Here is a 144,179-nt window from a genome sequence, read left to right as displayed (position 1 = left end):
ATAACTAGTGCCACAAACTCGGTGTCTTAAACAACAGAAATTTATTATCTCGCAGTTCTGGAGGCTGGACGTTTGAAATCAAGGTGCTGGCAGGACTGGTTCTTTCTGAGACTGGAAGGGAGACTCCGCCCGTGCCTCTCACCCAGCTGCTGGGTTCCCTGGCCGTCTTTGGTGTTCTTTGGTTTCAGCTGCATCACCCCAATCTCTGCTTCCATCCTCACGTGGTGTCCTCCCTGTACACGTGTCTGTGTCCGTATAGTCCTCTCTATAAGGACACCATCATATTGGTTTTAGGGCCCATCCTACTGCAATATGACCTCATCTGCAAAGACCCTATGTCCAAATAAAGTCACATTCTGAGGTACTGGGGGTTAGGACTTGAATCTGTAAATGTGGGGCCACACAATTCAACCCATAACACATGGGGAATGCCCTCCCTCTCCCATCACTCATTCCATAGTATTTGAATCGTCCTAGCGATCTTCCTCTGGGGCCAGCCAGTAGATCCACTAAGGATTTCTCCTTAAATCACTTGCAAATGCCTGGTGCACCTCTGTAAGGTGGCATTAGGGGCCAGGGACATCCACAGTTTTTTCTCTGGAGCCCACATGTGACTGGCCCCTCCTTGGGTGAGACTGTCTGATCATGGTAACTGGAGGGCAGAAAGGAGAAAACTGATAAGGGAGGGGCAAAGCCCAGAGGACCTTTGCCCTTTCCACTTTGATTTACAAACAGCACAACCAGGAGGTCACCTGGGTCTGTGGTGGTTGTAAAACCCTCATCGGCTGACACAGCATCTGTTCAGCGGCCTGGGAATTTCCAGTCCTGGGAACACGAGACCATAACACCGGGGCCACTTCTTTTTCTGTGTTCTGGCGGCACCTCAACCCTTCCTAGGAGGGGGGGGTTCTGGTGAGGGCTCTGTCTGCAGACTTACCCCCTGGCAGAGGGGGTCGGCTGAGGAGAGCAGGCTGGTATCTGGGGCCCAGCTCAGCTCCTTGCCACAGGTGTGACTTAGAAAGTCGCAGGACTTATTTGAGCCTGTTTTCCCACCTGCCAAACAGGAATAAGAAGACAGCTTGCCCTTGTTCGGGTGAAAAGCGACGTAAGAGGCATGGCTGCGCCTCAGGAGATAGGAGGGACGGAGGTGGGCACCGAGCCCATCAGCATCTTGGTTCCCTTCACTCGTTGCATGTTCGGTTCATTAGGGCCCTTGCGGCTCAGAGTGTGGGTCCCAGGGGAGCAGCAGCAGCATCCCTGGGAGCCTGTCAGAAATGTAGACTCTCAGGTCCCTCCCACCACCCCACCCCTGGACCTGCTGAACCAGAATCTGCATTTTAACAAGATTTGATATGTCCTCATGAAAGTTTGAAAAGCACTGTGTTCAAGGACGTTGTTTTTGCCTGTCCTGAGTCCATTCCCCCTTCTTCTGGTAAAAGTGATCTTATTTTCTTTAGAAGAATCATGCCCCCCCCCCCCCAGCTCTGTGTGCTTCACTGGGGCTTATCTATGCTCCAGATCCCCAAGGAGGCATGAAAGCTAGTCCTGGCGAATCAGAGCCAGCCCTGGGACCCTGCCTGGAGCTGCTGGGAAAGAGGAACTCCCCTCATGTAGCCTTTATTTGGCTGGAGCGAGTGGAGCCATCTAGGTCACCACTGGGGAGAACCTGAGAATGGTTCTCAGAGAGAGGAGCTAAAGCCTGTGTGGGTGGGGGTGGGGGTGCTGAGCGAGGGGAAGGGTCTCACTTGACACTGCTGGGTGTACATCATGAGAGCTGTGAGAGTCACCTGCCATCTACATGGGTCAGGGCAGGGTCCCAAAGTGGCGGGTGCAGGTGTGGGAGGGCGGGCCTGGGGTTATCTTTGCATCTGCGGATCTGCTGTGTGTGCACTTGGTGGGCGGAAGTGAGAGTGGTGGGAGGTGGGAGTGGGGTATTATCTGCTGCCTTTGGGAGCTGCGATGTGGGTAAATGTGATGAGGCTCTGTCAGTTGAGGGAGTGCCAGAGGGGAATATTGTTGTCTCTATAATTGTTGGATTTAGAGATGAGTGGTGAGCTTGTGTGAGCAGGTGAATCATCTGCTAGATGCACGAGTCCATGCGTCTATCATGTCCCGTGGGTTGGTTGGGCATGACCCCTCGGTGATGTGACAGGAGGGTATCCAGTGTGAGCCCATTGAGTGGATGGGCAAAGTGTGTCCAGCCAGGGTCAGGCCGTGCAGTTAGTCAGTGCCCACTACTGCCCCAGGGGCAGGAGTTTCTATCCCAGGGCGCAAACTGTCCTCAGTTAACTCCCAGTAACTGCCTCAGCCTGGGGGAGTTGACTATGCCCCTTTGGGCTTCTCCCCCCGCCTCCCTTGGCCTTTTCAGAGCTAAGGAAGCTGCAAACTCCTAGGCTGAAGACTCCCTCAACGCCTGCTTCCAGGAAGTGGCTTTCAGAGCACATGTGCCTGGAGTGCCTCAGGATTCCTTGGCCTTGTCATAGATCTGGGGAATGGTAGAATAGTAGAGCCCCGGCCCCATTGTGAAAGGGGGAGAAAAGATGCCCTGTGCCTTTGTGTGAAGCTGAGGGGAAGCGGGGCAGAGGGGAGGCAAGAGGGGAGGGGAGGGCGAGGGAGGAAAGGAGCAGCTGGAGATTAGGAGAGGCAGGCTAGGAGGGGCTTCCTGTCCAGAAACAGGGTGACCCGGCCAGTTGTGAGGTGCCAGGGAGAGGCTGGCAGGGATGCAGGGGGCGGAGGGGGGCAGGGAGGAAGGGAGGAGCCTCTGGGTAGGGTCTCTGTACCCCGTCAGGAACAGTAGGAGAGCTCAGGGAAGAGGCTTCCTCGGCACCCACATCCCTACCTGACTCCCAGGTCTTCTCACCTGGTTGGGGTTGTGGCGCTAGAGTGATAAGTGACATAATTGTGTTGGGCCAGGCTTCAGCCCCATGTCCTCATGGTTCCTTTATCTCAGTCAGAGGAGACCCCAGCAGGGGAGGGTCTCCCCGTCCTGCCCATGTAGGGAGGGCTGGCTGACACCTGGGGCGGGAGGCTCCCTGGGCCTTACCCGGACTCCAGCCACACCTCTTAAAACAGAACCCCCAGCGTGGCAGGCAGGGCTGCCCCTGGCACAGTGGCTGGATGGCCGGGCTGAGTGGTGCCAAATGACTTCTCCCCCCGAGTTCCGCTGAGGGAAACTGTGAGGAAATAAATTTCCTCTCAATATGCTGTGGATTGACTCCAGCAAGCTTCCCACTGGCCCATAAAATAATAGTAACATTTATTGGTACTTGCTTTGTGCCAAGTGCTATTAAGTAGGTCTTAAGGAGAGAAGCTATTAGCAGCTCCATTCGTGAGAAGAGAGGGCAGGTGACTCTGCCAACCTCACAGGGACCAGGAAATCCCAGTGCCCAGGGTGGGAGCCCAGGCGGTTGCCCACCAGAGCCCGGTGCTTAATCCCTAGGAACCCTGAAGGGAGGTGTGCGAAGCGCAGCGAGGAGCGGGCAGGGCAGCATCTCAGAGGCTTACAGGTGTCTGTCTCCGCCAGGGAGCCACGCTCATTCCCTGCTCAGAGTCTTCGCACTGCTGTTCCCTCTGCTGGAAATACTGTCCTCCGATCTTCACACGCCGACCCTTCTCCTCAGCTGCAGCCGGGCCGCCTTCCCCTCAAAGTTGCCTGACGCTCTGGCAGGCGTGTCGTGCCAGGTGAGCTCCCCTTTCGGACACCGTAAGCCTAACGTGCTTACCTCCTTGTTTCCGTGCTTATGGCCTGTCCCTGTGAAGGCTGGGCCGTGTCTGTGTTGTTCATTTTGTCCCAGTGCCCGGCACAGTGCCTGGTAAGGGGAGGCCGAGAAAATAGAGACCAGGAGGGTCTCCGAGGGAGGAGCAGGCCACCCTGTGTGCTGTAGAAACACACCCAGCAGGTGGGGCTGGGCTCTCCAGGGGCCTCTGGGAGCAGCCAGCCCGGAGGAGGGGACCTGGCAGTGCAGCTCCCCCAGGCCAGCATTCAGGGGCTTCTCTGCCTGACAAGGCTCTACGGCCTGGGGAGCCCTTTACACTCCTCGTGAGAACTACAGGCTCACCAACAGCCAGGGAGGCACGTTTTAAAGTGTGGTGTTTGGAATCCAATCTCAGGTTTATAAGTTTTAGTTCTAGTCTGGAGACAAGGCAAAGGAAGACATTCCCCCAACACCCCCATAGGTCGCCCGAGACATCAAATACAACAGCCCTTTATTTCCCTCCCTCATCCCAGCCAGACATCTCTAGAGAGCTGTCCCTCGGTGGGGGTCGTTAACCGTGTGGTCTGTCGCCAGTGACACAACCCAGCTCTGTGCTTTACATCATAGTTAGTAGGGTCACAGGAGGTGCACGGGGTCTCGAGGGTCACGCATCTCAGACTTCCCCTCCCACCCACTGTGGACATAGACACAGCCACCCCCCATCTCTTCCTCAGGCCCCATAATACCCTACCCAGGGCACCCAGGACCATTTCTCCCTCCTGCCAGGAGCCTCCGCGGGCATGCTCACAGACTACAGTAGGGTGTCAAGTAAGAAAACTCCGTCCAAAATACACATCCAGCAGCAGGGAGATGGTTACGCCAACCAGGAATCGTCTAGACAAGGGTTTCTCAACCTCAGCCTGATCGACCTGTGGGGGACTGTCCTACACTGTAGGATGTTTAGCAGCCTCCCTGGCCTCCATCCACCAAATGCCAATAGCACCTCCTATCCCCATGTGACAACCCAAAGTGTCTCCAGACGTTGCAAATCACCTGCTAGGAACCAAATCCATTGGTCTATACAATGGAATTCTATGCAACTGTTAAGAATGACAAATAATAATAAAAGTAATCATAACGAACACTTATTGATGGAACACTATGTACCAGGCCCAGTTCTGAGCTTTACACATAATTTCTTTAATCCTCACAGCATCCCCATTTTACATATCAGGAAATTGAGGCACAGAGAGTTTGGTTAATTTGACCAGGGTCACACAGCCAGTTAGGTGCTCATGACAGTGTTAAGAGAAAAAAGATAAGAAAACTGTACATGTAGTATGATTTTACTTTTTTTGTTTAAAAACACATGCACATACCCCTCCACACACACACACACACACACACATAATTATGTATCACAACCTATATGTGTTAACAGTGGTTCTTTCTAGGCCATGAGATTGAGGTTGAATGTTATTTTAGTTTTGTTTCTCTGTAGTTTCATATGTACAACTATATTTATATTTAAATACTTTATCTATTTATATATAAATAACCTATAAATTTTACGTAAATATTTATGTAAGTTATATATTATATTATTTGTGTAACAAGGTCTCATCTGCAGGCTTGGAGGTAAGGTGTCTGCAGCCCCATTTCAAGCCCAGGTGACAGGTGGGGATGCCAGTGTAGTACTTAGGGCTCGGGGTGACTCTGGGGTCCTGTCTGGAGTTGCAGGTTGGAATGAACTTCACCAGACACCGGGGGGGCGGGGGGGGGGGCGCGGAGAACACCTTCCCAGAAGCCCAGACTTTTTGGCCCTTTCCAGAGTGTGGTGAGGTGAGGACACTTTACCCAATGATTGGCGTGTAGAGAAGATGTCAGAGCACGAACCTGGCTGAGCTGCCCCTTGAGCACGTCATGGGAAGAAAGAAGAGGGCCCAAGTCGCCCCAGCAGGGCAGGGGTGGGAGAGGAACAGACAGACAGCCGCACAGTAACGTGGGCCTGATCCTTTCTCAAACAATTTTAAATAACACACAATGCAATCATTTCATGAGTAAATGATATTATAAATAGCATAACTTGTTATTCCTAAAATACTCAAACCAGCCCACATTTCTAAGGAAATTTTGAAATGTAAAACAATTATTTTTAAGGCAAGACAAATCCAAATATTAACAGCAGCAGGACAGAGGCTAAAATAGAAAACCTGAGCTGAGCCCCCTTCTGCTCTCCCTAGCCTTTCTTCATTCGTGGCCCAGTTTCTCTGGTCCTAAGATGGGGTTCATATTGATGGGGTGCTGAAGGGGAGTGCCCAGGGTCAGAAGCCCGGTTCCTGGCACAAGGTCTACGCTCAATGACTGGCAACTGTTATTACTGGGGGATGGTGGCCTCACATTTAGTTGTATCCCTGTGCACTCTGGTCAGTTTGCAATAGGCATGTTAATTTTAGAATCAGAAAAAAAACATATCATGAAACAAAGAAAGGTGAGGACTGATAGGTGGCGTAGGTGGCAAATGATCTCAGGGAGCAAAGGGCAGAGAGACAGCTGCTCTGTAGATACTATGGTTCTGGGGTCTGGAATTTAACCTGCAGTTAACAAGGCTGAGAAAGGCAGGTGGGCGCACCCACAGGTTTCCTTACTGAGAATTTCCTGCCTTTGAGCCCACCCACCTGTTCCCAGTTTACAGATCGGAGGGAAACCCCAGGGTCGCAAACCCCTTCCCACACACCCACTCCTGGTGAGCAGACCTGCAGGGAGGGCCGGGGTTGGGGTTTACCGGAGCCCACCCAGCCTCCCCCTCACAGCTGCTCTCGTGGGCTGGGCCCCTGAGCTGGGGCCTCTGACATGCAAGTGATGTCATGTAATGAGCAAAGGCAAAGGGCCACAGAATCTGAGTTTTGTTCCACATATCTCTGCCTCACTTTCCTGCCCTTTCTTTGTTTCTTTTCTTCTTTTTGATTGGTAAATATTTTTAAAGTCATTCCTTTAGATAAATTGGGCTTCATCAAAATTTAAAACTTTGTATATGATGGGATTCTACCAACAGAATAAAAAAAGCAACCTACAGAATGGGAGGAAATATTTACAAGTTATATATCTGATGAGGGATTAATATGCAAAATATATAAAGAACTCCTAAAACTCAACATCAACAAAACAAACAACGCACTTCAAAAATGGGCAAAACACTTGAATAGACATTTCTTCAAAGAAGATATACAGATGGTCACTGAACAGGGAAATGCAAATTGAAACCACAATGAGATGCCACTTCACACCCATGTGGTAGCTATTATCAAAAAAGCAGAAAGTAACAAGTGTTGGCAAGTATGCGGAGAAATTGGAACCCTGTGCATTGCTTTTGGGAATGTAAATTGGTGTAGCATCTATGGAAAACTGCTTGGAGGTTTTTAAAAAAATTAAACATAAAATTATGTAATCCAGGATTTTTCCATTTCTGGGTATATATACGAAAGGTTTGAATCAGGGACTTGAATAGATATTTGTACACTAATGTTATAGCAGAATTATTCACAATAGTGAAGGTTAAAAACAATCCAAATGTCCAAAGATGGATGACTAGATAAACAAAGGCACTATATACATACAATGCAAAATATTCTGCCTTTCGAAGAAATGAAATTGATACACACTACAATACGGATAAACCTGAAAGACATTATGCTAAGTGAAATAAGCAAGACAAAGAAGGACAAACAGAATTCCATTTATAAGAGACACCTGGAATAGACAAATTCATAGAGACAGAAAGTAGAAGAGTGGTTACCAGGGGCTGGCGGGAGGGGCGGGGGGGGGGTTAGTGTTTAATGGGGACCGAGCTTCAGTCTGGGATGATGATAGTAGCCATGGTTGCACAACAGTGTGAATGTATTTAATGCCACAGAACTGTACACTTCAAAGTGGGTAAGGTAACACAAGTAAATTTAACGTTATATATATTTTGCGACAGTGAAAAATTTAATGGAAGGACCATTAAACATCTCCTAGTACAGAGACTATCTCGCTCATGCTACAGAGAAATAAATTGCGGCTCAGAGAAAAGGGAAAAAAGGTCATTCTTTTAAAATCATTTTTGATACCTGAAGTATAACAGGTATTCTTGAATTTAAACATTACAGATAAAGTGAAACCCCCTTCAGGCCACCCTCCTTAACCACATCCCCTCCCAGGGGGTAACCACGGCAAAATCATTTGGTGTGAATTCTTCTAGATCTTTTTTTAGACTTACAGAAATAGAACCATTGGGTACCAGTTTTGCAACTTACCCTTAACACTGAATGCTATTTCTTGGAGATCTGTCCGTGTCAGTCCATATGAGCTACATCATTCTTCGAAACTGCTGTGCAGTCAGTCTTAGAATGCACGTAGTTAGGCGTTACGTGTTAACATTCCCCTACTGTTGGACACTTAGGTTCTTTTCAGTTATTTGGCTATTTAGCATAAATTCCTCTTTGTGCACATGTAGAAGTGTTTCTTTAGGAAATAGTTATTAATTATTTACTTATTAAGGTTTCAAACATACATAAATGAAAGCCAATAAAATGCTTGGCATTTATTAGAGCTCGGGGAATGCTAAGTATTTTCCATAATCATCTCACTCGTTCCTCCCCCAGTCACCCCTGGGAGGAAGTCCAGTCACTCTCCCTACAGATGAGGGAAAGGCCCAGAAAACTCGAGTAATTTGCCCTGGATCACAGAGCCCATGAAAGAGCCCTGGGCCTTCAGGTGTGCCTGGTCTGACCATGCAAGACATCTTCGTCTGTGATCTCCTGGAGATCTCTTTCCTGCTGGGTCCTCGCATCTAACACAGGTCCAGAATGTCACGGGCACGAGCAAACGCTTTTTGAATGTTGTTGAGCAGATGGAGGAGTAGATGGGGGTTGGAACCTACTGCAGCTCCTGGCACTCTGCAGCCGGCATATGTTCACCCCTGTCCACTCCCCTGTGCCACCTGCTGTCCCTGCCCTGGGCCCCATCAGAAAGGGGAGTTGGACACTACCAGTCTCTCAATCTCATTCTCAGCTGCCCCACAGCATGTCCCTCAACTTTACCCACTGGGGGGTGACCTCTCCATTGGACACCCAGCCCCCATCCTGACACAGTCTCTGTTTCCAGACACCTGGCCAGCCCAGGTACTCCCAGAGCTCTTACCCTCCTCCATTTTATATACTTCCTTTCTTTTTAAAGTTTAAATGGCCATTATTCTCTTGGAAAATGCTACCCTGTGTGTGTTCAATACAGATGAAGAGGCCAAGGGGCAGAGGGGTCGCACGACTTGCCCAGGGCCCCGGCCAGGGGCACAGCAGTCACACCCAGGTGGGTCTCCGCAGCCTCCAAGGCTGATGCCCTTCCTGCTCCACTCAGGCAGCTTCCGAGATAAACCTGGAGCCTCACTTGTTATCCAACGGAAATTGCACAGGATCCAGAGCTGGGAGAAACATTCATTTCCTGATACCAGCTCTGTCCCCAGAGTCACACAGAATAAATCCCACCCCCCACTTGAGCTGGGGGTTCAAGTGCCTGAGTGGCCGAGGCTGCAGTTACTCGGGTCCAGTGGCCCCGCTCATCTCCTGGCTCCCTGGGGCTCCGTCTTGACTTCTCCACTCCGAGAAATCAGAGGATTATCTATGAAGATGTCTCTATTCTTTTAACTTGAATCTATTGCTTTAATATGTTAATTTACCTCTTTAATCGCATTATGTGAGGTTTATAACTGTACTGAGAATTTGTTATTTCTTCTGTTCCTTTGACAACCAAAGGGGTACAGTGGAAGTCATCCGTCTTATTAGGAAGTAGAGCCCTTTAAAAAAAAGCCTTTGAACTTGCCTTTTCCTGCCTTCTTCTATCATTTCCTGCCCCTAAGTTCCCCAAAAACAGGTGGGTACAGAGGACTCAGAAAAATATTTACAAAATGTTTACAAGAACAAGAGCATGCGTTCAAAACACGCCTGTGTTCCAGAATCTGGAATCTGGTCTCCTCAGAATAAAAATATATTTTGTGAATTCAAATTTTAATGCGTATTTGCGATTTTACTGATCTTTACATACAGTGGGGGAAACTATATGGAAGCTGATTGAATCATCACCTCAGTAGAAAAGGGTAAAAGAAAAGTGTGAAATACAAATAAAGTTCATTTAAATTTGATACCGAATTTGTATATAAAAATAAGACTTGCTAAATAAATCAAGTAACTCTCTTTGAATAGGAAACGAATGGTTTTCTGTTGTATAATAACCATCTTATCTTGAAAAATAGCTTGGTCAAACAATAAAGTCCATTGTTATCTTAGAAAAGAAAAAATAGAAGTACTTATACACGACACAACAGAGCTGGACCTTGAACACATTACGCTAAGTGAAAGAAGCCAGGCGCACGACAGACACTGTGTGACCCCGTTTACATGAAGGGTCCGGAGCAGGCACATCCATAGAGCTGGTGGGCGGCTGCCAGGGAATTGGAAGAGCAGAGGAAGGGGAGTGACTGCCAAGGGTGCTGCGGGCTTTATTTTAGGGCGATGAGAATGTTCTGGAATTAGAGAGAGATGCACGATTTGGTGAATATGCTAAAAACGCTGAGTTACACACTTCAGAAGTGTGAATGTTATGGTATGTGAATTATATCTCAATACAAAGAAATAAAGAGAAATGCGGAACAGCATAGAAGTAAGTGACACACAAAAGGGGAAGCAGGGTGTGGACAATCATGTCTCTGTGGGGAAGTTTCCCAGAGAGGAAGCACCATCTGAGGCTGGCTGTAAAGGATCAGTGGGATTCATCAGACCGTGGGGAGGAAGGGATTTGCAGGCAGGGGGAACAGCATATGCAAAGGCCGGACGTGAGGACAGGAAGCAGTGTGGTGTTCTCTGGTCACGTCCAGGCCTCTGGTGGTTGTGGATAGAAAATCTTGGTGCACAAACTCGGAGTTATGTTTTCTTATTCATTTCTCACTGTGAGGCCCATTCCTCCAGGCTGCAGAAAAGGTTTGTGAGATGTTCCAAGCTCCTACACTGCGTCAACACCCGGAGTCAGCCACCAGTCTCCATGGCTTAGCATGGAGATGCCATCGTCCCATCTTCTCCCGGTCTCTGTCGTGTGCTGGAGCCGTCAAGGCCAGGAGCCCGGTGCTGATGGTCCCACGTGCCTGACGCACTGTGGGAGCCACCCCTCCCTGGGCTTGCTGTCTCCACACCCCGTGCCAGGAAGCAGGGCTGGGGCTCCTGCTGCTGAGGGCCTCCCGCTGGAGAGTCACTTTCTGGTCTCAGAGCAGGCAGAGTAGAGGAACCTGCTCGCACTGCTCCCCGGGGACATTTGCCCACCCCAGTAAACTTTCTCTCTTTAGCTCTTCTGCAAACTCCCTAGAGAGTCCTCAAATTCTGAGCAAAGGCCCAGCAAGACTGTCAAACTACTCCTGCTTGAACAGGAGAGAGGGAAAGGAGATACCACAGAGAGAAAAAAGAAAAATTAATATTCCAAAGTATCCAGCTTTATAAGTGACCACAGCGTCTGATGTAATGGGCCCAGTAAGGCCACAGGGCAAAGGTCCCACTGGAGGGTCCCTCTGAGTAGGAGCGTTTGGCTTCCCGAGTCTAAGAGAGCCACAAGGACAGCCAGGAAGAGCAGGTGAAAACGGAAGGGCACAGAGCAGGAGGCTGGTCCGTTACCTTGGCCCTTTGTTGGGTTGGGTGGCAGGAGCCATTGAAAGGGTCAGCGGTAGCAGAAGCTGTCAACCTCAGGACAGACAGCTGGGGATTGCAGGTGGCAGATGGGGGCGGGAGGTTTCCCAGGCGTAAGAGGGGGTCTAGGAGGCTGTAGCTCAGGGACAGTGGGGATTGATCTCCAAGCTGTTCCCACACACAAGTGATAGGGGAGAGGAGAGCACAGGGAACCAGAACACAGAGGTGAGAACAGTTGTGGGGTCAGCTGGCCGGTCACCAACTTTACTTTGTGGGGAGGATGTTTATTTAAGGAAAATCACTATGTTTACTCAAAGCTTTGGGCTGCAGCCCTCAGGGGTGGAATTATCAGTGAAAGCTGGGCCATTAATCAATGGTGGGGCCTGGTGACAGGCCTTTTTGGGGGAAAGTGGGAGGGACAGAGGTGAGAGGGAGGACCGGAGACAAGGGGGTGGCTCTGGCTCCAGCCCGTGTGGGAATAACTCTGATCCCGGGAGCAGGAAGGTCGCATGGGAAATGGCCTTGAGGTGGCGCCAGGGGTGGGAGGGGAGCAGAGGGTGGCGTTTCCATGGCATAGGAGTCATGGGACAAAGCTGGGCGGAAATCACACTTCGGGATGCTCCCTGGCCAAGGCCAGGTTGCCTGAGGAGGAAGGGTAAACTTCCTGGATGGACACCCGGACGCCGAGCCCTGGGGAACAGGGCAGAGGTGGGGGCCGTGGTGTTGCTGGGGCAGTGGGGTCTCTCCAGGCCATTGCCAGGACCTTGGACAAAGCCTGAGCAGAGCTTGCTCTCTGGGTCACCAGCGGGAGGTGGGGCTGAGCTAGAGGCACGGTCCTCAGTAAGTTTCCACTTGCCCTCGACGCCGCTCAGCCGGCCTGGCTGGGTGAGGAGAGGGGTGTGCGCCTGGCCCCACTGGTGAGCAGCCTGGGCCGTGGGGCGGGAGCTGACGGCTGCTGCGTGAGTGATGCTCAGGTGTGAGAGCCTGCACAGGAGGCCGAGAGGAGCCTCGGGGCTGGGAGGGCAGCTGGTCCAGAGAGAGGACAGGTGGAGGGGTGAGATGCCCAGCATGTGTGCCTGGGGCCTCAGGCGACTGGGGCCATGTCCTCTGAGCATGGCATGGCAGCAGGTCTCTTTATAGGGGACTCAGGGCAGAGCAGGGCTGCTCTCACTGGCCAGCTGGTCCATAGTTTGGGGCAACTGCCCTGTGAGAACACAAGAAGTGATGAATGAAAGGGAGGGAGGGAGGGAGGGAGGGAGGGAGGGAGGGAGGGAGGGAGGGAGGGAGGGAGGGAGGGAGGGAGGGAGGGAAAGGACCTCTCCTAATGAGGACATCAGTAGCACCTACCTCATCACGGTGTTAGGAGAAGGTGCATGTAAAGCCCGGGTCCCAGGACACACTAAGTGCTTAGTAAATGGCACTGGCGTTAAGATTGACTGCTTTTCTTACACGCACTCTCCCACACTCCACTCCCAGGAGGGCCTCCTCCCTCCCTCTGCACAGGCCATAGAACCACCAACTATGGGAACATTCAACATGCTGCCACAGGTTCATAGGGCCTAAGGGCCCTTTTCCACCTCTTGCTAGCTGTGTTATCTTGGGCTACCTACTTAACCTCTCTGTGCCTCAGTTTCCTCATTTGCAAAATAAGGATAATAAAAGTATCGGATAGTGTCACAGGGACGAAATGAATTAGCACATGGAAAGTGTTTAGCGTAGGGCCTTGGCCCAGAGCAAATCTAGATGAAGGTTGCTCTTGTGGTGGTGGTGGTGGAGGGGCTGGGGGTTGCTCCTGCCTCTGCTCCAAGGTGAGGTTCCCCATGAGTGGATCTGCCAGGCTGGGGCCACAGGCAGCGGGCGGACCCTTCCCTGCAGGCTGCCGAAGGGTGATAACATCAGCTCTCACTGAGCCTGGAGACAGAGCTGCAGGAGGACGGCCCTCAAGGTGGGTTTTGTGTCCTAGCTCTGAGTTGGCAAGGGAGAGAAGAGACCTGCAGCCTCCCACCCGCCATCCTTCCCGACCTCCTGGGCAGATCCCTCATCTCAACTGTGAAAGGTCATGAAAGGTCAAGCCAGGAGACCTCTTCAGATAACAAGCCCCCTGAGGATGCTTCCTGCCCCATAAAGCAGTTTCTTTTACAGGAATACAGAGGCAATTAAGTAACCTACCTGGCCCCTCTGTGCTATCTTAAAAACCTTACACACAGCATGAAATGGGGTTAAGCATCCGGTCAGGTGTCTTTTGAGGGAAAAGAGAACTGGAGACTGTTCTTTTTAAGGGAAGAGGTGCCTCTCAAGGAGTTTTCTGTGGTGGTGAGTTGGCAGGTGGCAGGTGGGGGAGGGTAGCCAAGGGGGCCCATCTGGCTGGGGAGGGGCAGGGCGAAGGAAGGGGCCTGAGCTGCCCTCGAGGCTTGCTGGGGAAAGGGACCATGGAGTGATTTCCTGGGAAGGCTTTGCAGAATCAAGCTGCTCTTCCCTGCCCCTTCATGGCGGCTGGAGGTAGGCAAGGCTGCCCTGTGCCCCTGCTGCAAGATCCTGGGCATGGCCCCAGTCCATTGGCTTCTCCTACTCTTCCTTCCGTACACAGTGATGAAACACCTTCTCCCGCCAGCTCTGGGGCCCTGGTGGACACCTGTGGCCATTGCAGTTCCCATGGGTGCTTCTTGTCCATCACCACCTGCCACCTCACCACCACTCCCCGCGTGGCCCATCCTGGCCCGGCCCACCCTCGCTAGCACACGGGACTCCAGCAGGTGGAAATATTGGAAGATTCCTCATTTTCTCTCCCACTTCTGTTGTCTCTGTCTGGATGATCCCAATCTTAGACTCCCCCAAATAGAGCTTGCATAAGAACTAGGGGGCAGGTAATTTGTATGGCAGGTGACCCTGGGAGCGAGGGCTGGGGAAAGCGAGATGGGAAAGGAGGAAAAGCCGATAGGAGGGTGTGTTATTAAGTTGGCCTCCGATAGAGGTGGGGCTCAGCTCCCCTGGAAGCACCTGAGAAGTATTCAGCAGGCTGGCCGGAACTGTCTACCCACTGGCTCCATCCCACAGGGGAATGAACTTCTGCCTCTGCTGGCCTAGGCTCTCCTGTGGGCCCCGCAGGCGCCTGCAGCGTGGGAGATCCTCGGGGCAGGAACTAGAGAGGCTGGGGCTGGGCAGGCTGGGGGGCAGTGTCCACTGCAGCTGTGTCTGGGAGCAGAATAGCCCAGGATGTGGAGGACGGGCGCCAGAACCCCCCTGTAGGACCCCTGAAGGGCACTGTGTTCTGCCCATCTTGGTGTTACAAGTGCTTAGTAAATGTGGGATGCCCAGGGTACCAGGGTACAGAGAGCCCAAGCGACCCAGCTATGGTGGAGGTCTCCAGCCGAAAACACTAGGCTCCTGACTTTCCCTCCAGTGGGGCTGGGGGATTTCCTCCCTGTTACCCATCTCCTAGCTACTTCTCAGCTTAGGCCATCCTCAGATACTAGATTCCACGGAATGAAGGGAGTGGAAACTCTCTGGGGATCAGACACAAGGAGGAAGGAGAATTGCTGGGTCATATAGTGAGCCCCAAATGTTGTCAATCCATGCAACATTCACATCCTAGGAAGAATGTCTGATTGGCCTTACTCAAGTCATATGAACACCCCATGGCCAGGAAAGGGCGAGGCACTTTGGCAGACAGTCTCACAACACAGTGCAATGGGAGAGGGGTGATCCTCAAAGCAAAGTTGGGGTGTTGTTACCAGCAGAAGTGTTGGTGGATGAGGGCAGCCTGAACCCACAGGCTGTAAAACTGGGCACGATAGCTAACCTTCCATGCTGTGCAGATGTACGGCTCCCACAAAATCATGTGTGCGGCGGGACTTAGAAAACTGTGAGATACCCTCAAACAGGTCTTCGAGAGACCAGAGGTCAACTGAGACCAGGAAGGAGCTGACCATGGTGCCAGGATGCAGCCCCCCCTTCCCCTGAACACTGCACTAACTGGGCTGCCCTGACCAGCACCCAGGAATTCTGTCCCCTCTCAGATCTGATGACCCATTGAGCCATATCCTCATGACCAACTTCTTCCTTCTTTGGACGCCAACTATAAACCAGGTCTTTGAGTCTCCAGAATAAGACCTCCTTGCCTCAAGAAGCAAGCAGTCTAGGGGCAGAAATACATGAGGAGCTATTTCTATGAGTCAACAGTGATGGCTTCTAGAACCCAGACAACTAAAAGGCATCCAGGTGCTGAAGAGGAAGAGAAGGAGCCTGCTGATGCACTTGTCCAACAGGAATTCAGGGAGGGACCACTGCAAGTTTGGCTCTGCAGGATTTGCAGCGGACAATGCAGCCTCCTCCCTCCTGGCCCAGGTCGTCCAACCTGTGCCTCTGCCTCCCAAGCCAGGACCTGCCTTCTCAGCTGCCTGCACCTGCTGGGACCGTCCAAGAAGTGCCACCTCTTCATTCAACCTGTTCTGGCTTCCCTGGCCCAGAGTGAACACCCGAAACCTCTAAAGCTGTGTTAGGCCGGGTCCTCCGAGGAGCAGATGCCAACACAGGATTGAACACGCCGGGGTCTTACTTGGGGACATACCGTACTTGGGGACATGAGAGAAAAAAGGGAGAGGGAGCCAGAAAGGTTGGGGAGCCGTCCAACACGGATGCAAGTCTTACTGGGAGGGAAGGACAGAGGGAGGTTGGGTGAAAGCAGCTAGACTGTCGTGCAGACTGGCTGGGAACAGCCTGAGGGATGTGATGGATTTCAGAACACAGGGCTGCGAGGCTCATGCAAATCAGCCTCCCCAAAGCACTGGGCTCTACAAATCACACCCTCCATCTGCTGCTTAAGCCAAGATTATTTTCTGCATTTGCAAATCCTTTTAGGTCCATCTTGACTCCTCCACTGGCCTGTGAGCTGCTCAGGGCGAGGGTGGCATTACAATTCCTCATTTGTCCATCTGCATTGATCCATTTATTTTTTCCAGTGTGTATCCACCCATTGCCCTGGCCACCAAGGGTACGGACTGAACAAGGTGACCCTCAGGAGCTTAGAGAACAGAGAGTCGCCGCATACGGGGAGTTTCTAGATAAAGGTCAAGTGGGTTTCTATTTCCCCTTCCCCACGCCAGGAGGGGGTTTTCTCTGAAAGGGCGGCTGTCTCCAGGGCCCATCTCCTGCCCTGGGAACATGAGTCAGCCCTGGCTGGGAAGAAAGCTCAGGCCTGCAGGACCCGAGATGACACAGCCCCTGGGTTCTCCCGGGGAACCTGCTTCATGCCACTTCCCGGGGCCCTGGGGAGCAAGAAAAACATCACTGAGGGCAGCCTTTCTGCAAAGGAGGAAGGAGAGATGCAGCGGGGCTCTCCCCTCCCCCACCCCAGGAGCTTCTCAGTGAGCTCCCCAAAATACCAGGAAACCAAGTCTCTTTTCTTGAAAGTCTCTCAGGAGTGGTCTCTCCTCTCCCACAGAGGAATAAATAAAAATACCCTGAATGAATGTTGAAGTGCAGACAGAACAAAGGAAATCGCAAGCACTAGGGTCTGTCCCCCCCGAGTCGGGCTCCGAGTTAAGTGCTTTCCTGGCAGACCCTGGGCAAAGCCACCACAGCCCAGCTGGGGTCCCATTTCACAGAGGAGAGGCTGAGGCTCAGCATGGTAAGGAACTCGCCCACGCTCGCACTGCTGGTGGGTGGCAGAGTTGGGACCTGGCCCCAGAGCGTTTTGACCTCAGAGCCTGGGCTCTTAACCACCTACCACACTGCCCGCGAGATGCCTCCCTCTGCGGCTTCTCTTCAACTTTGCAGAAGGAGCGTGACCTCAGAGTCTGAGAACCGGGGCTCTCACGGCGGCATCCAGAGACCTCCGGCCTGGGGACTTCCCAGGACGCTCGCTGGAAAGGCAGCGCCCTGGGTCCTGCCTGGGCTTACTCAGAGAGCGGTGAATGCGGCCCAGAAGCTGCGATTTTGAATCTTTCCAGGTGGTTCTGATGCACGTGAGGTTTGAAACCTCCTGCACTGGGCTCTGCTGTCCACTCAGCCGGGAGAAGTGGGTGAGCTGGGGTGGGTGAGCACGGGGTGAGAAGGCCCCAGGTGGCAGAGGGTCCTGTGTGATGCAATTAGGAGTTTGGGGTACTTCACTGAGCAGGGGCCTCCTTTGGAGAGCTCCCCTTCCCCTGGCAGCTCTCCTTACACTGTCTGCCTTAGCTGGGACCTAACCAGCTACCTGCCCAGTCCCAGGCCCATGCTGTCCAGGCCCACAGGAGATTCCTCAGGAGGCCTGGGTGGTGTTTCTATTATTTTAGCCCCAGTTCTTGCCAGGACTAGGGACAACTCATCCTGAGAACATCTTGGCGTCCAGCCCCCCAACCCTTCCATCAGGAAAGGCTGCCCTGAGATGACTCTCCCCCTTTCTGTGAGCCTCCTCTTGACCTGGCCAGTCTCAGCACAGCTCTTCCGACCAGGTCACTAACCCAGGACGATGCTTCACTAGAGTTAGTGACGGTGATTTACCGGGTGGGGGTGGTAGGTGGTGGTACAGCCATCTTCCGAGGCACAGTTAGAAACAGAGAAGGGGGGCAGGTGCCAGTGACACATGATCAGCCACGCAGGCCTGCCTGACTCACTGAGGCAGTGACAGGTGACCTGTGGGACACAGGGAAACAGAACGACTCCTCCTGGCCTGGAAATGCCAACAGGTGGGGTAGAGGGAGGTCTCTGCTAAGACCCAGGACTCACAGTCCCTTCATAGACTCTATAACCTGCCCCTGCCCCCCAGGATCTCCCCGGGAAATGTGTGGGACCCACTTTCCATAAGCCCTTGTGACTCAACTTTTATTCACAGCTGCCCTGGATGTTAGTTTTAACCTGACTGCACCCGCATGTGGCAGGGACCACATTTCCCTGGACAACTCCATGGATAGGGCTGGTCCCAAGCAGCAGAAGGAGGTGACAAATCCCATTTCCAGCACCTCGAAACGTCTCTGCCTTGGACACCTTCCCCTTGTGTGAACCTGGGAGAATGAAGCCTGGTCTGCGCGGGAAGTGAAACCACACAGCCCACCTGCAAACTGATCTGCCTGGCTCCCCCTTACCTGACTCATGCCCTGGCCGTGTTTTGTCTTGGGGTGGCTCCTGGCCCCCCATCTGGCTGGCATCTCCAGGCCAGGAAAGAAGGCAGCCCCAGAGGCCGTAGAGCTATCGGAGATGGAGGCTTCCACGCAGGCCGGGAGCTGCCCGATCTCTCCATCCATTGAACCAACCCCCCCCCACCACCACCATGCCACCTCCTCATGTCCTCCAGGGAAGGTGTCGCAGATGGACAAGCACTCTGTCTGCTTGGCGATGGCTGGTCCAGACAGCAAGTTCTGTTCCTTCTCCATCTGGCTCCTGGTGAACTTTCCGCTGAACTCCTTCCAGCCCTGCTGGCAGCTCCCCTGCCAGGAGGAGCCGGTGCCAGGGAGAGCAGAGTAATTGCCTCCCGTGTTGTGCATGCGGAGCCTTCATTAACACATCCCTGGAGTGGCATTTGCAGCCCTCTGTCCCAGCCCCCCACCAGTGAACAGTGCGCAGTCCATCACCCCCAGACTCTCCCTGTCCTGAAAGAGCCAAGGAGCCCTGTGTCTCTGCGTGTTGCTTTGGCTCATTTGGAAAGTCACGTCACTGGCACTGTTATTTACAGAGGCGATTTCTCTGTGGCCCTGCTCGCTCGATGGCACGTGTGGGTGGACTGACCCAGTTACTCTCCATTTTCCTTCTGATCTTTGGCACGAGAAAGGGATTCTTCTGATCCACGGAGGACTTGGAAGGAGAGCTTGGGGTGGAGAGGGCGTAGGCAGAACTCAGGAGACCTGGATCTAGTCATGGCCCTGCCAATGGTCAGGTGTGTGACCTTGGGCAAGACAGTATTTCCGAATGTCACCTTCTTCACTCACAAAATAAGGGGGTTGGCATTGACACACAGGCTGATGGGATCTTAGGCTCACCTAGGCTTCCTGTCATTTTACAGTAAGTAAAGTGAGATGCAGCGGGGCCACTCGACTCACCAGAGGTCATGCAGCTAGGTGATGTTAGGACTTGAAACCTCAGTTCAGTCTTTCTGCCTCCTGGATTTGGGTGGGATTGGGTGAAAGAAGGAAGCGTTTCAGAACAGGGTGAAGGAATACCACCCTTAGTGCATGGAGGGAACTAAGTAAGGATGACTTTTCCTTCGCATCAAAGATTTGGGGCTATTTTGTCCTGCAGGGGACATCTGGCAAATGTCCAGAGACAGTTTTGGTTGTTAAGACTGGGGCAGGAGGATGCGGAGCATTTAGTGAGTAGAGGTCAGGGTGCTACAAGCTCAGTACAGAGAATGACCCAGCCCCCAAAGTCAATGATGCTGAGGTTGGGACCCCAGTTGGACGTCAGCTCCCTTCTCTACGGCCACCTTTCCTGGGGTTGTGAGAATTTTGCTTCTTTGCCTTCAGCCTAAGGAACTACCTCTTTGCTGGTTTTGTTATTGAAGCTGACTTTGAAAATGATTTTTTTCTTGAATATAAAAATCATCCATGCTCATTTTAGAGAATTTAGAATATTCAGAAAGGTATATTAAAAAAAACAAAACAAAACAAAACCCCAGAAAACAATCAGCCCCAAATATTCTGGTATTTGGTATTTTTCCCAGATGACCTGAGAGTCACTGAGTGCCCTCTGCTTTCTCCTGTGTCCTGGCTTTTCTCGACAATCCTCTCGCCCTCTTCCCCCACCCCCATTGCCACCTTCGAATCACACCTCCTCCAGTAAGCGTCACCAATCGCTCAGGACCCCGCCTAAGCTGGAAGTGAGCTCTCCCATCTCTATATCCTATGGCACTTTGCACCTCACGAACGTCAATTTTGACAATCTTTGAAATTTGTTTTTATTCCAGTTTTGTGTAAATGCTTTGAAGATGGAGACTGTTAGCCCGTTGAATGTGTGTCCCCTTTCCTGCTGGTTCTCTCACCCCACACACAGCCCTAAGATGGATCTGCCCTCTTTCCTCTTCTGACATCACCATCCTCTTGCTTCCAGACTAAATAACCATCTTTTAGTTCTTAGTCACAGAGAACAGTTCAATCTGTGGCTTTTTTGTTCTGTCATATGGGGTTATTCTGCAGCTCTTCTTTCTGACTGCATGAATCTTAAAGATATATAATAAAAATGAAAAGCTTTAATTTAAAGAGCCCCTGCTATGTGTCAGGCCCTGGGATAGTTGCTTATGTAAATTTTCTGATTCAACCAAAATGATGGCAGAGGTGCTATTGACATCTTTTTACGAATCTGAACACTGAGGCTTAGCAAGGCATTGCAAGTTGCTGGGAATATGGGAAGAGGCGCTGGGATTTAACCCAGGGCTGCCTGACTCCACGGCTACCTACGCCTCCCTGAAGTTTCTCAAGCCCTGTGCAACTGGCCTGCGCCTGCCCACCTCTGTTTCTAGAGCAAGAGGCAACGGGCAGGTGCTTCAGAGCCTGTGGTCTGGGAGGCCCCAGGCAAGGCGTCTCCCCAAAGGGAAGTCACAGAGCCCAACCCGGCTCCTTGGCCATGGGAACCTCTGGCCTGCAGTGGGGTGAGCTGCTAGGGAGCCTGGTGGACAAGGTGTGTGCAACCTGAGGTCCCAGGGAGCCGGGCGTTCCTGGTCTGGACGAGTGGCCTGTGGACGGCGGCATCTGAAGTCACGCCTCTTGGTCTGGTGCGTCTCAATGCTTTGTGCTAAGTGTACTATACAGGAGGCCAGCAGCGGGGGGCTTACTCCACAAACGTCTATCTGCTGGAGGCCCAGAGTCCTCCTTCTCCTTGGCAAGGGGCTGATCAGCTGGGCTGAGCAGGAGAGGTCAGGGGCTGAGCTCACCAGAGGGGGGCACATCTCTCCTTCACAACCACCCCTTCCTCCCAGTCAGGCGCAACCCCGCTCTCCATGCTTCTGATGTTTTTTCGGTTACTTCCGAGTGGTCCTATTCTTTTGTGGTGGGGTAGCCCAGGTACAGGCTCTAGGTCAGGGTTAGCTTTGCCTCAAGCCCAGTTCTTTCAATGGAATGATCTTGAGCAAGTTGCTTGCCTTCTCGGAGCCTCAGTTTCTCCATCTATAAATCGGTTAGAATGACACCCAACCTCACAGGATGGGATCAGGACCATAGGGACGGCAAAGGGAAACTAAGGTGCTGTAGGTGCTCAAACAAACCTCTCTCCTCCTTACTGGTAGACATTGGAAGGTGGTGGGAGGCTGCTGGAAAACATGTGGGAGAGAGAAGTGGGCTGGAATGGGGAGGCCGGGAAGGGCAGGCAAGGAGTGGCCCGTTCCCTCCTGCTTGTTTTTCCACCTGGAGCCCTGGTGGAGGGAAATCCCTTGGCTGGTTGCTGGAAGTCTGGCTCAAGCACACTCAGGCATTCATGCTGATTAAACCCGTGTGGGCTCAGAATCAGCTTCACTCCTTTTGTATAAACAGGCTCTGGACAGCCTGGTTCACAGGCTCCACCATTGTGTGGCCTCGGGCCAGTTGCTCAATTTTAGAGCCTCGGCTTTCTCTTCTGTAAAATGGGGATATTAATATCTGATTGGGCTGTCCTTGGCACCAGGTTGTGCTTGGCTCAGAGACTGGTAAATAGGACAGGCTTTAACAGGCTAGCTACTAGCATTCATTTTTGTGGTTGTTGTAATCATTCCTGGCCACAGGCTGAGTCCATACCCTGGGCTGCCTGCCTTGGGGACGTGCTCATTGGGAGAGCGTGGCTGGTTGACCAGAGGTTCCTTGGCCCACACCTGGGAAGCCACATCATTCGACGGGTAAGCCAGCTGGGTCAGCCTCCTGGCCCACGACCAGCAGCCCAGATGTCAGCAGAAGCTGCATTCCAGAGGCATTCCTCCCTGGCAGAAACTTCAAAACCGGAGGAAGACATCACTCAGGCAGATTCGGAGGCATACCAGGATGTCAAACCAAGGCTCTGACGCAGGCGTAACCTGATGGCAACGTGGAGAGGCACTGGCTGTACTCCCGGCCATCTCCCGGCCATCTCTGGGGGAGAGGGTGGGGCCAAGGATGGCGCCTGACGGGACCCACTCCACCCCATCCACTCCACCCCAGGCCTTACACAAAGCCCCTGAAGACAGTGCTCTGGTTCTTTCCACCAGAACATCCCAAGAACAGGCCTCCAAAGGTTGTGACTTCCTCCTCCTGCCTTTATGAGGAAGTCACCTGGGAGGGGAGGGGCGGCAGTGGTGGCCCCGCTGACCTTTGCTCTCTCCTGGGAGACTGAGAACCCCCTGGAGCTTCTGTGCTGGGGCAGGCAGGCTGTCAGAGGCCGGGCCCTCCCTTGGGGACTTTTAATGCCCCCTGATTGTGGACCTGACCCCATGCTAGGTTTACTGTTTTGAGCTGGGAAGGACCCTAGGGGAGAGCTCCCAGCACAATGGGAGGGGAGTGGGCCTGTAAACACAGCAAACAGTCAGTGAATTGGCAGAACAGCATCTTGCTTAAGAGCACAGAGCCACCCTAAGGCGGGGGGGGGGGGGGGGGGGGGGAGCAGTTGCTGGATTCCAGATCAGAGACAAGAGTCCTGGCATCGCGATGGGTTGGGGAAGAAATTGGAAGCCAGACACAAAGGCAGGAGGACCCACAGGCCTCTGTGGCTGCTGAACGGGTGGGGAGGAAGAGGGAGGCCTCCACTGCCCGAGGGACCAGAGGGTGAGCACCTTCACCTGGAGACGGTGCGGCCAGAGGAAGGGAAGCCGCTCAGAAAGAAGGGAAAGAGGAGGGGGCAATGATAAGCGCTGATGCCTACTATGTGCCTGGCACACGCTAAGTAGTGTTCCTTTAATCCTCCAAACCTCTCTCTGATGTGGGTGTTAAAGTCCCCTGCAAACGGGAAAGGGAACCCCAGGCAGCATCAGGGACTTGCCCAATTCGTGTGTATCTGAAGAGGGGGATTCATCATCACCTCTCTTCGGAGAAACTGGACTTGTGGGAGGGGTGCCTGGCCTGTGTGGTATGAGTGCAGCCCCTCAGAAGCCTGGCCGCAGGTCAGATGTTGCAGACCAACACTGGTAGGTATTTTCATGTATACGTTTATTTTTAACTCAGCCAAGAACCTCCAAGGAACATCATTCCTGGAGGATTTGTTCATGCACCAGTCATGGTCTATCTAGCTGCCCAGCCTGCAAGCAGGAAGGAAATGGGCAGGTCCAGAGGCCAGAACATCTGTCCGTGTGACTTGTAAAGGTGGGGAGCTGGGACTCTTGTGAGTCAGTGGAGACTGGGCTTCCCTTGGACTTGGAGGGTGTGGCCACCCCAGGAATGGCCAGAAGCTTGGACGGTTGGCCCCACCCTGCATTTGGGGTAGGAGACGGTGCTGGCCAGAGGTGCTCCATCCGGGCCAGTGGTTGCACCTTACCCCCAGCTACTTCTTGCCACTCCAGGAGGTGCACGCTGGGTACTGGTCGCATGGCCAGGAAGGCACTGACGTGCGATTTGAACGGGTCTCCAGAGCGCCCCCTGATCGCCTTCCAGTCCTGAAGGCAGCACTGTGACTGATCAAAGGCTTCCTTTGAAGCCCAGCTCCTTTCAGGTGTTACTTTCTTTCTGCGTCTTTTCCTCTTTTAGCCTTGAGGGCTGGGGGGGGGAGACCGAAGCTGAGGCGCTATTTTGCGCAAGCCTCTTGCCCGCGCGTCATCCGCACACCAGGTTCCGTTCGCAGAGGAAGTGAGAGGTGTCCGACTCGGTCATGCAGAGCACAGCTGGGCTGCCTCCAACGACACGCAGCCGCGGCTCCGAAGGGGGTGTCGCCGGGCCCGTGCGGGGGTTGAGTCACAGCACATGCCTCTCCCACGTTAAAAATACCGGGCCATTGTCCCAGGGAGCTTGGTCCCTCCTTCAGGTCATTTCCGACCCACTCCCTGGAATCCACGGTAGAGGAAAAGGAAACAGGGAAAGGAAGGTTCAAGATGGCTAAGTTGCCAAGTGAGAGGAGAGCTGGCCAGTGGGAGCAGCACCCGAGTGTGGGACCCCATCCTCCTACCCCAGGTACCTGACTGCCCCTGCCTGGCCAGTGGTTATGCCCCTTGGATCATCTTAGTTAGACTTACAATTTGGGGTCTCTCCTTAATAAAAAGAGTACAAAATTATGAAAGCAAGGTTAAGTGCAAAGTGACTATGTGCTTAGAATGAGGCGACCGGAGCCAGGTGCTGAGGCCCCTCCCCCAGAGTCAGGTGTGTTTCTTCAGAAATCCCTTCACGCAGTTTACCAGAAACGCCTGCGACACTCCCAGCACCTCCCTGCTCTCTCACAAGACCCTGGGAGCTTAGGTCTCTGCAGTTTTACAGTAAGGACACCTCTCTTGAGACTTCAGAGTCAACAGTCTGACGATTGTGAAACCTGTGAGCTCACAGGTATCACCCAGGGTGGGTGTTCCTAATCCATTTTGGAGTCCTAGTCCCCTTTGAGAATTGAGAGCCATGGACCCTCCCCAGAAAAATGCATAATATTCATGTCCATTAAATTTCACATACAATTCTGGGGATTCTTGGATCCTTCCTTTTAAAGCCTACATACGGATCCCAGGTAGGCACCCCATAATGAAGTGTGATCCATTTATTTCACAGATGAGGCAACAAACACCTGGAAAGGTGAGTGACTTATTCAAGGTCACACAGTCAGTTGGGAGCAGAGTCAGGACTCAGATTGAGCCCTGGCTCCCTCCTCTCCTGCACGGTGACAGCCTTGCCTTCAGCACCGGACAGAGTGGGATCCCCATGGAAGGAACCCCCAAGTTAGGGCCTCTCAGAGAGTCTTTTTCAAGACTCATGTCTTTTGTTTCTTTCCTAGACATGTATTTCTTCCAGTATAGCTCAGAGAGGGCAAATGATGGCATTGAAGCACAAAGACAGGAAGTAAAAGCCTGCATTATCTGGGTTTAAATGAAACGACAAATATAAAGTTGAGAGAGAGCAAACAATACCCAAACATCCTGATAAACCACCAGGGGCTGCACTGTTTGGTAACTGGAGACCCGAGCCTGGGGGAAACGCAACAACAGTCACATCAGGTTGGGCCACGACTGGGCCCCTGCACACTTCTCATATCACTCTCTCCCTTGAACCTAACTTGGGTCACTGGTGGCTTCTTGGTGGCCTAAGCCACATGCTCACAGGTGTGGTCTCTTCTAACTGCATAGCTTCCCCCTCCCACAGTCTCAGCAGCCCACCCACCACACAGCTACACAGCTACACAGCTGCCCCCACAGTCCCTCTGAGCCTGCAGCTAACTCGGGGCTCCTGGTACCTCCGTCTCAGCACCTGGCCTTTCTCTTTCAGAGCACGTATTTTCACTTACAATTCTGTGTTTATCTGTTTTGGGTCCGTGTCCCTCAACCTGGCATTCAGCGCTGTGCGAGCAGGGTCTGGGCCCTCTGAGTGGCGCACGGAGACTCTCCGTAGTCACTTGCTGATTTAAATGAATGGGACGTTTGCTGGTTTGGACCCGGCACCTGGAGCAAAGGCCTCCTGGCCAGCTCACTCACGAAATCCTGGCCAGGCCTGCCTGCAGCTGAGAGCTTGCTTAAGCCTTTTGCTTTAGGCACAAGGGGAACGTGAGCAGGTGGCCGGTAGGGAAAGGTACCCAGCCCCCCAGAGCAGGGGCACCAGCCAAGTAGGCGTAGAGGTGCTGAGGTAGAAGTCAGGCTCTGGGTGTCCTTAAAGTGGGTTCTGGTGCTTCCCCCTTTTCTCTAGAGCCCACCTCTTTGCGCTGTGAGGGTCCCCCAAACCCCCAGCCTGCCAGCTCACCAGCAGTGTGCCAGGGGCTGTCAACTGAGGTCATGGGCAGAGGCAGATGTCGGAGGTGGATGTCCCCCGAGGGTTGCAGAGCTGGGAATGATTAAGCAGCTCAGGAACAGTTCCCTCTCCTGCCTCCAGATAATTGGGCTATCTTGAGAGGGCAGCCTGTTATTCATACTCAAGTATTTTTTCTCATTCCATTTAGTCTGGGGTAGAGGGTATTCTTTTTCTTTCCAACTTGACACTCACTACCCCATGACTGACGCTGTGTGCGATCCTCGCAAGGCCCAGGGAGCCCCCATGGATTCTTCCTTCTGCTGCTTCTCAGCGCTGGGCTGGCAGGGTGGGAGGGGGACTTACGTGGCTGAGCATTTAAGTACAGCCTGTTTTCTCCTCCCAGACTTGCTGCCTGGGGAGCAGGGGTTGTGGGCGGAGAGCTGATACCAACTGAAGACAGTTTCTCTTTCCCCTACCAGCTCCCAGCAGCTGGGGGTGGAGTGGCACGGGGCCAGGGACAGGTGAATGCACCTCCGCAGGTGGGTGCCTGCTCCAGTGAGCCCTTGTTTCCCCTTCAACACACTGCAGTAGAGTGGCCTCCTTCTGATCAGCATGAAAGCTTGTGTTTCCCAATAAGATGCCAGATACTTAATTTTCTGGCGCCGATCACCTTTGCGGGGGGTGAGAAACAAGCCACCCTGGGATGTTTAGGCAGCTGAACAAAGCTGATTGGCACTGCTGGGCGGGGTGCAATGCCGGAGCTGGCTGGCTTGCCCATCACTCTTAACCTCCAGTTCATCATGATGCGGCTCTCAGCAGTCCCTCGGTGGAGGGAAGACGTCCTCAAGGCCAGCATGACGAGTCCCTGGGCGTCACGACAGGGCCCCGCAGCCTCCCTCCCTGCCTTACTCAGCTGGTGACTCTGTCTTTGATCACTGCCTCATGGCTTTTGCACTTTGTCTCTGTTTTGGAAAAACCTTTGCATTTGCTCTGTCACAGCTTCCCTAACATCCCAAGGCCAGTGCATCAAGAGACAGTCACCATTCTGCAAATAGTGGTTCTGCTCCCAGGTGAGTGGGAGGGTGTGTGGGGCTGGCAGGAAAATGCCTGGGCAGAAACAGTTGGCTCTTAGTACAGCACCTAGCACTGGGCATGCATCATAGCAGGGCGCCGCACATTCTTGTTGAATGAATGAATGAATGAATGAATGAATGAATGAATGAATGAATGCTCGGGATTCCTAAGGGTGTGGGGAGTAATAAGGAGGCAGCTCCACACACAGCCTCTAGCATGTACTGCTCAGCTCTGAACACTGGCTCTGCCACTTGCTGGCTGTGCAAGCTTGGGCGTGCTGCTCGACCTTTCTGTTCCTGTTTCCTCATCTACAAAATGGGGATGATAGTAATAAACAGTTATGTGTAAAGCAGTTAAAATACTGCCTAGCACATAATAGGTACCACAGAAGTCTTTGCTATTATTAGTAAGACTAGAAAAACAGTTACTCCAAGGAACTGAATGTTACTTTTAACCAGAAGCTGTGGATTTCCTTATATTGTAGGCATCTACCCTCTACCCCCACAAGCTCCTCCCACACACGGACCCATCTACTGCAGTGGTCGGCAGGCTTTTTCTGCAAAGGGCCACAGAGTAAATATTTTAGACTTCACAGGATGCACAGTTCCTGTCACAACCACTCAACTCTGCTGCTGTGGTGTGGAAACAGCCACAGACAATGTGTAAATGAACGAGCAAGTCTGTGTTCTAATAAAACGTTATTTACAGAAACAGGAGGCTGGCTCAACTTGGGCCACAATTTTCCAACCCTTGATCTATCAGGATTCTACCATTTTACAAAACTGCTCAAATTCTACCTCTTCTAAGAAACTTGCCTGGATCCCTGCTGTGAGAATTTCACTTTCCTCTCCTCAGACTTCCAAAAGACTGGTTTTGGAGGGGGCTTAGTACTATGGAAATAGACAGGAATTTGGGGTTTAAGCTCTGCCCTACTGCGCGACGTTAAGTAAGGCACTTAATACCTCCAGAGCCTCAGTTTACTCATCTGCAAAACAGGTATAAAATGTTTTGCCTTATCTTACAGGGTGGTGTGAATACCAGACTAATGCATGTAGTTCTGACTTGGAAACTTGAGTGCAATACACAATGAAGGGGGTCTTTATGGTGCCCCTGGTGTCCAGGGCAGCGCTTAGCACTTGGTCGGTGTTGACTGCACTCAGTCCCAGTGGTGGTATTAATACAGATTTTTATACCAAACATATTGCTGTGTGTCTATGTATTGATCTCCTTGACCAGATGGAGAACTCAAGGGACACAGGCCCAGGAAAGAGGGGACAGCAGTTCCTGGGGCAGAATCTACAGAATGCTTGTCAACTTGAGGTGCAGGTTGGGGTCAGAGTGCAGTGGGTCTGAACTGCATGACAACACTGAAGTTTCTAAAGGGATATATGGAGGGAAATCTTAGTTTCTTGGGGCTGATACAACAAATCACCACAGACTCGTTGGCTTAAAGCAACAGTTCTGGAGGCCAGAAGCCTGAAACCAAGGTGTCAGCAGGGCTGCACTCTCCACAAAGGTGGTAGGGAAGGACCTGTTTTTGCCTCTTCTGGCTTCTCATGGTTCCTGGCATTCCTTCGCTTGTAGCCACATCATTCCACTCTTTGCCTCCATCTTCACATCACCTTCTACACTTGTCTTTTTTTCTCCTGTCTCTTATAAGGATGCTTGTCATTTGATTTAGAACTGCCTGGGTATCCCAGGATGATCTTACATCTACAAAGACCCCCTTCCAGATAAGGATTTGACGCAGACGTATCTTTTAGGGGCCACCATTCAACCCAATACAGTATCTTATTTTCACTTGGTGCTGGAGACCTCATCGGGCATGGCAGCACGACTCGGTGGCAGTGCTTATGTTACCTGACATACGGATTCCTAAGCCTGTCTCACACCCTCCTCCACCCCTTCTCCTGATGACCAACACCAAACTTGCCAATCTCCAAGCTTGAGGGTTGCCATTGCTTCCTGGGGCCCTGAGGTAGACGGATCCTACTTGTTCCAGTCCTGGGAAGCATTAACCTGGTGCTTTATTATCAACTTTCCAGGCCGTAAGTGTCCCCAAGCCAGTGTCTCTTGCAGGAATTTCTTATGTCCTGCTATGATGCATTCCCCAGGGGAGGGCAAACACCTGATGATTGACCAGCTCTGTGTTCAGCATATTCCAGTTGGTGGCAAGGGTTAGAGGAGGAAAAATGGGGGACTCTGAAGGGACTATGGGGAGGCCCCCATATGTGCAGAGAACCCCTGTTCCAGGCTCCTAAAACAGATTACCATAGGCTGGGTGACTTGAACACCACAATTTTTATTTCCCAGTCCTGGAGGTTGGGAGTCTGAGGTCAGGGTGCCAGCAAGGTTGAATTTTGGTGAGGACCCTCTTCCAGGCTGCAGATGACTAATTTCCCCTTGTATCCTCATATGGCAGAAAGAAAGTGAGCTAGTTCTCTAGGTCCTTTTCATAAGGCCACTAATTCCATTTGTGAAGGCTCCACCCTCATTACATAATTACCTTGCCAAAGCCCCACCTCCTAAAACCATCATATTGAGGCTTAGAATTTCAACATGAATTTGCACAAACATGTAACCCACAACACCTAACCATGAGGGCCCACTTCTGAATCACAGGCTCAGTGGGTGGAAGTGAGAGGTTGGGCTCATTTAGAGCCTTCACAGATCACAGAAAGAGCTACTTCTCTAATCTCCTCCTATTCCTGTAAATTGGACTTCACAGTGCACCCACTGTCCAGACTGGCACCATGACTGTCCAGGGAGACAGGCAAGCACACTGAGGCTGCCACATGGTAACCATGCTCTGGGGCTTTCCTGGGTTTCAGTGCAGGGGGAAAGCATTACATCCAGTGACCCTGAGCTCGGGGACCCAGGTGAGTCATCAGAGTTAGCTCTCTCACAGAGCAGAAGAGGCCAATGCTGGGCAGGGCCACCCAGCACAGGCTGGGGTCAGAGCTGGCTCAGCACCCAAGCTCCTGCACCCAGACTGGCTCCCCTCCATTACTCTGTCAGCCCTTCAAAATGTGGTCTGTCCTTCTTGAAGGTGATTTTCACCAGTGGAGGGAGTTTCAGCTTTCTATTACTTGGCACATTCCTTTTTTATTTAAAAATAGCAACGTTGCTGATTGGGTCAGAAAAATCAAAGGATCCATTTAAACCTCAAATAAAAACAATTCAGGTACAACCACAAACATTTAGAAAAACTTGTCCCTACCCCACTAAGTGTAAGTGCTGCTGCGGGCCAGAGTGGAGATGGAAAAAGGAAAAACCAAGGAAGATCTAAGCAAATGACCTTCATTTCAGGAGGAAATGGAGCAAGGAGTTTAAACAGAGTGGGGAAGGTGAGAAAAGCTTACCAGAGGGAGTGTAAAAGGGGCTTTCTGGGGACAAAGGGACCCACGGAAGCTGGGAAACCCTCTTCTGCCTACTCATGGTGGGCCCTTGGGACACAGTGGTGAGGGAAAGGATGATGGTATGACAGCCTCTGGTTCACTGAGGTGCCTTCAGGACATCCAGCTCACTCACGAAGGCTGGAATTTATGAATGAACTAGACTTCACATGGTGCAGTTATAAGCTCCATGCTGTCATAATCTGGGCCCTTTGTTCATGCTGTTTTTCTCCTGAAATTCTCCTCCCTTCCACCTCAGTCTGATGACATCCTGACCATCCTTTCATTCACTTCCTCACTCATCAATATGTAATGAGCACTCAAATTGTGCCAGGAGCTGGAGATCTGACTATGAACAATACAAACAGTAACTGCATTCCCTGAGTTCATGTTTGGGAGATGGTGGAGGTTGGGGTGGGAGGCGGGAGGAAGGCAGACATCAGTTAATAGTGAATTTCATAGGTAATTACTGCAAGACAATCAGATAACTGCTATGAAGCAGAAGTACATGACGTTCTGAGCATGTGACGGAATCCAGCCTAGTCTAGGGCAGTCAGGAAGGGCTTTCTTGAGCTCTAGAGGCTGAGTATGAGTTAATGAGGAAGGGGAGGAAGGCATGGCAGGAAGAGCAGCCAGAATGTGTGCAGATCCTGAGGGGGACAGCTTATTTGAAGACATGAAAGGCAGATGTGAAGAGTGGGACCCAGTGGGGCCCACTGAAGCAGTGGAGGCAGGGGAGGGGGCATACGGTCAAGACTGAGAGTCATTCTTTGAGGCTATTTACTTCAGAGAAAGAGAAAAGAAGGAGAGAATCAAGGTGATAAAAGTGAACACACCAGCCGAAAGTCAGGGTCAGATAAGGTATAATGGAGCAGGCATGTGAAGGCAATAAGGAGTGGTGGGGACTGTGGAAAATGAAAGGATATATATACTCTACCCAAGGGTATTTGCATTTAAAATGTTAAAAAGTTGTCAATGATCAAACAAAGCAAAATCTGAGGGTTTAGGGTACTTGATTGTTAGGGAATAAGTTGCCTGGAAACAAAAAATGTGAAGGAGGGAGCTGGGAACTGACTGACCATGGAACGAAAAAAGGAGCAAGAGAGCCCCTGGTGTCCTGTTTCCTCCTTAAGGCTGTCAGATAGTCTGTTCTCCACTAGGCCCCTGTGGCTCCCTCCAGCTTGCCTACTGCGGCTCACCTGTCCCTAGAGTTGCCCTTTTCTCCAAAAGCAAAGTCAAGGGCAGGATGGTAACTGCTCACTTATCAGAATGAGATGGGAAAAGGGCCCTGAGCAGCCATGCTTATAGCTCAGGAAGGCCTGTCCACTGATTGCCAGCCCTGCTGGGTTCCCCTGAGCTCAGTGAGAATGACAAGAATATTTGAAGATGGAGTGGAATTGGGAAAATAGAAGAAAGGCACAGAAAGAAGTTGAAACAGATGCATAAGCTGAGAAAATAAGATCAGAGAAATGACCTGCTCTTCCATTATTTCAGCGTTAATTTCCTAGCATAATTTTGGGTAATTTGCATCCCATAATTGGCTCTTTCAAAACTTGATGGTGAGGGAGCTTACTTGGGGACCTCCTCCACTTTTCCTCTGTGACAATAAATGCATGGCTAAGCTTGTCTTAAAAGCAATCACATGTTGGATCAAAAAAACATTATTGCCTTTCTCCTCTTTGCTCTGATTTAAACATCCTTACACCTAAGGGGGGGTTCCTGCACCTGATCTCTGCTGGGTTGTGTGGAGGGAGGATGGTCAGCCTCTTGTATTTGCTTTCCCTGCAGCTCTGATGAAAAACTAAAATCATTAGCCAGCTCTCTGCAGGGCAAACCTCTTTATTCAACAGGAGGAAGTTTCCTTCTGTCTCATAAAGGAAGAAACATTTTTAAAGCCCATTTCAATATGTGAACATTTCTCTTGCCACACACATGCATAGAATTGTTTCTACCACCCCCTAAAACAGAAAGCAGAGATATTCCTTGACAGAACTCAGCTGTCTGAGCCAGAGTTTGAAATGACAGGCTCATGAAGAGCAAGTCCCCAATTGCAGTGAAAATGTGTGCCCTCTTGATGGTCCAATGTCCACTTCACTTAACACCAGAACAGCACTGGGTTTATGTTCATATATCTACTCTTTTCCTCTCTGATCACAAGATGTCAGTGGAAGTGACTCTGCCTTCAGTCCCAGGAAAGGTTGGGACAACCAGAGAATCACATTCTCCAGCTGGTTCAGGGATGGTCACCTGACTGCAGACTATCCAATCAGAGGCAAGGAGCCTCAGTTTGGGTCTTTGGTTTCGGCTACTAGAGAAGATGATTCTCTCCCTTTCCTGCTGTACAAAAGCTCGAGGGGCCATAAGGCTTGAACTATTATGGCCTTTTTGTCCCCACAAGGGGGAGACAGATGAGAATGAAGCCAATACAGTAGTCCTCTCTTATTCACAGTTTCCCTTTCCACAGTTTCAGTTTTCCATAGTCAACTGTGGTCTGAAAACATTAAATGGAAAATTTCAGAAATAAACAATTCATACGTTTTAAATTGCATGCCAGTCTGAGCAGCATGTTGAAATCTCGGGCCATCCCACCCCATCCTGCTTGGGATGCGAATCATCCCTTTGTTTAGCGTATCTGCTACCTGCGCATCAGTCACTTACTAGCTGCCTCAGTTATCAGATCGTTAATCAGAGCGAGCGAGGGAGAGAGCGAGAGAGCAAGAGCACGTTCACATAACTTTCAGTACAGTATATTATAATTGTTATACTCTATTATTAGTTATTGCTGTTAATCTCTTAGTGTGCCTCATTTATAAACTTTATCATAGGTATGTATATATAGGAAAAAACATAGTATATATAGGGTTTGGTACTATCTGCAGTTTCAGGCGTCCACTGGGGTCATGGAACATATCGCCCGCAGATAAGGGGCGATCACCGTACATTACAAGATGGAGCCAAGACAGAGAAACTGAATCCGGTGACATCATTCAAGCATTTGAATCCAGCGGGGCCTAGAGCCAACCCTACCCCATGAACTCCCACACCAGACAACAGATTTCCAATTTTCCCGAGTCAGTCTGAATTAGGTGCTCTCAATTCCGGATACCATCTACCCAGACACAAAGCAACGTGGCTGGTTCCAGGACACAGTTCCAGCAGCATCTACCCCACTGGTTTATAGTCACATCTTCTCCTATCTGTATAACATTTTCAACTTCTTAAAGCACCCTGCCCACCGTGCTACTGCACCTCACCCAGCCGTTCCCGTGGGTTTCCCCACGCCATCTCCATGTGGTGAGCGGTCTCCCAAGGTGACAGCAGGGCCCTGACTTCCCAGCAGGCCCCGGAGGACCCCTCCCTTCCCACATCCCCTTTTCTGGAAATGAAACCTTACATTTTAGTAACTACTCAGGGAAACGCAGTCTCGAGAAGGGCGTCAAAACACAGAGGTTCTTACTCACAGCAGCCTCATTTGTAACAGACAAAAATTAGGAAAAAACCCCTTGTGCAGCCACGGGAGCCTCTACATGGTGGAGCAGTGTGAAGCCTTCCACAGGGAGGAGCTAAATGTGCAGACCAAGGAACACCAAGTGAAAGGCAGGCACTGTGTGTGGTATGCTATTCTTCGAGGTTTTAAAAAGAGCACGGCTACTTGTGCATGCGATCTGCAGTCTTCTACATGCAGAGACCGTCTCTGCCAGGAACTGGTGATAGTGATGCCTCTGAAGAAGGGTCTGGGAAGCTGGGGACAGGATAAGAGAGACTTTTTTTTCACTATGTACCCCACTTTTTACCTTTCAAATTTTGTACAATGTACATTTTTACCTATTTTATATTTTTAAGATTGACTAATTAAAAAAAATAAATATAACAAGTAACAACTATAAAAATACACCCATTTCACTGGCTTCTTCACCCACCAGCGAGCTGCTGCTGCTCAGCGTCCTCACCAACGTTGGGAGTTATGAGGCTTTCTAGTTTCTGGAGACCTGGGGGTTGTCTGGCTTTCATTGTGGTTTTAATACCCTTTTCCTTGGTGATAGTGAGGTTGAAAACTCCTCACATGTTCACCAGACATTACGATCCTCATGTAAAATGTCTGTTCATGTTTTTTGCCCATTTTTATTTGGACTGATTCTTTTAACTCCCTTAATAAATAATGTACTGCAGACATTCCCCCCCCCCCCCATTCTGTGGCTTGTTTTTTCATCCTTCATGTGCCTTTCCATAAATAGAATTTCTTGATTCTAATGTTGTCTATATCATTGCTTCTCAAACTGTCTGTGGATGATGAACCGTTTTTGTTTTGTTTTTTTCCCATTTCCATCAGTGTCACACTGATATGTTCTAAAATAAGGTTAGTATAAATTAAAAATAAAAAAACAAAAAAAGCACTAAGACAATTGTCAAGGAAATCTTTGTGTCTTTGACTTTTAATTCTCTACTAGGTTTTCTTCAAGTGAAGCACCTGTACTAAGCCAGACACATTTAGACACTCGGCAGATGCTGTAGAATCTAAAGTGGGGAGGTAAAGATATCACGCTGGCCTGGAATGCTGAAAATGGAGCGTGACAGAATAGAAATTCGAGCTACCAGACATGAAAAAGAGGAACATGAAAACTCGTGTAATGACAAAATGTTCTCAAGCAGAAAAGTCTGAAAACAACCAGACTAAGAATGGAATACATCCGTTCCTAGCACATCTCTTGCCATATGAATGATCTACCAGAATCAACAACAGGGAACACAGTGATCTTACTCATTTACATCACCCAGAATGCTCTATGGGTTTATATTTTGAGGGAGAGGTCTGCTAGCATCCCAGCTGGGAAATGAAAGCCAATTAGTTTCAAATGTGCCAAGATTATCTACTCCACTTGTTCAGCATTCTTCATTAAAGTTTTGGTTTCATAGCATTCAATGTCAATTAATTTGCCCGTATCGTAAGTGGAGTATTTTCTAAACTTTCAAGCTTTGGGGGAGTAAACTCAGTGTGGCTTATTTTAAACAGTTCTTCTCAAAAGGCCATAGTGCACATTAACGTTTTGTTGAACTCAGTTCTAAATGGATCACCCTTCTGGGCCAACTTTTTCATAATTAGAGCTAGAGACAGAGACAGAAAGAACCACTGGATGGGGTGCATTTCACCAAGAAAGTGTGTGGGGCAGGGGTGGAGGCAGGGCAAAGACAACAAATTGACTGAGACCTTGCTCACAGACTTGTCCAGCTACCTATGTGTTTTTCTGTCTGTTCCATAACAAAAGGGGTAGAATTAAACCTGAACTGCCTTGTTGATGGTAGATAATGATATATGATCATTTCCCCACAAAATGTGGCCCAACTCTTTAGTTCTCAAACTCGACCAGTCATCAGAACCACCTGGGGGAACTCCTAAAATGAAGAGTCCCACCCAAGACCAGGGACTCAGAATTCCCCAGCACAGGGCCCAGAACTTGTATCACCAGAAAGCTCCCTATGACTCTAATGCTCGGCGAAAATTGGGAACTGCTGGCCTCCAGTATGCCAATTCTGTTAAAATCAATGTTTTTTGCAATGTTGTTTCTTATGGCCTCTGAAGATGCTCAAAACATGACTCATGCCAGACAGAAGCTGGTTAATGCAACAACGTGTACATTCTGCCGACACCCTGAACTTGCGCCTATCCTTTACCTTACTTCTGATCTTTCCCTTGCTGTGTACATGGAAATAAGAAAATATATGCAAGTACAACGTGTCGTAAGAAAAATCCTTCAGCTTAAGTACCAATTATACAAATGATCGCATCCCTTCCTTCTCTTTAGCTTTCCTCTCTCTTGACACCTCCTGGAAAAAGCCCCGTGTTGCCTCTGCAGGGAGGTCAGGATCATAGGTGGAGGCACTTACACTTATGTGGGAATTGACCAGCCTGCTAACTGAAATGAACGTAGCAGCAGTCAGGTGCTACACCTGCTGAGAAGGCCAGAGCAGTGTGCTGGTCGGGGAAGGAGGAGTTCTCCACACTCATCTTTAATCTAGAGCCGCCTGAGAAACCACAGTGACCGGGGCTGCTCCGGGGAGGGAAGAGCAGAAAGGCTCAGATGGGGGGTGATGTCTTAGAAGGTGAGAGCTGAGGCAGCAAGAACCAGCCTGTGATCATGATCAAGACTCCCAGAGGCCCTAAAGAAGCCAGCTCTGAGAGTATCACTTTCTCTCATTCTCTAGCCTAGAAAGAACACAATCAAAACAGTTTCAGCTGCGGCCCTCCCCAGAAAAGAAGGGAGAGAGGAGCTTGAGTTCAGGACTTGCTTTGCAATTCGAATCTCAGGAATGCATAAGAAACAGCAGTGCCTGAGCAAGGATGCACTATTGAAAACTTGACTCATCCTTGGCATGTTATTGTGTTTCTCCCCCTCTCCTTCCTCGTGACACAGGACTGAGGTGAGTAATGCAGTGAGAGAGAAATAGATCCCCAAAAGCCTTCCATTATGCTAAAAGCCTGTGTCACCAGCTGTGGCGGCAGGGGGTGTGGTCACCATCTATTACAGGGGAAGAGTCAGAACTTCTGACTCCCCTCTCCAGGGCTATTTGTAGTACTAAAAGCCCAAGAAGCAGCGACTAAAAACTGGTAAGCACAGGGAAGTCTAAAAGCCCTGCTGGGGGTCTTGGGAACACCACAGTGGTCGAGAGCCCTAGCATGTAGGAGTCTCCAAGGCCACACAAAAGAAAACCAGTGAGATCCACTGTCTGCTGCCTGCCATTGCCATCCCCACAGGCCTGAGAACTACCTCTTCTCCCCAGAGTTAAAACAGCCAATATTTACTGAGCGCCTGTTACACATCAGGCACTAAGCAAAGCATTTCTCATGAATTATTTAAACTAATTCGTGTGTGCGCGCGCATACACACACCCGAGGTGGGTACTAACAAGTATCTCCTTTTACAGATTAGGAAACTAAGGCACAGGAGATTTCAGTAACTGGTCCAGAGCTACCTGGCTAATGCAGGACATAGATGCAGGTGGTCTTCAGAAGCAAGCTCTAAACAAACACAGGCATATTCTATTACCTGCCTAGATAAATACAGTTATTTGAACAACAAGAGAAATACAGGAAAAAAATTCTGTTGCTTCACTTACTTGTTTCATACTCTCCAGGTCTTATCCTAGAGATTGGGACACTGGTCCATGACCCCAGGAGGCCTAGGAGCATTTTTTGTTACCAAAGGCCTTCCGAGGAGGAAGCGACGTGGGCAGAGCCGGCACGAAGCTTGCTAATAAGGCAGCACTGGGCATGAATCACAGGTAACTGTGTGAAGCTTTTCTCCTTTACAAAAACTTCAAAAACAGCTTAAAAGCCTCTATCTTCCCCTATGCAAGTTTAAAAATATATGTTAAGTTCCAATGCATCAGAAACACATTTTCCCCTTCTGGAACTGACCAAATTACCCTCTTACCCAGCTGGAACCAAGCTGGGGAGAAAAAGAAATGTTTTTCTCAATGGCATTTTCTTATTCAGCTAATTGATTTTTTAAAATAACAGTAATGCTTGAACATCCAGCCGCCTAATTACCAGCAGCTTTTTATTTGTACTGTCATTAACTTCCCAGCTGCCTTGCCGGTGACAAGTGGCACCACAGAGATGTCAGCTGCAACTGTGAGCTTCTGAAAGGAGGAACTTGAAAAAGGCCTGCTTCCCCCTCTGCCAAGGTCAGCGAGGGCTTCAGGCTATTTCAGCACAGGTGCCTGACCTTGAATGGAGGAAACCTCAAGTGGAACCATGCTGGGTGGAAGGGACCTTGGAGGGCACCTGGCTCAATCCCCTCCATTTACAGATGAGGGAACTTGAGGCCCAGAGTTAGTGGCTTGCCTACGACCACACAGCTAGTAACCTCCAGTGCTGGAACTGAAGCCCAGGGTTCCTTTTTTTTTTTTAATTGAAGCATACATACAGGAAAGTGTACATATCCTAAGTATACAACTTGAATAATTATCTTTAAGTGAACACACTTATGTAACCACCACCCAGGTCAAGAAATAGATCATTTCTAGCATCCCAGAAGACCCCAATGCTCTCCTTCCATTCACTACAAAGTCTCCTCTCGTCAAAGGTAACCATGATCCTTCCTGGCTCTAACAAATATACTACTTTGGCTTAGCTCATGTTCTTTCAACAAAGAGCTGTTTTATGTGGAGTTTAGCTATTTGGGCCTAAAAATAAATCTATTTTTTGGAGTGTAGTAGTATATTAAGAAAGCATAAAAAGGAAACCCCACACCCATTAAAGAGTATGGGGTCTCCCTTGGGAGTGATGAAAATGTTTGGGAACTAGATAGAAGCCATGGTAGGACAACACTGTGAACGTACCAAATGCTACTGAACTGTTCACTTTAAAATGGTTAATTGTATGCTATGTGAATTTTACCTCCATTAAAAACTCATCACTTAAGATATGTGCATTTCATTGTATGTAAAAAACTAAAAAGAAACTAAAACTATTCAACTAAAAACAGCACATATCCCTAACAAGGACCCGATCCACTCCACAGGTCCAGCCCGAGGCACCCGGCAGCAAGCCCCACTGTGCCTGGGCCTCCCCGGCTCTCTCCTCACTGCACCACCGCTCGGCTTCCGTCCTTGCCCCCACTGAAAGGCTCCCATCAGGGTTACCTCGCCAAAGTCCATGGCTGGTTCTGTTCTGTCTCAGTCAACCTCTGGTTAGCATTCGACCTAGAAGATGACTCTCGCTTTTGAAGCCCTTTCTGGGTTCCCAGGCGTCACGCTTGTCCGGTTTCCTTCTCATCCCACTGGCCCTCCCCCGTGCTCCTCCCCTTCTCTGACCGGTGCAGGGCCCAGGGCTGTTTTTGACCCTCTCTCCTCTCCTCTCTAGCTGGGTGACCTCGTCCAGCCCACCCGTGTCTATAACTTGCAGATAAGTCTCTCCAGTCTAAACATCCACCCTGAACTCCAGGCGTGGCTGACACCACCTGCCCACTTGACATCTCTACTGGGATGTCTCACACACTGAGACAGAAATCTAAATTCTTTCCTTAAGTTTGCTCCCCAGCTCGGCTTTCTCATTTTTGCAAATGGCACCACCATCCATCTATCTGCTCAAGCTAAAACTTAGTCATTGTGCCTGAACCACCTCTTTTCCTCGAACCTCACTTCCAACCTATCAGTACATTCTATTGGCTCTGGCTCCAAAATGTATCCTAAATCCAACCACCTTCCTCCATTTCCATCTCTGCTGCTTCAACCGTTGCCCAGAGTCCCTCACCATCTTGTGTCTGGACTATTTCATTATCTCCTAATGGGTCTTTCTTACTTCCTTCTAGTCTTCCTTTAGCCCAACCTTCACCCAACAATGGGAATACTGATTTTAAAAGGGAAGTCAGGACCTGTTAACACTCCAGTGAGTACCCGATGCATTCAGAATGAAACCCAAACTCTCACAAGGTGAAGGGGTCTTCCCCAGCTTACCTGTCCAGTCTCACTTCTCTCCACTGTCCCCTAACTCAGCACACTCCAGCCATACTCACCTTAGTTCTGTCTCCTGAACAGGCCAGTCGTATTCCTGGCTCAAGGCCTTTACATTTGCCCTTCTTTCTGCTGAGAGCATTCTTCCCCAGTCTTTGAACAGCTGCCTCTTCTTACCATTATGACCTCTACTCAAATATCACCTCCTCTCAGAGACCATTCCCTGGCTACCCTCACTAAAAACAGCCTCTCCTGCTCATGATCCTATTTAATCTTCTTCATATCTTTTATCTGTAGCTAAACTTATGTATGGCTGACTTGCTGAATGGCTTTCTCATCCTTCTAGAATGTAAGTTCTCTCAGAGCAAAGATTCTATTGTATTCATGGCTGTATCCCCAGTGCTTAGAACTATAGTTGACAATAGATAACACTACATAAATATGTTGACTGGCTGAATCTCATCAATTCATCTGATAAGATGGGAAAGCGAAATTATTTATTATACGATGGTCTCCATTATTTACCATTTCAGGATGCCAAGCTGCAAGTAACAGAAACCCAATCCAGGTTGTGTTAAGCAATGGTAACAGAAGAGCAGTAGACCTGTTTTCAGGCACAGCTGGTATGAGAAACTCAAATTATACCACCAGAATTACTGTCTTTCAAATTCTCCTTTTTGCTTAGCTCTGCTTTCCCCCGGACTGGTGGCACTTGCTGGCAAGCCCTCTCCATGTGGTGGCTCCTGCCAGCTGTGCTCATGTTCTATGTTGTACCATTCAGCAACCCCAGCAGGAAGAGAGCTGTCCCTTCCCAGTTCCAGCAAAAATCTCAGGATTGACTTTCATTGGACCAACCTGGGTCACATGCCTGTTCCCGAACCAACCACTATGTCTAGAGGGATGGAATATGCTAATCAGTGAAGTCAAGTCACACATTCCTAGACAGGAGAGAGTGATTGGCATCACTTGAGTCACATGGTTTGGGAGCAGAGGAGTGGTGTTCCAAAGAAAACTGCAATGCTATGGAGATAAAAACTGGGGGCGGGGAGGTGGGGGTTGAAGGTTGGGGGGGAAGATGTCTACCATGATTGTCTTTTTGTTTCAGGGGGCCAAAGTTTTTGCCAGTTCCAGAAGAACCTGTAATTTTAGAGCTTAAGAATGAAGAACTGTCCGATTGCTGTCACCTTACAGGGCAGCCCGATGAGCTCACTTTCCCAGTATTTACACAGTACTGACCATGCACCTTACCTCACTAAGCCTATGTGAAAACTCCTACCCTAGAAGGGGTCATGCTTTGCCAGTCTCCTATCAGCTGGTGCTGAGTTTTATTACTAAGGCCTGAGCTCAGAACTTTACAGTCAATGTAATTAACTCGTTTCTCTGAGTGTGAGGTTTCAAAGTTCCTGAGCCCTGCTTCACGAAGCCCCATCTCTCTAGGTCTAGAAGGTTTACCTTGGTTTTGCATGATAGTTAATCTTCCCGATTTTGCCCCTCACTTCATTTTGCTGGACTGCTCCTTCCTACCTCATCTGCTGAATTTGTTTTCTGACCACCCAGTCTGAATCACTAAGCCTATTACTCCCCAAACTCTGTCTTCACCTCAATCATTTTCCTTACCAGGTGATTCCTCCCTTAATCTTCAGTGATGGGTCTACTCACTCACTAGTGTTCACTTCCCCAGAAAAGTAATGAGACCATCCCATCATGTGCACAAAGAATACATGTAAGGTGGTCTCACATGAGAGTCTATCTATACTAAAATATCTCTAAGGCAGGCCAGTTCCAGGTTCAGCTGGCACTGGGCAATCTTTAAGGGAATGCCTTCACACAGAGGGAAGACCTGGAGATGAGTTGATCACTACCTCCTGTAACTACCTTTAACATAGTTACAATTTCACCTCTCCAAATTCCACTCATTTATCAAAATCAAGTTTTCCTAACCCTTTCAGATTGTTACTCCCCATGGGGTCCTCTGCAATTACCTGTCTTAGGCTCTGAGGCTGAGATATGATAATAACAGCACTGTAGTTTCCCCTGAGTCATAAACTTGGAGACAAAGTATTCTTCATGATCTCACTTGTCATTTCCTTTTCCTTTAAGTGCAGAAAGTCACTCTGGTGGTCAGGTGAATTCCTAAGCGTGATCCTTTGGCACAGATGCTCCCATTCTAACTACTTATGTTGGTAGAACCCATTTCCTTTCTGCGCAAGGAGAAACAGAAAACTTATTTCTCTAGAGAAGCTGCTAACCTGACAGGGACTTTGTTTAGTTACTACTTTATCTCCAGTACCCGGCATATAGAGGCACTCCATGACTACAAATCCATTCATTCATTCATTCATTCATTCATTCAACAAATGCTTATAGAACTTTTACTAAAGACGGCATTTTGCCAGATAATACTTATAGACTGAAGGAACAAGTGTATCTGGGAGGGTATTTCAGCCACAAGTAATTGAACCATCTTAAACAATTAGGCATTTATTAGTATGTATAAGTGGAAGTCTGAATTTAGATCAACTCAGGTTTGCTTGAGCCACCATTAAGGATCCAGGTGTTTTTTTGTTTGTTTGTTAAGCTTTCCTTTGCATTTATTGATTTTATATTCTCTCTCCTTCCCTCTCTCTCTCTCTATATATATGTATGTGTGTGTGTGTGTGTGTGTGTGTATATATATATATATATATTTTAAGGATCCAGGTTTTTTTCACAGCTGCTTCTTCTTAAGACTTATTCCCACTGGGGAAGGGAAGGGGGCTGGGGAGAAAGATCATAGGTGGCTGCCAGTGACAACCAAGGTAACAGCAAGAGAAAGAGTAAACCTTTCTGTGAGAGAAGACCCTTCCCAGAAGTCTCCCGCATTCCTCCTGCTTCTCAAAGGCCTGAATTGGGTCACACACCCATTCCTGAATCATGGACTTAACCTCAGACTACTCAGTCCTCCCCCTCTCCCTCCCCCTGGGGGTAAGGAAGTGTCCCCCCTGAAGCAAGGGGACTGTGTTGAGAAAGGGAGGCCCTCTGAACACATGGAGGCTCTGTTAGAAACAAAGGGAGCAGGAGCTGGGGGCTAAGGGTGGGGTTAGGGGGCAGCATTAGCATTCATTACAAGACACAATTCACATTTATAATTAAAGTCCATAGTTTTAAAAAGTGTCTGTCTCTATATTAGCTTATGTAACCCTTACAGTAATGGCAAAGTGGTAGTTCTCATCCTGGGGTAAGTCAGAGCCATCTAAGTAGTGATTCTGACTCAGAAGGGCTGTTATGGGGCCTGGACAGGGGCTATTCTGATGCCCAGACTGCACTGCACACCAGGGCTGTAAGCTAAGTACCAAACCCCCTCCCCCCCCCCCCCCCCCCCAAGGCATGGCAGTAAGATTTCAGCTTGGTCCCTGCCCTGGAAAGCCTACACTCAATGTCAGTTAAGACTTAACATAGGTGCCAGAGGAGTTCAGGGAGGAAAAGCTCCCTCTATGCCAGTGAGTTGGGGAAGGTTACTGGGTGAGAGTGGGACCTCCAAAGACAGGTAAGACTCAAAGAGAACCCGGGGAACAATGTAGCCAGAAGGACCCAGCGTGAGAGGGTAGAATAAGATGGAACACTTGTCAAACTCATGTGCTGTGTTTGTCAGAGCACAGACTGGTCTCTGGTTTGTGGCCGTATCAGTGTGTGAGAAAGGGGAGTTTTCTCATCTTGAACCACTGATTGGAGAAACTGAGGTCTGTTTCCAGGACTCAGGGAATCACTGCTATCTGACATTCCGGACACTCTGCTGGAACTATTCACCAAGCTTCCTCTTTGAGCACAAAGGGGATTTTAAGAGACAATGAATGGGACTTTCACATATTTATGTTTTAAAAATTAGAATCATTGGGTGGAAAAACCCTATGAGATCACCTTTCTGCTCTGCCTGACCTGTGCGGGGATACACGACGATCTTAGAGAAGCATTTAATTTCTCCTCAAAGCAAACTGAGATAAACCTGATCAGATGTAGCCAGGCTGCAAAGTGATGAGGAGGAAGGTTAGAAACAACCAGGAGAATACGAGAATACGGAAAAAGTTCGTAAATTGGCTGGCAATTGGATTGCATTTAAAGATTCAATTAGTGATAGATTCAGAATAGTTTCCTTTAGTGAGTCTGTTAACTCCCAGGCAAGGGCTGGCGTTTCGCTGATAGCACAGAAAGTGAGTCATGCAGCACTGGCTCAGCCAGGCTGGGACAAATGTCACCCACTCACTTTGATGAAGGCACCCCATGCACAGAAATATGTGGACAGATACTGATTTTTAAAAACTCTACCATTACTCATTGATCTTGACAACTTGTTTCCCTTCTTTGGTATACCGTCATTATTACCATTTCTGTTGCATCTAAACTGTGAAGTCTCAAGCGGTCTCCTTCAAACTAAAGGAGCGTCTCAGATGTAGAAAGAGAATTGGCAACAGACTTGCCATGTGTGGTCTCAGCTGGACATTCTGCTGGAATATGGCCTCTCCCAGGTTTCAAGAGCTCTGCCTAAGTTTATGTATTAAGTAGGTTCAGGGTGAGAACTCTGGGTAGGTCAAGAGGTATCTACAGAAAATACAAATGTGGTAATTAGATACAGCAATTAAAAAAAAAAAGTGCACACTTTTAAAGTAGGGGGTGATACTATAAACTTTCTAAGAGCCTGGTTATTGTCTGGAAGCCCCTAGAAAGAAATCACCAGGCCACAGAGGAGTTGCATAAGCCAGTGAGGGCAGAGGTAAGAACCGGCTGCTTCCCAGCCCTGTACCCAACCAGCTTTGGAAGACAGAAGATGGAGCAGAAGCAAGAACAGGCATGTGCAAGAGGGCAGCTGATATGGGGGTGATGCTGTGGCAGAGGCCTCCCTACAAAGTTAAAGATGACTCCACTTGTTCAGCTGGAAGAGACAAACCTTTCTGTGGTTCCATCTTTCCTGGACTGAGTGGATTTCTAAGTTCAGAGAGAATCATTTCCCTAGTGTCAACTCTGTAGTCTTCTCTTCATAGTGGATCTAAGAGGCTGAAAAGCTGAAAATGAAAAGAAAATATTTTGAAAAACTTTGGGCCTTGTTTTGGCAAGTGAGTTGCTTAAACCCATTCTAGGCAGACTCACAAGGAGGCCTACCAAACACAGGTTATAAGCAAAGACCCCATGAAGATGGGTGATGGGCATGAGAACTATTCCATAAAACGTGGTATAAAAAGCAAATAAACGTAGTCTATCACCTATAGCTGGGAAGAGTACAAAAGAAAATTTCACTGAGAAAGATTGCTCATGTGCTAATGATCAAAGGAGGTGATCACCTAAGGTGGTGAGTCATTGAGCCCTCTTGGTGGGAAAGTAAGCCCAGTATGCCTCACTATCCTAAGATCTCCTTGCCTAAGCATTTGTACAAATTTCCTCTCCTTGGGCATTTGCTTTTCTCACCTGGATATTTTTATCTTGGGAAAGTTTGAGATTTTAGTGACTAAGAATTGGATAAGATCGATATAGGTAATCAATTAAAACTCTATTTCATTTAGGCATTCACTCATTCAACAAACATCAAGCATCTACTATATGCCATATTCTGGAGACCTACAGATAAATAAGACCTGACCCTAAAGGAACATCACTGATGAGAGCACAGTAGAACACTAGATATAACAGAGGTAAGAAAGCACAGGATGCCAGGACATCAAAAGGAGGAGCACAGAGACATCTAATTCCACCTGGAGAAAGGGATCAGGAAACTTTTCCAAGAAAAGGTGATCCTTGAGCTAAGGATTGAAGGACAAGTACAGCTTAGCCAGGGAAATGAGAGAATCTTCCACAAAAAAAGATCAAGATTGGCAAAGCCTACATCAAACTAAAAAGCTTCTACACAGCAAAGGAAACAATCAATGACATGAAAAGACCACCCACTGGATGGGAGAATATATTCGCCAATAATATATCTCATAAGGGGTTAATATTCAAAATTTATACAGAACTTATAAAACTCAACACTGCCCAGCTGGCATGGCTCAGCGGCTGAGCATCAACCTATGATCCAGGAGATGGAGGTTTGATTCCTGGTCAGGGCACATGCCTGGGTTTTGGGCTGGATCCCCAGCAGGGGTTGTGCAGGAGAAAGCCGATCAATGACTCTCTCTCATCATTGATCTCTCTCTCTCTCTCTCTCTCCCCCTTCCTCTCTGTGAAATCAACAACCAAAAATTATTTTAAAAAATGGGCAAAGGACCTGAATAGACACTTCTCCAAAGAGGACATACGGATGCCAATAGACATATATGAAAAGATGCTCAATGTCACTAATCATCAGAGAAATGCAAATTAAAACCACAATGAGGTCTCTCACCTCACACCTGTCAGAATGGCTATCATCAATAAATCTACAAACAACAAGTGTTGACAAAGATGTAGAGAAAAGGGAACCCTTGTAAACTGTTGGTGGGAATGCAGATCGGTACAGCCACTGTGGAAAGCAATATGGAATTACCTCAAAAAATTAAAATGGAACTGCCGTTTCACCCAGAGGTCCCACTTCTGGAGATATATCCAAAGAAACCTGAAAAACTAATTCGAAAGAATATATGCAACCATATGTTCATTGCAGCCTTATTTACACCAGCCAAGATTTGGAAGCAGCCCAAGTGTCCATCAGCAGATGAGTGGATAAAAAAGCTGTGGTACATCTATACAATGGAATACTACTTGGCCATAAAAAAGAAGGAAATCTTACTCTTTGCAACAGCATGGATGGCCCTGGAGAGCATTATGCTAAGTGAAATAAGCCAGTCAGAGAAAGACAAGTACCATATGATTTCACTCATATGTAGAATCTAATGAACAAAATAAACTAACAAACAAAATAGAAACTCATAGAAAACAGGCTGACAGCTGTCAGAGGGGAGGGGTTGTGGGGCTGGGTGAAAAAGGTGAAGGGATTAAGAAAAAAAAAAGAAAGAAAACAAAACTCAGTGAGGGGATTAAGCAAAAAACAATCAAACAAACAAACAAAAAACAATGACTGAGCCTCAGACAACAGTATGGTGGTTACCAGAGGGAAAGGGGGTTGGGAGAGGTAGAAGAGAGTAAGGGGGATAAGTGGTGATGGAAAGAGACTCGACTTGGGGTGGTGAACACACAGTGCAATATACAGATGATTATTATAGAAATGTACACTTGAAACGTATATAATTTTATTAACCAATGTCACCCCAATAAATTTAATAAAAATTTTTTTAAAAAGATAAAAAAGAGCCCTCAGGAGATTTGGTGGTGTGATTTTCAGCTTTCACCTTCTAGTCTAGGATTCAATTTTATTTTATCTAATCAATTATTTATTACTTTAAAATAAATGATGATCAAAGCCACAGAGGTGCGATACCATGGCTCATTCAGAAACCTGCGAATGACTGGTATGACTAAGGCTGGAGATTTCCGCAGGACCCAGATCCTGAAGGACCTTCTAGGTCATACTAAGCTGCAGAAACTACTTCCAAAGGGATGGAAAACCACTGGAAGATGAAAAACTGGAAAGTGACATGATAAAATAATGATTCTGGCAGCTGAGGGAACAGGATGACAATTTAGGAGGCTTTTGGGCTATAAATGACAAAAGATTGGACTAAGACAGCAGCTGTGAGGGGGAAAGGGTTTGAGCTATGTAATGGTATAATAGATGAAGTTGGTGCCCCAATGAGGTAGAGAAAAAAGGAAAGGATGAGTCCAGAGGGACTGACTAACTAGGCTTCTCTTCTGTAGGAGAAAGTGGCAGGTGGCATCGTTTCTTCAAAAAGAAAATATAAGAAGAGGGGCAGCTCTGAAGAAAAGAAGATAAATTCCATTTTAGGCACATGTATGATAGGTAGCTCATCCAGGTACTGGTCAGTTGATATTTAAAAATACGTTATTTAAAAATATGATATTTTTAAAATGTATTAGCTGTGAGTACAGGAACTATAATTACCTTACTCATTGTTTAATTCCACTGCCCAAAACTGTGCCTTGTACATAGTAGAATATGTTTAAGCATCTTTTTGTCTAAATATGTTTAAGAATCTTTTGCTCTTAGCAGTTTGAGTATGATGTGTCTAGGTTTAGTTTGTTTTATTTATTTATCCTGCTTAGTGTTTACTAAGCTTCTTGACTCTGTAATTGCAAGTCTTTCACCAAATTTGGAAAAATTTTAGCCACTATTTTCTAATAACTTTTTATGATTTTCTCTTTCATTGTCTTTGTGGTTATACCACTAGGTGTACCACTAGCCACAGGTACAATTATACCTATGTTATAACTTTTGATGTTAGCCCAGAGGTTAAGTAGCTTTAACATTCACTTAACAAATATTTACTGAATACCTACTCCATGGCAATGTTAAGGATATAGCAGTGACAAGACCTTGTCCTCACGGAGTTTATAGTCCAGTGGCAGGAAACAGAGCTAGTAGAGACAGAGATAGATACACAAAGATATTCAACTGCCTCATTGGCATTTCCACTTGAATGTATAATAGGCCTTTCAAATGCAACAGGTCCCTAACTGGAACACTTCTGCCTCAGAGTCTTCGCCCTCACCCTTCCGCTGCATGGAATGATCTACTAGACAGCCACATGCCTCACATTCTTACTCCCTTCAGGTCTCAGTCCAAGCCAATTTCTCAGTGAGGCCTTCCCGACCATTTGCTATAAAGTGAATACAACCCGGCCCCTCCTTCTGCACCACCTCTCCCTATTCCCCTTTATTTTTCTCCATAGAGTTTACCACCATGTAAATGCTGAAGATCTGCTTTTTAAACTGTTGCTGTCAGTCTCCGCTCACTAGAATGTAAGCTCATGAGGGCAAGGCCTTGTCCCTGCTGCATTCCTAGGACCGAGAAAACCGCCTGGCATGGAATAGGTGTTTGATAAATATTTGCTAAGTAACTATTGACACTACTTGAATAGAAGAGAGTAAAGAGAAAACATGAGTGAAGAAGGAATACTAGCACTCACAGGCTGGACGGCAGAACAAGAGCCTGTAAAAGACGAATGTCCGGGCAGACATAGGAAGGAAACTCAAGAGAGAAAAATGTGACAGAAGCCACAAGAGGAGTTTTTATAAGGCTGGTGTCCAATAGTGCAGATCTGCTTTTCAAACTGTTGATCAGGTGAGGTGAGAACGCAGAGTGGCTCCCTACCTTTGAGAGTTAGAGGGTTTTGGTGACTTTGTGGATGACAGTTATTTCAGTGATGTGGTGGAAGAGAAAAGCAGGCCACAGTGGGATGGAGTGGCGGCAAGTAGAAACATAGGGTCAGAGGCTGGAAGAAAAGGCAGAAGCTGCAGGAATGCTGGGACAATGATAGAAGAGGGGAGGGGGGAAACGGGCTTAGCCCTGGGGGGGTCTGCCTTGGGCGGGAAGACCTTCGACTTACTGGATAATGCCAACTTGCTCTCCACTGTGGATATAACAATATGTACTCCCATCGGTGGTGCATGAGTGTTACCATTTTCTGGGTTTTTTCTGACTTTTGCATTTTATTTATTTGATGGCTTATAGTTTTTGTTAGCATATCCCTGATTATTTACAACTCTGACTGTTTTTTATGTTTACTGGCCACTTGGGGCTCTTTTTTTTTATAAACTGTTTGTTCGAATCTTCTCCTCGGACTCCTCCTCCTGTTCTCTTTACTTTCCCACTGGGTTATCTGTTTTCTTAATGATATATAGGACTTAAAAAATATTTTGGTTACTAAATCTTTATTGCAAATATCTTCTCATGGGCTGTGGCTTGTCTTTAACTTTTTAATGATGCTTTGGTTGTATACATGATTTCAACTGTAATGTAGTCATTTTAAAAATCTTTTCAAGGATGAATCAACACAAATAGTTTTTAGGTATGTGTGCTGGATGGGGGAATTATCAAAGGAAGTTGCTGCCTAACGACTGTTCTTTTTCTCAGTAAAGTAAAAGGAGAAGTCAACTCTTAAGAGACAGCTTCCTCCTTTAGCCAACATGTATCAAGTCTACAACACATCCCTAGATCTGGGAGCTGGCGGGGGTGGGGTGGCAAGAGGGGAGGAGAAGGGATTTCATACATGGAAATTCCTTGTTAGAGCTTAGCATCAGAGAACTAGTATGGGTTAGACTACTGAAGCCCTGAAACACCTTAGTAGAAATTCAGAAAAAGGAGAGATGGGGGTAGGATGAAGTAATTATCTATAGGCTGGATTAATCAGGGAAAACCATATGTCAGCTTTCTTGACACTTTGTAAATTTAAGAATCACAGAGTCTCAGGGTTGGAAGGAAACAGATTAGGAAATGTGGGCCCACCAAAGTTAAGATCTTCCTCCTGAAGGTCTCACAGCTAGAGGCAGAATCCGCACTAGAACTACAGGTCCCAGGTCCATTGTACTGTTTCATGGCAGTCAAGCATGTTCATATGTCTTCCTTTGATCAGAAGATAGAGATCTGACAGCAATGCAAAAGAAAAGCAGTAAGAAAAAACAGAATGTCAATTGCAATAGAAAAAGCCCATGACAATTTAATCTAGGCTCACACACTGTTAGAAGCAGCTTTTCTAGTCACATCAACTTGTCTTATGAGGATACAGGGAAATATCCTTTTTTTCCAGATGGGACAGAAAAAAGTAACAACACCCTAGGCACTTTACAAGTAATAGCAGGAGAGAATAAATGAACATGGGCTCTGCGTTCATAAACCACAAGACAAATGGCCACATAGCTCTATAAATCGTAGCCACTTTCTTTGTCTCAGTTGCATGAGCTTTGTTCTTCCATTGACTGTTGGGTTAATTAGTTCTACTTCACTCTGCCTGTGGAGAAAGCATCAAATTAGGCAGTAACACTGGAAAACAAACAAAAAACCAGAGATACACTGATTAAATTGCTCATACTCAAGCTATTACAATCCTGTATGTCCTATATATATCCTTACCAGCAAACACAAATGTCAACTGCTTGGAAAAAGACACACCATTAATTAGGATCAATCAAAAGCTCTCTCCACCAAGAAAATGCTTCAAAACATTGTAACTTACTACAGTAATAATCTTTGTCTGACTATAGTAATAACCTACAGGAGAAACTGATATCACGTGCCCATATGTCAGAAAAATATAACACTAATTACAAGAAATCTTTCGAATATTCTCCAAAGTCAAATATAACGTTCACTGCTATCAAAAGTTTGCTTCTTCCATGTTTTCAATTCTACTCGTGCCAGGCAAACCTTGCCAAGTGTTAAAGATGCAAAGGATAACAAGACGTCATCACTGCCCTTTGGATATAATGCCTAGAAGAACTCTAAACCCAATGTTCCAGGGTGCTCTTGCTAGATGTAAAAACACTAAAGGAAAGGAGAGAAGCAAGGAGCTCTGCCTGTGAAGGCTGGTGAGCAGTCATCAATGCTCCATCAGAACTGGGCCTTTAAAGATATTCTTCCAGGCAAGGAAGTGGGGAAAAGCATGAGGGGCCAACCAGTAAGGCAAGAAAGAGCAGGGCAGGTTTGTACAGGGAGTATGTATGTGGTCAGCACTCAGGCCAAGCAGACCATGGTCATATCATCAATGGCTTTACATGGTGGGCTAACGAGATTTTAACAGGTAGGTGTAGGCATGTTGAGCTTAGTGTTTCCAGAAAATCCATCTGGCAGCTGTGTGTGGAAGATGCATCTCAGGGAAGGAATCCCATTCTTAGTCTATTGCGTCAAGCTAGGTGAGAAAGGATGACAGCCTGCCTGCAGCATGGAGAAGAGGGAATATATACATCTAAAGGACTCTGAGGCGGTTGAATTAGTCAAATGACTATCAGATATGGGGGAAAAGAGATTCCTTTAGCTGAAACTGTCAAAGAGTTAGTAAGAACCTCAGTGTCACAGAATACAAAAGGAGACAGGCAAAAGTACAGATTTAAAAACTTCTTGATAGATAGTCAATTATGCATTTTCTCCCTGCAAAGAGGCTATTTTCAGAAAATATTATTCCTTTTTAAAAAAATAAAATAAAATTCACCCTAATGGCTTTTGATGTGCTGGAATAAATAATCACCAATTGTGTCCTGGTCAGTGTGGCTCCGTGGTGAGTGCGCTGGCCCTGATCAGGGCATGTGCGGGAGGCAAGCAATCGACGGGTCGCTCTTACATGGATATTTCACTCTCTCTCCCCCTCCCACCCTCCCTTCCACTTTTTCTAAAACAAAATCAATGGAAAAAAATATCCTCGGATGAAGATTAACAAAACAACAACAAACAAACAAAAAATAATCATGTTATGCCAAAAAATTTTGGAGCATTCTTCAACAGAGGAAATGCTTGGTCTTTGTACCTGAGATGCTCATGCCTCAGCACACTCTACTAAAGCATAAAATATATATATCAGAAGTCAATTTGAAACAAACATGATATCATCTGCAGGAAGTGCCAAGGCATTTTTCCATTAGCTTTTAATGCGAGGAAAACAAGATTGAGAAGGTGACATTGTTTCAGTTTCTTATATGGGTAGCTGCTGCAAGAGAGGCAGCTTCAGAGATGCCAAAAATAGGGGATGTGTGGTGCACTGCCCAGATTCCCCCTTGAGGACAGAATCTGGGCAGCGCCGATTCTCCCAGACCTAGGGAGTGTTGGTGGCTGGCAGTTTTCAGCTGAATTGCTCCTAGCACCCTCAAAAGGGCAGCCTCCATCTTTTGGCTGATCATTTGCGGCAGGGTATAAAACCCTGGCTCCCTTAATTTAAGGGGTGGGATAGCATCTCTGAAGGGACATCCCAGCTCCACAGCTTCTAGAGGATTGGCTGAGGCCTCTGCCACCTCTCACAGGTGATGTTCCCAAGGGCATTCCCCAACAAACCTGCACAGAAATCTCAGAGTACTTTTCCCTGGAACCCCAACCTATGACATGTACCAGGTCCACAAAGAACCTTTCATGAGCACTGATTATAGAGAATGAGGGTGTCACTGTAAAAATCCGTATTAAAGGTAGTGGGGTCTTGAATACAATGAGCCACACTTCACACAAATGATCTAATGGACTTTGGATATAAAGTTATTTCATTAAAAGGATCATAGCAAGGACAAAAAACAACATGTATATTAAAACCAAGGACAGGAGTTGAGTACAGGTGACTATTTTTTGGCTGTTCGTTTTGCCTTGCCTACTGCCCACAAAGCTGCTGGGCAATGCTCCCTCACTAAGACTCCAGCACTGGGGGGGGAGAAAAATCAGACATCAAAAGATGCCTGTGTCCCCACTGCCACCTAATGGGTTCTTTGGGCATCAAGGTCTCCATTTTGTAATTTTTTTTCAACTGCTGACACTGTATCAATAAAATGGCTAAAATTGGCTATGTCAAATTCTGGACAAATAGCCTTACTGGGGCAAAACTCTGGGTCTCATTTTGGCTTGTCTCCTTTTTCCTCTTTACATTTGGGAACCTATATCCCCTACCACCTGTTGTTTAAGTATCCTTAAAAAGAGACTGTTCTATTATCCACTGTGCAATAAAAATGATGTGGAATGTTCTAGGCTTTTTCTGCGATAAACTTTTTCTAGAATAAACTGGTATATGAACATTCGGTGGGAAACAGCCAGATAAGGAAGGTACTTGCCGGGGCAGTGATGCAGATGAATCCAATTAACTCCCGGTTTAAAAGACCATCTTAAGACTACCTCTGGAGGCTGTTCTATGAGAAAGCCAAACAGGGACAAAAGATGAATAAAGCTCTGGTCACCACATCAGAGGGCAAGGCCCACTGGAGTCTCTCCTATATGTGGGGAAGTCAAAGTAATTCTTTCTCATGCTTTCCTTCCTGGCCTTCAAAGAGATCCTGTGACTGCTTTGGCCTCCACTGCCCACATCTTCCTGCTAAGCCTTGACCCATCTGGCTTTCCACAGCCTTTTGTTTCTGACAATCACATAGGCTTTTGTAATCTTCCATATTGCTTCTGAGTTGTTAAACTACTGCTAACTCCTAGAGTTCCCCTCGACTATGCTTTTACCCCACTATTCTCCAAACACACATCACACCTCAAAACGATTCTAGCTAGTCTATGAACACTTTTCTCCACATTTTATTTTGAAATTTGAAACATACAGAAAGGTCGAAAGACTAGTACAATGAACACATAAATCCTTCCACAATGATTAACATTTTGACACATTTAAATCTTCTCTCCATCTATATACATATATAATGCATACACATGAATATATATATTCATACACACATGAATTCTATACAAATTTATATAATTTTTTGGCTGAACCATTTGAAGATATGTTATATACGTGTCATGGCACTTCATCTCTAAATACCTAAAAGGACATTCTCTTAAGTAACCTGCATAAATTTCACACCTAATAAAATTAACAATAATTCAATATCCTCTAATATCCAGTCCATATTCAAATTTCCCAAAGTGTCCTCAAAATTTCTACTATAGCTTTGTTTTTCCAAACTAAGACTCAATAATCAAGATTTACCCATTGCATTTGATGTCTTTCGTCTCAATCTAGAACAGTCTTCCACTATTTCTGACACTGGCTTTTGAAGACATTAGGTCAGTTTTTTCATGGACTGTCCCACATTCTGGATCTGCCTGAGTTTTCCCTCAGGGTCATTCTACTTGTTCCTCTATCCTTGTATCTCCCGTAAACTGGAAGTTGGTTCAAAAGGCTCCATTGTACTCAGATTAAGTATTTCTGATAAGGTTCCTTATGTAACCTTGCATCAACTCAAGAGGCCTATAAAGTCAGGCTGTTCCACCATTAGTGGTGGTGTGATCACTAGGTTAAGTTGGTGACTGTTGAATTTCTTCATTACAAGGTGTATCTCTCCCTTTGTAATTACTAAGTAACTGTAGGGTGATACTCTGACACTGCAAACATCCTCCTTTCCCCCTATCTCCTTTTACAGAATTAGTTTTAATTTCTACTGATTACCTGTGCCCAAATCACTGGAGACAGCACATGGTGATGTTTCCAATCCTATCATTCCATCCACATTTATTGGCTGGAATTCTTCTATAAAGAAAAAATCCCTCCCCCCACCTTTGATTTTGATTATCACTCTGGACTTATGGATTTTAAAAATATATTCAATGCTTTGATAATATATGGCAGTCATTATTTATAAGACTCATATTGGCTCACATCTGGCAAGGGGAGTCCCCTCGAGCTGGTTGGTGAACTTTTGACTTGATCTTATTAGTTTTGGGGCATTTTCTTGCTTTCTGGCAAGATGTTCCAGGTCACTTTTGTATTTTCCAGGCCTGAGACCTGAAATCAACCATTTCTCAAAGAAATGTTGTGTCTTCATGGGGAATGGTATCTAGATATCAAGATATGGGCACTCTCCACTGGGATAACATTACATCTAGGAAATACACACACACATATCTATATATACATATATACACACACAGGTCATCAGAGGGCTTCCCCCATAAAAACTATTTTCTACTTTTCTTTCCTCTTAAGAGTTTTAACTAACATATTTTATTTTATCTACACTAGGCATGAAAGTTTCAAAATTACATTATCAACAGTACTGTTAGCAATACATCTGTAACATTTTTTGGTTTTGTTCTTTTTGCCCTCAGAATATACCCCACAAAGAATATATGTAAAAGTGCTATGAAACACCACTTTCAAATAGGCCTAAAGAACCCTGAATGACTGCCATTTCTGATCCTTGTAAAGCCTCCGATCATAACCTTTTCCAAACTGAAGGAATCCTTGCCGTTTTCAGTGGCCATTTTCTGTTCTTTAGTGGTACACATAAAACAGAATAGCTGGAAATGCACATCCTGAGACTAGCAGGGCAATGTAGACTGACATGAACAGATCAGGAATGCTGTGACTGATGAACACCTGCATTGGTCAGTATCCATCTAAGGCTGTTTTTACATCCACCTTAAATGAATGATGCCATGTAAGAGTCACCTCAGGATATGTTTTCAATGCAATGTACCCCAAAATACTCAGTAAGTACAAAAAGCTAGTAGCTTGCTCTGCAGCAAATCTCCATTCAAACATTCAAAATACTTATTATGACTGAAGAGGGCAAAGGGCATAAGCAGTTATTACGACTATGTGCACATCTCTAATTCTTCTCCTTAGGCATTTGTCAAGGGAACGAAAGAATGTGGGCAAACCTGGGGCTACCCTTAGGAAGGAATACAATAAAAGCTAAATTAAAGAATGCAACCTCCTATTTAACCAGCATGGACTGTATTATTGTGCCCTGCAGTGGACTGGCACATTTCCAAAGGTTGCTACTATCCTTTAATTTTTCTTCGACCATTTAAAATTTTTCTTTGAAAGGAAGATAAGTAAAAGTGAAATAGTATATTCTGATGACAATCTGGAGTCAGATAAAGAAACCTATACTGGAGCTTTTAATAAATATTTTCCTATTTTCTGATCTAGAGGGTTCACGAAGAGTTCTTATTTGAGAGATTTTTACACAACTGTGTAAAGTTTACTTTATATTCAAGGAAGATCCTTCTGGTGTTAGTTTTAACAACACACAACTAGAATTAAGAGCAGTTCTCAAAAACTACGTTATATTTTAAACGAATTTGTACTACATATTAAAGAAAAGTTCATCCTTTCCGGTTTGTCGTCCCCTTTAATGCTACAGCTACACACTGCTGCCCTCTGCAGCCTTTCCAATTCTTGCACATTGCTACTCCAGTCATCACAAAACTGGTTTCCATCTCTATAGATTATCTGACTCAATATGAGGGGAATGTGTGCGTAAGTAAAGAAAAGAGAAGGTCCCTTAAAAAACAACAACAAACTCAAGAAGGCACAAGGGGAAGACGTCACTGCCCAAGAGAGTCCACGCGAGAAGAGGGCCTTCTGGAGGTTCCAGCAACAGGCCCCCAGCTCCCAGAGAAGGTTCTTGCCCGGCGTCCACCTAGCAGCCTTTTCCTGCCACAAGTCTGTTTTATAACTAGTTTAACTGGGAAAAAACTACATGCGTATGGGAAGAAGGGTAAACCGTAAAAAAAAGTAATCAGTGAGAACATTCGGCTTCCACCCCAAATCTCCAGGTAGGTTTGGGTGTCGGTTCAGAAGTAACCCAATATATACTATTAGAAACACGCACGCCTAACGCGCATTTCTTTTCAAATATACACGGAAGTAATCACACCGTTTGTCACTCGAGAGTGTGACCTGGAGAGTGCTCCTTATCGAGCGAGACTGACCGATACAGTTCACTTAAACCACGTAGGTTCTAACAAAATTGATTTTTAAACCAATCTCCAACAGGTTCTGCCACAATTAGTTTTTTGTTGTTACTGCTAAGGTTTTTGTTATTATAAGAAGCGGTGGTTCTCAGACTTGAGGGGACATGGCTTCACCCGGAGGGCTCGTTGAAACAGGCTGCGGAACCCGTCCCAGTTTCCGATGCACTCGTGGGGGGGTGTGGAAAACTCGCATCTGTAAATACACTACCAGGCGGCGTGGACGCTGCCGGTAAGGGGGCCGCACTTTGAGAACCAACTACTAGCGCGAACGCTGCATTAAACCCCGTTACTCCCACCTCCCGGCACTGCTGGCCTAAGCGGGTACGCGCGAGTACGCCCCTGGGCCCCTCAGGAATGGCTCGACAACACCCAGTCCCAACGGACCCCCACGACTCCCCCACTCCCGGCCGGAACTGGGAAGACGACCTGCGCTGGGCGCCCGGCGCAGCCCAACGACGCCATTTCCTTTCGACGAAAGCCCGCCCACTCCGTGTGTTCCTAACGCGAGTTCAGGCGGTCGGTCCAGTGGGCTCTACGAGTCACGTGATTCGAGCGGCGTCTCGCGAGGGTTTTTAACTCTCGCGAAACTTCACTCGCCTCTGTCTTTTCCTCCTCCCAGTGCCCGGCTTTCGTCCCCTCCCCCCCTCACCGCCGACCGAGTTCTTTTCAGACGAGTCGCCTTGTTGTCGCCGGGGAGATTTTTCTTGCTGCTGCTGCCGCCGCCGCCGCTGTTGCCGCCGCCACCCCTGGGCTCATTTGCCCGGACCCCTTCCCGCCGCCCCGCCCCTAACCCCACACAAGGTAACAAACCCGGTGAGGAAGGAAGTAAGGCCTCGCCGGGCCGGGGCCCCTCCCGAGGCGAAGGAGGCCCGAGGCCGAGCAGCCGGCCGCGCTGGAGAGGCCCGGGCGCCGGCCACAGTGTTAGGAGCCCGGGCCTCCCCTCCCGCCCACAGTTGAGCCCTGACCGGGCCCGGCCGGGGTGCGGGCCTCGGCCGTGGCCGGAAACCCGGCCGCCCCGGGGAACCCGTCGGGTGGGGTTGGGACGTGGGAGGCCTCTGAAGGACAACCTCGGCCGTTCCGGGCGGAGCCTGTTTGGGAGTGTGGGGTCCCGGCGCCGCGGGCCCGCTCGGTTTCCCTGGGAGCTGATGTTTGAATTTCAAGGTCTGAAATAACCGGCTAAGTTGTGGCGGGCTCCGAGGTCGCGGTGGTGGGAGGAGAGCAGCCCGGCTCTCTCACCCTCTCGGAGCCCTTCCAGATCCCAGGCTGTCGTTGGACGGGAACTGAGGCGGAGAGGGGTCCTCTGAAACCCCGTGTGTTTGCCTATAAATCGTATCTTATTTTCGGGAGAGGAAGAAGGGTTTGGTGAAGGGCACGTTCCTTAGAATGCCTCAATGGGGGAGGGTCTGGGCTGTTTCTTTTACTGACGGATGTACACCGCGCTGTTTGAGTGACTGGGCGAAAGATTTCTGCTCGGAGAAAAGCTTCTAAATGTAGTTATTTGTGTAGTTAATCCAAACGCCATCAGTATTTGGTTTTGGAAGTATTTTTTAGTGCTTATAAGTATTTTTTTAGAAGTCTGCTCTCTTCCAACAGATACAGTGGTGTGTGTGTTGTTGTTTTTTGGGGGGGGGGGGTGGAATGAAGATATAACAACCCTTTTAAATGACCCCAACACGGTGCTGTCCTTATTACAGGAGTTTAAAGAAAATTAGAAATTATTTTTTTCCTCTTAGCAACTTTTCTCTGAACTAAGAGTAGAGGTGATGGTGATAAACTAAGCTGCAATGAATTACAATGAGTTGGGAGCAAAATTGGTAAGGTTATTTCAGGCAGACAGGGAATTAAATGTTTTTTTTAAGTTCAGTTTTCATGGCCTTCCCCTTTTCCCCCTCCAGATGTCAGAGGATCTAGCAAAACAGCTGGCAAGCTACAAAGCTCAACTCCAGCAAGTTGAAGCTGCACTGTCTGGAAATGGAGAAAATGAAGATTTGCTAAAATTAAAGAAAGATTTACAAGTAAGTATGAGGGGACACTTACAGTTACATTGTTCAAAAAGAGTAGTTCTGTGTTTTTCAAGTGATTTATTGCTTAGAATCTTTAGATGTCCAAAGCTCCCCTTGGAGGTGGTGTTTACCCCCTCCCTTTGTGTATATTTGCATAGGCTTGTAGATGTAGGGTTGTTTTCCTCAGTTTGCATACACGAGTGAAACGTCCTTTGTTATGTAAATCTTGTATGCTCTTATAATGAAAAAAAATAAGTCGATTTTAGAAGTCCGTCAGACTTGCTAGAGAAGAGATGCATACTGCTTTACAGTGGAACATGTTTTTACATGTAAAGGCCTGGCAAAGGAAATGTAGTTCAAAAAGTAACTAAAATTAAAGGAGAAAAATGAAACCTGATTAAGATTCTTTTTAATGCCACAGGATTCTTTGTGTGTGTTTGTGTGTGTCAAAGCTAGCAGGTAACACCTTGTATTGAAAACACATTATAAAAGTATCTAAAAGATACTTGTTTTCTGCATAAATGTTACATAATATTTGAACTTAAGGGTAGGTTTTACAGTGTAGTTGTTGACACTTGAAGTTAAATTGCATCTATGTGAAAGGAATATTGTTTTGTTTGTCATGTGTATGACACCCGCTTTTAAAGACCTACCTGCACTGGGCAGGGACATTTCAAGACAAAGTCATAGTAGTAAAATATCTGTTATTTCTCAGAACACTTGGTTGATTAATAAAAACTTCACGTGTAAGATTTGTAAATATACATGACTTTTCATCGTAACAAATTTGAGAACTTAAAATTTTGAACCTGATGTTTTGGAAAGTTTTAAAAGGTGTTTTGATTAGATGGTCTTTATTGATTCAGTTCAGAACTTGAATCATCTTTGTCTTATCTTAAGTAATCCTTTCCTTCTCTTTATCATCTTTTGCCCGTCAAAGTTATTAATATTTTAAGGATATTAGAACTGCAAACAAATAAAAATTATCTTACGTAGAGTCCAGATTCAGGATTCTGAAAGAGCTTATCTGGGCATAATAAAGATGTAGAATATTTTCAGGTTCAAATTCTAGATTTAGGATAAACTCATGAAGTTGTGATGGTGTGTTATTTTTAAAAACACAGAAAACAGGACCCTTTTTCAATATATAGAAGTCAGGGCAATATATATCAGGGTGCAAATCAATAAGGAAGAGATGCCTGGGGAGCAATTTTTCCCACTCTCAGGCCAACTTTCTTGCCTCAGAGATCCTGGCATGCCCCATCATCTTTTTCCAGTTTAAAAGCAGTCCTTTTTTTCTTTGAAGAAAATGAAACATTGTGTGCAGTGTTGTGTATATTGGCCTCCTGGGAATTGGGAGAAAGGGTCCATGTGGAGCTGGTCCAAGGGAAGTTGGGAGTGAAAGTTGAAACAGCATGATTGTGTGGTCTTTTTAATATTTCTAGAATTGTTAGAGCCTGGGCAGAATCTCCTTATAATGACCTGATCTATAGTGGAAGTACTGTAGGGAGAGAGACCAGTTGTGGTAGGCCTTATAGTAAGCATGTAAATGGCTTACTTACTTAGGATTCAGTTAATAAAGCCCTGGGGGTCGTTTATCTATAAAACAATCTTTTCCATAACCATTTAGGACTGCACTGTACAATAGAACTTTCTGTAATAATGGAAATGTTCTACATCTGCTGTGCAGTACTGTAGTCACTAGGCACATGTGACTATTGAATATTTGAAATATGGCTAGGGTGGCTGAAAATATGAATTTTTAATTTTCTTAAACAGCCCCATATGACTACCTTATTTGATGGCATAGATTTAGAAGCTTAAGTTTTAGCACTTTAGGTAGTAATAATACAGAATATTTTTCCTGACCAAACTTAATCAGTTTCTTTTTCTCTTAATATACCATGAAAAAAAATAATCATTTTGGTTACTAGATTTAGGTCTGTTTTGAACTAAAAACTACTGAAAGATGGAAGGCATTATAAAATTCTGGAAAGTGTTTGGATATCTGCTTCTACCTAGTAATTGTCTCCATTGACTACAGTTGCAGCTTCTATTTAGCATGGGTTTAAAGTTATTTACTTTTTTCTTCTCTGCTTTCTAGGATACACCTCAGGTCATTGATATTTAATATTGCCTTTTATGTTTGCTGAAAAGTCTGTTCAGACTGACTGACTTTGTGGCCTCCTTTGTTTTCTTGTGTTCTTCTCATGGGATGTCCTTATTCTGGTTAAGAATTTGTTTGCTCTTTCATTTATGACAAATACTCTTTCTGCATTTTTTCAATGACTTCCATTTTGCCAGTAAGGCTTCCATTTTTATCTCTTTATATACTGTCTTTCCTATAGAATAAAGTTACTCAGCAGGCAGCAGATTGATCTACTGAAGTTCTAATTGCCTTTTTTCACTTAAAAAAAGTGGGTATAGTAAAATCCAGGCTAGCTAGCTGACTAGCTCCCCAGGCAGTCTATGATAATCACAAAAATAGTCAATTTATTAAGCTGTTTTGCTGAATAAAACTGGTTCTAAAGGAGGCAGGGGTCAAGTCACTTGTCTCATATATTACAGTGGCTCTCTGCATCCCCGAAACGCCTTCCTTCAGTAAGCAGAGTGCTTGAGTGCATCCCCTTTGACCTGCTGATATGTAGATCACAACATCTGATGCTTCCTGGAATTGCCGATTACTGTAACTGCTGCCCATCTGTCAATGAAGGAGCAGTTTCAGAACTCAGACTTGGGGGAGGAAAAGTAATTAATGGTATGTACCTTTAAGAACCCCCTCATACATAAAATAGTTTCTCTACTACTTTGGTCCATATGCACATGTGAAGGAAAAAATTCTGAAGGGTCTTCATAGTTTGTTGGGCGGGGTATGTAAAATATGGCAAAGTAAAAGGACAACTAGGGCTAGATGCTGTGGATTTTTTAAAAAAGTCATTTCAGTGCAGGGCTCTGAAAATTCTTCATAATGTGTATAGCTTTTCAGGACCCTTTACTTTGGTGAAAATGTATTTCCTTATGAAAACAGAGTAGGAAGGTATTCTATCCTAAGAGCAGTAGAGTTCTAAATCTGCAACCTACAAATGTAGACTTCATGTTAGTGCTTTAGTAGGTAAATGATCCCTAGTTAGATGGAATTATTTAATGATAGAGGTTGTATGGGCTCTTGAGTCAGGCTTACATTAGATTACATTCCTGGCCCTAAAAGTGGTTTATTAAAAACAAGACTGGATAATTTTTACTCTTCTTTGTATAGTACATGATACATTTATTTGGAAGTTCTTTGCTTTATTAGCAAAGGTTCATCTAATTAAAAGGTATTTGAATGGCTACTTGGCACCTAATAAAACTGCATTAAAGATACTGTGCTGAATTTTTAACTCAAATCTGTGTTTTCTATTTTTTTTTATTCACAAAATTTTTTAATTCACAAAACAGACCTTTCTCCAAGAACTTAACATTCCCTCCTTTTTAAGGCTCAAATACTAGTTTTTCAGAAACAGCCAGGAAGATTTAGAATCTTAGGCAAGAGGTAATATTTAACTTTTCTTGGCTACTGAACCAGTACTACTATTTATAAAACCTCAGTGGGAGCCAGAAGAAACTCAGTACAGAGTTTAACTTGGTAATTTTTCTCCCCAAATATATAATGTGATGTTTTAAGACATTTTGTATACAGTAGTGGGGGAAATTTAAGAATTTATGCGGATTCTTAAATCAGATAAGATGATGCATAACATGGGTCATCATTAGAGTAAAACTCTAGCAGATAGGTAGCAAATCTATCTATACTATTTCTTAAGTTTTCTAACCAGCCCTACCAAATACCTTCAAAGGAAGCCAAAAAGTATAAGCCTGAATTACAAAAAATATTTGCCACACAGAAAGATATTGATTGCCTGTGTGTGTTAACATTTACTTTTTTCCCTTTAAATGAAGCTATGCTAATATGCTTAACATTAAGGTATTGGGATTTTTTTCAATCTAACCTGGTAACTTGCTTACCCAGATGAGGTAAGCTTTATAATAAACGAATAGGAAGACTAATGGCTTTTTATATATGCCTACAGAATTTTAGTAGAAATATGTATGAACAGAAACATTTTCATTACTACAGTAATAAGGCTGCTTCATTATTTTGGGGTTATGGGTGTGTGGGGGGCATGCTGGCTAGGCAGTTAAGAGTACTGTGATGTCCTATAAAATAGTACAGTTATATGAAAACACATAACGATGGTATGAGATAAAAGTGATCTTGAATCTAGCTCAGTCCTTCATAATTGACTATTTCTCATCTTGACAGAGGTCTGTTCAGCTAAAATTGACAGAAATAATGCATGGTATAAGCTCAAGTCTACCCTATTTCTATTAGTTTTTGAGGTTAAGTTGAAAGGCATCTGTCTGGGTTTAAATCCCAGCTCCACCACCCACTGTATATTGGATCTCAATTTCTACATAGGGATAATCACAGTACCTACATCATAATATTGTTAGGAACTGCAGATAAATGTGTAGAGTACTTAAGTGCTATGTGGTGAGAGAGCTGTCATCAAAAAATGAAAGAACTTGCTGAAAATAGGTGACAATGTGAATTATAAAAATAATGTTACGGTTTTTGTTTTTCCTTTTTAGGAAGTTATAGAACTAACCAAAGACCTTCTGTCAACTCAACCTTCAGAAACTCTTGCAAGTTCAGACTGTTTTGCTTCTACTCAGCCCACTCATTCATGGAAAGTAGGGGACAAGTGTATGGCAATCTGGAGTGAAGATGGACAGTAAGTGTAGAAAAAAACTAACTATAACATGAAATAATAAAGTACAATGGTAAGATGTTTTTATTCAGTTCGAAGTACCCTATTTTAATCTTTCTATATAGCCTATGTAGTTAATAGGTCCAATTTGTTTCTTGGATAGTTACCTTTAATACAGTTTAGTGTTTAGCTTTGGATTAAGTTTTGGGGCAGAAGAATGGCTAGGATCCTAGAGGGAAAAAACTTAAAAGCAGAGGAAAATTAATAGAATTCTTTTTTCCTCAAATTGAAAATTGATTTGGCTGTCTTAGATGTCTATGAAGTACATACACTGAAATTATTCTTACAAGAAATATCTTTTCTCAAAGAGATTGACTAAAGTACATTTAGTAAACATGTAAGAGACTTTCCTGACAAATACTGACTAGGACTTCCTTTTAGGATAACAGATGGCTAACTCCACTCTTGCATTATCTTTGCCAAAGGGCCATTTGATTACAGAACTTTGATTTTAGACGCATGTAATAGTTGAATCACTGCAGTATAAGTCTTGTAGGCTGAGTACTAAACCTTTACTCACCTGCTTACAGCCATGATATCTTTACAGGTGTTACGAAGCGGAGATTGAGGAGATAGATGAAGAAAATGGCACCGCTGCAATCACCTTTGCTGGCTATGGCAATGCTGAAGTGACTCCACTGTTGAACCTCAAGCCTGTAGAAGAAGGAAGGAAGGCAAAGGAGGACAGTGGCAGCAAACCCATGTCCAAGTAAGTGACCTTTTGGCATTTTAAGTGTGATCGTCCCCATTTGGGTATTTGAGGTGGTCTGCAGAATCTATGCAGGCTAGTTTAGGGTAAGAAGGTTATAATACTATCATCCTCTGTATTTGTATGCCTAGGTAAGGTTAGAACATTTGGGTTCCCATTTAGGCATTTAATAAATATTTATTAAGTGGATACAATGTATACTATCACTAACCCAAATGCTTCACAACAATGAAGATGACCATCTGGGGCCTTGTCCTGACTGAGTTTATAGTCTAGACAACAAAGTACATAATTAAAGAACTTTAATAATAAAGTATAGAACTTATGAAGGAAACGTAATGGGTACTTTAAGGGAACAAAGAAAAAGTACCTAAACTGTACTTAGTCTTAGGGCAAATTTCTTCCGAGAAAATGACATTGAAACTTGAGAGATCTGAAAATAAAAGGAGTTAGCCAGCTAATGCACTAGAAGGTATGACTTTGAGCAACCTGCTTATTGTCTGTTTCCTCATGTGTAAAACAGGGACAATAGTATCTGCATTATGGGGTTGTGAATTTTAAATGATAGTATTAATGTAGCATGTAGCATTATGCTTGACATGTAGTAAGAGCTTAGTAAATGTTTACTTTTAAAAAGGACAGTAAGGTTACAACATAGAGGTAACCAAGAAATTCCTGTGGTAAAAACTTGAGGCTTGAGGGTGGGTGAGTTGACAGACGTGGTTAGTCAGGATCATAACTTGAAAGCACTGATGCGTTGCTGATGCATTTGAAGTAGAGGAGATACAGTGTGATCAAATTTGAGCTTTCCAATGATCACTGGCAGCAGAGAGAAGGCTGCTACTGTTGTGATCCAGGTGTAGGTGGTGGCCTGAACCCACGTAGTACAGTGAAGATGTGAAGTATACAGTTTGACAGGTATTTAAGAGGCAGAATTAATATTTTGGTTAACTTCTGCATGTTTGCTACAATTTGCTCTCTCGGATTTGTCAGAGAGTTTTCAAAACTTAAGTTGCGACATAAATATATTTGAATTTAAGAAAATTGTTATCTATTAAAGTGACATTTGATTTAAGCATTCCAATAAAAAAATCAGATTGTAGAACAACATAACATCTCTATTAGTTTTTGATGTCTCTGTAAAAAGCTGCATTTAGCTTCCTAGTGGTAATTATATGAAACAAAGGAGCCTCGATCTTACTGCCTGTTTTAATCCCCTCTTTCTTCCTCCTTTCTTGGTGAGAAGTCACTGTTAACTGAGAACTTACTGTGAGAACTTTAGGCTTGTTTTTGAAAAACTCCAGTTTTTGTGTTAAGAATAGTTAGCTCTGATTTCCCTTTGTAGTGTGCTCTTCCAATCTAAATGAAATAGAGTTTCGTGTTCATCTAATCTCTTCAGACACTTTTTCCAAATGCAGCATATTACAATTGTTAACGGTCCCTTTAGAAATTGATAGAAGGTTTAGACGTTTGTTGACACTCATCTTATTCCTAAAACAACTGGTAAAAGCTATGTAAACATCAAATAAAAAGTCACAGGTGAAATGTCTGACTTAAATGGATAATAGATTACTGTTACATTTGAAAGTTTTCAAGGATGCTATATATTTCAAATAACATTCAGTAGTAGCACTGGGTGATTGGCATTAATGTTATTCCTGGGAAAAGACTGTCAGTTTATTAGTTTTTCTTTTTTTTTTTTTGCACTGCTAAATATCCCCAAGGAAATCATCTTTTAAATCTTAAGAGTTGACATTTAGTTGTTATATCCACACAGAAAAGAAATGATTGCCCAGCAGCGTGAATACAAAAAGAAGAAAGCTTTGAAAAAAGCACAAAGAATAAAAGAACTTGAGCAGGAGAGAGAGGACCAGAAAGTGAAATGGCAACAGTTCAACAACAGGGCCTATTCTAAAAACAAAAAAGGCCAGGTTAGTAAATCCTTGCATCACACTTCGTAAATTTGAAAAGTGCAACTGTCATTAAAGTAACAGTAAAATGAAAAAGGAGGTATACATTTTTAAAAATAAATAGCTGGATCTTAAATTTAGAATCCTCTTCAATCTTCAGTTTGGCTTATTGAAAAAAATTTTCATTAGCCACTGTCTCTGCAATTAGAAGCACTATGAATGAGTGTTTATATCAGGAATTATAAAAGATCTAGGTTTTTTCCTTCTGTAAACTAACGTTTGAAAATTTTATCACTTAGAAGGGAGTGTTGTATTGAACCACACTTGCTTTGTTAACATGCCTTATGCTGGATATCACTGGTAGATTTTATTTAATAGAACGCTCAGGTTCCCTTGATGTACTTTTCCTTCTAAGTGTATTCGGTAACTTTTATTTCCAAAGCTAATCAAGAACGGTTTCTGTTTCATTTCCCCTAGGTAAAGAGGAGTATTTTTGCTTCACCTGAGAGTGTAACTGGCAAAGTTGGAGTAGGAACTTGTGGAATTGCTGACAAACCTATGACACAGTATCAAGATACCTCTAAATATAATGTCAGGCATTTGATGCCTCAATAATCAGAAAAACTGTTGGATTTCATCTCTGCAGGGCTTTACATTTACCTTTTTATCCTTATATTTTTCTAAAGGTAAATTATTTGTTAGATGAGTAAGGAAGATACCATTGTCGTCATTGTTTGCCTTCAATAGAATGAAACTTGAAGAAATTGCTTTGATAACTGCTATTCATTTAACTTGCTTCATTACTACACCAGTTTCCTCAAAGTTTGTTGGGTAAAGCAACTTTTCTAGATAGATGGCTGCTTAAATAAAGCACTTAAAAGATGAATTGTCGATCTTCTAATATCAGGCCCATACTTTTTGTAAAGTTCTAACCTGGAACTTTGAGAACCTTTGAACTTCCCACATATTCTAGCAATTCACTGGAGCATCAAGGCAAAACCCCAAACTTCTAGAGATCTTTTAAATTTTTTTCTTTATCTTCCACTTAAACTTAGTTGTTGGCCAGTTAAGCCTAAAAATAGGTTAATTTATAAATGACAAAGGCCATTTTGAGGTTTTTCCTTCAATAACTTGTTTCCTAAGCCTGTTAGGCCATCTCTAAAATGTATCCAGCTGTTACTTTCATTGAGTTTTAGTTTTATGTAAGAAACCATGTTTTAGGACCAGCTACCTTTTCTAATATTTTGGGGTGGTTTTTTTTTGGTTTTTTTTTTGTACGTTTGCTTTTTTCCTGTTGGTTTTTCACTTATGGTAGTGGTACCATTTTTTTTGGATGTGAAATGTTTATATGAGAAAACAAAAAGCTGATGTATAGCCCTGTATACAGTGTAGATACTATTTTTGTAAAAAAACAAAAAAAACACAAGGCTAAATTAATGAACAAGAGTACTGAATGTTTCATCATTAAAAATTTGCTGTATTTCTTGTGCATTAATCTGACCATAATTTCCTTGTATATTATGTTCATGTAGCTGAGTTTGTAATTTTTTGTTAACTAGATCAAGTTGTCAGCATTTGCTGGTGTAAGTAAACATAGTTATCCTGCATTGAGTTTAAGCCAAGTATATGCATAGAAAAGTGTCTTCCTGTTAATGGAAGACGGTGATTTTTTGGATGTGTTAATTTCAGTTTTTGTATGTTTAATTTTTATTAAATAAAGTGTTTTTAAAATCTCCAGGGTGTGTTATCAGAAAGGCAAAGTCTTAGCTGCCAGCATTGATAATGATTAAGCCTCACTGTACTTGCATACATCATTTCCACAGAAGAGAATAAGTATAAAGATTTCGATAAATCCTTATGTACTCCCCTTCCATTAGACATAAGAAATTCAATTCTAAAGGGCAAACCAATTTTATTTTAAGGACTTGTGCTTTGTAGAGTTGTCTGTAAATTTTTGGTGTAAGGGGAAAATTTTTTATTTCATGAGTTTTAAATTTTTTGGTAAAGTCAAACTTTTAGGAGGATAGTGGTGAGAGGTGTAATTTTTCACCTTGCCCTTCCCACCTCCCAACCCAGGATATTAGTTTCCACCTTTAATTTTTGACCACTGGGTAGAGAGCACGTAGGATAGAAAGGTGAAATATTTTTTTAAGTACGAGGTACAAATTACAGTAGAAAAAGGGCCACTTAAACTTGAAAAACTTATAAATTATACAAATGCTCTTGTTACTGGTTGTAATGTACTAATCAACAGTATCCTTGAAGGCCTGCAATGGAACCCTTTGAATTAAAAGCACAGGACAGACATTTGGTATAATTGAGTAACCACACCAAATGGTTTTTGGTGAGATTACCTTGGCATGTTTGTCACTTACCTGGTGTTTGTGTAGGCAAGACTCGTGTTGAGGTTTGTGCCTTGTTTGACCGTATGGGCCTTCCTTTCTGCACATTAATTTTTCTGAAGGGCTTTGCAGTAGGAGGAGAGAGAAGGAGTAAAGGTGACCATATTCTATAAAACATATTTTTTTAAGTAGACATATATAGCATGAGATCAGGAGCCCTTGTCAAAGACAGCTGTGGCTCTGAAAAGTTCTAAGTGTCAGGATGGCGGCAGTGTCTCTAGACTGAACTGAAAGTTAGGATGCTTGTGGAGTTACCTGTCTTGTGTCATGTTAAAGCTGAGAAGATGCTTAATGAAAAGCATCTCATGATACCAGTAGCATCTTACAAATGATGGTGGTGAAGCTCTCAATATTCTGAAACCAAATATAAATTGGTCTTATGAAGCTTTGTTATAAAATTTGCTGTACAGTTTCCTGTTAAGAAGGACTTGACAAGCTCAGTAACTGACAGATTGTGTCCTTAGTCATTTAGGGCCCCCAAGTAGCTATGGTTGCATGCATCTTTTCAAAACTTGACATTTGACTTTGTTATTGAACAGTTCAAGGAAAAAACAGTCCTAACACCCCAAAAATAAGCAAACAAAATTTAAAATTTTAATATTAGTCACAGATAACATGCTTTTTAAATAACATGTAGAAAGACCATATTAGAAGAGCAAAGGCTCAAGCCAGACTGCTATTACCTGTGTGTATAATTCCTCTTTCCTTCAGTTTTCAGCTGTAGAATGAGAATAATTCCTGTTTGAATAAGTTGTAAGGATGAGTAAGTTCATATGTATAAAGTGCTTAGTACAGTACCTAGCATATGGTCAGCACTATAGAAGTGTTTGCTGTTACTGTGCAGAGTGGTAATGGTGAATATCTGATCTTTTTTCCTTAATTTGAACAATAATTCATATTTAAATGCATAATGCCCATTGTTTACAACTTGTGGCCCCTAATTATAAACATACTACTGACATGTCAAATTACCAAACTTAAAAGAAGTACATCCTAATAAAGGTTAAAAATTTTATATTAGAATATATTAGGGCATGTTTCTTAATGGGAAGGGGGTACAGGTTATAATAAAATTATCCCTAATGCTCGTTTAAAATTAAAGAGAGATTCCTGGGTCCCTTGGCCCATCTAGGCCAAGGTAGATCTGTCACTCTACAGGTGATTCTGATGCGCATCCCTGGCTCAGAATCATGTTTTTGAGTAAATACAGAGGTGGGCAAAAGTAGGTTTACTGTGCCATTGTGACATTCTTTTGAGTTAATAAAGCTATATCATAACTTGCATGTCTTTTACCATATAAACTATAACCCTACTTTTGCCCACCCCATATAAAAGCAGTTTGGTTTGCGAAATGAAGGAAAAATTACCTTAATAAATGGCAGTTTTCTTAGCCCAATTATGAAGACTAGGCATCAAACTACAATGAAATACATACATTTATTGTAACAATTCGGTTTTAAAAAATACTTTTTTCACACAAGGGTGTCCAATGTGTACGTATTTCCATTACAATGCAGTTTTAATGCTGAGTGTGCCTGCCTTTAATATAGCAAAGGAAAACTATCAGATAACAAAAGAAATATCAAAGTTTTGCAGTATATGTCTGTAGATTATAATTATAAAAGGTGACAAATATCATTTGCAAATTCAGCAAAAAATATTTTTAAAGCTGATTTGACTTTCCTGTTTTGGATATTAAACAAATATTATATTTGAAATATAAAAGAAAATTACTAAAACCAACAAGGTTTTATGTTTGTTAAAAATCTTTAGAGTTCAATAAATACCTGCTGAATTGTATTAAGTATTTGTATTATATGAAGCAACCAATTACTATAAATGGTAATTTACAAGTAAATGTGAACATTCTTTATATCTAGGATTTTTAGGTTGCAAGCTAAACTGAATTTTTACTGAGTGGAAAGGAAGAGCATAGCAGGCAAAATAACAGGTAATAATGTAGTTTAAACAAACAAACCCCAAATAATGTAATCCTCTTATACTATGATATTCAAAAAGCTCATCTGTGTATAGATATGATCTTAAGAGGTTCAGAAACCAATATTGACATTCTAAGAATTTGCTTTGGCCTGGCTAAAAATAAATAGTAAAAAATAAGATGGAAGGTATTAAATTTCTGTGAGGTTCTTCAATTGCCTTTTCTGCCTTTCATTTTATGTATATAGAGGTAACTCTTTTGTGGCCTTGAGTGAGGTGAAGTGGATCTGAGACTAACAACTGGGCTTGTGGTAACTGACAGCTGAACTAGCTAAAAATATCAAATTATGTATACTTATCTTTCAGTTCCCAGGAAATAAAAACGGTAATTTACTTCCACCAAGCACCTCACCAGTTCATTTTTATGAAACCAATACAGACTTAAGTTACTGGAATTATTAAAGTTATAATTTGTATCCTCAGTCTTTTTTAAGAGCACAGCTAAAGCTACCATGGTTATACTCATTATGAGAAAAGGTTTGCTTTTTTTTGAAGTGGTTTTTTTCAACTTGAGGCCAAAAATCATGGTTATTTTGCTGGCTCATAATTTCCCTTTCTTGATGAAACTGATGTGCTTTTGTTTTGTTTTTCCCCCTTTCAAGCCCTGTACTCACTTTAGCAAGATGCAATGAATTTCTGACCAGAGAAACAAAGAATTCAGGCTTGGAGGAAACGCTTGACTCTTAAGTCCTTGGAAAACTAAGAGTTTGAAGCCTGAGATCTGCAGCTAGGCTAGTCTTTAATAGATGGTAATTGTCCAGTTGTTTGCTCAGGAGTGTGCAGGAAGCAGGAGTAAGTATTCCTTTGGTTCCTTTGTCCAGTTTTTCCCTCCAAAAGTACTGTCTGGTTCAGCTGACCGAGCTTTTAGAGTAAGTGATGAAGCTGCTAATTGAGAAGAAACTGACTTCTTAAATTTGTATTTTTTACATACACTTTATAGATATTTTATGGCTTTTGTTACATTTTTACAATGCTACTCTACGCCTTGGTTTGAAAATCCAAAATAAATGTCCCAGGTATTGCCCTACCAATACAGACTTTAAGCCTTCCTCTCCACAGCAAAGAGCTTACTTAGAGCTTCAGGAAATGGGAAAAAAAATTCCAAAATTTTAGAAAGTAGCTGGCAGTACTTGAAAAGAGCTTCATTTAAGCCATTTTCCCTAATAATTTATGATTTTATAGAAAGGTAAAACAGAAACAAATGGTCAGCCACTACATGTATTTTGAACTATACTGATTAAAAAAAATCAGATTATTCCGCAAGAAATCTAGTTTCCTGTTAGATCTGATACATGGGCCAGGAAGATTTTTTTCCTTGGCAAGGCCAGCACTAAATATTAACTAGGACATCATTACCCAGTGGTGACTATGAAGTGTAAAACATACTCAAAGCTCAGGTTAGCCATCACCACCACCACCCCCTTTTTTTTTTTTTAGACCAGGTAATCACTAAAACCTATGATACATCAATCTTGTAAAGGCTTTATTTTAAAAATTCTATAGGACATCAAAATTGACTTCTTACAAAGTATAACCTGTGGAATTTTGTGAAAATGAACCATTTTATTTAATAGACCTACTCAGAATAACTAATATTCAGGATTAAAGATGAAGAGATTAAAAGATTGCATTCATCAGAGAAAGTAGAGAAGTTACGTATCTCTTAATTTCCTTTTGGTGCTATAAACTCCTAGATTGAGAGGGTGGTGTAATTTACATATATCAGTCTTAATCCTTACAGCCTTTTGTGAGAGAGGTAGTATTAATCTTTTCAGGAGAAAAGAATCCCCATAAAGAAATTAGGTAACTTGCCCCAGGGTCCTCAGTAAGTGCTAAAACTGGGATTTAAAGTGACCAAAACCCTTGTTCCTATCACATTATGCTGTTTTTGGTAGGGAGTATGGAATTTTTTAGGTGGAAGATAAAGGGAAAAAGGCAGCTTGTTGCTTCAAATGGAAGAAAAACTCACCAAAAAACCTTCCCCAAGGGACTAAACAATATTCTCATGAGAAATGACCCAAGAAGCAGTGTGGCCTTAGTTAGGAGCTTTGCCTCAATAATCCGCTTTTAAAATTCCTTCATAGTGCTAAATGCAGTCATTGTCACTGGAGGAGTTATACTTACTCTAATCAGAAACACACAACAATGACAGCATCAGAATCTTCTTTGGTAATATGCACTGAAATAGGATTTCCCTGTACCATTACTCAGGCATTTTACATACAGAGTAGCGTTAAGTCGGGTAATTTGGGACTAAACAGAAACTCCCAGACTTGTTTTCAATGTGAATAATATGTGTAGCCAAAGGGATTCTTTAAAAAGTTATGTGGAGAACAGATAAGAATGACAAATGGCTTTGTGTCCTACCTGAAGCAGTTAAAGATTATCGCGTACTGTAAACCATCTGCAATTAGGTTACGTGGAGTTATCAGTCAAGAAGGCACCTGTTTAAATTATAGAACAGGAAATGGCAATGATTCAAATGCCATTGATTCTGGACTACTGTAGTAGTATCAACACAGACATTTAGGTGACAGTTGCCTCTCAAGGTGTGGATGGATGCTCGTTCATAGATTTTTCCTTCATAGAGAAGGGTGGCACAAAAAGCACTCGGGTATTCTTCATTCACAATTTTTATTTCTTGCAATTAACTTTTGTATCTTCAAAGTCGATTTGTCTTTTAAAAAATTAATACTTCTTATCATACAGTCCATTCCCCTCCCCCAAGTAAAACAAACCCAGGGAAGGCGTAATTTAGGGGGCAGTTGAAATAGATACTCATTGTTCGTGACAAAGACTTCTCAGCCCACGATCCTATACATATACAACAAAAAGCCAGCACCTCATGTTCACCTGAATGCATTGTCCCAAATTGTAGCCCCAGGCAAGTGATGCAAGTGAATGCCACAGGAATAACAAAATCGAAGCTTAGTCACTGGCTTCCATTTACTTTCCATGGTAGACAGAAGTCTTCAAACTGTCTTACTTGGGAAAGTCAAAAAGAAGCAACTATATAGAGCAACATTTTGACCCAGCCAAGAATAATTTAAAATGAAACCAGAAATAATTTACCTGGGCCACAGAAATGTGAACTTACGTTTTTCCTTAAGTCCCCAGCACCTGAAGTAGCAAGTTCTAATAATGGGCTTCTAAAGGCATGCAGTTGTTCACACTTCTACTTCAAAGAATTTCTCCCACTCAAACACAGCACAATCAAGGATAAAATATTTTTGGAGGCACAGGAAGAGCACAAGAACAAGTAAGTGTATGCTGAGGCCTTGTGTATGACCAAGCCGGAACGCTTCCTGTATAGAAGCAGTGAATGCTGTTCAAGTGCCGCTTACAAAGGACAGTCTAACGTCACACACGCCGCACTGCTAAGTATGGTTGTCTTTATTTTCTTTTTCCTTGTCCAGCCCTATCTAAACAAAATAAAACTACAGGACTGAAATTAACAACCCATTAAAATCAGCAATAAGTTATGAAAATCATAAAGCTTTTTTTTTTTTAAGTAATTATGGGTAGTTAAATTATTTAAAGTATACAAAGTTCAAAGAGCCAGGGGTAAGGTCTCCAACAAGGCTTCCTGGGGCAAGGGGGAGAGGAGAGGGCCAGGGGGTAAACTTGGGGATTTGAAAGACAAAGGGAACACATGACATCAAAGTGCAGGCTAGGAATTTCACTTAAAATAACATTTCTGAAAATATTGATAAGAGCAACAATAGCACCTGCACAGTGGGACTGTGAGGAAGGAGAGAGACTGCCTGTAGGAAAACGGAAGCAAATCTTTACCTTAAAATGAGACAAGTGCAGAACTTAACTATGTTAACTATGATAGTGTGTCTACTATAAATATCAGATGGTTAAAAGCTGGTAAAAGGTAATGATTCTAAAAGAAAACAAAAACAGCATTGACCTTTCTTCTACCTAGCCCAGACCTCATTCATTTTGTGCACTATAAAGAGTGAGGTGTGAGGTGTTTTATCATTATCAAATGCTGCATCAAAATAGATGATTTTTCCCCATGTTTTTCCACTATAAAAGACATCTATGTTTTTTATGGACAAGCTTTAAAAAGATGTCATTTTGGTTTTCAACACATACAAACGGTTATCAAAATCTGAAATAAAAATGCTGCCGTGGCTCAGACCTTGGCCTGCTAATCTGCGTGCACAACTCTTCTGGTCCACGCAGACACAGAGGCATGTGGAGCTTTTTCCTTCTGGCCCCCCAATCCGAACTCAGGCCCTGTGTGGTAGAGGCTGTCATGCATGGACTGCCCCCCCCCCCAATGCTGCCCAAGGATGGCTGTAGAGTTGGCGGTTGGGTGCCCTAGTGCTAACAATGCAGGATAAGGTTAGCTTGCATGGAATCCAACAGAAAGCTGAGCTGCATGATGATCCCTTTCAAAAGGCTTCATGGGAGTCTCTCCTTTTGCAGAGCATGAAATGAGTTGGGTTTTTTTAAATTAAAGAATTCATCATCCACAGGCTTCATGATAAGCTAGCCCAGGCTGAGTTTTAATAGCTCTTTAGCTATCCAAGATTAATGCCTGATTATCATGTCTTACCATTACTATAGATGTGATTTTGTTTTTAGGACCATAAAGCTCAGGAAGGGCACAGAATCCCATCCTTAAATGTGTCTGGTACAATGCACTGTGAGCAAACTAGAAAAAAGAGAGGATGGGATTTCAAATGTCCTATCAATCAAGAAAACTTCACACAAGTTTTCTGCTGCCATTGGAAACTCTGATTTTCAAAAATGAATATTATGAATATTTGTTCTGCTGGGGAGGCTCTGCCCCACTTTTTGCTAAGTATTTGCTTAAATAAAGGTCTTCTGACCCTTTTGTTCAAGTATGATTTTGTTTAGGTTAGTTTTAAAGGAGACTGCATCATGAACCCAATTTAAGAGATTGTTTGGATTGAATTGGCCCAGTGAATATTCTGCCCTGCACTGTTATGTCATGCTGGGTTCTAGGAAGTGAATGAAAGTTTGACACTGGCACTGGAGTAACCCTCATCACTCCCAATACTCTGCAGGCTGCTGTGGTCATCAATGTCACTGATGCTGGTGGTACTGATATTGTCCACTTCTCCATGGGAGAACTCTGTGCTTTCAACATCCACTTCAATCTCCTCTGCCAAAGGGGAAGAAGAAAGAATGTTAGTAATCTAGTATATGGGCACTTTAAAAAAAAAAAACAGAGGAAAAGTGATTACTTTTTATAGTATAAAATAACTGTTAAACAAGCTTATTATGAGTGATGTCTGGAGAACAGAAAGAACCAAAGGTGAAGAGACATGGACATATTTTGCAAAAGGGGATGTCTGGTATACAGTGGTGGTCTCAATTTAGGCAGCAAGTTTACTAAAGCCTTTGACGCCAGTCTGTCTGGACCTCCCACCAAAAGCACTTGGCCTATTTGGGAATTAGTGCTTAATATTAAAAGATCCCAACCCCAAGTGGTTTAACAACATCTGTTTTGCATTAAACTAGAAACTAATTCTCAGTGCTGTTTATTAATCAGAGTTGCTTTAAAGGGGAGAAAAAAGCATAAACAATGTAGGCAAACTAGAAAATTTATCCATCCAGGCCTTTGGTGCTATCATTCTACAGACAGTTCTTTAGACTTCTAGGATTCATCATTAAGACCTTTGACTGACTACTCAGTAACCAAAATAAGCCAGTCAAAAAATAAAAAAATAAACCAGTCATAAAGTAGACTCTATGGGATTTGTCTTCAATTTAATTTTGCATCAAATATAACTTGAAATGAGGGCCTGATGCCTAAAGTCTCTGGATGATAGTAAAGATTACAGTAAAGACATTTCAGTGGTGGCATTTAACTTTACTTCAAAAATCAAACATGATGGAAAAAACCCTAAATATGTATGGCCCAGCTATTGGTAGATATCTTAATTGTTAAATACTACATATATAATTACCAATAATATATAAAAAGCAATACACATTTAAAAAAGTAAAAGGCATTTGAAAAGCTGTTTTCTCCCATAACAGAATGAGCTCAAGGTTCTTCAGTTCTCTTAAAACAAACTCAAAGCCTGATGTTTCGTACTTGGCACTGACTTTAAGGGTTCACACTGATCACAATTGCTTTAGGAAAAGTGGATTCTTGCTGAGCCCAAGAAGACAGAGTAAGTTAGTTCAAAGAGTATAATTTTCAAAAGGGCTTGTTGCTTCAAAAGTTTTAGAGGTCTGTTTTTAAAATGCAGGCAGCTGTCCAAACAAGCTGTACAAATAATCCTATGAATTCATAACTATTTGTTTCATACCCATAATGCTTCACAGGCTATTTAGTGTTTCCCAGTATCATAAAACACTCACCCAACCTCCAATTGGGAAATAAAATGAAGACACCGTATCTAATAAAGCATGCTGAACTCAATCAAAACAAAATCAAATGAGACACTGCTCTAGCCAAATGGACTAGAGATGTTACTAAAAGTTACTGGGAAAGAGGGCTGCCAGATAAGAACAAGGACAATACTAGAGAAGGTTGCTAGCATACTGGGGATACTAAAAAAATGAGAACTATAATGAAGAAGATATACTCTCTCTAAAATTTGGAGCTGGGTAGGTACGAGGAGGAGATAACAGCAGGAAGAGCAGTTAACGCCTGAAGACCTGACAGGTCACAGAGCTCATAAGGAGAAGAAAAAAGACTAGGATCAAGGTCTGCCTCCTAATTCAGGGGTATTTCTGCTATACCTCACTGTCACTCAAATGTAGCATGTCCTAGAGGTTCTTGCTGTTGCCCCTGGTAAACTTGTTCAAAGCTGAGTGCCGCATAAAAATAAACTTTTACATAAGCAAAACAACAAACCCAAGGACTCCCAGTGTGTATTAAAAGGGATCAAAAAACAATTTGAAAGGCTCCTACAGAATATAGGAAATTTGAGTATTAAAAAGAAAAAGAGCCCGACCGGGCATGGCTCAGCGGTTGAGTGTCAACCTAGGATCCAGGCGATCTGGGTTCGATTTCCGGTCAGGGCACATGCCCCGGTTGCGGGCTGCAGCCAATCAATGACTCTCTCATCATTGATGTTTCTATCTATCTATCTCTCCCTCTCCTTTCCTCTCTCTGAAATCAATAAAGATATATTTTTAAAAAAGAAAAAAAAAAAAAGAATGACTGCAATGGATCTGAACACATTCAATACGTGAAAACATGAGTTCATAAGATAATAAAAAAGAAACAGCACAACAAAAAGCCCTATTACCTCTGGAGGTTGCCAAGGCACCAACTTACTCAGAAAATGGATAAGGCAAAACCAAAATAAAAACAAGCACTTATCTCATCTTGATAAGGAAGTGTTTTTTGTTTGTTTGTTTTTAATCCGCACCCGAGGATATTTTTTCCATTGCTTTTTCAGAGAGAGTGGAAGGGGGACACAGAGAGAGAGAGTGAGGGGAAAACATCGACGTGAGAGAGACACACTGATTGGTTGACTCCCGCATGTATCCCGACCAGAGCCGGGGATAAAGACTGCAACCGAGGTACCTGCCCTTGGCCAGAATTGAACCCGAGACCCTTCAGTCCATGGGCAGACACTAACCACTGAGCCAAACTGGTGAGGGTGCAAATGGTTTTCTTTATAGAAGAAAAAGTTAAAAGTAAGAAGAATGAGAGAATTAGGAAATATTTTGTAACACCTCATGAAATAATGATCAGGGCAATAATCAATGATTGCTAAAGCTATTAAAGTGAAAGGTTGGTACATTTACATCTGAACCCACTAACCAATGTTTTCACGAGAGTGGGACAACTAGACATAATACTGATGCACCAGGAAGTGCACAGGACCACCTATGAAGTATTCTTGTCTCAAAAGAACCTGAATTTAACCAATCCTCTAGATCTACCAACCAGTTTATAGGAAATAAGAGGTACTCTTAAATGACACCATGAAGACTGAATTGTCCAAATCTAAAATGTGGGAAATTCTATAAGAAAAATGACCCAGTTTCTACAATAAATGAGTAATTAAAAAACTGGGGAAGGGAAATTTTATTGATTAAAAGTATCTTAAAAGGCACAAACAAATGCAATGTGGACTTTGGATTTTAATTCAAACATAGCAATGGTAAAATGCCATTTTTGAGAAAATCTATCATAACATTGAATAAGATCACCTGATTTTATTAATTTTGTGGGATGTTATAATGGTATAATTATGCTTTTTAAAGTCCTATTTATTTAAGATACACATTGAAGTATTAAGGGAAAGCATTATAACGTTATCTGGGATTTGATTTAAAATATTCCCCAAAAAATGGTGAGGGTGAGGGTGGTGGAGAACAGATGAAATAAGAATGAAAGAATGTTGACAGCAGTTCAAACTGGATGATGGGTACATGAGAGTTCATTATTTTTATTCCACTTTTTGTATATGTTTGAAATTTTCCATAATAAATCAAAACAAGAAACTTTGCAAATTTTTTAGAATCCTCAAGAATCTCGTGAGCTCAATTTTCCCAAATGTAAAGTTTAAAATCACCAGAGTTTACCTCTGGGATCCTTTATTGTGGTGAGAGGCCTGATGTAGTGGGAGCTACAGATGAATAGATCAGTAAAATTCAAATAGTTTTTTTGGGGGTTGACTTTCCTTCTTAAACTCTGCCAAAGACAAATGTTCTGGGACCGATGGGAAGAGAAATGAAGGGAATGGCACTTTAAAATATAGGTATAAAAATTAATATCACTAGTAATAAGACAGATCAACATCATGTATCTTCCTGACACAATAAATTGAGAAGGGCACAATATCACTTGTCTGATATTTCTTCCCCCAAATGCATATAACCTCAATCTAATAATAGGAAAACATCAGACAAACCCAATTTGAGGGACACTATCTATATAAAATAACAAGCCCATATTCTCCAAAGGTGTCATGGTCATGAAAGAAATACTGAAGAACTATCTAATGCAATATGGAATCCTGCACTGGATCCTGTATCATACCAAGGACACTAGTAGGAAAACTGGTGAAATCTGAATAAGGTCTACAGATTAACAGTATTGCATGAATGTTAACTTCCTGGTTTTGATAACTGCATTATATAAAGATGTTAACATTAGGGAAACCTAGGTGAAGGGCATATGAGAACTCTCTAATTTTCTACAGAAAGCTTACAACTTTTCCTCTAACTCTAAAGCTGTTTCAAAGCAGAAAATTAAAAATACACATATAATCAAGAAAAAGAATGCTTCATATGGGCATTAACAGACAATGTTGTGATTGCATAAAATCTAGAATGTTACAGTGTAGGCCAAAGAGTAAAAAAAAGCAAATACGGTGCCTCCCAATCTACCCTCCCCAAATCCAGATATAGGGATTCTTAGTATTTCATTAGGGAAGAAGCACACTGCCTACCTCGCTCCGAATCAGAGCGATCTGAAGAAATAGTTGATCCGATGCTGTCCATTCGTATTCGTTCCATCTCCTGAGGACCCTGCAGCTGTTCCAGTCGCCGCTTTAAAAATCTCTGTTCTCTTTCCAAGTTCTCTAGCTGGTGCTGGCTCTTCCTTTCAGCTTCTTCAAGTTTCTAGAATGATATTTCAGTTTGTGCATAGTCCCAAGTGCAAACAGCAAAACTGATTTTTACCTAACATCTCAAAAGATTTCTTTGGCAGACATGAATATATGTGTACAAGTATGTATGTGTATGTACATATAAAAACATACATAAATACATATTTTTTAACATCAAAAATAGTTCTTCACTGTGTGTGTGTGTGTAATGCCACATTACTAGCACAGTATGGAACTCCCAAAGTCTGTAAAGTTATTTCCATGAAAGAGAAACTTGCTCTGCAGTGCAGTTTGATGGAAAAATACTGAGGGACACGGCTAAATGAAGTTCTCTCCACCAGAGGGCACAACTGCCTGCCTTCTGGGTATCACCAGAGAAATTGCTATTTTCCTAGTATTCCCAGCTCTTCAAATGGCCGTGCTGTCAAAACAATTTGGTTTAGTCAGGTTATGTTGCTCCCTCCCATCAGATTAGCTGATAAGTTTTTAGATTTCTGGAGTCAGTTATTAAGGAGGGCACAGTGAGCTAGTTGATGTACATGAGCAGGAATCACTGCTTCTAATGAAACCAGGACCAAGAGAATCGTGTGCAAATATGAAAGTAAAAATTCTCACCTTGATATGTGCTTTGGCTTTGTTGAGCAAACCAAGTGTTGTGTGCCTGGTGCAGTCTGGTCCTAGCGGAATCAGAACTTTTAAGCGTTCTAAACACAGGCGCAGATGAGCTCGTCTAAAAAAGACAAAAATGTCAAATAAGCACAATCTGAATATTCCACTAGAAACATCTAAAACCTATTTTAAAACAAATAATAATTCACACATTATTCAGCCTATAACCGTGCTGCACCCCACTACTTCCATGCCTGCGAGTGGAGGCATGCCTACTGATTTTCCGTCTGCCATTTCTGCTGTACTCTACAGCTACCAGTCACTTCAAATTATTATCCTCAGTGGTGATCTCTGTCAGAGATGATTTAATTTTAACCCATCCCATAAACTATCTCAACTGTATCAATGTGAAAGTAGGTAAGTGTACTAGGGCAATTGTATTTGACTCTGAATGCCTAAAACTGCAGCCTAGAATAGGGGTTTTCAGCTGGGGTACCCCAAGGAGGTACAAAATGCTCAAGATTTCCAATATCCTCTCTTACCTTTTACACACATGCACACACAGTCTTCCCACAGTGTTACATGTTGTTATGTATCAGTTTGAACCATATGAAATTTCTGATAATTCAACCATTTCTTACTTATAAAGGCAACTTCATGTGATCCAACCCAATAAAAACAGCAAAATTCTGTGACCAGCTAGGATAGGATTAGGCAAAATACATGGCTCTGTGGTCAATTCTAGTCACTGAAACCACGACCTATAAAACAGCCCCTCACTTCCTAATATCTAAATGTACCAGCTCATTAGTTTTTCATTTTTATTTCTGTCTCTCTTCCTCTCCTCTTTCTTACTACCCACCTGCAATTTTCTACATATGGGAAAAAGCCAAGTGAAAAATTCTTTACTAAAAGTCACTGCATTCTTTAGTTCATCTATCCTGTGGGCAAGTTGGGGGAAATTTCTCCTGGAAATGCTAGCAGACAGCCTTATGAATTTACCTTCCCTGTACCCTAAAGGAACTATGATCACCATGATGAGAGATACGGGTACATAATTCCACCCTAAAACATTACTAGTTCACATCTTTGGTCCTATGTTTCATAAGGTATAATGTAATTCTGCAGTTAATAATATATCTGAAAAGAAAATTCATAGATGTGTTCATAGTTTACCCCATCCCTTAAAGAGCTATATAACTGAACATTTAGCAACTGTCTCAACTGTACCAGGAACAAAACACATCTCTCATTTTCTCCTCAAAGAGGACCAAAATGGTTTTATTAGCTTACTTACCCAACTATGCTTTCTCTGTCTTAATATACATGAAATAATGTCAAGTGAAATTCCAAATGCTAGCAATCTGAAAGGGGTAGGCAAGCAAGGATGATTCAAGATAGGTCAGAGACTTACTTGGCTGATGAATTAAGATTCTTCCGGTATTCACTAGCCCAGCTATAAAAGTCTGTTAGTGTTTCCATTCCAAACCTCTCTCCTGAATTTAATAACTCATATCTAATCATTAGCTTCAGGCTGAAACCTGACATACCTGATGTGGATAAAGGACCTTTTTTATTTTCCCTAAACCAATGGATTCCCCTTAATGTGATTTAATAATTAAAAAGTCACTCTCCTCCCCTGCTGTGCTACCCCAAATCATAGACCCTTTGGCAAAATTTTCATTTTTAACTGAAAAACCTCATAGGTGAGGTTTCTCATATGACCATGGAGTGCTCTTGCTGAGCAGACTAAAAACAAAACAAAATCCACACTAAATAATGCCTTTAAACTCATTAGGATTATTATAGCATATGCCTAACAACTGCACTCATCTGATATGACTGGAGGTTGGAGAGACTGGTGGCTCTCTTACTTATAATTAGAGGCTCCCAAGGGGGCTCTGAATTAAATCACGTAAAAAAGTTAACAAAGCAACTAACTAGTCAGGTTACCAATTAAGTATGTTGCTACAAGAATAACTTGTCGATTTTGTTTAAATTACTTTTAAACAAGAAATTCACTGTATATATAGGAAATATCTTTAAGAAACTTCAGAATGATTTCTTTATATCAAGGAAAAAATGGGTGGGTCAATTTTCTATTTTGTGAGACATAAGTAAAAGTCATATTAAAATCTGGGCAGAAATCCACTAACAATATTAAGATGTTTATGTTTTCTCTCTCTTTTGATCATTCAGTTGTATATTTATTACGTGGCTTTTGTGTACTTAGCAATGATCCAGACACTTGAGTGGGAGAAGTAAAAAAAAGAAATGTCAACTTTAAGAGTGTATAATCTAGACTACAGAACAAAACATATTGTTTTGTTTCATTTGGTTCATAATGAAATGAGTCATACAGATAGCAAGGGCAACAAAACCTGAATAAAAGGAGAGATTGTAATTGGAGGAGGTAGACTTACAAAAGGTTGAAATTCGACTTTGGACTTCAGGGATATTGAATTTGTCTATGAAAAAGTAGGGATTTTCCAGGTAATTAAAAGAAGAGTCCAGGACACAAGTTCATATATTGGGATCAAATTTAATCCTAAAATTAAAAATACCTTAAGTTTTTTTTTCACTTAAGGGAAAAACAACTGAGTTGGAATTCTATTTTTTAAAAAAGTATGCACGAAGCCCAGGAGTCTGGTGATCTGCAACAGTGCAGTCAAATCAGGAGATGCACAGGCCAAGGGAGTCAAGGGGTAAGTAATGCCTAAATGAACAGGGAAGGCTCACTGTCCTCTAAAATACTTGTTATCAGCCACTATTGAACATTTCTTCAGTCAAATAATTATAAGTGAGCTCCAAGATACAGCTTGCACCAAGAAAACTGATATCCTGAGATATCAGTCTCACCAAGACCAAATGATGCCATATTCTACGTTTCATAAATACAGTCCTCCAAGACAGATACTAGTATAAAAGATGAGTGGTGAGCCATGTCCTCTGCTCTCCTGCGTAATAAGTGTATCTGTGGGAGCCAAACGTCATTTCTTACAGTTTTTGTACTTGTAACTGAATAGGCATTTGGAGAGTAGAATGACAAAGGGTTAACGGCAGTTGAAGGCTAGCAGCCAACCAAGGGGGAGCCACACTTTTCAAAGCTGCCACCCTAATATTGCACAGAGTTTTCCACATGTGCTTACATGCCACATTTAGGTGAGCCCTTCCAAGAGCAATGGACACCCTGTGACTGGTAAGCTGTATGGCAGAATTCCTCCCTTACAATGGTGCTGTGCTCCTCACCACCCTTTCTCCCAGTCGCCCTGCTGGTAACCAGATTGCAAGCTTAACCACCAACGACCTAGAAAGGCATATCTTTTGATGCCATCTGGTCCTTTCTTTTCTTGCCTTCATGCTCATGTGACTGGTGGCTCAGGAGCCTCCTGCATGTGGCGGACAAATCATGGGCTGTAAGATACTGGAGGAAGAAAAGAGGTCAAGAGACAGAAGAAAAAGGCTTGGGTTGATTTGAAAATCCTTACGCACTGAGAAAAAAATTGCAAGTATCATAAAGACGATGTTTTTCAAATCTCCAAGGAGTGGAAGAGCTGACAGACGACAAGGATTCCTAACAGGCACAATCCTGCACCTTTAATTAAAGAAAGGTAAGAAGGCTGGGGACAGTTAAGGCTGCTGTCCTGGCTATTCTGATGAACACTAGACTCGCAACCAACAGAAAAAAACCAACACTGTAACATCTATGGAACTAGACTTGATCAAAAATGAGAAAAAGACTTAGCTCCCCACTTGCACTTACTTAACTTTTCACAACACATGGAGAGCGCAATAAAAACCATAAAATATTTCCTAATTTAACGTGAGTGACTGTAAAGTAAATTTAGGATTAGACACTGCAGCAGACGTGCCCTATGGAAAAAAAACTGAAGTTTCCTTGCTGAGAGAGAGGGGACAAGAGAATGGAGAGATACCAAAGTACTTTTATTTTCAAAGATACTTTGAGGTCTATTTTAAAATGAGATTTAAAAGTGGGTTTTACCCAGGGGAAGAGGCACGTCCCAGTGACTAAACCTGTTAGAGAGAAGGTCCTATCAAAATTACCCACACCTTCAGAAAGGGCAAGCCCCTTGTGGGAAAAGGAACAATTAGACTCTGTTTAGCTTTTATTTTGGTAGATTGGGATCATTTTTCTCCGAAGGAACCAATGCTGCTTTTGATTTCAAACCTTGCAAACTTTACTGCAAAACTGAAATATCACAGAACGTGAGGGGAAATGATCTTGCTATTAAATGGCCCCTCTTAGTAGCTGTGCTATTTTAAAGCATAGGTATATTAACAACAAGAAGCACACAGTGTTGAAGGAGAAGAAAGAATTCCCTTTCAGGAAAAAAACTGCAAGTATCATACGATGATGTTTTTCAAGTTGTCTCTGGAAACTCTAATCCCTCTGCCCAACAATAAGAAATTTAACGCGCCTGCCCAGCCTTACAAACCATCCACTGGCTAATGCCCTTGAAGGCACGGTCCTTCATTGGAACTTGTCTTTCATTCCTCCACTACAGGATACCAAGACTTTGCCAAGTAACTAAATCAAAATGGAAAACAAGTCAAGTGATAGGGACAGTACTTGCATTTTCCTCTCTGCTGAATGTTACGCAACGGGCTTTGAGTTCTCCCTCGAGCCACATTCTTCGAAGCTGCAGTGGCTCGTGGCCAGGTTTCCCAACTTGCTCCACAACACTTTTGCACGTGACATCAGCTAGATGCTTATCCTACACATTTTATATGCCAACGTTTCTCTAAAGTTGAATGTGTTGCGAATCTTCTGAAAAGCTCCGAAATTTCAAAAAGAAACAAAGCAAAACAAGAAACCCTGCCCGCCTCCTTTTCTTATGAAAAATGACATTAAACATGGACCCAGAGAGCAAGCACCTTCATGCCACTAATGAATTTTATTTACAAAAACAAACATGATCATATCCTACCATTCAGTTTATTCTGTTTGTAAAATAAGAACGCTTAGACAAGCAGTTCCCATAAAATGGCATATGATAATTATGTTTCACTTAAAACCTATATATGTTATCTCCTTCACACAAAAATAAATGGACTCTCAACTCCCAGTAGTAACCTGGTAAATGGCATTTCCCTAGAGCTAGGCCTGACTGTGGTGTCATGGGGTTTCACAACAACAAAATAAAAACTCAGGAGAACAGCTGGGACCCTCCTCTCAGTTTTCACAGACGCTTTCATCAATATTCCTCTTAATTCAACTGGTATCTTGTAAAATAACCAGATAGGAATATCAGCAAGTGTTATAATGAAGTTTCAAATTATATAATTTATACACACACACACACAAATTATTCTACAGTCACATTACCCACCTAAGCACTAAAGGGTTCCTTTATATACAAATAAGAAATAAGATCAGTAAGGCAGAGATACCTGTTATTCACTCTTGGAAGACTTTTAAAAACCACCTTCTCCTAATAAAATCTAAGTAGTTCTTCGGGTAGGAAGCCAGAGAATATTGAAAGCCCGAAGGTTAAATACAATGTGCCTTCTAGAAGTCATAGTTTTCCTCAAAGATTTGGAACGGAAACACTTTTCTATAAAAACAAGCAAAGACAATGCAAAGTATACTTTTAAGATGAAAGAAAGACTTCATATAAATCTCGTTCTTTCACACTGCATCCCAGGACCTACAAGAATCCATGTTCCAACTACTAGAGCATATTACTCAGATCACTATCACAGCTTTGGATCTCAGAACATCATTTCTGAATCACGGCTGGGATTATGTCTTTCAAAGATTTAGAGAGGGAGGAAGAGTGGAAGGGGAAAGGGAAGGCGGAGAGGAGAGTGGAGAGATGAGAGTACTCAATACATTAATGACGACAAAATAGTGGCATTCTTTTTCAAACTACACAGATTCCACATAGGCTGAAATTTATTTGGTCTTCACATCTCAGAGATACGAAGGGGATGAAACTGCTACTCAGGCAACAACAGTGATCATCAGCAAACAATGAGCTCCACCCTATTATGTCACTGAACTAGATGTAAAGATTTTTAAAAGATGCCGGTAGTAATCTTTATCCATTTGAAGACGCTATAATTTAGCTACCTTTCCAGCCCCACTTCCCTCTTGAAAACCTCTTCCACAAACTAAACGTTTGTGCTTTCATATGTACCGATTTCTCTACCTGGAATGCCTTCCTCTCCACTGTCCAACTAGTGGGCATCTAACTCATCTGTCAGCCCAAAGCCCAACTATTGTTTCTCCCATGAGGCCTTCCTTGCCATACCCCTTCCTCAGATGATTCATACCTGATTTGCACACCAATCACACTATATTTTAATTATCTTCTAGGTAAGACTGAATCCATACTTTTAGTCATTTCAGGTCTTCAAATACCAAACAAAAAAGCTGGCCCACAGTGGGAAAGATATAACAATCTCTAGTGGGTGTATCTGGGACTCTAACTCACCACGGTTGAGGTAACAATACTGGGGTCTCTAAGCAGAATAATCAGATGCCAGGCCAACATTCATCAGAGATCTGCTTATGGATGCCAGAACTCTACACTGGGGTTTTTTGTGTGCAAGTGAGGTCACCACCAAAGATGACTACATGTAGAATAACCAACGATCTCCAACTTAACTCTTGATTAGATCTGACGTCTCCTTTAACAGTGAAGCACAGGGTTAAGAGTTGCAGGCACTACAACAGAGTGACTTACCAAAGGATTTACAGTGATGGGAGCTAGGGCAACAATGCCCAAGGAAACTAAAAAACAACTTTTTTAAATTCAATTTTCTGGCACCTATTTTGACTTTTAGACTTTATTAACATCAGGCTTCCTAGCAAACAGAAAATCTGACTGATTTAAGTTTGGCCTCTGTTCTATCTGTTGTTCAACAAGTAGCGATAACAAGTATAATAGTACCAAGAAGAAAATAGAAAAGAAACAGCTAAGAAAACCCAGGCAGGAAAGGGAAAAGTCTAAAAAGAAGTAGTCCACAGTGCACAGGGGGGGGGGGAAATTAAATGAACAGTTTTTATCCCATCTGGTAATATGAGAAATTAGTGTTTGCACAGTTTTACAAGATCCCAGGACTGCTGATCAGATGAAACCTACAATGCAGAACACATAAACAAATTATTTTTTCACTGTCATGCATTCATCTCTAAGGAAGACTTGACTTTTGACAGCCTCATTTGAAAAAAATAATTAAAATCTGGTTCCAGAGGCATATATTCTTCACTGAAACCCCCACAAGAAGCCCTGTCTCCAAAGTGATTTAACAGAAATTGCTTACTTGACGTCCACTCTGAGCTAAATTTAGATTCCATGCGTATATCTCATCCTCTCTACGTTTATGAGGATTTGGTTTTTAAAAACAAAACAAAACACAACAACAACAAAAACTTATTCATTCTCCATATTTCTTCTTTGGTCACACAAGAACTTTCTGTATTCCAAGTTTCAAAGTCTGGGAAATAGGGCTGCATCACTGGAGAAAACAGTGGCAATTTGTTCTAAATACAAAATAGCTTATTTTCCTTTGGCAACTCTCCAGGGGTTTCGGTGGAGGGAAAGGATACTCTTCTCTAGAGAGATCAGGAGAGATCAGGCTCTGAACCTGGCCTACTGTCAAAACTTAGCTGAGGGTGGAAGAGACATTTTAAAAATTATTTACCTTCCACATCAATTTGGAAATTGATTAAAGGCTTTTTGCATTTGTAACAGTTTTTCTACTCTTCAGCCTTTTGTTGGTGTTCATCCCTACTCTGGCAGCCCCCATTGGCTGATTTAATGGTACCAAGGGGCTGAGAAGTGTTGCTGTCCAAAAGAAAAAGCATTCTCACAGGGACTGGGAAGGCAATGAGCAATCACAACAGTAGCTACTTGTTAATTTTCTATTTGAAACACAGTGATGTCAATAGTATTGTACCCTGCCAGCCACCATGGGGTAAAGTACATTTTGAAACCAAAACAAACTTCCTACGTGCTGGCAAGTCAGATCTGAGACACAGTGATAACGTTCTGTAAGACACTGCCCTAGTTTCATACGCAAAATGCACATAACAAGCATTAGTCTACTCTTCTACAAAGTTTAACTCTCACAGCCCATTCCTACCCACAGCCCAGTGAAGCTATTTTGTAATGTCAAATTATAGTCAAGAATGGCCGAGGGAAATGAAAAAATGTTGTTACTGATCTCTAATAAAATGGTGAGCCTACATAGCACAAATAGCACACTAAAAGAATGCTCTGTGATGTAAATGTTCATTTAGAAGCATAAAATGAAAATAGCACAATGCCTTTAAAAAACAGCCCTGCTAATACAATGGTTAGTATAATGGTTCATTTTAAGGGGGTATAGCCTCTTAGAAGGAAAGACACGTTTTATTAAATGGAACAGGAACACTCTGGCCTAAGAATTAATGCATCCCTGGAAGATGAATATTCACAATTTGTACTGAGTATGAGTAACCTGAAATAGGGAGCTAAATGATTAAAAGTGGTGACCACACTTACTACTGGCAGACAGCAAATGGTTTGGCATTGCTGGGTATCTGCCAATTCAGTCAAGCCAGCCAAAGGATTATTTTTAAAGTCCCATTTTAGCACAATTTCCCCAAAATCAAAATACAGGGAGTTTTATTTTTATTTTGTTTTGGGGTTTTTCGGGGCGGGGGGTGTTATAAAATTTGGGGCAGGAAAAGGTAACAAGGAGCAATTGTTGGCCAATCTGTAATTAATCCATTGGGCATTTGGAACCTCTGGAAAAATAGGGTTCATAGAATTTTAAACATCACAGTTATGACAATAACAGAAAATTAATGCTTTGGTACTCTTTTTATTTCAAAGTTACTTAACTCTTCTGATCTTTCTCTTTCATTATACTATATCACATTTTTTTTCTGACCACAAAGGGCCCAACTGAAGAGTAGTTTTTGAGAGTTACTTTTGGAGGCAGCCTCGCATAACACCTGGCATCAATCCTGGGCATGCTCTCCTCTGATAAAGCAAAAAAAAATTTCAGTATTGTATTTGGACACTGACAGATGAGCATTTTTAGGCAGGTAGAAAGTGAACATGCCTTGAGAACTACTTTATTTTTTAAAACCCTTCTGAAAAGGAAAGAGTAGTCAATGGATTAGCGACAAATGCAATAGTCTCCTAAAAGGGAAACTCTTACCAGTAAAAAACTGGGTTCAAATTATGACTGGGTTGCACCACTATACTTTTTGACTTGTTTCTATTTATATGGTCTAAGTTTTAGTTTGATTTTCCTTTGGATCAGCCCAGGAAAAAAATTAAATAAGAGAAGAATCAGAGATCTAATATTTATTTTGTGTGATTCCAACCTCAACTCAATACCATTATAGTTTTCTGTCCAAAAAGGACTGTTATACAGGCACCATTACACTCTGATTCCAGGGGAACAGCCCTGAAAAATCTATCTTGTTCTGTAGCTTTGAGAAGAAGGAAAAGCCAGGATGAGGGAACATGTTCCATTTTGTTACCACTACCAGTCAAAATCCTGGCTGTTTATTAGGGCACGTTGTGTGGTTCTTTTGCCTAAATATCACTATATCCCAACAAGAACATTCAAACTGGTGCTCCAACCAAAAAGAAGGTGGTAGAGTTTGGAGGATAAGTTTGCCCAACTTGGCTACATCTTCTTTCAGATTTTAAGAGATATTACAGGATGAAAGCCCTAAAACATATCCAGGATTACCAACATCTCTCATCTCAGGGAACAAAAGATACATGAAGGGTCCTTTAAAATGATGAAAAATAAGACCCAAGATGTATTCGGTATTTTCTTTTAAACACACCAATATCTCCTGAACATTCAAGCCAGCAAATAACAGTTCATGTTTCCTCCGCATCCGACCCAATACATGCAGCAGTAAATTCCAACTGCTTCCAAGGGAGCTCTCAGAGCCCAGTATCACCAAATTGCTCTTTTCTAAGCCTCCTCCATTACAAAAATAGCAGTCTTGCAAAGTTGTTCGGCTCTATCTAATTTGTGTTATGTTTACAAATGTTTTAACTGCAAAGATGAAATTTCCAATTGAAAAAGATCCTTATTTAGAAGAGACTGGATTTTTTTTTTTTTATAGTTATGCCAAATACAAGCTGTTCTATAATTTGTGAATCAGGCTGGAATAAAGTGAACCAAAAAAGAAAAAACCATACAGACGTTACAACCCTAGAGAAAAATGCCATAATTGGTCACACCAATGACCCAAACGCCAGAGTATGTTTTTGTCAGGGACACCAACAGATGGCCCGGGAAAACTATGAAGGTTGCCCTCCACGACGACACATGTGTATTACAAAAACATACTCCTAATACCTTTGTAATAAAGCATGATAGCAATATTTTATCAAAGAACTGATCTTAACTGCTCTGATTTTATTTTAATTTTTTAATTAGGGTAAGTAGTGCCTATGTAGTTAACACTCACTGTGTGAAGTAGGACTGTCCTCTTCTATTTGAATCCAAAAATTCTTCCTTCGAGCTTCAAGGGAGTATACGCCCTAATTCTAGTCATTATAACTTTGATGAAAAAAATCTTAGTGTACTCTTTCTTAATTTCCAGATTTCTCCCTTGTTCTAATTTAGCTATTGCACTTCCAGATGAACTCATATTTTTCTCATTTAATTTTAGATTATTTTAAAGGGTCACCCTTGTTCTAATTACTTTTGGATAAAGGTATTAAAAAATAAAGAATTCTATGAAAAACAGATTTTTTTTTTTAATGGCATAAAATCCTTTATCAACCTCTCGTATCAGTTTTTAGGCAAACTTAAAAGAGACAGGTTAGGTATGTTGAAAATTTTAAAAGTCAATAATCTAAGGTTGATGTACCAGAGCAGGCAGAAAGTTTATAAAGGCACAGAACTTCCCACAGAAACATCTTGGTTGGGGTTCTCTATTAAAGAGTAAACTGAGAAGCACTCAGATGAAATATAAGTTACAAAGGTAAATACATGGTCACAAAAGTTACTAAGCTCTTCATCACACAGGGCTTACTAGAATAAAATGAACATCTTCAACAGTACTCCAAACCAAAATGACACCTAAGAGATTCTGGAGAGATACAGAAACTGGGCTTTTCATTAGCCTTATTTACCCAAAGCTATAGCAGATTTATCTGTCCCAGTTGAAGCTTTTGGTTGTTTTCACAAGACACCTGGGCATTCACCAATATTGCCACTACAAAAGGGGGAGAACTGTAATAGACCCTTCTTCACAGGGAAATGATACTGTATGTCAGTTATCATCAAGGACATACCAGGAGAGCAATCCTACATTAAGAGTAAGAAAGTTTTATCACATTCTCTAAATGGAGTCCCAGGCCCATGTCTATCTTATCCAGGCTGAATAGCTGTAAGTTTACTTTCACCCCAGAATACGTGACAAACTGTACTTGAATGATTAAGACAGAGCAAAAAAAGCTTCAGGTGCAGCATTTCCCCTGAAAGCCCTTTCAACCATACTAAAAACCAATTTTGGCAAACTCCTAGAGAGGAGCATGCAAGTCACAGGAATAATCACTCATAACTAGGTTGTTCATACTAACTTCAGCCCATGATAACGCCCTGATATGAGTTTACCTCAACTCTCATCTGGAACACACACACTTAACACTTCATTACACATATTGCTTATAGGGGCTTTATAATAATCTTTTGTATTCTACCTACTTAGACTACTCATCCTCAAAAGCAGGGCCTAGGACTACTTTTACCCTGTCCCCAGCACCTAGCACACAATCAGTGCCCAGTAAGTGCTTGTCAGTTGATTTGCAGTTATCATTAGGAGTCCTTTGTCAGTGCCAGGAACTAATAAGCTACTTCACATGAACTACCACTACCACCAAAGATTTTAAATAAGAAAGCACGGTCTTGCAGTTAATGGTATATAAGACAGTTAAAGACATTTGCATGGACAACTAACCATTACCCACTGCTTGTAAGTCATCCTAGATTTATTTTCAATGGAAGTTTAAAACGTTGAAAACCCTAAATTTTCAGTATCAAGGAAGTCTGAAACAAGCCCTAAACGTAAAATTTCAACGTATTTCCTAGTTATCACATGAAAAAGTGCTAAGGGTGGGGAACAGGACAGAGCTAGAGGGAGGCATCAAACTGCACTTTAATGGAAATAGTAAAACTGCTGCTAAGAGAGAACAATTCTTAGCCATTGCTTATTCCTAACCACTGTCTGTTGCACCTGTACGCTAGCATCTAACTGCTCTGTACTGAAATACTCAAAGCTCTATCACAAATATTGAGAAACCTCTAATTAACTTTCACTTGCCAAGAAAGATAGGGCCATTTTGCAAACTGAAGCCGCCAAGTTCAAACATGTGCTTGAGCTCCAGCTTTGCTATGTCTAAACTAAGAAATCTAGATAGATGTAGAATATAGTTCTTTATATTGTTTCTTAAAACGCTTCTCCACTGAGAACCACCAACTGAAAAAAAAAATTTTTTTAATTAAAACACTAAACCAGAAAATGCCCTAAAGCTAATGTTTAAAAATTCATTTTTTTTCCTATTTCATTCAAATGACTATTACCAAAACTCAGCACTGTTGAATACAATTTTAAAATAAAAAGAATTTTACTGTAGCAAATTCTAAGGCCAATTAAACATTTATAAAATGACAGGCAAGTGCCTATTAACTTTATCACAAGTACATTAATCTACATATCTATCTGCCTGAACATAAAGACTCTACGATCTCAAGAAGAGTGAAAAACTCATCACAAAGATCTTTTTTTTTAAACACAGCAGATCAAAATGTGGTAAACATATTTTGTCCCTCTTATTGAATTTATTGGAGTGACACTGGTTAACTAAATTATACAAGTTTCAGGTGCACAATTCCACAACACATCATCTGTACACCCCAAGTCAAATCTCCATCCATACCATTTATCCCCCCACACCCTCCCTCCACCTGCCCCCAACCCCCCTTCTCTGTGGCAATCACCACACTGTTGTCCGTGTCTAGGAGGTTTTTTTCTCTTTTGTTTTTGCTCAGTGCATAATTTTTAAAAATTTCTAATAAAATGCTCAACAGAGCAAGAACCAGTTTTAATATACCATATTTGAAATATACTAAAGTAGTTACAGATCATTTCCTATTTAATAAACTCTTGTATTCTCTATTTTAATTACTTCAATCTTTCAAACTCATAACTGCTTTTTTAACAGATATATATATATTCATCCACACATATACACATACATACATACATATTTTAAATTCTGGCATAATAAGAAAGGCTCTAGATGAATACCTGTGAGCACCAATTGGCTATTTCAATACAATCTCTTTAGCTAGAAGCATTTATGGAAATTCCCAGCATTCTATGATGTTTTCCTAAAGCTACTAATTCTAAACCAAGAGAGACGTTAGCTTTCCAAAAAAGAATAAATCTTCCTAAGGCTCCACCCAAGAACAATCTTCAGTTGATTATGGAAACTTCCATAAAAGAATCTGTTTAAATAATTATACAGGCTTTTAATGATGTCAAATTAAACAGCTATCAAAATAAACCAAGTTACCAAAAAATCAGAAGCAAAACAGGATGAACACACTGCAGATATTAAAAATAATAGGGAAGAGTCAGTATCTCAAAAAGCAAGCTGAAATTTAATAAGATGCTAATATCAAGTAATAGAGCTAATGCAGACAAAACAGGGTGACAGCACATAAAGGGCAAAACACGTATAAATTCCAAACATTTTGAGGAAATGCTTTCACAATAAAAAAAAGATGCCACAGCTTCTATGTCATTTATAGTAAAATTTTAAGTCACAATTGAGTTTCTTGATCTGCTGTACAAATTCAAATACAGAAAGAAATGCACTTTCATCTGTATAACCAGCTCACTCAAGAGGCACTTTCCTGTGGTACAACAACTTTAGTAGAGGTCCCATTATGAAGCACAATCACCACATATTTCCTAAGTGGGTCATATTACCTAGAATATCCTATGGGGACAAACTGTTCTCTCTGAAGCAGGGGTGGAAGACAAAACTATTTTCCTTGGGAAGGGAAGATATTTGCAGGGTAGCAAAGATCTCACTACATGACTTCCTAAAATATTTTCTATCTTGAAGTGGCAGGTCACATACACACACACACACACACACACACACAGCGCAAACAAAAAAAAACACACAGCTATTTATTTGACTTGGCACTTAACTTTTTTCTCTTAATCTAACACAAGGTGCATAGCCTACTACAAAAATCAAACAAACAAAAATGTTAATTATTAATTTACTAAGTACCTGTTATGTGCAAGACACTGTGTCAGACACCAAGACAAGCAAGTTACAGTCCCTCCCCTCTAGATATGTAATCTAGAAAGGAAGGATATTATGGTATAAGGGGGTGTAGATTAAAATTCATACAAGTGACACAAACAGTGAATAGATAGGAATTTAGAGGAGTTACCACACTTTGGAAATCACAAGAGACTTCGTGAAAAATGTACATATTAGCTGTACCTTGAAGACTGTGTGAAAAAGCTCTGGTTTGGGAATCAGAATATTCTCATCCTGACTTTGTCATTAATTAGCTCAGTGGGACAGATAACTTGGAGGGACTTAGGTTTCCTTATTCATAAAATAAGGATACTAGACTAGATGATTTTCTAAGACCCCTTCTAGCTTTATTATCTACAGAAATGTATAGGTGGGATTACCCATACGTTATTGCCTTTTGAAAATCTTTTTTAAATTCACAAGTAACACACTCTTACTACAAAACTCTAGTGATAAAAATCAACATGATAGTTTCCCCTTGGCTCTCACTTACCTTTCCCAGAGGTAACAAGTTTATCAGTTTGACATGCATCTTTCCAGAACTTTTCCAATGTATTTATATGTATGATTGTGGTATTTTTTTTTAAAACATAAATGAGATCATACTGGAAATACTATTTTGCAATTAGCTTTTTTCACTTAATATGGCTTGGAAATCTCTTCACATACACACATAGAGGTCTCCATCATTCTTTTTATCTGCTCCAAGTTTATGGACGTATTATCATTTATTCACTTATTTAGCCATTCCCCTATTGGTAGGAGTTCCGATTCTTTCTAAATTCTGGTTATTACAAACACTTTTGTTATTCTTGTTCATGCCTCTACATGCATTAGAAGTTCAAAAGGGGCGTGGGGAGAGAGCAAGTCAAGGAATCTGAGCCAAAAGTATAAAGGTAGAAAATATAGGGGAAGATGAAGAGGTTTGAACCAGGTGTCTATATTTTCAGCAAAAGAGGAAATAGGAGTCACAATAATATTCAGGGAAATATCTTTAGACCAGGAGTTAGGACATATGGGTCCTAGCCTTTGGTTCAAAAACTAGATCTGAGAGTAAAAAGTGGAACTGAGTACTTAAAATCTCAGAATTTTTTCAGACTAGAAGAGATCTTAATGATCATTCCATTCTACCACCTAATTTTAGAGAAACTAAAGTCCTACCCTTAAACTATAATGTGACACTGATAATGCCTAGCTTTGTGCTTTTGCCTCACACTCTGCTGAAGGCATTTTTTTTTAAAGTTTGAATAGTCACTGTGATAAACATTACAGGGAAACAATAAGCAAAAGACCCAAGATGGAATTATCCGATGAGGAACTGAAGGCCCGTGTCAGCAAGGCCATGCTGGGTAAGCTCACTGTGCCCATGCTGAAGGTAGTCTGCAAGGTGTACGGGCTGACGGGCAGGATGAGGAGTCCCAGCGGGAGCTGCTGGGGCTTCTAGAACTGACCAGAGACTTGTACACCCAGCCACCTTTCCACACTGTTGCCAGGTTGCCTGGTTTTGTTCTCAAGTTGAAAAACGTTTCTCCTGAGCCAGAGAGAGTCTGCCTGACAGAAGCCAGGGCTTTACGTTTATGACACTTTCTGCTGCCATGGAGAGAGCATAGCCCCCCCACTCTGCTGTGCCTTATTCTACTGTCTGAAAAAAGAGCCCTAATTTTGTACTGTAAAAAACATTCGTAGAACTATAAAACTTTTCATGTAAGGAAGGAATTCACAGATCTAGGTCTCCTTTTACAGCCAGGGAAAGCAAAACCCCAAGAAGTGAGATAACTTACATGACATCCACAGTCTACCAGTAGTAGAAATAAAAGGAAAAATTATTACCTTCTAACTTCTGGTACAATTCTCACATCAATGTATTACATATCCCCAAAGAAGTCATCTGTGTTGGATTCCAGGGATCTTTCTGACAATTTAGCTCCTAAACCATGTACAGTATTAAAATATACCTTTTTTCATTTGCTTTCCCCAAAATAACAACAAAAGTCACTTACTTGTGAGTTCATTAAGTTTCAACTTTTCTTGATTTAGAAGATAGGAATATAAGCAATGTGTTATGTGTTTGCCCTGGGGCTGAATTAATTATTCTCCAAGCAAATTTGTCTTCAAGAACTAGTTAGCAAATAACAGTATTAGGAAATTTTATTCTCATTACTGAATCCTCCCTGAAACCTGTGGTTTTTCACTAGTAACACCCATGGGACTTTCAATTGGCATTATTTTACTAGAACACACCGAAAAATATAAGCAAGTACAAAATAACTATCCTCTTCTCTCAAAAGCTAAAAATATAGCAAAAGACTAGGAATCTCTTCATTTTTAAAAGATAAAAAGTACTAAAGAAGTCACTCATTTAATAAAAATATTTCTTACTAATATACCTCTTGGCATGCCTGAATTGCTAAATTTGTACCAAAATAGAAATTTCTTCAAATGAAGATGCTAGTTTAAGAAAAAGTATTTGAATTGCATCTATCATTACTAAACCAATGTTTATCAGAACATTTACACTGCAGTAATTACTATATACAACAAAGGAGTTTAGTAAACTAGCATATTGCCTTAAAGTCTAGTAGAATTCTGCTGCTGCATATTATTATGAGCATCAGTATAAAAGGTATAGTCAGTTTTGTGGATCAAACACAGTTCTCAAAGTTACATATAAAATAAACTTTTGTATACTGCATCATCTAAAATATATCAGGAAAATCTATTAATTAACCTATTCCTTTTTTAAATTACAAATTCATAGTTTGAGAGGAAGTATTTTGTTAAACAAGTTATAGCTGCACTCAGATATAGTCTCTGCAATCACTTGGATAAAAAGCTACTACATACATCACTATAATATTCACCATGTCAATTATTTAAAGTCTGACTTAATTATTTGTTTATTTCTAGAAATAATTTTAGAATCTGAATTTCAAGTTATAATATTTCTGAGTTATTTTTAAGACTAATGATCTCATCTCTTCCCATGTATCAGTTGTAGAATTGATTTAAACTTTAGCAACTGGATAGCTGAAGTTCTGAGAACACATGGTTTCTAGAATGCAACCCTCGTCTGAGTCAGCCTCTGTCACCTTGCAGCCTGGGTCAGGGAGTAGAAAGCTTAGCCTTAATGAGCTATTTCTGACAAAGGTCAATATAAAGACTGTGAATGTATCTAGACACTACTGCAATGACTTCATTGCATAGGCTGCATTTCAGATGTGTAATTTCATCCTGGCTATGCTTCTTCTATTAACCATAAATTTTATCTCCAAAACCCACCCATTACTTCATCTCTATCTCATATAACATTCAATTCTTACTCTAACAGGTGCCTATCTCTGTACTCCAACAGCTATTTTTATAGTTTGTCTACAGTTTTTAGCATTCCTACCCATATGAAAATACAGTTAAAATATTCATTTACTTGCATACAAAAATGAGTGCACCAATTACATGTCTCTCTGTCAAATGACATTACCCTGCATACTGTTTAATAATGTTAATTTCTATATTTATCTGGTCCCACAGCTTCATAAATAGTCAAATTCTATTAAGTAAGTGTCCTATACTTACCAATGCTTAGCTACTTTTTTAGTGTTCTATAGTTACCCTTGAAAACTGAGTACTATAACTGGACTCATACTGTTGAAGAACTACAAAGAATAAATTTTTCTTCCTTAAGAATTTTACATAAATTAAAAATAAGGGTGTTGGTTTTCTATCTGTAGACTAAAAAAGGAAATTAACCATCAATTTTTATATGCCAAATCAGAAAGCCAGATCAGTAGCTATTTCCTGGTCTCTGGACAATGCTGTTTCTTCTTCCCTACACAATTATACTTTTTAAATTTTGTTGTTCATGATCTAACAAATACAGTCAAGTTATATTTTATTATACCTTAAGTGAAACTAATACAATTGCCACATTTGTTCAATATATGGTCTTAATTTCATAGATTTCACTGTTAATTAGAGGCTTTTAAAAACCTTTAACTATATACCTTTTTTATATTCTACAGAGGCTCATTCTTTCCTCATTGTCAAGTAAACTACATTAGGCAGCAGGACCATGTAATATATTGTAAATTTATCTGTGGTTAATTACATGTCTTAAACAATTGTGAAGTGTTGAGTCATTTGTGCAGTGCCATCAGATGATGACATCAGCACCTTTTAAAGGCCGAACTGCAAAGTTAGTGGACTTTTCAGGACCTTTCCCCCAATCAGCGGTGGCTGGTATGATGAATGGATGACCACAAAGTTGGTAACAACACTAATTAGCTATTTCGGTGAGTATAAAGTGGTATCCTGTAGTTTTGATTTGCATTTTCCTAATGACTACTGATGTTGAGCATCTTTTCATGGGTTTAATGGCCTTCTGTATATTTTCTTCAGAGAAATATCTATTCAGATCCTTTGCTTGTTTTGTGTGTATGTGTGTTTTTAAACTGATTTGAGAGAGGAAAGGAAAGGACGAGAGAGAGAAACATCGATGTGAGAGAGAAACATCTATCAGTTGCCTCCTACATGCACCTCCAGTACCATGTTGAGGAGAAATCATGAGAGCAGACAACCTTGTCTTGTTCCCGATCTTAAGGAAAAGCATTCAGTCTTTTACCACTAAGTATGATATTAGCTGTGGGTTTTTCCTAAATGCCATTTATTGGGCTAAGGAAGTTACTATAATGTATTTTCATACTGAGATTTGTATCTTAGCAATAAACCAAGGTTAATACCAGCTTTTGATTAAACTTGCCATAATTATCAGACCCAATTCAAAACTGTAGACTCCTGGTCCAGCTACAGTTATATATATCAAACCTACAATAGAGGTTTAGTTTCCTTAACCCCATAACTTGTTTTTAATGCAAGTTCTGCCAAATCACCCTTGCTATTTGTTTTTCCCTCCTAACAAAACAAATGTACATTTTTCTAGAATGTGCACACTGTATATAAAAGTGTATGTTCTTTTTAAACAAATGTCATACAAGCACCCAAAATATGCAGCTAAAACCAGTTATATTCGTTCTGCAAGGAATCCTAAAAAGTCAGGTGATGTACTAAGAAACCACTGCCTTATCCATGGTCACAAAGATTTACTCTTGTATGTTGTTCTAAGATAAGATGGACTAAAACACTTTGTCAAAATTTCCATGTCAAATGGAGACATGTAGATAATCTAGAAAAAAATAATGTATTCATTATCATGTCCAAACCATTAAGATAAATATAACTAATATATTAAAAATTCTAACACAAGAAGTTGAAATTATTTATGACATTCTAGTCTCCAAGCATACATGAATCTTTACCTCATAAAAATGCTTACCATTTTCAACTCATGGAATGAGAAAAGAATAAAGACCTCACGAGTGGACCATATACTACATCAGGAAAATTGTTCCCTTTACAAAATCACCTGTTTTTATTTCAGTGTACTATATAATCCTAATGAATTGAAAGAATCAATTAGCCTCTTCAAAAAGGTTATTGACTCTTTTCTTATAAGCAAGATAAAGTCCTGCATAGTAAAAATCCTTTAAGATGTTCCCACTTATCAAGTTTTTTCATACAATTTACTTTTTTTAAAAAAAATCCTCACCCAAGGACATGCTTAGAGAGAGGAAGGGGGGAGGGAGAGCAAAACATCGATGTGAGAGAGAAACATCAATTAGTTGCCTTCCATACACTCCTCAACTGGGGATCGAACCTGCAACCCAGGTATGTGCCCTGACTGGGAATTGAATTGGCAACCTTTCAGTGCCCAGGACAACACTCAACCAACAGAGCCACTCTGGCTGGGCCATATAATTTACATCTTAAGAATTCATTAAATATTCTATTATCTCCTATGAAATTATTTTATTATAATGTCTGTTATGCTCTCAAGAGTACTTTATATATTTGTCGTTTATCACTTAAGTCATTATAAGTTCAGTACATATCATTGGTTACAGATATACTCAATAGTACACAGAATCATTTTGTCACTCAGTATTTACTGAATGAGCTGCTATATGTTAAGGGTAAATAAGACAAAGTCCCTGCCTTCCTGAAACTTCTAGGCTAGTGAAAGAAGTCAGATAACTCAAACAAATAATTCATAGATAAATGGTATGGCAACAGAAAACACAATGTGATAGGCAGTGACTGGGGGGCCATTACTATCCTCTAAGGAGATGACCTGAGAACTAAATAATGATGAAGAGTTAGAGCAAGGACTTTCTAAGCAAAAAGAAGAGCAAGTGCAAAAGCCCAAGATGAAAATGAACATGGTGTGTTTGAGGGGGAAAAAAGAAAGCAGTGTTAGCTAGACCCTAGGAGATGAGGGACCGAGCAGTAGCACTCCGCAGGCCACAGATTTTATCTAAATGCAGTGGGAAGCCAGTGGAAAATTGTAAACAGAAATGACGGGATATGATACATCCTTTGAGAAGGTCACTGTTGCTGCTATGTGAAGACTAAAATGTGAGAAGGAATGAATAGCAGTCGTTGATGGAAAACAATCTTTCTTCATATGGTTTCTTGGTCCTCTCTCTTGCTTTCTGTTCCCATTTCCATCACCTGACTGCTGATTCTTATATATTCTACTACACGGGCTACTTCAACAACATCCAAACTAGTCTGTTCTATAGCTAGAATATACTTTTTTTTGAAAATGCTTTGATTGTGCCTATCTTTTTGCTTCTAAAGCCTCAAAAACTCACTACTGCCTACAAAATAAAATCCAAATTCCTTGACATTCAATAACAACATTCTGCAATTTAATTCTAAACCACCTTTCCAGCCTCATTGCCTACTATTAATTTGGTAGGCTGTCCTTCCCTCAATATGGTCTACTCACTCTTTGAACACAGCTTATGACACCGCCTCCCTGCTTCCACGGACTGCTCCCTTTCCTTATTCTTTCCTTAGATTCAAATTGTTTCTTCTTCATGGCTCGGCATACATTCTCCTTGACTATCCGCAGCAGTGGCTCTTTGACTGTGACCACAGTATTCTACATCATGATATATAAGTTTCACAATTTTACGTTTAACTTTACTTCAAGCAATGCACTCTGATATTTTCTATTCTATTCCTTTTGCAAAGTGACTCACTAAAATGACTACACAGATCACAACTGGGTTTCAACGTCCAGCCTGAAAACCAATTTTAGTGCACCTTTCTAGAATTCATTGCTAACTTAACTAGATCCTGGTACTGAAAGATGAAACCTGTAATTACCAAACTATAATGACCTTAACCTTAAAAATGGATAGGGTCAGTATCTCATACTTCATTTTATCTACCACGATGCCAACCACAGGGTTTATTAATTGTTACTGAAGAAAAAGGCTGATATTAAACACAGCTATCATATTTATGATCAGATAGGATCATGATTAGGTCTGTTTTGTATTCCCATCATCTTATTTCAAATTGTAGTTATGCTGGTCAAAATGGCTAGTTTTTAATATTGCATAGTGGAGGAACACAGTAAATATTCCATAAATGCTTATTTTCATTTTTGCCTCAGAAGCATGACAAAGTCTCACCACCCTTCACTGGACATGCTTTTTTTTCCTAAAATCAAAAATACTCAGGCACTTCTACTCTGCCTAGGAAGGCATTATTAGTCCATTATCCTCCTTTGGGCCTTCTAGCTTTGCCAAAGTTGCAATAAGAGTGAGCCTTTTGTGTCAATAGAATGACAGTTATTAACGTTGAATGGCCTCTCCTGCCATCAACACTAAGGTTCTTAACAATTAAGGTCCTGTTAAAACTGTTGTTCTTTCAAAAACACCATCAGTAATTTTAATTTAATAAAATAAAAATAATGAAGCAATCTAAAATTTGTACTGGTTTCTACTCTGGCAAAGGACCCAACACATAAGATAATGTAGCCCGGCTATCATGGCTCAGTGGTTGAGCACTGACCTATAAACCAGGAGATCTGGTTTGATTCCAGGTCAGGGCACATGCCCGGGTTTGGGGCTCAATCCCTAGTAGGGGACGAGCAGGAGGCAGCCAATCAGTGACACTCTCATCATTGATTTTTCTATCTCTCTCTCTCTCTCATTCTCCCTTGCTCTCTCTGAAATCAATAAAAAAAAATACTTTATTTATATATATATATATATATAAAACTACAGCTTTGGCCAGTGTGGAGTCATCCCAGGCACCAAAAGGTTGGCGGTTCCATTCCTGGAAGGGAACATGTCCAGGTTTTGGCCTCAATTCCCAGTAGGGGGTGTGCAGGAGGCAGTCGATAGATGTTTGGCTGTCACATCAATGTTTCTCTTTCTCTCTCCCTTTCTCGCTTTCTAAAAATCAATAAAAACATTTAAAAATATATTCTCTCTATATATATATGACTACATACGCATTATTACATTATTTTCACAAGTAGAATGTCGAGTTTGCTTTTTAAACATAAATGAATGCTGCACCTCATCACTGACTCACCGATTCTTTTCCAGCTCATTGTGCGTAGATCTAAAAAGAAAAGAAAAAAAGAGCATTAGCCATGTTTTGTTGCTAAGGCCACAGAAAGGGGGATTAGTTTAGTTACTGCTATACCACATTCAGTGAATTTATTTAATAATGAAATATGTGATCAGATTTCTATAAGCTCACTCATCAAGAAGAAATAGGCTACACTCATTAGGACTGTTCATTCAGATATGTTTTCAGTTAATAACTAAATATTCTGAAACTGGAGTTTAGTTGTTATTTTAATAAAATTAATACTAACGCATGTTCTTTTGCCTATTTCTAGTATCCCACATTTTGTTGCTTGGTAGACATTATATCAGAAATTTAAATTCAAATATAATCTCATTTTTGTTTAAAATGTGAGAAAGAAGTCTATGTACTTCTATGTCCTCTTCGATCTCCACTTGCTCCTAACATAGGGAGAAAAAGTTTTGGCAGCAAAGCAGCTGAAATAGCCTTGCCTTACTGCTAAGTGATACAGACAAATTCAAGCCTCCCTGCCTTTTGTGTAAAACATAAACAAGAAAAAGTTATAGAAGAAAGAAAAATAACATAAATAGAAGATATAATGATAAAATAAAGGCACATATTTTTAAAAGACTGGGAGGATATACCTCAAAACGCTAAAAATGGTTGTTTTCTTTTCGTGACTTTTTTTGTTTTGCTTATCAGTATTTGTTATAATAATACCATCTATTGAAGAAGCATAGTGTCTGCTAAAGAGTGTGCCAAGCAGTTAACATATGTTATGTCCATTTTATCCCCCAAACAGCTCTTGTTTATATATAAACAATATTACTGAGGCTCACAGAGGTCAAGAGAGATGCTCTTGTCCCAAGAGTGTAAGTAACAGCCATGATTAAAGCCCAGGTCTTTCTTAGTCCAAAGCCCAAGTTCTTAACCACCTGGTGACAAGCAATACTGAAGAGAGGTTTAAGGGCACAGACTCTACGGCCAGACTGCCTGGGTTCCAATACTGAGTGGCCTTGTTAAAGTGCTTTCATTTCTCTGTGCTCAGTTTCCTAATCTATGAACTAGGAAAAATAATAGTACTTCCCTCATATTATTGTTATGAGGAATAAACAAGTTTACATTGAACAGCAAAATATAACAAACTCTGAAGTTAGCTACTATTAAAACTATGTTATACTAGCTCTCTTGAATGAACATGTATTACTTGTATAATAATTTAACATTAACAATAACAGGACTTTTATAAAGGAGAATTTAAGTTCTTGTCACCAGAACTAAAATTTTAACCATTTAATATAGTGTATTCTTGTTAATGTCAAACGCCTTCAGAATACTGCATTACTGATTACTTTAATCTGATGTATTTTTCTAATGGATGTTTAATAATCAAATTTCTAAATTTTAACAATAAGAGTGTTTTTGTGTCTCATAATTTTGTGGAAATTTTACCCACTGTCTTAGTTCAAGAGCGAAAAGACTTCTCTGAGTTACTGTCTCCTGTTCACCTTTTGCTTTCTTGGCAGTTTCATAAGGTCCAAGTGACACAGGATGAAAAGGACAGACGTTCATTTTCAAGTGATTACCTTAATTAAGGGACTTTTCTCTCAAAGGAGGTAAAAAAAAGAATCTTAGGATTCTTTGAGAGTTCAGCCAAATTAAAGACAAAGATATGTACAATTCAGATGGTAGAAACTATAAAAACAGGGACTCAAAGAGTTCAATACCCAATAAATAAATTATATTACAACTAAATCTCTATTATCATATAGGTGTTTATAAAAAGTTTTAAGTTCTTTTTTGTTTAATTGAAATGTCAAAGTAAATCAATAAGTAAGAAGAGGAATGGGGCATTTTTAAAGAGATTTAAAACAAAAAATATTCAAAATTTGAGTGGGTAATCAATAATAAAATTCCCTACTCCCTCTTAGTAAGTTTTGGTTTTAATTGCCATTATCTGAGAAGAAAACTTAGAACAAGTAAGATAAAAACAATGAAATACCAGAGTAAGTAATACATGGAAACAATCTATTTAGAGAGAAGTAGACTGTGTACCATAAACCTATTCTAAACAGTTCCACAATCCCATATACAGCCATAAATACAAAAGAGAATATACCCAAAGATAACCAACTGTTGAATTCCAATATTATATTGAACCTATTATCAAAGAAGCATCAAAAGAACATAATCTGACTCCCTACTGTGAACAAAATTAAAACAGCAGGTTCTTCCCACCTCCCAGACTTTTCTTTATTATTTATCTTCTGTCTAAAAAAATAGAAAGTGATAACTAAGACTATGAACTTTTTTACCAAACCAGGAAATGCATGCCATATCTAGTTATACCACTAGCAAAATTAAACAAGATTTCCAAATACCAAGAAGCAAAAATGATCATTGTATTTGTACAAATCTTTATCATACTGCCATGTTCTTGAAATTAAAAAAAAATACATTAGTAGTGTTTACTCCTATTTTGATGGCTGTTTTTAGCCTGTAACCTCAAGTCAGTAAATACTGAGTATCTTAAATGTTCAAGGCTGTCTTTGGCTGTGAGGAACAAAGATAGTCTCTAGTTGGTAAATTAAGATATGTATAGAAATAACAACTAAAGGCAAAGTACATATATGAAAAAAGGTACAAAGTATTGTGGGGGTTTAAAGGAGGCAGAGTTTACTTCCAAATGGGGCTATCCAGGAAAACTTTAGAAAAAGGTGGCATTTTAGTATGGGGCTTAGATGATGAGTACATGTGCTACTAGCAGAGACTGGACCTGGTAGGGTGAGGACATTCCAAGTGGAAAGGACAATATAAGCAAATAATCAGAGCTGTGAAGTCCAAAGCAAAACCAGAGAACAACAATGTATAGGTCATAAAGGCCCATGGTGTTAGAGGAAAAAATTCTAAATATTAACTCCCTTACACTAACAGCATAACTTTGGACAAATTCTAACCTCTCTGATTAACAGTTTCCTCACTTGTAAAATTAGAATAAAAATCACATGACTTGGCTGGGTTACTATGAGAATTAGGGAAAAATATGTAACAGCATCTAGCATGTAATAAGTATTTGGTAAATGTTTACCACTGCAAATATTCTTATTATTTTTATTTCTTTATTAATTTTTTTAAAATATGTCTTTATTGATTTCAGAAGGAGAGGGGGAGAGAGAGAAACATCAATGATGAGAGAGTCATTGATCGGCTGCCTCCTGCACGCCCCCCTACTGGGGATCGAGCCTGAAATCCAGGCATGTGCCCTGACCGGGAATCGAACCGTGACCTCCTGGATCACAGGTAGATGCTCAACTGCTAAGCCACACCGGCCAGGCAATATTCTTATTATTTTTAATTAGTATTACTAAGTATTAAGTATATTGGAATTAGCCTGGAAATAAAAAAACATAATGATGAAAAAAAGAAACTGAAAGAAAAGTTGGTGTTTTCATTATTTAGTTAGCTGTGAGGATAGTACAAGATTTAGGGTACAACAGAGAGAAAGAAACCTAATACATACACAGAGAAAGTAATAATCTAAGTAGTGCTGGCAACAAATGAGTAACTGAACTGATCACGTACTGGCACATTCAGAAACCACCTCTTTGCTCCTCTGAGCCTGTGTGTCCAACCAAGCCCTTCCAATAATGTGCCACTGAAATATCCAATTGTGATAAATTCCCTGTAAGGCTGAGATGTTCTGAATAATCTATCTGGTTAACCCACTGTTCTTCTCCAAAAAAAATGCACCTCTGAGAACAAACACTAATGAACTGTCTTTCTTTCAGACACCCTTACTCTGAATGCTTAACAACTTCCAAGAACAGAGAGAATGACATTTCTATCATTTTACCATTGAATCACAGGTAATCTTTTTTACAAATAACATCCTATAAGAGAGATATGCTAATGCACTTCTTATTTGATTGGCAGTCATTATCTCAATCAGATCTGTGACTTTTCATTGACTACAACACAGCTCTAATACATAAACTTTCAATTCTTTAGGGTACAGTTTGGTGACAGTAAATAAAAAGCGTAGAGTTAAAACTGCACAAAATAGTACGAGTAGTGCCACTGTGGAAGTAAAATAAAAGGCCTCATTCCCAGAATTAATATTCACTTTTAGCAAAAGAAAAAACCTTTATCTTTGTTGAATTAATGAGCCAACTCCTAATTTATTAACATTTTTTCTTTCACTTACTTTCTAATCCTAAAGTGCCTAACGGATGTTGCCCTCCACACAATGAAAAGAACACATTCTATGAAGCTAAACAAATATCTCCTAACTGTATCCTAAAGCTTATACTTCATATACATATACTCAAAAGGCAAGAAACACAGAAAACTTCACCTACATTAGAGAAAGGGCCTGCAAAGTATATACCTGAAGGGGGTTAAAAGAATTAGTGGGATAGTAAAACTTCTATTTATATTTATTATTCTTAAATTATCTTGTATTTCTAAAATATCAGTACAGTAATACAAGTATACAATTATAAATACATTCTCATATATTGGGGATATAGAATATTTTTTTAATATTTCAGACTTTTAGAAAAAAATGCATCATGAGAAATTTGTTGCTTCTTCTTTAACAATGACAAAAACATCACCACCACAATTAAGACCACAAAAAAGCAAGGGTCTAAAAGGATGCATAACAAAAACTACAATAAATTTTTCCTTAAAACTTATATATCAAAGCTGAATATATGCATACCTTATGACTAAACATTTCCACTTATATACCAAACTAATATATGCATATATGTTCACCAAAGGACACACAAAAGAAGGCTCATTTTTTTCATTAGCCCCAAAGTGAAACAACTCAGATATCCATCAGTAGTAGAATGGATGACTAAATTGTGAAATATTTGCATAATGTAATACTATATAGAGCACTGAGAACGAGCAACATTATGCAATAACATGGATGAATCTTCATAATTTCAACATAATGTTGGATGAAAGAAGGCAGACACACAAAAATCCATACTGTGTAACTCCATTCATATAAAGTTTAAAAACTGGCAAAATTAATTTATGTTATCAAAAGTCAGAGAGGGGGATGACAGTGACTGGAAAGAGTCAAGAGAAGGGCTTTTAAGAAGAGTCGGTAATATTTTATTTCTTCACCTTTGTGAAAACTCATCAAGCTGTACACTTAAGGTTTGTACACTTTTCTATATGTACATTTTCAATAAATGGAAAAAATGAAAAAATTACATATACATTGAATTCTGTAAAAATCAATACATTTTCAATTATAGCAAACACCTTAATTTAAGTCTCTGACAAATCCTTTGGCATACTGCATAAATATCCCTAAGTTATGTACAATTTTCAATAAATGTGTAAGTACGAAAATCATACATAGTAAGTTTTCTAAGCACAATGGAATTAAATTAGAAATCAATAACAATAACATAACTAGAAAAAAAATCACTATTTGGAAGATGTGTCACAAATCAAAGAATGAATTGCAGAGAAATTAGAAAATATCCTGAACTGAAAAATAATGAAAACACAACATATCAGCCCGGCCAGTGTGGCTCAGCAGTTGAGCATCAATCTATGATCCAGGAGATCACGGTTCAATTCCTGGTCAGGGCATGTGCTAGGGTTGAGGGCTCCACCCCCAGCGAGGGGGAGAGGGAGTGCAGGAGGCAGCCGATCAATGACTCTCTCTCATTGATGTTTCTCTCTCTCTCTCCCTCTCCCTTCCTCTCTCTGAAATCAATAAAAATATATTTAAAAAAATAAACAACCAACAACATATCACATTTGTTGGATGTAGCTAAAGCAGTGTTTAGAGAAATATGTTTAGCTTTAAATCCTTATGTTGCTGCTGTGGGAAGCTCAAAATCAATTATCTAAGATTTCACTTTTTTTTAAAAAATATATCTTTATTGATTTCAGAGAGAGGAAAGGAGAGGGAGAGAGAGAAAGAGAAACATCAATGATGAGAGAGTCATTGATCGAGCCCGCAACCCGGGCATGTGCCCTGACTGGGAATCAAACCCCGATCACCTGGATCCTAGGTCGACACTCAACCGCTGAGCCACGCCCGGCCAGGCAGATTTCACTTTTAGAAGCTAGACAAAGAAACAAACTGCACCAAAAGAAGTCAAGCAATGATTCTCAACTGTGGGATATTTTGCCCACCAGAAGACATTTGGTTATGTCTAGAGACATTTGTGGTTACCACAATTTGGGAGATGCTACTGGCATTTTGTAAGGAGAGGCCAGGGATGCTTCTAAACATTTTATGATGCTCAAAACAGAACTATCTGGCCCAAAATGTCAATAGTGCTGAGGATGAGAAACTCTGAAGTAAAGAAATAACAATGCCAAGAACAGGAGTGGAAAAAATAGAAAACAGGAAACAATAGAGAATATCAATAAACCTGAAAGCTTACTTTAAAAAAAAAATCAGTAAAACAGATAAACTTCTTTTAAGACTGATGAAGAAAAAAGACAAAAATTACTAATATGTACAAGAAATAACCAGTATCAAAAGTGAAAGAGGGCACACCACTACAGATCCTACATATATTAAAAGGATAAGAGATTATTATGAACTTTACACCAATCAATTCAGCAACTTAGATGAAATGGACAAATTCTTAGAAATGCATATTATTAAAACTGACTCAAGAAGAATTAAAAACCGTGAATAGATTTGCATCTATTAAAGAAATTAAGTTTGTAATAAAAAATAAAAATAAAAAACTTTCCCCAAAGAAAACTCCAGGCCCAGAAGTCCTCATTGGTAAATTTTACTAAGCATTTAAGGAATAAATAATACCAATCCTACAGAAAATATTTCAAAAAATAAAGAAAGAGGGAACATTTCCCAGCTCATTTTGAGCAGTGTTATTACCCCGATACCAAAAACCTGACAAAGAAACTACATTGGGGAAACAAACAAAAAACCAGACTACTATACCTCATAAACACAGACATAAAAATTCTTAACAAAATATTAGCAAATTGAACCCAACAATGTATGGAAAGAATTGGTTTAACAATAAACAATTTATCTGGTCTTCGTCCCAACTTCCTGAGACAGAGCTTCTAAAACCTTAGAAATTCCCAAGTTACAGTAATGTCTCCATTACTCATGGTGGGCCCTTGGACCACACTTGAGTTTATGCTAAGGAGATGACTCACACTGGAGTCTGACCATGCCAGAAAGACCAAATATGTGATTAGAGGGTTGCAGCCAGTTTAATATACACATATTATTTTACATATTACTTTATGTTACTACATATATTATATATACACACACACACATATGCCTTCTTCCAACTGGCTACCCTCACCATTTATTAGTTTATTTCAAGTGTTGAAGGAATCACTGCTTAATATTCATTCATTCCACCTCTAGTTCTTTTTAGCATTTGTCACATGTTCAAGACTCTTCATTATCTTGCTGCAATAAATAAAAACAATCTTTTCTTTTAAACAGTTTTACTGAGATATAATTTAAATAATATAAAACTCACCCATTTTAAGTATACAGTTCAATGAGCTTCAGTAAATTTATACAGCTGTGTAACCTTTACCACAACCCATTTTTAGACCATTTCTGCTATCCCAAAAGTTTCTTCATGTGCATTTACAGTCAATCACCATTCCCATCCCCTAGTCCACCACTTAAGACTGCTTTCTATCTCTATAGTTTTGCCTTTTTTATAAATCTCATATAATGAAATCATGTAATATGTACTTTTATGTACATATTATTTTTTTTGCAAAAAAAATAAATAAGGCAGGATTTTCTAGGAAAATCACAACTATAAACCATACACAACAGCATTATATCCTTACATTGTTAATCTCCATATAATTCTACTTAATTTATATATACTTAAAATATTCAATTTTATATAGATAAATCATTTTGTTTCTTTAAAGAGAGGATTAACTATAATACTGATGAAAAATTCCATAAAAATATTAGACTTTGAGTTTTGGTAATGTCTTGATAAACAATTATTCTATAGAAAAATGAAATTCAAATACTTCTTTTTTACTCATAGTGCTATTTCCAGGAATGCAACCTGCCTTCCAAAGGACAACTGAATGGATAACATGTTAAAATGATAATATTAGGTTACACCAAACAGTTTTAGAGCCAGGCCTAGAAGTCTATATTTTAAATTGTAACTTACATGCATTAACTGTTAACAACAAAAGGCTACAGAAAAATCCCAAGGGACTTAGTATTAATCACAATATACTGTCCAGACTTTTTATAGAGACTGAATATCACTTTTATTGTTATTCATAGAGAAGATATATATTATCACACAGGACTATGATGATCAAAATTAAAAACCTGAAAATTCACATTTCTTCTAAGACCAAGGCAAAGTTACCACATTTACTCCCTCTAGTTGGTTTTATTGCATAAAAGGAAAGGTTCTTTACAGTTCCTCAAAAAGAATCCTATTACTGTCCTTTTCTAATTAATCAAAATAAGAACAAAGGAAAATCAGTTTCTTTATCAAAATATATGACTGACTAGAGACTGAAATTATGTTCTATAATTTAAAAATGCCCATTTCAAATGGCTTCAGAGGTTTCATCATGTGGCCTCTACAAGTGGTGTTCAGTGTTCTCAAAAGACTATAAAAAATATTTCCTGTAATAAACCAAATGCAAGCAAATAAGTGTCACCCTTTTATCCAATGTCATAAAAATAAAAATAAAATCCATAACACTTTCCCCTGAAATGTATGCAGTAATATTAATAACAAAATTATCTAACAAACCAAATATTTTCTCTTATAAAAAATTAGTTACTTAGATTAAAAATATAAGGAATTTCACTCTAATACCAAGTTAGGGAATCCCTATATCTCCTTGAAGGCATGGTAAAGTTAATCATTGAACAGGTATATTCTGTGAGTCTATATAGCATTTCTATAATAACCTATTTTAATCTTTTTCTATAAACTTAAATAATTTACTCTCTGTACTGTAAGCTGACAAATAAAAATGACCCTGTTATAACATATAACTGACGTGTTACCATTTTATAATATTCATATCATATCTTTCCAAATATACCATAAGCTCCTCTATGGCACGGAAGCAAGTACAGCAACAGTTATATGTACATAGTCTAACTTCAATAAATTTGGTTACTAATTAGTTTTAAGAGAGTAGTTTCAATCGCTAGTAAAAAAGGAAGCAAACTGCAAAGGACGAAAAAGAGCAGTGGTGGGAAGTCATTAAAGCAGAAGGTACAGGCCACACATTTCAGACATTTAGCAGAGCAAAAAGGAGAGCACTAACCCATAAATTTCAGGTTATAGACACTGAGTCTTGATTTTTAAGTATATTATTACTAAGGACTATTTGCTGATCCTAGAAAAACAAATCCCAAGGATTAGTTTCATCTCCTAATTCTACCTGTGGAAGTTACTTTGCATACCATTTGAGTTTCCTCACCAAAAAGAGAAGGAAATTCTACTTTAGCTCAAAGAATTGTTCTGAAATTCAAATGAGATACTAATGTATGTTAAAGAGCTTTATACACAAGTAGTATATTACATGCAAGGTGTTACTATTATTGTTATGATTATTATTGAAGATGGATTCTACCGTTTAACCCAGCACTCCAATTCTTCATGTTTATCCTAAGGATCTAGGTGAACAAATACATAAAGGTATCTGTACAAAGATGTTCATAGTAGCCTGTTTGGGCTGAAGAAAAAAATCTAAAAATAAGTTAAATGTCATCAATGAATGATTGGCTTAACAGATTATGGTACACAATTGAAACAGAATATCATGCTGTAATTAAAAATGATTTAACAGATGTGTATGAACATAAAAAATGTTCAGGATAAGTGAAAACAAGATTACAAAAGGTGTAACCCTGAGATCATCTATCAGACTTGATAGGGTTCTCTATTTTCCCTATACTAAACTCATCACAATTTGAAATAATATTTTTATGTTTACTTGATAATATGTGTTTCCTTTACTAGATGGTGATAAAAATGATACACACACACACACACACACACACACACACACATAGTGGGGAAAGGTCAGTGAGTATTTTAAAATGTAGGAAGCCAAAATGAAAAATTAAACAACCTAGCATGCTTAAATTACATCAGCACTATTGACCAAAAATGGGGTCTAGAAATGTATTTTGTCAAATCATACCATCCAACCTCTTTGACTAGATTAGTATCTGGAAAACTGTCTTCACTTAAGAAATGACAAAGAATCATGCTATATCCAAAATGAAGAAATGCCGTTTCATTTGTAAGAAGAAATTTAGAAGAGAAAGCTTTCTTCAGGTCGACAGTCTGCCTAGTTAGAATGGTGTATATACTGCTTAAAATCCAACTTGATTAAACTCAACTGCCACTTACATAGCTATCATGCTTAGGCAAATCACTTAGCATCTCTAGGCCACATGTGCTTTAATCATAAAATGTGCTTTACCTTCATAAAGCAGAAAACTATACGAGATGAAATCTTGAGTTCCCTTTCTATGATTTGTGATCTTCCACATCATATATTTAATATTCTGGCAAAAGGCCTCTCATCAAATAGGAACAAAAGCAGTTATCCTACTGACTTACAAGGCATGATCATTTAAGTCTCCTTCAAAAGATATTTCCACCAAGGAATATATCTCTAAGAAACCTAGCAACAACAAACTTATGCTTCAATGAAGCATTTAATGGAACGTCTGCATTTGTTTAGAGTGAGGTATATATATATATAATTCTTGAGAATTTTTCATTTAAAATCAATTTTAGTGTAAGACAGAATATCACAGAACATACCACACAGGTTGTGTTAATCACTCAACATTTGGAAAAGACTGAAGAACAATACTAACATCATTAAGAGTTTAACTGCTACTAATCTTCACTTTTGTCCTAAAACTTTGGGAGTTTTCTATTGGACAAAGAATCAGAAGCTATTGCTTATTATAGAAAATTTGAAACACATAGTAGAAAGAAACTTCACAAAAAATAATAAGGCTTTATCCAATTACTCTGTGAACAAACTGGTACATGTTTAAGAATAAAAATAGAAGATATTGCCACAAATTAAATGCAGAAGCAGATATAAAATCCAAGTATCTTCCATTAAGTCAGACATTAAAGGTATTTGTAAAAATGAAAAATAAAATGAGAATAAACACAGAAGATATAATAAATCTCAAATTATTTTCACTAGGGGGGTGGGGATCGTCTACAACTATCCTAGGAAAAGAATTCACCATCACCCCCCCCAAAAAAAATCTAATGATCCATGTTAATAAGACAGACAAAAAAGATATAAAGAAGAAAATAAAGCAATACAGTATATTCATTTCCTATAAAATAAGATTAAAACATTTCATTATTCTGTAGCTGAAAAGTTAAACTAATGCCATATAAGCAAAAGGTAAGTTGTTTTGTTTTTTAGTGTTCTCAATCTTCACAGATGGAACTGAAATACTGCTGCTGCTGTCATGAGATTCTTTGGTATCCAAAAGATACTAAAGAGGAGAAATTTTTCATCAGCTTGACATTCAAACACAAATTGGTGCTCACTACTTTCTAGATCACTTGAAAATAATGCAATTACTAAGTATATGTCACAGGTACATACCAATATTTGACAAACATAGTTCTCTGCATATACAGTTTTGATATTTTATTTTTCATGACAGAGGGTGACAATAGAGTTTTTAAAAATTAACTGCAGCATTCTGTAGAGCTTGTGGCTTGAAGATTTTTATTCTTCAAACATCACATATTGTTTTCCTTTCCAAATCCATTATCATTAACATCTTGAAAATACAAAGTAATCAAAGAGTTTGCTAAAACAAGAGTTGTATATTCTCCCATCATTTCTCCTTCCAGAGTCTAATACGGTAGGCAGCACAAAAGAGGAAGTCAGTTTCAACTTAGAACAGTCTACCTGGAGTTTTAAAACCTTGCATTCTTTGAGAAACATCTATTGTACACAGGGCACTGTGATAGGTACAAGGCATAAAGCTTTACGTAGAAGAGATTCAATTCTTGCCTCCATGGAGTTTTTAGTCCAACGAATGAGACAGGGATTAATCATACAATCAGATTTTATTTCTACAAACTGTAGAAGGAAAGGTAAGAGTGCCATGAGGTATGTGAACATCTGATTTACTTTGACAGGTGAGGAAAAGCTTTCCTGAGGAAGTTATGATTGAATGGAAGAGTGTTATTAGGCAGAGATAAAGCGGCAAAAGGGGAAGAAAAATTATTCCCAGCAGAGCCCTAGCTGGTTTGGCTCAGTGGTTAGAGTGTCGACCCACAGACTGAAGGGTCCCAGGATCAACTCTGGGCAAGGGCGTGTACCTAGGTTGCAGGCTCAATTCCTGGCCCCAGTTGGGGTGCGTGTGGGAGGCAACCAATCGATGTGTCTCTCTTACATCGATGTTTCTTTCTTTCTCTCTCTCTCTCTCTCTCTCCCTATCTCCCTCCCTCCCACTCTTTCTAAAAGCAATGGAAAAAATATCCTCAGGTGAGGATTTAAAAAAAAAATTATTCCCAGCAGAGAACAGAGTACGTGCAAAAAAATAGGCGGAAACATTAGAATTATATTTGGGGTAAGAGTGGTTGCAGAGATACCAGTTAGGAGGTTATGGCAGTTGTCCAGGTGAGAGATGATGGTCTTCTGAGATTAGGAGGGTAGTAAGGAAGATAGAAGGCAGATTGAAGAGACAGTTAGGAAATCAGTGTTACACGCTGAAGCCACAGAGTAGAGTTAGGAGCGTTTCAAAGACTACAAATTTTGAGATTTTTTTTTTCAGTTGTGAAACAAAACAGTAAAGAATCTGGGAATGTGAGCTATCTGATACTCCTCAATGAGCCAGGCAGCGACTGTAGCAAGGTTCTCTAATAACAGTAACATCTCAGTGAGGGTGACCTCAGGAAGTAAGTCAGAAGGCCATGACCAAGAATACAGTAAAGTCGGCCATGTATTTAAAAAATAATTATATATTATAGATTCCAAATGTCAGTCAGAAGGATCCCAAATGATAAAATTATAAAATTACTGGGGTTTTTTCAAGGTACAAGTTTGTAACATTACGTGATAGCACTTATTTTCTTCCCTTTGTACTTCTATGAAAATAAGATTCAAGACTTGGGGGAAAGGAGGAATAGGAATTTATAATATTAGGAGTCAACTAGCAACATAAATTTATAAAATAACATTTTACATCAGGAATATCTTATTAGGGAAAAAAGGTCAACCAACATTGTATCTTAAAGATGCTACCATGTCAAGGAAATCAATGTCATTTTATGACATACTATACCAATGTTCAAAATGCATAACAGGAAAAGCAACTTCCACAGGGGTAGCTTTTTAATAAGGAAAATAAGACATATGTACTCATCAATTCTATTCCTTTCCTTGTTTCAGATGACTAATAAATGGAAAATTTTTACAAGCCTTCTTTCTTTCTGTTTTATGTAACCAGTATAACAAAATCTCTATTAAATCCAGTAATAGTCTTAAAGTTAACAGAAGTCTACAGTTTCCCCTTACAAATGGACTAACAACACTATTTCCCAAGTACTCCGGTACTGGAATTTGGTCTTTGCTCCCCTACTTCATGAAGCAGAATTTTTTTTTAAAATAGTAAGGAGGAATAATTTCTAGTGCTTCACTTTAACATACTAGTTTTTAATCTATAGGCCCCAGCTTATATCCCATTCGAGTGAACCTTGAGATAATATATTCTGAAATCTACTTCTCTCTCTATTTATATTCCCATGAAAAGTCATCTTCCTTAGCCTTGGGTAGTCCAGTGAACATGTAGTTATCTTCCCTTGGGTACTAGAAGAACATAGCATGATTGTAGTTTTACAAATTTTCTGACGTGCTGTGTTAAAACACATAGTAATTAGCACTGTGGTCCCATACACAATAACAGAATCCTAACAGGAACACTAGCATGAAAGAGAAACATCACTTAGTCAAAACCCCAAACCGAGCAAAGTATGAGTCAAAAGATGACAGACTTATTAATGACTTGTAACATAATTGGTAAAATCTAGAAAGGCACATTTATTTATGTCTCTATAATCTTTGAGATGTTAATAAAAATGTCACATCTGCAGTGATGGGGTAGTATGGTGAATAACTAATTGAGTAACTGGTCTCTAAAACTGTGAATAAATCAGTGTCATAGAACTTGAAGGAAGAAAAGACCGTGGGGAGTATGTATATACTCTCACTATATGTAGTCTATCCTCTCTTTTTAAAAATAAGAATGTCAAGGGACAGAGAGAAAATGCAATGAGATCATATATCTGATTTCTACTAGATAAAAAGACTCAATAAATACTTGTAGCACGACAGAAACCAAGTCTGGTGTCCTATCTGGTACTCTTCCCAGGTCTCCAAATTAAAAAATAAATTTTTTCAATCCATACATGGATTGAAAAACCCACAAATTCCTGAATATAGGTCTTACTTGCTAATATCTTAACCACAGAAACTATGAAGAGCATGAAAATTTATACTTATATTTTTAAAATGCTGTGTATCATACTACATATTTTCATCCCAAACCTACTATATTATCAAAACAAACCTTCTAGACCCACACATGAACATAAATATAGCATATTAGCCTTATGGTTATTTTTAAATTAAGTTTAAAAAATGCAGAATAGTCTTGAAAAAACGAAAAAAGGAAACATACAGCTTTATAGACGAGTTCAAGAGAGAAGAGCAAATCCTGGTTTTGCTTCAGTGATGTCATAAATGGAAGACCTAACCTTTTGAGCTCTGTCATCTACAGGAGTTTCATGTTTTCTGCATCAATTAGTAAAAGCACCTAGTCCTACTGCCTACCTAAGTGACTACCCAACTACCTATCTGAAGTTTTCCAAAGCCTTCAAGCAATCTTAGTTACCCAGAGACTGCTCTATGGCCCTCCAAAATGAATATTTATATTCTCTAGACAAAGCTTTGGGAATCGGGGAAAGGTCTCGATTCCTCTCATCCATGGAAAAGGCAGCATCTGCTGATTTTCTTTTAAGACAGCCTTCTGAAAATTCTAGAGATGAATCCTTAGAATTCACTGGCCCTCTAGAACAAAAACACTGAAAAGACAGCCAGACACTACCAAAAATTTTGAAAAAATGGAAGTCAACTGTGTCTGAGTATACCCAGAGAAGCACTTTCTAGGGAAATGTTCTGACTGAAGAATAAGCTACTTTCCTTTTTTCTTTTGCTTTAAAAGCTCCCTTACAAATTCACCCTTAGTAAATAAGAGGCAAAACTTTCACAGTATGGACTTCGCCTTCATCCTTAAGCAACAAACAGACCATGCCCACTAACTTCCTACTCTGCCTAATAATATTTCTGTTCCTTTAACAAAACCCTTAATTCTGCTTTATATCCTTCCTGAGATACTTCTGAGTTTTAAAAATTCTTCTTGAATCATCCAAGCTTAAAGCTGGCCCAAGGTTACTTTAGCATGTAGTTACACGCATGTACACATGCTGCGAAGCCTCTCAACCTACTGTCCCTCTAAATCATAGACTCCCCACTTAATAATCCAGCAAGAACTTCTTTGCTTGTCTTTCTAGATTCTATTCCTTCCCTTCCACACAAAGACAGGTTATGATTCCTAGACTTTATTGTTTTAAAAGGGCCCAATATGCACAGCCCAAGGACACGAACAACGGTGGGGAGAGGGACTGGGGAGAGGATGGGACGGGGTGGAATGGGTCATTGGGGAGAAAAAGGGACATCTATAATATTTTAAACAAAAATAAAATTTAAAAAAAATTTTAAAAAATAATAAAAAAAATAAAAGGGCCCAAGGTTGCTGATAAAATGAACCCATTTGGCCCTTCGGTGTTGCTCCAGACTTGGTATTAGAGGACTGAGGTCAGTAGGTCTGGCACTTCTGCCTGAGCGTGCACCCCCTCCCTCCAGTTGTCTTTTCTAAACCTCCCCCAGCTTGCTACCTGTTGGCAGTGCTGGTGTTGCTGCTCCCGCTGCTGTGTTTCTGTGCCCGGCTCAACCTCCGTGGGGGCTTTGAATGCTGCAGCCGGGGGCTCGGCATGGAGGGAAACGTTGAGGCGTAGCCATGTTCACACTCTAAACAGACAGCAAGGAAAAAAGATATGGTAAGAGGAATATACCCAAATCCATGGATCCACAGAGTCCTTGCAGTAACAGGTTGTTAAAACAGGAGAAAAAAGCGAGGTGATATTTTTCCTTTTTTTTTTTTTTTGGTTGCAAGATAAAATTCCCAGTCCTTTCCTGGACATCAATCCTATGACATTACATACAGACGGACCCAACCAACCACCTGGAAGGTGTATGGATGCTTCCTCTAAATCAAGTCATTTATCCCTCTACGAAATCCTTTTCTCCAGGAATTCTTGACTTACCCTAATTTCTGAGCCTGGTTACCATTCATCTCAATTACTTCACTTGTCTCAAAATTCCCCTTCTCCTTTAACTCTCCCCATTCTAGAAGGTGTCACTCTAAGTCCCACATCTTCACTACTTAAATAATTCAATCACCTAGTCTTAGAAAGATATTTTCTCTCCCGACATCACAATTCCCACTGTTCCTACTCTTCATACCCCCATCTCTACATCTCCGTTAGTATCCATCCCTAAAGGGATCAAGGCATCCCGTGTGGTCCGCCTTGATCCATCGCAGAGGTCGCTTCCCAGGGAGCCTTCTCCTCCCTGCCCTTCAGCAGGCATTCCCTCACTGGGCGCCGGGCCTTGTCTCCCCTCCCTGTGCTGCTTCCACCCCTGCCTTCAGTTCTCCCGGTGCCCTGGCCTCCCAAGTTCTCAGGCTCCCCGCACCCTCAGCGCGCTCCCTCTCCTCGGTCCACCTGCTCTCCTCCCACAGCTCCCGGTTCCCAGCTCCAGGCGCGCCCGGCCCCCCGCTCCCCCAGCTCCCACCGCCCGGCCCCGCCCGCCCTCACCTCCTGCGCCGGCCCTCACATGGGTGCGCGCGGTGTACACCTCCCCGCACACATGCGCCGCCTCTCACGGACATCCGCACAAACTCACACGCGCAGTCACCCGCATCCGTGTACCCCTCCTCACATGCGCATCCCCTCACACACACATCTCCCCACACATGCACGACCCTCGCACGCGCAATCGCCTCACGCACACACGCCTCCACGCACCGCCCTCACACACACATCTCCTCACACATGCACGCCCCTCGCACGCGCAATCGCCTCACGCACACACGCCTCCACGCACCGCCCTCACACACACATCTCCTCACACATGCACGACCCTCGCACGCGCAATCGCCTCACGCACACACGCCTCCACGCACCGCCTTCACACACACATCTCCTCACACACGCACACCCCTCGCACGCGCAATAGCCTCACGCACACACGCCTCCTCACGCACCGCCTTCACACACACATCTCCCCACACATGCACGCCCCTCGCACGCGCAATCGCCTCACGCACACACGCCTCCACGCACCGCCTTCACACACACATCTCCTCACACACGCACGACCCTCGCACGCGCAATAGCCTCACGCACACACGCCTCCTCACGCACCGCCTTCACACACACATCTCCCCACACATGCACGCCCCTCGCACGCGCAATAGCCTCACGCACACACGCCTCCTCACGCACCGCCTTCACACACACATCTCCCCACACATGCACGCCCCTCGCACGCGCAATCGCCCCATGCACACGCCTCATGCACCACCCTCACACGCGCACCTACCCCCACGCGCGCGCTCATACGTGCACCCCTATTCATACACGCACCCTCCTCACACACACGCCGCTCACACGCACAATCGCCTCACGCACGCACCGCCCTCACACGCACACCTCCCCTCACACGCGTGCCCTCATATGTACACCCCTCTTCATGCACGCACCTTCCTCACAAGCGCACCTCCCCTCACACACACAAGCACACACGACTCCTCACACAACTCTTTACACAAGCACTGGCCTCACACGCACATCTCCCCGCACACGCGCACCTCTCATGAGCGCATCGTCCTCAAACGGGCGCCCTCCTCCTATGTGCACCCTCTTCACACGCGCACCTCCCCTCATATGTGCAAACACCTCACCCACACACGCGCATCTCCCCTCACGCGCACACTCTCCTCACAGGAACACACCCCTCCTCACACGTGCCTCCTCCTCACACGCGCACCTCCCCTCACACGCGCACGCCTTTCACAGGCTCATCCTCACACTCCCAGTGCCTCTCACACCCAGGCGTCCTCCCATGCACACTCCTTCCCATGCGCACACCCCTCCTCCCACGCACACCTCTCACACGTGCAAACGCCCCACACAGGCGTCCTCACACGCCGCACATCCCTCCTCACACGCGCACCTCCTCTCACGCGCACCTCCCCTCACCCGCCGCACCGCACTCCCCGCGCGGAGCAGGAGTGCGCGGGCTCAGACGGTGGTGGAGGCGGCCGCGTCCAGCCGTTACCTCGGTCCCGGCGCTCCAAAAACTCGGCCGCCTCCAGCAGGCGCTGCACGTTGATCATCCGCACCCGCTCCATGGGCACCGCGGTGGAGACCCCGGCGTCTCCACACTCCCTTCCCCCGCCGACAGGAGGCGCCGCAGGCGGCTACAGTCCGGCACTGCCCCGGGACATGTGCGGCGGGCGGGCGGCCCAGCCCGGCCACTGCTCGGCGCGCTGTCCGCCGTCCCCCGGGGCCCCGCCGCGCCTACCGCCCGGATGCCCCGGCCGCGCCGCCCGCAGCCCGCGCGCGGTTTGTTTACCTCGCCGCGCGAGCACGGGGGAGGGGCGGGAGCATCGCCGCGGCCCGCCCCCTCCCGCCCCTTCCTCTGCCTCCTGGGAAATGTAGTCCCGCCCCGCCTACTGCACGCCGGGAGCTGTAGTACACACACCGCTTTGGCGCGCCTGCGCTCCGCCGAATTCCGCAATGGCCGCTGGGACGTGTAGTCCCGGCAGGCTTCTCCATCCAGGCTGGCAGCACTAAGCAGTGACCTGGGCTTTGCTTCTGTCGGGGCAGGGTTTGGGCGAGCTGAGCGTCTACTCCCAGGAAGGCCCTCTCTCAGCGACTACCGGCAGGTGCCCAGGAGCTGGAGCATTCTTCTTCCCAAGTTCCAGCCCTCTACCCACTACCACTTTATCCCGGAACGCCTGTGCCTCAGTTTCCCCCTCTGCAAAATGTGCTGCTCGGACAGCACACACGGAAACATTTGGAAAGCCAACGTCACTGCTCAGAAACGAGGCATGATCCCATCAGAACCAGAGAGGCTTCTGAAGGCCCTTCTCCCACCCCAGTTTCTATGCAGAGGCAGGTGTTTTCTAACCTTATGTTTTAAAACTCCTTTCTCCTCCCTCAGCCCTGCGCCCGTGATTTTCGAGGCTGGAAAGCCTCTCTGGTGCTGCAAGGGAAGAAGGGAATTCAGCGGGAGCGGGGTTTGGTGCCGACGACCCACGGGGTCAGTTCAAATCCGCGCTCTGCCACTTACACGAGCTGGGGGCGTTTCGAGCCTCGTGTTTCTCCTGTGAAAAAACGGATATAATGGCTCCATTTATCCAAACGTTGAAGGCCTGCCATGTGCCAGGCACTGTACTAGACACAGACTGCACAGCAGTGAGAGAGACAGACGGGGACCCTGCCCTCAAGGCGTGCAGAGTCAAGCCAGCCCGGCTTCCTGCGAAGACTAAAGGAAATAATTCCAGGACCTAGTACACGGCACTCCATACGTGGAAGCTATGACGATTGTTTCTGCTCATATTTTCCAGAGAAGGAGAACTGAAAGCAATGGTTAACGACAGCTGGGACCACATGAAAAGGCCGCTGCCCTCACGGTAACCCTCTTTCCAAGCCCTCAGTTTAACTGGTCCTCAAAGTCTAGACCAGAGTTTCTCAGCTGCAGCATTACTGACATTTTGGGGCAAATAATTCCTTGGGGCGGGGCGGGGGTAGCGGGCGACCTGTGCATTTGGGATGGTCAGCAGCGTTCCTGGCCTCTAGGCATTTGATGCCAGTAGCTCACCACCAACCCCCCCAGGTGAGACATCCACAAATGTCTCTAGACATTGGCACATGTCTTCTGAGGAACAAAATCACCACCTCCCTTTGAGAACCACTGGTCTAGGCAGAGGAAAGGTAAGAAGGTCGTAACTGCTGAACACTTGAGGACCAAGCCAGGAATTGTGTAAACATCTATAACGTTTCCCCACCCTGATTATTTTAACCTTCTGGTGGACATCCAAAATAACAGGAAGCTCTTGGTGAGGGGAGAAATTCCAGTGGCTACTGCAGAAAATACCATCTCAGGATGAAAATCTTACTCTCAAAAATGTCATGGGCTTCATACTGCATTTTAATAGCCTCTCTCTTTTTTTCCAAAGTGAACAAGGTTTCCAATGAGGTCAAAAATGGCAAAATTCTGCCATCCTTTTTAAATGTTACACTTGGCATCGCATTTAAGAACCAAATAGATGTTCCATCAAGTGCAAGGAGACCCAAAGTGAGAGGTGTTCACAAGCCACAGGAGAATTAATTTTTTTGTAAAGGCTTTAAAACAGTGAGAGTGCTTTTTCAGCTGTTGGCTAGGTCGCTTCAGATCTGGACTTACCCATTGGGTGTTGGTAACAACCACCCTCCACTCTCCAAAAGGGTTATGTTGGGTAGGGGAAGAATAGAATAATTTAAAAGAAAATACCTATTCGCTCAGAGCATCTGTTAGTTGAGGGTAGAAATTACTAGGTTGAAAGTTTCTACCACCTGGAGAACCCCTTTAAGCTTTAGACCCCAAATTTCTAAGAGCTATCTGAAGAACTTAAAAGAGGTAGTTTTATGACAAATAAAAGCCTACCCAATGGGAGTTAAGCCATGTGACATGCAATCAAGAAAAAAAGTGCAAACTGAAAACACACATGGAGTTTAAATCCATAGATCATAAGCCCTAGGAGGTTATTAAGAGAAAGTGGGATGCTTGGTTCACATGCCTGGCCTTTCTCAGTTCACCTCCAGATGAATTAACCAGCACTTCTTGTTTTTTTCCCCCTGAAATTTTTATTGTTCACACGGTGGGGGAAAAAATCAGTTTTTCATTTGAAACATACTGGAAATTTTAGTTAGCCTAAAAAGAATAATTATTACTGGAAATCTTATAAAGTAGATACAAAAAGTCTAACCTGGATCCAATATGTCTGTAATGATTTTTAATAATATATTCTTAAGTGAATATATATTATATAAAAAGTATAAAAGAGAAACATACAGATTAAAAAATTACAAAATAACTCTATATTCTTGTCTTTTAGTATATTTTTCAAAATAGGTGGGTATTATAAACCAGGTAAACTGTTGCTTTGAACCAGCCCTTTTTTAGAGCCATGGCCAAAAGGCAGATAAGGAGATGGAAAGCAGGGAAAGAGCCACCAGAAGGCCACCTGCATACACTGAAGAAGTGGAGAGATGATGGTGATGGTGGGCAGTGGAAAGTGTTAAGGGCTGGTTTATATATAGAAATATCCAGCCTTTTCTAACAGCAATTGAAGGTGCCACTTTCTTCTCCCTACTCTGGGTGACTCTGGAATTCTTGCTTGGACATGGGCCACAAGGGCCTCCTACAGCACAAAGCTTGGAGCTTTAGCCTCAGGAAAGTGATGCTACCCACAAACCATCCCTCAGCATCAGCCTCAGCCTGGAGGAACCCAGGGGCAGCCATGGCCTTTCTTTTGCTCACACGAATCCTTCTGCATGACAAATGCAGATGGGGAAACTGAGGAAAAGTATGGCTTCCAAAGTCTACTGACAAAAGAACCTGGAATTTTGCCCAGCAGGCGTAGCTGAGCAGCTGAGCATCGACTTATGATCCAGGAGATCACAGTTCGATTCCCAGTCAGGGCACATGCCTGGGTTGTGGGCTCGATCCCCAGTAGGGGGTGTGCTGGAGGCAGCCCACCAATGACTCTCTCATCATTGATGTTTCTCTCTCTCTCTCTCCCTCTCCCTCCCTCTCTCTGAAATCAATAAAGACATATTAAAAAGAAAAAAATAACCTGGAATCTTACCTATAGTCTCTGGGTCTGTCTTCTCCTTAAAGTAGCTTTCTCAGGGGGTCTCACTGAAGAGAGAAAAAGCCCCCAGGAGTCCTCCAGGCCTATAACAAATGTAGCCCAATGGGCACAAGCTGTCTTCTGGAGGAAGCAGACAGAACGCTCCGTTCTTAGGGGTCCCTTCCCTGCACAGTTTACTGAATGCAGATTTTCAAGTGATTTATTGCATATTCACAAACAATGGAGGAAGCTGGTCTGTGTTAGATCTTTTCTGCAGATAGAAGAGATGCAAACGGGGGAAGGGACCATGAGGTGAAGCTACAAGTCCAAAGTCACTGTGTTGGTGACACCTGGGGCTTAAGAGAACTTTTCTGAAACTGCATGGTGCTTACTGTGCAGAGCACCGTTTTCTGCAATTATCTTTAAGGATGGGGGTTTTGAATTATCAAGGTTGGAGAAAGGCAAAGGTGAGTCCTGAGCTCCTAAATGAGACTCATAACAGTTATACATCTTTCCATTCTCCCCAGCCCAAAATGACAACCGCAGCCTCCTCTCCTCCCCTCCCCTCAGAGCCCAGAAACGTGAAGAGCAGCAGAAAACCTTTCCCTCCACCCAGTGAGTCAGCCTTGCCTAACTTCATGCGTAAGCTCTCCTCAAGTCAGTGGCAGCTCAGAGCTGCGGGTCTGTGTGCAGCCGCGATAAATTTGGGTCTAGAAGGGATGACGTAATGCTAAACCCGAGAGGTAGCTGCTGCCTCCCAGAGCTCCAGTCGCCAGGGCTGTCGGCTGACATCCCAACCACAGAGAAAGAAAGCGACCCAGGTGCCTGAGCTGGGGAGAGAGGGACAGAAACGACTAAGGGGTGGGAGGAAACAGCAGGGGGAGGCAGTATTAATCTGAGCTCTCTGAATCTGGAAGTTTGTTGTTTTTTAACTTCAGTTTTCTGGTGAGATCAGGCCACTGGCAGAGGCTCAAACAGCTGCACTTGACTTGCATTCTGACCTGTCTTTTCCCCCTTATAGAAAAGGGCTTCTTACATTATATTAAATGGCCCTTATTACAGTGATTATAATGGATTTGTTATTAGTTAATCTCTGTTGTCTCTTTCCTTCTTTTCTGCATCAACTTTGATCTGAGAAGAAATCTGCATTGCAGGACTCAATACTCACATCTGAGAGGCTTGCTTACTCTGGAGCACCCCACTTGGGGGTGCAACTGATAAGGTGTTCCGGAGGATTTTGCTAGATCCATGTGAAGTTAAGGTTTCCCCAAATAGCATTTCGTGGTTTATGTCATAGACGTTTATACCATTAAGCTTATTGCTCAATCCAGTCTTCATTTTTCAGATGGGAAAACTGAGGCTCAGAGAAGGTATGGTAACTTACCCAAAGCCACACAGCTGTCTATCAAGCAAGGGTTAGGACTCAGGCCGACAGACTCTTGCCTTGTGCTCTCTTCCCATCTCCATAATTCTTTTTTCTGGCTGATTCATGTTTTTAAAAATATATAAATAAAATGAAGCAAGTTTTCTGGTCTTTTAAATTTGTGGAGCCCCACTCCTTTAAATATCAAGATCAAGTTACACTCCAAAGGGATCCAAGACCTGCTTTTGTTTTCTGTTCAAGGCTCATTCTTCTCTAAGTAAAAGATTGGCCTCAGAATCAACTCCTCTGCTGGTGATCACCCTGGTCCCAACTTCACGTTATACCACTTCAGTGAAAAGACCACCACAAGTAAATAACCTCTGTTGTATGGAAGTACATAGTCTCCTTCATTACAGACGCCCCCCAAATACTTTTTTCAAATGACATTTCATCCTTTGTTGCTGTAGTCATGGACTGTTCTCTAATTTGTGGTTATAATCGTTTATAACAATAGATTTTGTGACTTTGGGCCATCTCTGGCAGCCATGGTATGTTATTCATCTGAAACACTGCATTCTATGAGTTAATATTTTGTTTAGAATGTTTGCATCTATACTCAAAAGCAAGATTATACTATAAATTTTTGTGGCATTTATTGGGTTTTGGATGTAATGACCTGTTCTTTCAAAGTTAGATGCAACTTGATTTTAAAGCCTTTAAAAAAAAAAAAAAAAAAAAGGGTTACCAGAGGCCTTCCCCAGCTGCTAAGAGGATGCCCCACATTCTTGCCACAGCCCTGGGTAACCCTCCGTCCCCTGCCAGGATCCTGTCTAGAGTTGCCCTGCCCCCACCTCTTGGCATCACCACTCCCTTCCAGGCAGCAGAAACTTGTGGAGGTCACTCTTAAGCCCAGCCAGGCCCTGGACACTAAATCACACACCCAGCCCTGCTGCCTTGTGTCTGAGTTCTCAACCTTAGGTGCACCATTTAATTTAAAAATACCAGGTCCTTGCCTGCCCAAGGACATCGGCATCTCTTCCAACTCCAGCATTCTGATTCTAGAATTCTGGGATTCTCCAGAGATCCTAGAATAATATGCCTCCATTTGCCTAGTAGTTGTCATGTAATGAGAGTCAATTAGGTGTATGGTGTTGCTCCTCTGGTCAGTTCATTTAATTCCCAGCACACCTCTGAGATTCCTGTTTCACAGACAAGGCCCAGAAAGATTAAGTGATTTTACCAAGGTCACATAGATAGTGAATGGATTCAAGCCTGGATTTTCTAACTCTTGGACCCCACAGCATACATCAGGGTATGTTCAATTGGACAAGGTCCAACAAAATTAGTTAGGGCAATGATCTCCACCAGGGGTTTGGAAATGTGTAAGAGTATCTTCCTTGAGTGTCAGAATGAATTGGGGGTCCTGCTAGAATTTAGTGAGTGGGAACCTCAGATGTTAAATCCTGCTGTATTCTGGATGAATCTGCACACCAACAGCTCTCTCACCAACAGCTCCCTTGTTGAGAGACACCAGGTCAGAAGGTTAAAGGCAGAGAACTCATCATTCATTTAACAAATAATTGCTTAAGCATCCACTGTACTAATGTAGGTGCTGACGATAGAACAATGACAAAATTACTTATGGTCCCTGTCCTCAAGGTGCTTGTAGTCTAGCCGATTATGAGCAAGTAAAATCACTGTAAATTGTGATAAGTTGCATAAGAGATAAACAGTAAAGGAGGGGAGGGTAGCTTTAGGTGGGTGGAAGGATTAGGGAAATCACAAGGGCTTTCTAGGCCAGCTTCTCAAACTTTAATGAACACACAAATCACCTGGGAACTGTGGTAAACTGCAGATTGGGATTCAGCAGATCTGGCTTAGGGCCTGGGAGTCCCATTCCTGACAAGCTCCCAAGGGATGTCAAGGCTCCCCATCTGCAGACCACACTCACTCTAAACAGCAAGGGTGAAAGCCATGCAAGGAATTTGGATTTTATTCTAAGTGAGACAGGAAAGACACTATTGAAGGGCTTTAACAAGTAAGTGACATGAACCCAGTTATATTTAAGATGACTCTGGTTTCCTAGATCTCGATCGAGGAAAGGAAGGGGTTGGACCTATGCCGTTTGACTGGAACCAGCTGGCCCGCACTGTCACGGTGACAGCCAGGGCCTAAATCTCATCTCTGCTGCTAGCACTTGCATCTCTCCTCTGGCTTCTCTGGCAGAAGCCCTTGGCTCTAAGTGTGGGCCAGACCAGTTGCCCTATGAGCTTGGGCTCCTTAAGGAAACCTAGTACAGCCTGACAGGGTGTGGATGCACAGCCCAACACCCTAACATGCAGAGCCACAGGAGCCCTACTGGTTGGGTGAGTTCCCCAGGGGTGCCGGGCAAGGAAGAACTGCACGTGCAAATAGCAACACCCAAGACCATTGCCTTCCAGAAAAAAGGTCCCTATCTGGCTTCAGTGTCAACACCCAAAGAGGTCTGGAAGACTTTGGCTGCCCTCTCTCTGCCCTAGGATGAGTGGGAAGTAAAGGAAGTCGCTCCAGGGAGGCATCCTCAGGGGGACCTTCAGCCTGGACTTCAAACATTCTAGATTCCATTTCTTGCCTCTTGCTTCCTGAGGCTTCTCCCAGAGCCCTAAATTCTAGAAAGAAAAACCTGGGTTTGAGTCTCAGCTCCACTCTTTGTTAGCATGTGGCCTTGGGAGTCAGTCATCCTTGCTAAGGCTAAGGCTTTCCTCATCTATAAAATGAGGATAATTATAGGACCCTCCTATTGGATGGTTGTGAGGATTTAATACAAAGCACTTAGCATTGTGCTGGCTCAATGCTAACCACTCAGTAAAAGGGGGCGCCATTATCACTATTCCTTTGGAAAACAAAGAAAACTTATCAGCAGCCCCCTTGGACACAGGTTATCAGACTCCCAGGAGACAGACAAGCATTATTTCTTGGTCTCTATTGTCTATCATGGGCACTGGAATATGGACTGGCCACCATCCATACTGCGCTTTGGAAGCACCAAGTGCTTCCATATAACCTGGCCCTTGGCAGGTATAGAAATTATTTGTTGAATGGAGCTAAATTTTACAGCTGGTGGAAAGAATGAAAGAAAGTTGTATGCAAGGCACTCAGAGTCTTGGGAGTCAAGAAATATGATAGGGATGGTCAGGAGAAAACACAGGGAAGCCAAAAAGTAGTTCTGGGTCCCTGCAGAAATAAAAACAAAGGCCACATGAGCTTCCACTGGCAACCTATGGCCAGAAACAGAGCAGCCCTAGGCATGCCCTCTATTTTAATACTGTCGTATTATCTTATTCAAGTATCCTTGCTAATGGCAATAAAGATACAAAGTAGAATATCTTAAATAGTAGGTAATCCAAGTCCCTTTTTATTGGCTTTAGTTTGAATTTCCCAATCTCCCTCTCTCTCAGGACACTGTTTATCTTTCTATTTGCTGTGTTTAAATTTCCTTAGCAGACACTGGAGTTGGATATTAGAGGTATGTGGCCAAGGGCATGTTCTATGAGAGCAGGCTTGGTAGGAACACTGGTAGGGACAATCCTCCAAGTACAGACTGCACCAATCTGTAAAGAACTGAGAGTGGAATGTGTTTATTTACAAGACTGCTTACACGGGACTTGGTTTCCTAAGCTCAGGCAGTTTTAAAAAAAAAAAGTCAGATCTGTAAAAATTACAAGGACAAACACAAAAACACAAAGGATTTTTAAACATGGGGGGCCACAAAAGGGGAGGTTGGAGGTACAGGGAGGGCAGAAACTATTCCTTTTGGAAGCCCAGTATATATTTTGTTTTACCTATAATGATAGCTAGAACCAAAGACACAAAACCCAAGTCAGATGCAATCCCACCTTGTTGAGGTTCACTTTAAGACAACTGAATTTCTAAAACCTGGTACTGGATTAGAGTATACACTCCATGAGGAAAAGGACTGTACCTTCGGGACCTAGCACAGTGCCAGACAGAAACAATATGTGCTCCTTAAATACCAATTTAATGAATGAATGAATGAACTAACAGAATAAATTAGGGAGAATTCCTGGAATGTAACATAATTCCACATTTTATAAAAGTATTTGCCACAAGGGCCTTTTAAAGAGAGGTTCTCTAATTTTTTTTTTTTTTTTAAAAAGGGAGATCCTATTTACATATATTTCATGGAGATGTATTGCTCAAAGCAAGAGGCACCTGAACTTTCAAAATATTTCGTAAGTGAGGGGCCCAGCACAGCATTCTGCCAAGATGAGGAAGCAAAGAAGGAACCTCCAGTTCAGGAGGATGGCAGCAAATGCCCCATTATTTTTGGCCAGAGAGATCAAGCCAGCTGTTGACAGCTTTAACACCTCCAGCCAGGCAACTCAAGGGCAATTATATCAGAGACAATTACTTCCCTTTAGTTTAGCAGAAAAGCCAGAGAGCAGGTGTCTGTCCCTACAAAACTGAAGCCTCTCTCCAGTGTGAGAGCCCAGAGGTCCACCCTCCACCCCCAGAGAGGGGCCCCTCTGGGAAGACTTGAATTCCGCCTCCTCAGCTAAGGCTTGCGTAGCCATCCTGTCACTGTCACCGCCTTCCCACTCCCAACCCTCAATATAAAAGAAAATATTTTTTCTAAATGGCGAATTCAAATTAGCTTCATTTTGAAAGACTATTGAGAATGTTGCAATGACCTTTGCAATAACGGGACACACCCTAGAATCAGTAAACCAGGTTTGAGAATTGCTGACTTTATGAGCACCTGACCTGTAAAACGAAAGCCCAGTTTGGTGCTCAGCTTGGGACCCATTCTCATAGCAGGCAGGAGAGAACACAGCCCAGAAGGACCTGGTTCTGCCTCTGCTGTGTCCTCTTGAGCAAGCCACTGTCCTTCTCTGGGCCTCAGCCTCCCCACTGATGGATGCCTTGTGACCTCTGGGGCTCCTTCTGGCCCTGAAGCTCTGTCTTACCACCTGGCTCCTTTCAAAACAAAACCCAAAATGGAGTGGAAGGAATACCGGGCAAGGGAAGAGAACAGTTCAGAAGGCCAGACGGCAATCGAGCTCGCTCTAAGGCCTGCCTGCTTTCTTCCTTCTGCAAGAGGAATCCCATTTCATCCTGGGTTGTCGCTTTTTTACTTTTTTTTCTTTCTCTCTCTCTCTTTTTAAACTCAAAAGCCACAAAACCACAACTCATCTCCCCCAAACAGGTCATTTGGAAGCCAGAGCTGTCGGGGGTTAGGTGTGTCAGGCCTGGCATCCTGGTGGTATCTAAGTGAAGACCAGGCCAGGGCAACCATGTGCTCCTCCTCCAGAAACCCAGTTTAAATCAATATTTATCTAACTGTATTTATAGAAAGTGGTGGTGGTAGGGAGGAGGGCATGGGGTGGAGAGGCAGGGGGGATCTAAAACAGAACAAGCCACAATGACTGATGCAAATCTTTGTGGCCAATTCGTTTCTGCAGGGGCGGGCTTTGTTTTTTTGTTTTTTTTTAAGAGGAAAAAGACCCAGCTTTTGATGAACCTGCTGTTGGCTCCAGTACCATAGCAACAGCCCCAAGTCCTCTAATATGTCCAGAGGACAGACTTTAGAAAGACAGCAGGAGGGGTGGGGGGGTGTTTCCTAGGAGCGTAAACTTGAGTTAGGGCCAGGAGCTTTGAATGACTCTGAAAAGCAAGAAAGCCTCTCTGGTTGGCTATTCTATCTCCAGCCTAACTTCTCAACCTTCTGTAAGCAAGGTGTGTACAGGAAGACCTTGGACAATCAACAGGGTATTTCAAATACCAGCTCTGTTCCAGGTTGCTAAGTGACCTTGAGTAAGTCGTTTCACCTCTCTGGACTTCATTCCTTGGCTGTAAAATTCATACCTGCATATATGGTTAAGACCTCAGGCTCATTCTGGAATCAGAGGCCTAGGTTCCAAACTCAGCTCTGCCACTTACTAACCAGGTGACCTTTGGGTAAATTACCCAGCATCCCTGATTCTCTGTAAATGGGTGTAATAAAGTTGCTTGTGTCAAGGGGTTGTTGTAAAGATTAAAGGAGATAACGCATGTTTAGCCCCATACTTGGTATATAGTCAGTGCTCAATAAATGGTAGCCAGTATTGATACTATGCAATGCGATTAGTTGCTGCTGCTGCATGCTGGCACGCTCTTCATTTCCTTCATTTTTACCTCCAGACTTTTGCTCAGCCATCCTCAGATGAAAATCCCCATTTCTGGGTATGTCAGTGGGAGAGTGTTTTGGTCAGAGAGGGAAGATAGGTGAGCAACTGTTGTTTTGCCTTGGAGCTGATAGAACCTCCTTTCCCCCCTGCAAACCAGGAGTGTCTCAATTTAGCTTCTCCAACTTCCTAAGGCACTGCCCCCTTCCCTGGGTCCCCTCCACAGGGTACCTAGTCCCTGGGACCTCCAGGACTCTTAAGAGCCACAACAATATCCTTGAAAGCCTACTTCTGGCACTTAACAAGGGGGCAGAGATCATATTTAAAACTAGAAAAAAAGTTGAATCTGGGGAACATAATTTAGGATGCAGAGGAAATAGGAGCCTGATTTAAGAATGTTCTTTACACAACTCCACCAAAAACAAATATCCCACTCCACCCCCAGCACAAATCAATCCAGAGAGTTTTCAGGGAAAAAAAAGCAATTGCATATAGTAGGTGCTCAATACATATTTGTGGAATAAATGAATCATAAGACGTCTGCCATGCAGAAATGTGATCTGCTTGAACATTAGTTGCCATCAAAGCCCTCAAATTTAGCGTAAGTTGCCCTAATCCCCTGTTCTCTCAGCCAGTAACTGATTCATTTTCAGAGTCATAGCTGATCTCAGTATGCACTTTCAGCTCCTCCGGCCTTACATACCATCACCTTACAGGTTCTGTTATTTACAGGCCCAAGGACAGTCTTCGTGGATTATAGGAAACGTCCTCCCTCATTGGAAAAGATGGGCATTTCCAACTCTTCTCCCAGTCTGTCATGTGTCCCCTGGCCTTCAAACCTGGTCACTGTGCCACAGCCAATAAATGACAAGTCCAATCAATCAAAGAATGTATATTAAGTGTCTACTGTATGCCCAATGATATGCTACAAGCAACAGTGACATATACTGAAAAACTGTAGATAATCTTTTTCCTTAAGATGCTAATAATCTCCCTGAGGATAAAGCTAATGCACAGGAAACAAACAGAATTGCATGATACTGATTATCAAAGCTAGGAGAAGTGACTGTTCACTGAGCACCTACTATATTCCAGGTACTTTAAATGTTTGAAGGGAGTGCTTCATTTAGCTGTTCAGCAATGTTGTGAGGCTGGTGCTATTGTTATTCCCACTTTACAAAAAACGAAATGGAACCTCAGAGAGGTTAGGTAACTTGTGCCTAAGTTCACACAGCCAGTAAGCAGCAAAGGAGGAATTTGTTCCCTGCTCTGGTGATTGTAAAACTTTCATTCTCTCAACTACCCTGACTTAAGATACAGCCAAGGGAGGCTTCCTGGAGGAGGTGGAAACTGACCTAGGTCTTGAAAAGTGGGTAAGATGCACCTAAGCCCAAGGGAGTAAGAGAATGAGGGCATTCTAGACAGAGGGAAGAGTCTGACTAGAGCACAGAGGCATGACTGTGAACCCTGCTTGCTGGTAGACCTGCTGAACAGGAGCAGAGGAGATTAAGTCAGGAAGGCATGGTGGGGCCAAATGACACCACACAGCAGCAGCTTCCTCCATGAGGGAGGAAAAGGCTGCTCCTTGGCCTGTTCATGTCCCCAGGAAAGTACCTCACCCTCAAACCCAGGGAACCCATTCCAGACCATGGCTTAGAAGCCCACTTCTTTCCTCTAGACCTCCACTTGCTGCAGTAGTTTCCACTTGCCTACCGAACAGCTTTTATGCACACAGCACCCCTTTGTGAATCTTTCTCTCACTTTTAACCTTCTTCAAAACACAAAGCAAGTATCTGTTTATCAGTCAATCCTAAACTTTTGCTGCCCCTCCACTGGACCCCAAACGGATTTAGGTGATGATGCCAGAGGTTATCTATGTATAAATTCTGAACGTGTGGTAACAGAGTCACAGTCTCCGTGCATGTTTCTGAAGGCCTTTGACATTCTTAAGGATTCACATTAGTTGGATGCACCTGCGTAGCCCAGGGAATCCTTGCCTTGCACAGCGCAGTCAATACCGAGTGACTTAATTTGGATCCCCTCCTCCCAAGGAAACTCGCCATATCTACTGGGAATAATTTAGCTCTGTGGCCACAACTTGGTGAGCACTCCTAGTACGGAAACCTCAAGCAGGCAATGAAAAGCAGTTCTGACGACAATGGAAAATAAGGCAAGCTCCTGCCAAGTTCAGTACTTTGCAAACAACAGTAAAAATGGAACGTGTGAACTCATGACCAGGGCCTATCGGTGCATTTCGGGAAGGTCTTACAGAACCCGAAATGGAGAATCCAGGAGAGGCTCCCGGCCATCTCCCGGGAGAAAAGCGTCCCTTTAAGAAGGGACTGTACCAGCTGGCCGCACTACAGCTCCCAGAGATTTCCTGGCTCGCCTCCTGGCCCCACCCCCTGTCTCTGGCCCCGGCAACGCGTGACGTCATAGGAAGCTGCAGCTGCCGATTGGCTGAACGGCGCAGCTAGGTCAAGTCCAGTCAGGGGAAAGAAGTTTGTCTCCATGTGGAAACCATGTGTCTCTAGCTGGGAGGGGGAGGAGGAGGCGGAGAAACTAAGATCAAGTGATTACAGGGGAACTGGCTGAAAGGAAGGCGGGGAGGTTGTGCACCTGAGCCGGCCAGCAGTGCCCTTAGCAGTAGTGACCTAAAATAAAAAACCCGAAACTTGCCCAACAAACAAAACTTGAGCCCTTCCTCCCAGCATAATAATTAGAAAGCCAGGGTCCCCGCTTCCTTCCAAAAACCAGGGACCTGGAAAATGCTGGAATCCTATCGGAACGCCCAGAGCCCCATCCCTCCTCCCAACGACGGAATGATGTAAGCTTTTCGGAAAGCGGGGCTCTGAAGCAAAACAAGCCCCGCGCGCGCGGAGCGACCCGCAGTGCCCGAGCCGGGAGCACGCACGACCCGCCCCCGACTCGCGTTGTTGCTGTGCACACGCGGACCGCCGTGACGCGCGGGCATTGTGTGCGGAGAGCAGCAAACAACGGCGAGCGCCGCGGGCGCGAAGAAGCGCCCCCGACGGAACGAGGCAGATGTGGGGCCCGCCGTTTTCCGTACCCAGACCGGGAGTGGGGGGCGGGGGGTTGTGGGGGGGAGTGGGTCAAGTGGCTGCCGTGGGTCGCTCCAGTTTGCAAGGAGGATGATAGAGGGCCCGGCGAAGGGTCGCCCGTAGTGTGCCGGAGGTCGCCCTCGCCTGCGTGAGCTGTTGGGGAGCAGAGCGAAGGCCTGGAGTGGGGTGTCGGTAGCCGAGCCGGGCACGGCGTCCCACGCTCTCGGGGAAATCTGGGGGCTGTTGACATCACTTCATACAGAGCCAAACAGCAGCGGCGAAAAGAGGCAAGAGAGCTAAAAATACTCCCGCGGGGAGCCGGCGGGAGGGGAGGGGGCACTGGGGCCGAGGGACCGATTACGCACTCGAAGTTGACTTTGGGGCGCTGAGGTTCCGAGCCCCTCTCGGGGGCTGGCAGACGTGCAGCGCGGACGCCTCGGGACAGGGACCGGGAGGGAGCCACTAGGCTTTCTCAGCCTCGGGAGCCCAGCTCTGCTGCTGCTGTGCTGCCCCGTGCGGGGCAGCCAGGCCCGGCGCGCCCGGCCCTCTGCTTACGTGACTGGTGGCCACGCCGGAGCCCCGTCACGGGGTAAACAAGGAGGTGCCGGCGGCCAGGGCGGCCGGGGGGGGGGGGGCGGAGGTCTGCGATTGTCTGCGGGTGCGAAGGGGTGACGGGACGCAGGGGAAGCTCCAGCAACCACCTTAGTACACCTCGCTGGGGGAGGGGGGCACACACTTCCAAGGTGCCCTCTTAGGGTGCACCCCCCCCCCTTTCGCAGAAGCCGGCGCCGCGGACAAACTCCAGAGAACCGGGAACCCGGGCTAGGGGCCGCTAAAGAAATCGCTCCCCTCCCCCCTCCAACAAAAGCAAACACACCAAACAAAACCACGTCTTCACCCATTTCCCCACCAGCTCTGGCTTTTCAGTAACTACCCTCTTGACGAATGCACAGCCACCAGCACCGTCACCCCTCCCACCTACACACACACACACACACACACTCCGAATAATCACAATCTGATTTGGCCACACAGCCGGCGATGCGCCTTTCTCGAAACCCAGGCAGGCACTCCGAGAAAACAAGAGAGAAAGAAAAGACCGCACCACCGACCTCCCGGCACGAATCCTTGGGTGTTTTGCTTTACAGCTTCTGCAAAATTGCGTCGCCAACACAGGCTTACTTTAACCCTGGAGGCCTCGGGGTGTCGGTCGGCTAAGGTGTTTTTGTGTCTGAGGGTTGTTGTTGTTGTGTTTTGGGGGGGAGGAGGTTACAAGCTCTGACACGTTGCAATCGGACCACTTCCCCCCCCCCCCTTCTCATTGATCTTCCTACTTGTTCGGACAGATTAAACAGGCTGGTTCTCTCTCGTCTGTCGTTCTACCCACCGCAGCCCCTTCCCCCTTCTCGCAGCTATTATTTGTGAGGACCGAGCTAGAGACGTCGCACACGCGTGCCCCCGTCAGGGCGCAGAGCCGGCTGCCTGGGGAGGGCTGGGGGTTCCCGGCTGGCAGGGGCAAAAATGAAACAAACACATACCAAAAAAAGGAGGCCGGGGTGGGGCTCCCAGCAACCCCCGCCCCCTCCCACGCGTCGCTCTCCACCTGGGTCGGGGATGGGGGGTTGGGGGTGGGCCAGAGAAATCGACCAGAAAGGCGTTCGCCTTCCTCTCCCTGCGCGCTCGCTCCGGAGCCTTCTCCCGGAAAATAAAGAAACCGCACACAACAGCCCACACCTTCTTCCCCAACTATTGTTTCCTGCGAGAGCCCAAAGTTTCCTTCTAGCTGCGGCCCCCTCGCCAAGTTTCCCCGTAGGACTGCGGGTCGGGGGCGAGCTGCCGGCGCGGCTTGGCCCTGCCGGCCTGTTTCTTGGGGGGGGGGCGGACGGGGGGGGCAGGTGGCGGCACCCCAGGGCAACCGAGGCGCAGGGCACTGCATCCGAGGACGCGTCGGCCCGAGCCCAGCCCCGCTGCGAGAGCGGAGGAGACGGCGAAGTGGACGGCAGGGGGACCTGAGCCGGGGCGGCCCGACCCACGCCGCGAGGGGCTTTCGGCCGCCGCTGTTATTGTTGTCGCGCACGTCTCGGTGTTTTCTTTCTGAAACCGCTGAGCACTGCCTACGGTTTCCAACTTTCGGCTTCTAATCCTCCCCACCCCACCCAGGAACGAGCGACAGAAAAACAACACTTGTCTGCCGGAGAAGGCTCCGGAAAAAAAAAAAAAAAAAAAGGAAGAAAGGCGACCTCACAGAGATGAGCTCTGGGCTCAGTTGTCAGAAAACAACAACACTCCCTTGCCTCTGCGCCCGGCGATGCCCCAGCCACCGGGAGACCGACAGACAGATGCCCGGACAGGCCCCCCCCGCCCCCCCTCCCGCTCGTCTTTGTTACATCTTTAGCAGCTTTGTGCGTGCGTGTCCTTTCTCCCGTGTCATCGGCTTTCCTGCCCGGAGCTGGATGTGTGCTGGGGGGAGGGGGCCGCGGGCCGAGCAGGCGACAGGGGTCGCCCAAGTGGGCGAGGAAGAAAGAGCCCGGCGCCGAGGAGGAGCGGGGGGGGGGCCCCAAACTTACTTTTGTTTTCTTTCTCGATCTGCTCCAGGTAGCTGGCGGCCTCGAGCAGAATCTGCACGTTCTGCAGAAAAGTGTTGATGTGCTTCTCCATCGAGTTCTCGCTGGTGTTGAAAATGTCCGAGAAGGGGCACCTGAGCTTGGCCCCCGCGGGCTCCTCTGGCTGGGCAGGGGGCTGGGGCGCGGCCACGGCCGGGGGCGCGGCGGGGGCCAGCCCTGCGCCCTCGCAGCGCGCCTCCTTGCGCGGCCGCCCGCGCTTGCCCATGGAGGGACCGGGGTCCGCCGAGCTCCGGGCCCCAGGGGAGACCCGGCTGGCTGGAGCGGGGAGGCGACGAGGCGACCGGACTCGCCGAGCCTCGCTGCGTGCGGTGTGTGCCCGAGTGTGAGTGCGCGTCGGTCTCGCAGTGGGTCTGTGTGTATGGGAGATTGAATGAACCTACAGGACGCACGGAGGCTCGCCGGCGCCTGGGTCCTAGTGCGAGCCTCTCTCCAGCCGACGGGTCAAAATAAAAGGTGGAGACTAGCGAGGCAGGCACCGCCCCCTGCGCGTCCCTGCACCCTTCCCCGCCTCTCCCCAAATCTCACCACAGGGTAGAGCACTGTATTTTAACCGGAATGGAAAAAATACTCAATGCCTCTGATTGCACCTGCATGAAAACAAACTACTAAGCTATTTTTTTTCTTCACATAAAAATAATACCTCGTAAAGCATCCTGCACAAGGCTTGGCACAATAAATGGTAGCAGCTGTGACTTAAAAAAAAAAAAGCCCAATCAAAAAAACCCATCACATGTAATTTGAAGTTCCCTCCCCACCAATACACACACCCCTACACACACACACACACACACAGAGAGAGAAAGAGAGAGAGAGAGAGAGAGAGAGGCAAGGCCTTGTGCTTCCAAAGGGACAATGAAATCCCCAGGCCAACAAATCCCAGGTTACAGATTTACTCAGTCTTTCTTTCTCCCTTCAAATGCAAAGTTATTTTCCAGGAAGGGGAGGAGATGTAAGCATCTATCTCCAAACTCCTCTTCCCAGCCTTGGTCCAGCTGTGCAAAGCTCACACTAGGATGCCATCTCACCTGGCCCCCTTTTATTTGACAGAGAGGCAAAAGAGGCAGCCCAGGACCACACCACCCCAGCTGAATTCCACCTTTTGGCTCTGAAGACCCCTACCCCATGGAGGGACCGCTGGGGTCCGCATTGTTTTCACTGCTGCTGCTGTTTACCCAGTCAGGGTCTACAGGAACCCTGGATGCTTTCCAGGCCTGGGAAATGCCCTTGGAGTCAGGGATATTTGAAGGCCTCTGGGGAGTGCCATAGAGAAGGGTTTAAGTCCCACTTCTGCTGCATACAGACTGTGAACTTGGGCAAGTCCCCTAACCTCTCTGGCCTAAGTTTCCCCACCTGTGAAACATCTAATAAGAGTCTTGTTCTGATTAACTTATATCTTCACTGAGCACACTGCCTGGCCCCTAGTAAGATATTTTTCTTCTAATCCAGACCCAGACAAGAGCCTGGGTCCCCTACTTGCATCCAAGAGAAATACATTGCAGGAAACAAGAGTCTTCTGCACTTTGTTGGAAAACATCTCTGCAACAATCCCATCGACATATTGTCACCTTGCAAGGCAACCTGGAGTTTTCCTCCAAGGGAACAATTTTCATAAAAGGCATGAGAATGCTGTCCCCTAGAGTTGTGCCACCCAGCCACCTTGCTTAGAGGCAACTTCATACACATTTGTCAGGCAAGACTCTTAACTGGAAATGGAAACTTTTTGAAGGAAGGACAGAAAGTGCATTTCTTTGTAAAGCACTCACTAATAAAAACTGAGTACACACACTCTCACAGAGCCTTCGAAAAAGTCTTTTGTACTTTTATAATACAGCAGGTTCTCCAATAACATCATTTTGTTATAATGTTAATGAGATGCTGTAGGAACTTAACTCTCCTTTATGTCAATTAGCCAACGGAAAGATGGGTTTGTTTTGTTACGTCATTTGGCTTAAAGTCACAGAACCTATCGATGTTAAGTGGGGACTTACTGTGTACTAATAACATGCTGCTGGTATGACAGGAACAATCAGTAACTGACACTGTAAAGCCAATGTGTTCCTAAGAGCAGTGAGATAAAAGTTCACCTTCCATTATCAAAACAATTACTGACTTTTTTGTTCCTGTCAGAATCACAACTCAAGTTATTCATGTTTAAAAGTTTATAAATGTCTAAGGGCTTTAGAAAGGTATAGTTTCAAACGAGTTTTATCCAATACCATTTTGCAAAACCTGGCACTTATGTGGAACAGCCCTGATCTCCCTGGCCCCGAATGAAAGATGATAGTGAGACGGTGAATCGGGGAAGCCCAGACCCCAAACACCTTGGCCTCTCTAATTCCCGGGTGGAGGCCTGGGTCAAGACGCACATATGCAGCCCTGTGATCTACATGTATGTACACACACACACACATGCACACACACACATGAGTGGCACACCCCACGAATGAGTGCAGGGGTGGTGGTAGGGTGTTTTGTAATTATTTATCCTTACTTCATCCCTCATAGGTCTGTGAGCTTCAGAAAGCCCAGTGGGAATCTTCAAGCTGAGCCGTGGATCTGACCGAAGCCAAAATAAACAATGGCTTGAAGAAAATCTACAAAAAAGTGCTGATTTGCACAATTCCCACAGTTGGCCACAGCCCCCACCATCATTCCCATGGAAAACGCCACTGCTGGTGCCAAATCAAGTTTTCCCCCCATCGTAGGGGCATTGTTTTTTGTTATTATGTGAGTTCTTAGCATCAGACAATAGCACCACAAGAGACACAGGGGAGGCAGGAGAAATGCCTTTTTGTTTCACAAAGTCTGTGCTATTGTAGCTTGTGGCCCAGGGTCTCACATACAGTTTAGTTGCATATATTCATTTTGGTAACATGTATGTGGAATGATGAATGTGCCCACTAAAACTCAAAGTCCCTTTCTTGTTTTTTCAGAGCCCATCAAGTGTTAAATCATGTTAGCATCATATTGCTCTCCCCCTCCTCCCCCACTGTCCCCAATTAACTGATTTCTCTAATAAAGTTGGCCTCCACAGAAAGAGCAGTGGTTCAGGGGTTATATCATGGGTCAGGCATCCAGGATGCTGGGTTACAAGCTCAGCTCCATTCCCGATTAGCTTTGCTTCCCAGGAAGAGCCATTCAAACCCTTTGCATCTCACTTTCTCCAGGGCTTTGGCTCCACAAATAAACAGGCCTCTTTGGAAACTGGTTGAGAATTTCAGCAGAGAACAGGTAGGGGATGAGAAGGCGGGCGGCCAGCCCCATAAGAACATCTGCACCCTTTGAAAGGAAAGCAGTGACTTTTCGCAGTGCCAGGCCAGGCCAGCTGCAAGGCTCCTAAGGGCCCAAGGCATCTTGGGTGCTGTGCAGCCTGGGTCTTACCTTCCCAACCTCTTTTTCCTTTGTTCAGCCTCTTTGGTATTATTTTTCCATCAACTTTGTTTGCATATTAAAGTAAGATCACTCTCTCTTTTATTTGCCCCTCTTTGCCCCAGACATTCTATACTCTTACATCAAAGGAGTTGTTTTGTCTGTAATTGTGTCTTCAGGTGCACAGAGGCTGGTTAATGACTGAGATGGCGCAAGGAGGGTTGCCCAGACCTTCCCACCCTGCAGTGGGATGGGATGCCCTTCCCCACCCTGGACCATTCTGGTTCTCCTGGGCTCCCTATCTCTGCTCTTCCTCCTTACCTGTTCTCCCCTCACTAGTCCTTTCTGCCTGAATCTCTCCCTCCAAAGTCTAGCTTTTCTTTGGACCTTGCCAGCATGACCCGGTCAGGTTGTTCCCTGCTCTTTGACCCGTGGTCTTTGTACTTGGGCTTGGTAAATACCACCAAGAGATCTTCTGTCCCCTGCATTGTCACTTGAGTCCTAATCCCCAGAGCTTTCCCCGCCAGGTTTTTCCTGGGCACCTTTCCCTTTGAAAAAGGATCATCCAGCAATGAGCTGAGGCGCTGGCTCAGGGTTCCTTCTCTCCTTGAGAGTCTTCATCTTGTTTTCATCTATTAGATGGGAGAAGTGGCTTCCAGGAAAGCCCAGGACTAGAGAGTCAGGAGCTGTAAGACACAAGTAGCATGTCAGGAGCATGGAGACCTGTGGGACTCTGCCTCCCCCAGTGGCTCCTGGCACAGCCTTAGAAGTACTGACCAGGCCTCCTTCAACCACTCCCCAGGTCCCCCCCACCCACACACTCACCAGCGGGTGTAGACATGAGCAGAGGATAAATAGCCTCCGCCCTGCACTGGAGCTCACCGGGTGTCACCTGCTCCTGAGGCATTATCTCTGCCCCTCTGGACTCTGCCCTCCCTCCTTCTGGACCTCTGAGGTTGGCAGGCCCTTCCTGTCTCAGCCAACTTCTGGGCCTCTTCTATACAACGCCCAGCACTTACAGGGTTCATTAGACTATGAGCTCATCAAGGACAGGAAGCACGCCTCGCGCCCCTTGGCATTCCCAGTCCCTGGCACCTGGCACAGCACACGCATGACACAAAACAGGGGCTTAGGCGATGAGGGTCGAAGGCAGGAATGCCCTTCCTTTCCTGCCTGGCCGGAATCTCGGTGCTGGCCCTTCATGCCTTCCTTGCTCCAGGGAGGCAAGAAGAGGCATTTGACACTGTCCGCAAAACTATTTCTGAGTCACTCACATTAAAGTTTAAATATCAAGATGCTGTCTCTGTGGAGAAGCCGGAAACCCATTGAGCCAGATGGTTGAAGTTCCTTTCCCCAAAAGTACAGAGGCTCAGCCACCCTTTCCCCTGTCCTTACTGTTCTGCAGATCTGGT

The 144,179-nt window shown here is 43.3% G+C and overlaps 2 protein-coding genes across 10 annotated transcripts; one reads left to right on the top strand and one right to left on the bottom strand.

The window, feature by feature from the left end:
* Positions 1–57,785: 57,785 nt before the first annotated feature.
* Positions 57,786–68,483, top strand: SMNDC1 (survival motor neuron domain containing 1). Of its 6 annotated transcripts, none has more exons than XM_081157421.1 (7): positions 57,963–58,116; positions 59,211–59,330; positions 61,887–62,076; positions 63,951–64,093; positions 64,677–64,838; positions 66,616–66,769; positions 67,226–68,483. In XM_081157421.1, exons 3-7 carry the CDS (start codon positions 62,074–62,076, stop codon positions 67,361–67,363), a joined length of 600 nt encoding a protein of 199 aa, XP_081013547.1. In that variant the 5' UTR covers positions 57,963–58,116; positions 59,211–59,330; positions 61,887–62,073; the 3' UTR covers positions 67,364–68,483. The 6 variants fall into 6 exon arrangements, with proteins under 6 accessions (XP_081013543.1, XP_081013547.1, XP_081013545.1 ...); XM_081157419.1 differs by lacking the exons at positions 57,963–58,116; positions 61,887–62,076 and adding exons at positions 58,131–58,197; positions 58,241–58,476; XM_081157422.1 differs by lacking the exon at positions 57,963–58,116 and adding an exon at positions 58,171–58,476.
* A 6,037-nt stretch (positions 68,484–74,520) lies between these two features.
* Positions 74,521–139,738, bottom strand: MXI1 (MAX interactor 1, dimerization protein). 4 transcript variants are annotated; one of them, XM_081158901.1, is made up of 6 exons: positions 139,342–139,738; positions 120,118–120,250; positions 104,108–104,137; positions 81,327–81,441; positions 80,553–80,724; positions 74,521–76,291 (listed from the first exon to the last, which is right to left on the bottom strand). In XM_081158901.1, the coding sequence occupies exons 1-6, from the start codon at positions 139,601–139,603 to the stop codon at positions 76,128–76,130; spliced, it is 876 nt and encodes a 291-aa protein (XP_081015027.1). In that variant the 5' UTR covers positions 139,604–139,738; the 3' UTR covers positions 74,521–76,127. The 4 variants fall into 4 exon arrangements, with proteins under 4 accessions (XP_081015027.1, XP_081015030.1, XP_081015029.1 ...); XM_081158904.1 differs by lacking the exon at positions 139,342–139,738 and adding an exon at positions 139,162–139,219; XM_081158903.1 differs by lacking the exon at positions 139,342–139,738 and adding an exon at positions 137,887–138,021.
* Between the last annotated feature and the right edge of the window lie 4,441 nt (positions 139,739–144,179).

This window comes from Miniopterus schreibersii (genome assembly GCF_964146895.1).
Source record: "Miniopterus schreibersii genome assembly, chromosome: 14".
NCBI lineage: Eukaryota > Metazoa > Chordata > Mammalia > Chiroptera > Miniopteridae > Miniopterus > Miniopterus schreibersii.
Note: the sequence above shows the minus strand (reverse complement) of the source record. Positions and strands in the feature narration are given on the sequence as shown.

Excerpts from the sequence above, each read along its gene's own strand:
- SMNDC1 (XM_081157417.1), top strand. The coding sequence starts at position 59,211 with ATGTCAGAGGATCTAGCAAAACAGCTGGCAAGCTACAAAGCTCAACTC. Across the intron at positions 64,094-64,676 it reads ATCTGGAGTGAAGATGGACA|GTGTTACGAAGCGGAGATTG; the intron begins GTAAGTGTAGAA and ends ATATCTTTACAG. Across the intron at positions 64,839-66,615 it reads GGCAGCAAACCCATGTCCAA|AAAAGAAATGATTGCCCAGC; the intron begins GTAAGTGACCTT and ends ATATCCACACAG.
- MXI1 (XM_081158901.1), bottom strand. The coding sequence starts at position 139,603 with ATGGGCAAGCGCGGGCGGCCGCGCAAGGAGGCGCGCTGCGAGGGCGCA. Across the intron at positions 120,251-139,341 it reads GATCGAGAAAGAAAACAAAA|AGTGTGAACATGGCTACGCC; the intron begins GTAAGTTTGGGG and ends CTGTCTGTTTAG. Across the intron at positions 104,138-120,117 it reads AACACCAGCACTGCCAACAG|ATCTACGCACAATGAGCTGG; the intron begins GTAGCAAGCTGG and ends TTTTCTTTTTAG.